We start from the raw sequence: 144179 nt of genomic DNA on the forward strand, positions 1-144179 counted from the left end.
AGCAAGGACACGCCTCCTCGTCCATCCCCAAACACTGCCAGCAACTGTCCACAATGTATTCACGTGCCTAAAAACACAAGGAACATCCCATTCAAAGCACCATAGAGGCTCTCGCGGTGCCTTGGAGAAGAACCAGGTGAGGGACAACCTCTCCCCTGAACCCATCAGGAAAGGGCTGACGACAATTCTTATAAAGAATCTGAATCGTATGTGATTCGGTGTTAGAAGGAGGACAGCATATTTCATGAATCTATTGATTAATCTTGGAGATGGCAGGTGAGCCTTGGGGATAATCCTTTTTAAATATGAAATGCCCCCTGAGAGGCTCGTGTGTCACCTACACAACGTAGGAGTGACACTCACACTCATACCCACGTGATTAACACTGGGATAATTATTATTATTATTATAACCACTAGCTGCATTTTCCGTTTCTAGTCTAGGAGCCCATGCGGCTTGGTTAGGGTTACTATTGTTATAACGGAACACCATGACCCAAAGCATGATGGGAAGGAGAGGGCTTACACTTCCAGGGCCCAGATGTGATATTATCAATGGCGATAAGAAGTTGTAGAAACCTTGGGATGGCAGCCTAGCTAGAAGAAGGGCGTTGCCAGGGGTGAGACTCGAAGGTGATATCTCCCCTGGCTCCAGCCTGGGCCCTCTGCCTCCTGCTCTGAGAAGCAGCAAAAGCAATGAGCCACTAGACCACTCCACCACACCTTCCCCACCAGGATACAACTGAGTCAAACTAAGGCCCTCTTCCCTCAGCTGTCTCCTGCTGAGGGATTTGTTGCACTAATGGGAAGAGTGATGCATATAAGCTACAAGATGCACCAGAGAGAGAGAGCCAGAGCCCACGGTGGTGGCTGCAGGGACAACTGCGGATACAGAGGAGTGCTTTGTCTTGCTCGTAAACACACAAACTTTTTGACATCCATTATAAAAAAAAAACAACTTGGAAATGGAAAATTCAGCTAATAATTATAATATTAGTAATTATCCTAGAGTAAACTGGATATGTTTGAGTGCGGGTGTCAGTCTGACTTTGGATAGGTAGCACCTTCTTACGCGATGCAAGGAGAGCATTGACCATAAAGGGAAAAGGCAATGGTTAAAGAGCACCTGGCGTCCACATAGGAACTTCTACTCAAAAGACACCTTTAAGGAAGCGAAGAGGTAGGACTGCATAGTTCCGTGGCTAAGAGCGCTTGCTACTTTTGCAGAGGAGGACCAGGGTTCTGTTTCCGGTACCCACATGGCAGCTCACAACCATCTGCAATCCATTTTAGGGGATCTGATGCCTTCTTTTGGCCTTTGCAGGCACTGCATGCATGTGATGCCTATATATACACTCTGCCACACACGCATATACATGAAAATTAAAAATATAATAGAAAGATGTATCTTGAAGAAGAGTAAATATTTGTAATTAATTTCACCAAAATATAGAAAGAAAGCCTATATGCTATTAAGAAAAGGAAAGCTTAAGGGAAAAAAAGCCCCCTTAAAAAAAAAACCTCGTAAGTAGGTATTGATGCCTACTTCCTCATCCCATCACGGCCGCCATGCCACACTCTACCTAGTCTCTTTCTGGGCTCCAGCCAGCCACATAGCGGCAGTGAGTGCCTGTTTCCCCTCCCCCACCCCCACCCCCAAGGGTCCTTTCACCCTTAGGTGCAGACTTCATAATAAAGCCTTGGCTAAGCCAGTTATGACATGACCGGTGGTTTGACTGTCCCTTGAGCTCCCATTGAACAGTCTCAGACACAAACTCCAGGCAGTAACACCTCCTGCACTAGCCTGTTGCTGGAGTATGATGAAAGAGTGGGAAAATCGCTTTCAGAAATGTAGAAGCCAGAGAGCTGGCCATGCAAAGACCCAGGAAGGGACCACTGTTGAGGGAGAGCAAAACGTCAAAGAGCTACCCAAGATCCCCAGCACCAGCTACCCCTTGATAGCTCAAGATTTCCCATACCACAAAGAGGACCTCTGTACTGCAATGCCTTTGGGGTGAGTATGGCTTGGGTACCCAGTCCTTTCCTAGGTGGTCTCAACCTAGTTAACGTAGAACCACCACCTATGGGTTTCTCACCACAAAAAAAAGCTGGAAAGGCCCTTTCCAGGGCTCTAACTGATTGCCCCTCTGCCTCCCAGGATATGGACAGCATTCTACAAATCAGACCCACGCATCGCCCTTGGAAAATACTCCCCAATGGAACAAGAGATCCTAGTAAGTGCTGTCAAGTTTGCACGGACAGAGGTCCCTCTGGAGTTCAATTGCAGAGGTAGGGGGATCCCAGGGTTCAAAACCCACCAAACACAGATGTTTCCACAACAGCTCACGCTGCCTATGTCTAGTGGTGTATTTTACTCTCTGAATGTCCCAATCAGGAGTACAGCCATAAGTAGGGCTGGGAAAAATGGCTCCGTGGATGAGCACACTTGCTGGGCAAGCATAAAGACCTGAGATTGAAATCTTATCACCTACATAAAAATGTCAACCGCAGCACTGGGGAGCAGAGACAGGTGGACCCTGGGAGCTTGCTTAGAGAAAATTGCAAGCTTCTAGTTCAGTGAGAGACTATGTCTCAAAGGACTATGGCGGTGTTAGGGGAAGGCACCTAATGTCCTCTTCTGGACTCTGAATGCATATAGTTAGGACATTTACCCTCAACTACATGTAGGCAATGAATGCACATACACCAAACACACACACACACACACACACACACACACACACACACACACACCTGTAAGTGATAATAAATTATGAGACTGCCATTTCTTAAGCACTTCTTATCTGGCACTATGTTGTACTTTGAGTGCCTCACAACTTCATATCTTTTAACACATGGCCTTTCAGTGCCACACAAGATGCTGTCCATGAACTCAATCATGGTGGGGGAAGGGCTCACAAGACCACAGTTCTCCCTCAGCAGCTAATGGTGGAGCCAGAGAAGAAATCTTTTCTTCAGTGTTGTAGCTGCCGGCGATTTGTTTGTGACCCGGGGGGCGGGGGGGGGGGGGGAACTCATGTAAACAACATAAATCAAAGTGGGTGGGTCACAAATATCAAAACACACAAACAAAAAAAGAAAGGAAGGAAGGAAGAGAGAGAGAGAGGGAGAGAGAGAGAGGGAGGGAGAGAGAAAAGGAACCATGAGAGCAGGAGAGACTTGTACAGAAGGAGAAGTTTAGTGGAATCGAGAGGGAGATGGAAGCAAGAAACAGGGGTGAAATATTCATTATATACATTTACAAAACTGTCAAAAAATTAAAATCAGGGCCTGGAAAGATAGCCTAGCTGCTCCTGCAGAGCTTAGTCCCCAGCACCTAAGTCAGGCAACTCACAGCTGCACATAACTGTAGCTCCAGGGTAGCCACACTCTCTTCCGGCCTCCACAGTCACCTGCACACATGCACACGTACCCCTCCCCACAAATATACATAATTAAAAACAAATTAATATTTTTTAAAAAAAATCATCCAAAATGAAATAAACAGAAATAAGGATGGATAAGCTGCAAACATACTTGATAAAGATGAAGCTGCCGGGTCCTCAGCTCCTCTTACGGTCACTGTGTAGGACCTGAGTGTGCAGTGCCCCCCGCCCCCACAGGCTTGCGTGTTTCGACATACAGTCTCTGGTAAGTGAGACAGTTTTGAGAGATTGCGGAACCTTTAGCAGGCGGGGTCTAGCAGAACAAAGAAGCGGCCACTGAGGGAGGGAGTAGTTTTTGCCTGGCCTCGGCTTCTGACCTGATTCTCTGAGAGGAGGGCAAGCTGCTCTGTGTCTCTCCCACCATGGAGGCGCTTGCCACCATGCCTTCCCTACGATGAAGAGTTATATCCCCCTCAAACTGTGAGCGGAGTAAATGCTTTCTCGCTGAAGCTTTTTCTTGCCATTTAGTCATATGGTCACAGTGATGACAAAATAACACTCACGCAGTAGTTGCTCTCATACACATTGTCTTTTGAGGCTTCATAATAATCTTGGTAAGGTCAATAAAAGTATTCTAATTTCACAGTAGATAAAAGGAGAGGCAGACTTTGAACCCAACTTCTGCCCTCTTTACCATTTATAGGGATTGAGATGCTCTTAGCAGTGAAGGGAGAACCAGCCACTAGCTAATTCTTTGCATGGAGACTGTCTACCCCTAAGTATTGAGGTTTAAAAAAAAAAAACAATCTTCTTTCCATTTTCAGCATCTCGGTGGTGTTCACACCATAGCAGCAAGAAGATTTTTAGCTGACAAACACCAAAAGGAATGGCGGATGCTGAGGGAACTACAGGCCCTCTCTCCAGACTACAAAATGGCCACGCAATGTAGAAGGCAGCCCTCTTCTCCCTGTGCTATGTGTGGACCACCGGAAAAAATATGGACAGCGAAGGTGTCTGTGCCCATAGAGGAGTTTAAAACACCCCGCCGAGAGATGGTTGACATCAAGAAACATGTAAAAAGGATGCAGCTAGCGCGAGCGCTGAGAGATAAGCAGCTTTCTCCATACCTCGAAAGGCTCAGGAGTGCCACGTCGCTGTCTGGAGCAGAGCCGGCGTCCACGGGGACAGACAGGTCCAGCGAAGAGGGAGACAACAGTGACAAAGCCAGTCAGAGGGAGAAAGGGGAGGCCGAGTTCAAACCCACAGAAACACGAGAGATTATAATGAACGTGGTTTTCAAGTCGGAAGAACCTAAGAAGTGTTTGGTTTGCCATCGAAATGACCGGAAAACCTTCCTCCCAGCGAAGAGACAGGAGCGGCGCATCACAGGCCTGACAAACAGGAACCTCTTCCCTATCGCTGGTTTCCCTGGAGACCTGATGCTCATGCACCAGGATTTTATATCAAGGGGAATCCACCCCAATGACGCCATTAAGATCTACTGGCTGCCGGAAGAGGAGAGCTGCAAAGCACACAAGAATGGGGCTGCTCGCTGCCCGTATTGAAACTCTGTCTAGTGCTCAGCATAAACAAGTGTGCTGCGCTTTATTTCTCCTGGACGGCATGCCCACGGTTTGTCCCTCTCTGCTCTTCTCCTGAGTTCCTCTGCTTCTTCTATTCTGTCTCCATGGTGTCTCCAAGATGAGACGCTGTTGCTGAGGCTGGCTCTCAGCAACTCTTGAGTCTTAGCTCCGACCCTCACCACCACTGTCTTAAGTTCTAAACTGTGGGTTTGGCCTGACTGGTCAGCCTGTTTGCTTCACCCTGGGTATTTATTGAAAAACTGAAGTTGCCCGCCCAACACTGAGTCCTGACACTAGGAAGCAATCTGCATGTGAGTGACAGGGAGTGAATTCGCAGCCTCTCCTAAAGTATCTTCTGGCTCAATCTGAGCATTGGGCATAGATAGGAACTTCACCTTTTGGGGGGACATATAGAACATTTATATGTCTATTTATAGAGAAGGTGTTTCCTGCATGTATGTCTGTGCACCACGTATGTGCCTGGTGCCCATAGAGACTAGAAGAGAGTGCTGGGTCCCCTGGCACTAGAATTAAAGATGGTTGTGAGCCACCATGTGGATGCTGGGAATCAAACCCAGGTCCTCTGGAAGAGCAGCCAATGCTCTTCACTGCTGGGCCATCTCTCCAGCCCCTTTTTGTTTTTGACATAGGGTCTCACTGACCTTCACCTTGCCTTTCCAAGTAGCTCAGAGGATAAACTTATGCCACCAGGCCCAGCTTGCAATCTGTTTTTGACCAGTGAAAAATAAAAGAAATTCAACACTCCCCTCTCCCTGCAAAACCCACACAAAGTACTTTCACATTTGCACATGTGCACACACCCATAAAGAAGGCATCTGTCCTCTTTGTCCCTTCCTTCTCTAGTGCTGTGGAGGAATTGAGACATTTTCATTTGGAGATACATTTTCACCCTGTCTACCATAGGGTTCCCTTGTATTGAGCAAGCTACAGAATTCCGAAGTTAAACCGGAACAGATGGTCTTCAGGGAGTAGAGAGGGCTCAGGAATTACACACTACCTATTCTTGTCAGCAATACCCAAATGAAAGCTACAGACATTGACCCTGAGCAGAGCCTGACTCCAGCAGCAAGAAGAACTCAGCCTGGTGGCTTGGGGCTATTGGTGAGGCACTGCTGACATCTGTCTCCTTGTCACCTGGAGCGACCACAGTGAAGCTTCTGGGTCATTCTCTCAGGTCCCCTGAGTGGTCTACAGAAGAAGGGTAAAGTGGCTGGAAACAAGTGCTCATTTGCTTTTCTCCACATGGCTCTGGGAAACAGTGGCTCCTGCTTTACTATTCTGGAAGTCTCCAAGGAAGAGTAACTAGGTGACTACAGTCCAGGCAGGACTTCCTGCTTGAGGAAGTTTCCAGTCCCCTCTAGTACCTTCCCTGGCCTTGTACCTGAGAGGTGTCTAGAAATCTCAAGACATGAGTAACAGACTAACAGCCTCCCCTACATTCACTAGATTTCAGTATCAGCTGACCAAAGTCAGCTCCCACTAGTCTGACTGATTTATCCCGGAGCCCTATGAATGTCACTCTAAAACAAAGGCACAGACTCAAGTCCAGGTATTTAACAGCAGAGCTGTTGTAGGAGCTGGTTCCTTGGGAGTGGGGTTTCCAAATGGACAGACGTGTGTCAATGGACAGACATGTGTCTCCATTTATTACATATAACACTAGGATCCTTGTAGTTCACTCCCAGAACAGTGCTCACTGTTACAAAGCTTACTATAACGAGCTCTTGTGGAACAGTCCAACAATGCAATGAGCAAAAGGGTTATACATAGCACTTTTTCACTGGGTATACATCCAAGAGAACCCAGAACATTTGTCCACACACAAGTTTATACATAAATATTTAGAGTAATTTCCTTATAGCAGCCCCCAAATAGAAATAACCAAAATGGCCATCTGATGATGGGCAGTAAAATGAACACTGAAACGGTCATGTTTTTCAGGTATATGAAAGAGTAGGAACAGACCAAGACCCTATCATGATAACTGTAGAAATATCATGTCACGTGGATGAAGCCAGCCACAAAGGACCACACACTTTCCACTTCTCTGTTTGTGAAACGCCCATAAGAGTTAAATTCAGAGTCAGAAATGAGGTCTGAGGTTACTGTAGTTTGGAGTGAATTTAGAAAACATGGAGTGGACTTTGACATGTTTGATATTTCTTTCGGAAGTGATGAAGGTGTTCTGTGAAGGCATGGTGATGCTAGACTGCTCCCCCAACAGTCTAAAGATGGCTGGATTGTCAGCTTTAAGTGGGTGACTTGCATGGCAATGTGAATTATATATCAATAAGGCTGCCATATAAGACATTAATGGGCATCAATGACATGGTTACATTACTGAAACAATAGGGTTAGAGAAAAACACCGCCCATGTAGTCAAAAAACAACTGGATCCTTCTATCTGGCAACTGGCCTCAGTTCTGCTGAAGAAATAGGAGAGAAAGAAGGACCCAAGGCCCAAGTGGAGAGGCTCTTCTCCTCTCCCAGTGGTAGATGAGCCCCAGAACATAGTGAGTCCAGACCTCAGACTTCCCCCCACATCCACCCTCGGCTTCCACGATGTATCTCTTTAGGGCAGGGCTTTTTAAACAAGGTTGAGTTTCACACCCTCACTCCTTATGATGTGCAACAACCGTGGACACTGTCCTGGAACGGATGCTGTGCTATGCCGTGCTGACCTCAGAACAGAGCAGGCTGAGCCCCCAGCAAGACCACTGCTGCCTCCAAGCAGGACCAAAAAGAAAGGGCTCATAGTGCGAAGCTTATCTCGCAGCAAAATACTAAGGTGTCTGCCTAACCGTCCAGCTATAAGCTCCAGGCGTCTCATCCAGTAAGACCTAAACAACCAGGACACTGTAACACTGAGTTATTGCCTGCCTGTGTAGAACCCCCCCATAAAGGCAGTATCTTAGAATACCTTTGCCATTTCTCTGCTGCCCCCACTGCAGCCGAACCACCAAGTGTCTAATAAAGTTCTATCTCCCCTTGTCATCTGGGTGATCTCTTTCACAGCCCATGGCTTGCCGGCCTGTCACTACCATCTCTCAGCACAGCAACAATGTCTGGAGACATTTTTCGTTGTCACAACTTAGGGATGAGAGCTGGGGATGTTGCTGGTAGCTTGTAGGAAGGGCAGAGAGATACTATTAATCAAGTCAGTCCACCATGAATGAGGAATTAAGCAGGTCAATAATGTCATGGGTCCAGGGTTGAGACACAGTGCTTTGGGAAAAAGGGACAATGGTGACTCCGAGTAAACATGTTTGTGTTTTGTGACGCAATAATAGCCACCTGTCTGGTAAGGATACCACCCGTATATACAATAATTAAGAGAATGCAAACTTCCATTTCCCCAAAATCTAACCAACACTAGATTTTACCAAGAATTTTAAAGATAGCTCCATCAAAGATGCAGGAAATAACAGCTATTCTTTTAAGAGGCTCACTTCCTCAATTCCCAGTGGGGTTGGCTGGCGTCTTTTCAACGTCTCTACAGATGCAAATTTTTTGTGAAACACTCTTCCTGTTTCCTCTCACATTGCTTTGTCATCTTGTGGAGTAGAGAGACCATCAGTGTCCTTTTTTCCCACTGACCTTAAGGAATTCCCAGTGTGGGAGATTCGTGTCCCACAGAGCTGGGCAAATATGCTCTGAGCTATGTGGTCACTCAAGTGGTTCTCACAGAGGGTGCAGGTGAGGAACAAGGCTGCAACACCGTTTCCTGCTCAGCATTCAACAGAGCTCCTACTTCCGTGACTCAGCCTCCACCATGTTACGGATAGAAAGCCCTGGTTTCCATACACTTCCTCTTCCTACTCCAGAAACACTTCGCCGTTTCCGTCTCCCTCACTCTACTCTCCATGCTGAGCTGTGGTGAGAACAAAGCTTTCCGTGGTTTCACGCATGTGCCCAGGTAGACCAAGAGCAGGGAGAAAATGACGCCTTCCTCCGTGTCTCAGCCCAAAGATCCTGCATCCTCTCCACATGCCAGGCCTGATGCCCAGCTCTACAGCAGCAGCAGCAGCAGCAGCAGCAGCAGCAGCAGCAGCAGCAGCAGCAGACCAGCATGCTTGTGGCTTCCTGGAGAAACAAAAGGGATTGTGCTTTCCAGGGATAGCCAGCAATCGAAGTCTCTCCATATTCCGTGTCACAATGTCGTTTTGGCAGAAACTTTTGGATTAGCCTCAGTTTCTGAAGATTTATCTCCCTGCATGACCTGTTTCTAGAAGTCTTTAAACAGTCTCGCACCTCTCCTATGTGTCTTTTCTCCACTTCCCTACAAAAAAGGAGACATTCTATCTGACTAAGCCTGCTGACAGCATCCACCCCATCAGAACCGCCCTTGTAGTCTCTGTCTGTGCTGACCCGAGGCTCACTCCCCTCCCCAGCGCCCTGGCTTTCATTCTCCAGAGATGGGTGGAAGGGCTGAAGGGTGTCCTGGAAGCAGCCGCCTCTGCATGGTTCCCCTGTGTCTTAACAGAAACTCCACTTTTGTCTCGCTACCTGTTCCTACCCCACCAGCCACCGTGCCCAGAAAAAACGGAATCCAAACTCGGCTTGGAAAACTAGCCCAAGAGCAATGAAGACGGGGGTATATAAAGATGGCCAGGAGCCTCGCCATCCGCACCACGGTGCGGACGTGAAGGTGATGAGCACCGGAAAAAATGAATCAACGCGAAGTGCGACACAGAGGGAGGCGAGAAGAACTGCACCCCCATTTGCTGCGGACCAAAGAGGAGGTCGGCTCTTAGAGCAGGCAGAGCACGGCTGGGGCTTAGAGAAACACCAGGGCATCGAACTGCTGTCAGCCTGGCACCGTTGTATGCCATTTCAGAAGTCAATCTGGGTTCTTCTTTAAGCCCACTGGCGACTGGCTTTCTCCGCTCTTTCTGAGGCTTGTCGCTGCAAGGAGTCATAAATCCATAAAGTGCCTGCTTCTTACAGAGTCAGAAGAAGAGTCTGTTACCTGCTGGCACTCCCAGGTTGAGAAGACTTCCTCACTCTGGGAGATGGTAAATAACTTAGGCAAATGGTCACAAAGTACCTCCCTGACAAAACATAATCAGTCTATAAGTGGGTATGTGAGTAGATGAGCAGACAGATGAGATAGATAGATAGATAGATAGATAGATAGATAGATAGATAGATAGATAATAGATAAATAAATAATAGATAGATAATAGATAGATGATAGATAGATAGATAGATAGATAGATAGATAGATAGATAATAGATAGATAGATGATAGATAGATAGATAGATAGATGATAGATAGATAGATAGATAGATAGATAGATAGATAATAGATAGATAGATGATAGATAGATAGATAGATAGATGATAGATAGATAGATAGATAGATGATAGATAGATAGATAGATGATAGATAGATAGATAGATAGATAATAGATAGATAGATAGATAATAAATAGATAGATAGATAGATAGATAGATAGATGATAGATAGATAGATAGATAGATAGATGATAGATAGATAGATAGATAGATAGATAGATAGATAGATAGATAATAGATAGATAGATAGATAGATACTGGGAGGGAGAGATTAGTGTCACCTCAGGGCTTCAATCAAGAGCTCCAAAGCAGTCACAGCTGCCAAAAGTCTCATCCAAAAAAGTAACAAGAAGAATCAGAGGGAACATGCAAAACATTCCACTTCAAGAACACGCGCCCTAATGTCTCCCTCGGCTTTGAACTCCACCACCTTGGTTTTCAAAAATCCAACCGTGGATGACCAAGACACAGCTCAAATCAACTAGCCATGTAGTAACAACTACACCTATTACATCGTTGCAGCAAATCACCACGATGCTATTTGGAGTAATTATTGCTAATGTTTGACACAAACCCAGAAATCCATGTGGTGTTGTCCCTGAAGCCTAAAGACTTGGTTCTCTGTGAAAATATCCACATCCCCGAACGGATTAATCCATGTCCTGGTTGTACTCCTAACGTTTAGAATCCTACGGTAATTGTAACATGAGGAGCACATGAGGTGGCACGTGTGTATGAACGCAATTGCATCCCTGGATGTTCCCGCCACTTCAGCAAGCCTGTTACTTATCATTTGGTAAATTCTCTTCCTGGTGAGGGACACAGCTTTTAGCTTTTAAATCAGCTATTACCATGAAAGCCCTTTCCGGCGCAGCTTCTAACAATCCAACTCACGGCCTATTAGGGGTTGTTTCAGTTATTTTTGATATTCTATAAAGAGTGCGAGGTACCCTCTCCTGCTTAGAGGCGAAATTTCCCCTCTTTGAACCTGAAATGCTTTCAAAGAGGAGAGATAATGCCTTTCAAGAGTCCTGAAGCTGTCCTGTTCTTAAGAGCCGTGATGCTGTCCAAAGGCTCCTAATGCACAGAAGAGCATTAGCCGCTTACATTTCCGTTTTAATGAGGGCCTCGCTCATAGCTATCCAAAGGTCACACCCTTAGGAATTATTTCTCTCATGGAAAAAAAAGTCAATCTGGTTTCCACTCTGTCCGTTCTATCTCCGCTGATCCTGCCCAGGAGTGAATGTGGGACTAATAAGCCATCTCTTATTCCTGTTTTCCAGGCTAACACAAATCATACCTATATCTCTGCTAAAGAATCTGCCACTTAAGAGTAGGGGACAATTACAAGCCAGACAGTAGAATAGGACATTCTTGGCTCTTACTTCCTCCCATATAGACAATGTGGTAACTATTAAGAATCAAAGCTGAAGCGTTCCCCTCAGACCCACATAGCCCCCAGCTGGTGGTGTTATAGGGCCAGTGTGGACAGAGTGGGTTACTGGGACATGCCCTTTGTCCTAGTTAGGGTCACTATTGCTGTGATGAAACACCAGGACCAAAAGCAAGTTGGGGAGGGAAGGGTTTAATTCAGCTTACGCGGCTACATCACTGTTTATCAAATCAGAACAGGAAATCAAACAGGGCAGGAATCTAGGGGCAGGGGCTGATGCAGAGACCACAGAGGGGTGCTGCTTACTGCCTTGCTCCTCAGGACTTGCTCAACCTGCTTTCTCATAGAACCCAGGACCACCAGCCCTCTCTGCTTCCTGATACGGGGGCCACCACTGCATACCGCAGCACTCCTGTTGCTGTGTCTTCCCACCATGGTGAACCGAGGCTCCTGAAGCAGTAAACAAAATAAGCTCCTTGTCCCTCAGCATACGTCAATAGGGACAGGAATAGTCACTAGGCCCTAATCAAGTCCACATCTGCTCAGATCCAGCCACAGGCTGGAGTCTACATTCCACTGTACTGTTGGCGTTTTCCAGGCTTGCTCACACAGAGTAGTAGCCCAGCAGGACTTTCCCCGATGTCCCCAGCCTGGGACACAAATATGGGTGAGGAAGACCAGGAGAAGCTATGCCCAGGCCTCCTATCACCTGCGCATGCTGGAAGGGCTCATGGGTTTCTGGCCCCTCCCACCGCCATCCCACACGCCATCTCACAGGGGCTGAAGATGGATCACAGCTGGTGATGGGCAGTTCTCAGACAACTCTGGTCAAAGCCGGTAGCTGGGGCCAGGTCACTGCTGAACTTCTCTGGCCCTTTGTCCCAAGGTGTCTCACCTAACTCTAGCAACATGTTCATAGTTAGGCTCATCCTAGCAGCCCTCTGATGGGGTCTGAGCCTGGCTTGCTAATTGCCAGCCCGGTACCCACAGACTGGGGTCTGTCCGCCTGGGTAACTGGCTGCATTTCTTTATCTTCTGTGATCGCCCATCATGCTTCTCCTGGGAGACTTAGTGCAAACAGGACTCCTGTCCTAGGCACGTATATTCTCCTCTGGGCCCTTCCCAGCCCAAAGCTCCAAACAGTGTGTTGCAAATGGGAAGGTGATGAGTCTTGGAGGAGTGAAGATAATCATTCTCTTGAAGGATCTGGAAGCCACAAAGCAGAGCCTCTGTGGCCATGTCACCACAGCTGTCTGTGGAATGTGAAGGAATCCAGTATGTAGGTAAGCCTCTACAGACAGTGACCAAGCAGACACTTGCCTTGAGAAAGCTTCTTTATTTGGTTTGCCATGTTGCAAGGAAAGACAGATATTGACACTACAGTTTAAGAAAATTGGCTACAAATTGGGGTAAAGGGAAATTCTATCTAGAGAAAGCACTGCTGTCGCCAGTGTTTGGCTCACAGTTGTGTGGGACTATAGACACTGGTCTCTTTTCCCTATAATAGGCATTCTTCCCAGCTATCAGCCTACAGATCCTGGGAGAACTTGGCATCCATCTTTTTTCTCTGCCATCTCATCATACTTTGCCATGTGTTGCTACAAAGGGACACCTAGTCACAGTGTATCTGGATGCCAAGCATTACACACTCATGTCTTCCATCTTTTCTGGCAATCTCTGCACGTGAAGCTGATGTCTGGGTGGTTTTCACTTCACATCTTAGTGCTTAGAGGTTGGCCACGGGCACTGCGTGTCCTCCTTCTTAGTACGAAGGCTGCTACAGCTAGGATGATGGCCAGGAAGATTCCGCCAAAGATGACACCAGTGGGAGAGACTGCCTGGGAGCTGGCTGATGTCTCCGCATTCTTCACCGCCAAGTCTGAGGAAGAAACGAGAGTGAGATGACAGGGTCCAGGTAGGACACAAGCCAGAGAAAGGCAGGGGACACAAGGAATGGGGTGGTCCTTGTCAGAACTTTTCAGTGGGGAGGGATAAAGAAATGGGAGAAGAGGAACCTCAGGCTAGCCTCCAGGAAGCAGCTGAGTTTTGGGCTGGAGAGTTTACTCCCACAGTCTTGCCAGGGAGAGGTAGGGAAGGTTTTTAGTGGGAACTCAGACCTGAGCCTTGGGAGAGCAATTCTGGATTGGGTCTGTAGACAAATGGGAAGGGAGAGAGTTGTAGCATTTAAGCCAATTGAGAAATAAGGACAAGAGTCCCAGGAAAAAGAAATCCAGGACTTAAGATACTGTGGTGACTGCAGGTATGAAGGGAAAACAGATAGTAGGTACCACCTGCCTCTTCCCTTTGCCCACTGTGCTTTTCTACGTAGTCCCATCCCCATCGGAGGCATGAAGCACAAGTCTGCTCTGACTGTACATGCTCATTCGTCTCCTGCCACACAATAGGCCTTTGGTAAATATTTAATGAATGAATGGGGGAAAGAGGCTACAATCGACTAGATGTGGGGATAGGGCTACTATAGGGCATGAGGACAGGGAGCTATCACAGATGGTTCCCAGAGGGCAACGGTGACACCCAGGCCTAGGGGTGGGCTTGTGACAATACAACAAGCCCACTTCTGGCCCTGTCACCCAGGCCATCAGATCTCTCCTCCTGGCCCCAGCCTAAGGCAGAAGTCCCAGGAGTCCTACTGTGGAAATTTCCTAGTCAATACCAACAACAAAACAATGTAGCCGAAATCACACCTGCCATCTGGTCTAGGTGGGAAGTAAAATGGCTCATTTAGTGCCAGACCAGCAACCCCAGCAGCGAAAATTAATTCATGCTGTGTGCATTTCCGTGCCCCACATAGATGGTTTAATTCAAAACACCTGTTGCAACTGTGCTGAGCAGTAATAGTACCATTAGTTATGTTGACAACAAAAACTATAGAACATTCATCAAAGACCCAGTCACTTGGACCAGACAAAGACCAAAGCAATTTAATGAACATTGCTTTAGCAAGCCCTCTTACCAGTCCTAAGAGACATTAGCCCTCTCTTCTTACAGCTGAGGATTCTGGGAGCTCCAAATCCAGAGAATCAAGCCTTCCAAGCCACAAATCTCTTGCCTACCGCCTATATGTGACCTTAAGTCTTGGGGGAAGGCAGTAAACCAGGCCTAATTCATCTATTGGTGTGCTGTCTGGGTTGGTTCATATCACAGACAAAAGCACCCCAAATCTCCCAGAATCATGGGCCCCAGTGAAAGGTAGGATCCAAGGGTAACCACCTACCCAGACTCCTCTTGTCTTTGCTGGGAGATTGCAACTGGATGGGTCCCAGGACAACATCCACCTTTTCTTGGTAGGAGCCTGCATCCCTCTTGGACCTCACCACGCAGCCTCTGGAGCACCGGGAGGAGGCGTCGTACGCTCTGCACACCACCAGTTTACACTGCAGGTACACTGAGGGGAAGCGCTTCAGGAAGTGGAAGGAATTGAACTTAAAGCGGGAGACGCGTGGCGAGGGTGAGGAGTAGAGTCGGTAGGTTTCATCTCTAATGCATCTGGAAGGACGGAGAGGAGCTCATTAGCTTGCTGAGGCACAGTCTCACCTTAGCTCCCATGCATCCTATAGCCAACCTGGCTGCCTGGGCCTCCAGTGCCAACCACACACTCGTTGTGAGGTGAGCACACATGTCCTGGCAGCCCTGGTACCCCGCCAGCATGTGGACACAGCAAATCACCTGCCGTGAGGAAGAGCGCAGTGTGCCGGGTGGGCAGGGGAGCTCAACTTTGGAATCCAAGAGCGATCCAGAGGCAGGACAGGAAAGGAAGTAGCCTCTTCTGCCTGTCCTGGTCACTGGGCCTCACAAGGTGATATTCAGACACAGGCTGAACATCTGTGCTCCCTGCCTCCTGACTCCTCCGGGCTCTCTGCTTAGCCCCTCACCAGGTCTGGCCTGCCTCTGTGCGACTGCAACGCCATGTTGGCGAGTTCTCTCTACAACTCTACTCCAGTACCCAGCACTTCCTCTTCCCTCGGGCGCCTTGCCTGTGCTACTGATAGAAGGAGGCCAATCTCCTTAAGGAATTACACTGAGAAGTGCAGATGGGGTTGTGTGCAGGGGACAATCCGTATGCATTTATAATAGTGACACTTAAGCGATGTGGTGAAAGTGATGTGGTGAAAGAAAAGCAAGAAAAACTGGCCCCGGGCTATAGGACTGGAACACTTCTTTGATGCAGTTCCAGAGCAGCCTGGCTCTCCCAGAAGACTGGTTCCATGTCAGCTTATCCTCTTCCTCCTTTTCCTCCTCTTCCTCCTCCCTCCCAGAGCTTCCTTTCTGTTTCCTCCTTCAACCCATCTGCCCTGAAATACTCAGACTCTTTTCTTTACTGCAGCCCTATTAGCACATCAAGTGAAAGGGTACTTTGCGGGTTGTTCAGAGCTATTTGAAAAAACTGGAGTGGGAGCATGGGGTAGGTGGGTGGGTTCGTGGAGGAGTCAGGAGGGGAGGAGAGGAAAGGAGAGGGGAGGGAAGGGGAGGGGAGGGGAAGGGAGAGGAGGGGAAGGGAGGGAAGGGGATAACCAGCTGCAAGTTTATTCTCAGGGGCCCCTCCATGGATGGTTCAATCAAGGATCAGCTGTAGCTAGTGAGTCCCTATGCTCCAGGTTCAGTTGGCACCATAAATGGCATGGGCACAGATACGGCAAGATGCTACCACGGTCAAGAACCTTTAGCAGAAAAGAACTAATCACTCACTTGTTTGCATCCATTTCAGTCACTCCACATCCTTTCAGCTACTACTTGGTTACTGTGTAGAGTGAGAGGGGCCTAGACAAATATTCTCCTGTGTTTTCTGCCTCCAATGGGGCAGTTTCGAATAGAACCAATTGTACAGATAGGACAAGATGATTCTCAATCTCTGTTTGCTGAATGGATGTTCATATTCAAACAGTTCCTAGGAAGTGAGGCTGTCTTCTCGATTGGTGTGACGTTTAAGCCTACTGCCCTAATTGCTACCAGCACTCTTTACCCTACTATTACAACTTCCCATGGGATGCAGTGGCTACTGTGGTGCCAAAGGCCATCCAAGGAGCCAAAAAGTACCATGCCTTCTAGCAAAGATTACACAGTGGGGGCTGGGCTTGCACACCCAACATATCAGGCCTCCTCTAAGAGTTCAGGAGCATCCCATTTCCCCCAGAGAGCCTTCTCCAGGGAGGGTAGAGCACAGGAGATCAGCACAGCCTACCTGATCTCCATTGATTCAACCTCAACATGTCCTGAGCCACCATGGAAAACTTGCATTCCTAGTGGATAAAGGATGCTCTACTGGATGGAGGATGCTCTACTGGATGGAGGATGCTTTAGTGGATGGAAGATACTCTAGGGGATAGAGGATGCTCTAGCAGATGGAGGATGCTCTAGGGGATGGAGGATGCTCTACCGGATAGAGGACACAAGGGCCATCTGCACCTTTGATACAGCAAACCTCCAGGCCACCTGCTACATATGCTGCGCTCTCAGGGACCATCATTCTTTTTCATTTAACCTTCCCAACATCTACTCCTTGCCACTATCTCCAGTTAACTTGAGGTGCAGAAACTGGCCCAGAAATGTATGTGTTTTAGTTTGGGTCTGTTCTCAAATCAGTGCTTTTCCCATGACATGCTCATAGTTTTAACCCTAAGGCTAGAGTTTGAGGACTGGAGAACTAGCCCCAGTTTACAACCATCCAGTTGAATGAGCATTCGTGAGTCATTCCACATGTTAGGTGCAGATCCCCTTAATTAGGAATGTGACCCAGGAAACAGTATGAGGGCACCTCAAGAGGCAAAAGCCATGAGTAGAAAATTATCTACTCTACAACCCGTGGGAAGTTCAGTTAGCCAAAAATCTGCATTCTCTGGGCTTTTTTTGTCTACTTGTGTGTGAGTTATAAGGCAAAGGTTTGCATCTATCCCACACAGAAGTCCTTACCCACTCCGGATGAGATCATATGTCAAAGACGAGAATTCGTTGGGGTATGGTGAAGCCACACAGGTGTCCACAAACAAAGCCAAGGAGGCATCAGAATGGAGGATTTCAGCCTGAAGGTACAAATTCTGGTCCAGGTCCACGTAGTATGGCCTGCTGGTCACTGGGTACAAGAAGGAGGAGGACGTATAAAAGGAAATGTTCACATTGAAATTGCCATACTGGACTTCCTGGATCTCGATGGTGTCGTTGGTGATGTACATGGTGTTGACCCAGGTGTTCTGGAGCATCTTGCAGCTGACATGGATGTAGAGGTCCTTTTTCCTTTTGATGGTACCACTTGAAACAGCCGCTTGGAGGAAATTGAAGTAGTTGATGGTCTCGTTGTCAACCTAACAGGTGAAAGCAGATCAGGTCAGTGATCTGGGTTAGAAAGAGAGAGAAATGACTCAGCAAGACTCTTATGGAATCATACAGAGATGGCACCTGTCTGCTTTGTGGCTGCTATTACGTACGGTGGGTGTCAGCTTAACCAGCAATCTCTCCCCTACTCTCCCACATCCTCCAGCACATCGTGGTGGAGGCCATGATAAGCTGCACATGTTTCTCTTCCCTGTGGCAAAAGGAGGGTGTCTGGATGGCCCCTGGTCTGCAGTGTGTCTGGCCGAGCTCAGACTCCACAGTTCAGGAGTTGGAGCAGGCTGTTCTGAGTCTGTATTTTCTCACCATCACTGGTCTCATACTTATGAGAGGGGCCTGGTAATATCAGCATAGAGTGCTTTCTATTTTGAGCGACTGGTGACATCTTCGGTGTGGTGACAGGAAGCCATGAGATGTGCAGTTCTAACTGGAGCAGGTCTTGATCACTGGGCTTGAGACCCCCCCCCCCCAAAAAAAACTCCTGTGAGCAATTAAATGGGACTATGGCAACCCTGAGGCCATTTCTGCATTAGCTCATGGTACTATGGAACCATCCACCATGGTGACTTCTACCGGGCAGCAAACTCAGAAGGAGGCCAGTGTCTTATGCCGTTTACTGTATCTACCATCTTCTGAGAGCTGCCTTGCCAGGGGCTTTAATCCCTGGGGCCTGTGAGCATCTGCAGGGAAGAGTGGTGTCTAAAAAAAAAAAGTCTTTCTTTTTTTTTCTTGGTATAGCAATAGCACACATGGCATCTGTAAGTCTCTGTGAAGCGAATGAAGCAAGTTCCTGAAAGTACACACCCTATGATAAGCAGAGGGTGTGGCAAGGAGGCCACAGCCCAGTGGCCAAGAGAACACACATGAACACTGATTGCTGGAAGCACCATGTTGGTGACTGTCTGTCCCCGGTGAGGAAAACACAAGTACACCATCAGCAGGCTGGGGCTATGGAGATCTTCGTGACCTTAGTGCTATGATGCTCTTCTCCCAGTCTGTGTGGTTAGAGCTCAGTATATGCTCTGGGCATACATATATAGGCAGGAGAATAATAGCAAGTGACATGGACAGCATCTGGAACGGAAGGCAACTGTATTCTCATAGTGGGAGAAAAGGCAGGGCAGCACACACACACACACACACACAGAGAGAGAGAGAGAGAGAGAGAGAGAGAGAGAGAGAGAGAGAGAGAGAGAGAGAGACACAGAGACAGAGACAGAGAAATACACACATACACACAGAAGTACACACACACAGAGAGACAGACACAGAGAAATACAGAGAGAGAGAGAGAGAGAGAGAGAGAGAGAGAGAGAGAGAGAGAGAGAGAGAGAGAGACATACACACACAGAGAAAGAGACAGAGAGAGACAGAAAGCGAGCTTTCCACTGTAGTCATGTGAACTGTGAAGAATAGATGAAACTCTATTCTAATTGGCTGGGACCTGGACAAGTGGGTTGCCAGCACTTATACAACGTACGTATATTTACCTTTCGGAATAGAGAACCTTTTACTCCTTGTCTGTTGTTGAGAACTCTGCTCCACATGTATGCCTTCCAGAAAAACTTCACACAAGACAAGAGCTTTTGCCTAACCTCTTTGACACTCCCCTTGTCTTCCCTAGTCTGATCTCTCCCTCCACAGACTGAGAGGAGCCTAGGGCAGGGCCAGCCTGCTTAGCAGAGGGCATCACAGCCTGCACTCCAGGCCCAGGTCTGGGGAAGAACCAGCAAAAAGAACTCTTGCTCTTCACATTCTACACTATATTTCTCCTGTAAACTCTCCCAAGTTCTTAAAGATTCATATTCTGCTACCAACGGTGTTATAAACCGCACAGGTCCTTCAGATTACATTCAATATGAATATATTCACCAAGTCCAGTTTTGTCTCTCTGTGATGGAGCTCAGTTCTGAACCTTCTCTAAACAATACACAGAGTACAGACTGACTTCTTGATCTGAAGGTACCGTTATGACTCTAGATTAAAATTCTTGCTTGGTACCTGGCCAGGTGGGAAGACAGCCAATATGACAGAAAGTCCTGTATGTGAATCCACTGATATTCCCAGAGAGGCCTGTGCTCTCACCGTCCCAGCATGCCTTTCACTGTAAGGAAGCTCATCTGTTCTGTGACACCAGACAACATGTCACCCTCCCCCTGTGTGGCAGCCTGGCAGAGACGTGAAGAGCTCCTGCTACAGAGCACACTGACTCCACAATTCCTGAGCACATAGCTTAGCTTCTCTAAGCCTTTCTCTGCTGTGATTAAGTGGGGGTAAAGGCATCCCGAGACCTTCAGAAGTCATGTACAAGTCTCAGTTCAGTGCCTGGCATCCATAATAGATGTTGACACTTACCATACAGTCTTGGGCTCTGTACCAGGGCACCAAGGATGGCGAACACAAACTACATCACCCCTGCCTCTGAAGCACTGGGTTTGGTAAGTGACGTGGCTTTTTCGTAAGTTGGGAAACAGGAATGCAGAGCGTGGTACCCAGGTTCAAGTTAGAAGAGATATGGCTGGCACACTGGTTTAAAAGCCCTCGATGGCCTATGAAGTGCCACCAGCAAGCATCTGAGATGTCTGAAGCTCCAGGGTGCTCATTTGGGAAAAGGAGGAGTAGTCGCCCTCCATGGGATGACTCACCAAAGGCTGGAGCTAACAGGATTAACTTACAGAGCAAAATACAAAAACTGGGTTAAATTAGCCACCTCCCTGGCCTGGGGGATGCAAATTGTTCTCTGTGAGAAGCTCATCTCGAGCACCAAATTCCTCTCAGAAGGAACTCCTGCACATGTGGAGTCTTACCAAGAGAGATGGGTGAGTAGACCCTCACACACAGCCATAGGAGGCTCAAGGCCCACTTGGTTGGCTAACAGTGTCCGCTTCCTCTCTTGGTGTTTACTGTGTGTCAGAGGAACAGAAAGAGTTTCTCCTTAGTCCTTCATACAGTGCCTGGCATGCGGCAAAGGCTTATTACGTGTCTGGTGCATGAACATGACCCTGAAAACTACAAGCATCTTAACTTGTATGCCCTGTATGTACCACCATAGTAAGACACACCACTTTCCCATTGCCTGAGCATCTCCATCCTGGCTTAAAAGTCACATCCTCCAACCTAGAAGCAAGACACCCATGATGATGACCATTTCCCTAGTGCACAATTATTCTCTTTAGCTAAGTTTCTTATTAGTGAGGCATTGCTATCTAATAGTAATATACATATAATTTTTTGCATAACTCTTCTGTGTCTGGCTCTTTTTTCTTAACTAAATGTTTCTGAGATTCTTGCTTTGTAATGTCACTCCTTTCCCATTGGTGTAAATTGCTTTGGGCAATAGGCCTGGCCTCTGTTAACTCAATCTCCTTACTTCTAAAGTAGGGGTGACAGTACAAAAATACTTGTTAGTAATTTGGGTGTGTGATACCCTATGAGCATATACAGGGGGAGGAGGTCCCCCTCAGTCACAGTCATAGGGGAGGGGAGTAGGGGGAAAGCGGGAGGGAGGGAGGAATAGGAGGATACAAGGTATGGGATAACTATTAAGATGTAATATGAATGATTAATAAAAAATAAAAGTAAAAAAAAAAAGAATTTGGGCATGGCCAAGCATGTAGTGCAAGTCTTTAATCCGTATTCTCAAGAGGCAGATGTTCAAAACCAGTCTTGTCTACAGAGCCACTAAGAATTACATAGAGAAACCCCCATCTCAAATAATAATAATAATAATAATAATTTGGGGGTACAACACAAACTAATCACTGCATCTTCCACTGACAAGGTGACAATGGTCCCAGCTCTCCCAAGGCTGGTGTTCTCCTAAGATATGGGACAATCTATGCTAAAACCTTTAAGTCTCAGGCAAACCTGGGTGGGTGGCCACTCTACCCATCATTTCCAGCCCATGATGGTCCATGGGCTACATTACTCAGAACACGGAGGAGAGGGGATACACTCTTGTAAGTCAACCTGCACTACTTCAGAGCTGACTTTGTAGATGACAGTGTCATGGTACAATGTCAGAAGGTTTGCCACTCAGGAAACAGCAACCGCGGAACCAAGTGAGTATAAACTGCAACAGTGCACTGGCTTCCTCAGAGGCACAGCGCTGTGTATGACAGCGTTAAGCTGCTGTAGAACTCAAGTAAGGTGTGCTTGTATCTTTGCTTTAGGGGGCCTCTACTTCTTTCACGCATCCCATATGAAACCATAGACGCTCCAGGCTGCAAAATCTCAAGCTTTTCCTGGGACCTGTAAGTGTGAGGAAAGTCTTGCCGGGTGCTCTCTCTGCTGGACACTGCTGTGGAAACTGCCTGGCTTCCCCTCTCTGCCTCCTCATCCCTCCTATTTGGAAGTCACGGTAGCTATATAGCAGAGGCTTCTGTCTCCCTTCACGTGAATTCTGCTCTGACTTACATCACAGCCATAACTTGTAGGTCCCCAGAGTTCTAGAAGCATGGCAGCCGTCACTGTGCTAAACCACACTCAGGCTAGTGAGATGGCTCAGTGGATAAAGGACCTTACTACCAAGCCTAATGATCTGAGTTCTAGTCCCAGGCCCCACATGGCAGAAGGAAACAACTAACTCTCATTTCCCATAAGAGTTGTCTTTTAACCTCCATATACATACAGTGGCACGCGCGCGCGCGCACACACACACACACCATTTTTTTGACAAAAGAAAGCATGCTCAATAGGAAATAATAGAGTTTACAGGGCCCAGCTTACCTGTTTGGTAGTGCCACAGCCTGTGTAGGGAATTGTGAATATGACCTGGCTCTGTGTTATCTGGGACTGACACTGGTAACTTGTGTTAAAACCGTGAATCACAAGATCTCTGGCAGAATAACCCATGGACTGAAGGTAGCTCCTGCTCACACTGGCTTGCATGTGGTGTGACAGACACTGAAGAGCTGAAGGACAAGAAAAGAGCATGCACTGAGCCAGGATTCCAAACCCCACACCCCTCAGGAGGCTCTTTTCCCAGGTGAAGATACACAGATCAAGATGTGTGCATGGTGCACACATGAGATGCAGGCTCCCAACAGAGCCACTATGGCTCCAAGGGTACCTAGTGGCTACAATCAGCCTCATCTTCAGGAACGCCCACTGAGGGCACTTGGATGGATAACATTTTCTGCTATGGAACTGGAGGCTGGATTTTAAATATCCAAACCATTTTTGTCACGTTAGAATTTTCCCAGGAAGTAAAGCAACTGTACGGTAGTAACACAGTGGCAATGTCATTAGGTAATGTCCTTTAGCGAGGGAGAATGTTGGTGCCTCTGATTCTGGTAAAATAAGAGTCCATGGATATCGCTATGCTCAACCCTTAACCAATATAGACAAAAGCTCTTATACCTTCTCAAACTGGGGCCATGTAGCCTCCATTACAGTAGCTGCCTGTATTACAGGGCCCAATGGTATCAATCTTTGGACAGAAGCCAAATGTGTTAGATCTCAGGGCATGGCCAGTGACTCACACTCTGGGAAGGTCATAAAGTTTCAAGCCTGGTGTCACCCGCAACTCCTTCCAGCACTGCCTCCTCACTGTCTGCTGAGAATATTGTCTTATACCTTCTTGTTTTTTGCCAACCACAATAAGGCCATTACAACCCTCATCTGTGCTGGCCCTGGCCTTCTTTTGGATGTAAAGTCCCAAGACTCACTAATACAGTATCCCTCAATTGGCAATATAGAAAATCAGTCATAGGAGCTGCAGTTGGGAGTTCTAGTATTTTATGTTACAATCCCAGGACAATTCAGGAGCAGAAGGCTCTCGGTGACGCGCTCAGTCCTAATGAGCCTTTGCTCTGCCAGGGGACTTACTGGTGATGTTGTTGTTATGCTCTGAGAAGTACTGGGCCAGGAACCCTCTTTGAGTAACGCTGTGATCAGTGATGAAGCGAATCGACATGAAGTTGGATGTTGAAGTGAACGAGCCCAAGGCCCCATCACAAACCCGAGCAATGAGAGGAGAACTGTGTTGGGGGCCATCAAAAATCTCAATGTAATCATAGCTGCAGCCCCCTTCCAGCCTGAGGAGACAAAGCAAGCAGATAAGTTCTCTACTGTCCAGATCTTGGTGAGGGCTCAGGCCTCAGCACCCTTTGCCATGGAAACTTTGGCCAAGTTCATTATTTGAAAGAATAGATGACTTCCTTAAATCCAGGGGGAATTCATCTTGCCAAGACCATCACGACTTCTTTTCGTATTTTCATCTAAGGTCCCACGTATGAGATCAATCGTCTCTCTTTCTGACCACTCTTTAAATCAACTAAGGAAGGTCCCCCAGAGAAATCTTGACTTGTTCCTTCAAAGTGCTCCCAGATCCCTTCCAGAATAAAACCATTATCGTTAAATTCAGAGTGATAGGGATGAATAGTGAAAGAACTAAAAGTGGGATCAGGTTTCTCATCGAATGCCTATCTCATTTTCCTGTAAGACTAACAGAGAGCACTAGTCTCGTTCTCCCATAAGACTAACAGCAAGCCCTATGCAAACTGAAGAGGGCAGTGGTAATGTCCACATGAAGCACTGCATGGGGTAAAAGCAGTTTATAAAAGGGCACAAGAAGTGGACTCTACCACTGGGGTGCTAGAGAATACTGCTACAGTTTCTTGGCCATCTAGGCTATGTGCCTCCCACAATGACATGTATATTAATGGGTCCTTGTAGACATCACTGCTACTCAAGAACATTTTCATTTGTAAGCATATGAGTGATGAGAACTTTGCCGTATGCAACAAGCAGTAACACTAGCACCCTCCCTGGCTCCTGAGGACCCACAGAAAGAAAAGGGTCCATGAGGAAAGGGCTACACAGAACAGGTGCATTTGGACACTGTGCTCCCAAGGCTAGCATTACCCAAGCCACAAACCCTCCTTCCTGTTGAGAACAGCTCCAAGTATTTTCACATTCTCTGGGGACCTCCTGACCAACAAGAAAAGGAAAGCAGGCATTCTAGCCCCTTCTTTTGACTGAGACTTAGGAAGGTGACATCCCATGGCCATACATCAAATTCGTGACTTTAAACAGGACTACTCTCAAATTCCTGGGCTATTGCACTCATTCCCCCACCCTCTCATGCCAAGTCAAAACTGGAAGCCGTATTTTAAATGTCACATTGATTATCACCACCATGAATTTTAAAAGTTCTCTAAAATGTCCTCTGCACCCACACTTACTGCACATCCGTGAAGAACACGGTCACACGGTAGTTGTTCGGGACCTCAATGTTCCACACACATCTGGCATTGTTAGGATAGTTCCCAGGGTAAGATGGGCTGGAAAAGTGTCCAGAAGGTCCAGTCAGGAAACCTCCACAGTTGTAACCTGCAATCAGAGAAGAGTGAACACGTTCAAGACCTAGATTGCACTGCACAGATGCCAGGCAGGAGGAAGGTTGGATACAATATCCAAGAGAGGAGCTCGTTAACAGCCTAGCCCTGTCTCACCCACTGGAGACTAGGGATCTCTCTGTGTCTCTGTATGTCTGTCTGTCTGTCTCCCCCCCCCTCTCTCTCTAGTGTGTGTGTGTGCCCAAGCATGTGCATGTGTGTGATGAAATGTTCCTTAGTAGTTGAGCATGTGTATATTGCTCACATGTGTGTTTGGAGATAAGGACTTTCAGTGAAAATGGAGCTCACTGGTTAAGGTAGTAAACCCTTGCTATCACTGGCTGGCAGACAATGGTGGGGAACACACTGTCTGGACCTATACAGTTCATGAACTCTGGATGCAAAGGGATTCTTAGCCCTCTCTTAGGTTTCTTTTCCCAAGGATGTTTGCACTTGCTGACAGGGTGTTGAATCTCTCTAATGAATGGAGACATTTAGAAAAAGGACCATGACTCTACAGCCATTTCTATCTATACAGACTCGTGGCTTCCAAGGGTGCAACCCTCATGCAGAGACAGAATATTCTGGTCTAGATATAAAAATGTCCTCCAATAAGGTCCTCACTAAATTGGAAGCCAACTCATAATTTCATCCTGTGATGGGATGCTGGAAGCTTTGAACAGATTTATAGATTAATCATTTGATCCATAAAGTGGTTGATGGGGTCTGGTGGGATACAATAGGTCACTGAGGGCATTCGTAGAAACATACGCTACATACACCGTGTGTGTGTGTGTGTGTGTGTGTGTGTGTGTGTGTGTGTGTGTGTGTTCCCCCTCTAATCTTTGCTCCACCACAGATTTCAAGTAAGGAAAAGAATGTGCACCCTTTTCTAACACCTTCTGGTTAGAGCACTGTGGATGCTGGTGCTTTAGCTGAATCTAAAATACTTACTATAGGAAGGAGATGACGTATTCCACCAACCTAGAGCGGAAAATAAAACTGCATTAGAATGACATAGCATGACTCAAGAGTGAAATGTGAAGTGCCTGGAACATGGAATCCAGGGCCAGAAAGTCCCTGTGCCTGAAAGAAAAAGACTCATAAAGAGCCAGAAACACATTAGACCATGCTTGTGGAGGACCACTACAGGGAGAGTAAGGTGACTGAGACTCAATGGCGAAGTTAATTTTCTCCTAAACATTGTCAGGAGAAGTCCTAGTGGTCCGCCAACATACAATCCATGGACAAGACAATGCCTTGCCTGAGACAGAGAGAGCCTAAGAGCACCAAGAATGCCCTGCTCAGCAACGAGATTAAGTGCTGAAACTTTCTTATTCTACTGGGCGAGGTGAAAAGGTTACGTGAGTTCCTCAGAAGCAACTTTTCTACTTGAAGGACAACCCAGAAGGTTCTGAGAAAGCAATAAATCTGGAGGATCCCACTCATTCTGTGGGTACTGTGTGGTATTGTGGGCAAAGCAGAGAGAGAGGGACACATAAGACCTGAATGACTGTTAGACTCACCTGGACTGGGAGTGGATGCTGTCTGAGACACTGCAGGGAGGAAGAAAAAGAAGCCATGTTAGATGCCCTGATCAGAAGGATATTAATCTGGAACTTGGATGGGTGACACTGGCCAGAATTTGGATTAAGCTGTGAAAATCTCCTGCCCCACAGTAAAAATTGGCAGCCATTTATACTTTCAGGAAGATGTTCCTTGTGAGGGTCAATTGGTATTCCACCCTCAAGGAGAGAAATGTGTCTGGACAAGGTATCAGGCTGAACTTTGTATTTCATAGCTGTCTAGCAATTCACCTGTTAAGAGGCTTTGTCCGGGCCAAATGTATATATGGAATCATTTAGGCCTCGGGGTTAGGGTTAGCCTCAGAGTTGGCGTTAGTGTTGGGTTAGGGTTAGTGTTGCGCTAGGGATAGGGTTAGGATTAGAGTTAGGGTGAAGGTTGTGGTAGGGTTAGTGTTAGTGCTAGGGTTAGGGTTGGGTTAGGGTTAGGGTTAGATTTCAGTAAGTTTAGGGTTAGGTTTAAGATTAGTGTATTCACTAGATTTGGGTTGGGATTTAGATTGGGTAAGTGTTAGAGTCAGGGTTTGGCCATGCTTGGGTTATGGTTAGTGTTAAGGTTAGAGTTAGGTTGGGTTAGGGTAAGAGTTAGGGCTCAGTTAGGTTTAGGGTTGGCTTAGAGTTAGCTTTAGGTTCATGATTGAATTGGTGTTAGGATTAGGTTAATATTAGAGTGTGAGTGTGATTTCAAGGTGCACGATTGGGTTGGTCCCACACATGTGGACGTGACAGAGAGAAATGGAAGGAGTTGTTGCCTAGGACATAGATTTTCTGCTCTTGCTCTAAAACTATCTGTGTACAAACACACACTGATAGTCATACCCTTTGTATCTCATTCCAAAAAACATCATAAATGGGTCCATTATGGAAACACCACACTTCCCAAGAGAACCCATTTAATGCAATAGACTCATTGATACAGTATGTCTCTAATCTCTAGGCTGCACTTAACTCTCTCCCCACAGAACTCAACGTGGGAGAAGAAACACTGAAGACAGTGACTTTCTTCTTGGTTCTTCTATGCACTCAGGGATTAAAATGACACTTGTCACTTGGGTGCAGGTCTTCAATGAAAATTACATAAGCAGCCTTGTTAAAAGAGGTAAAACTCACTCCCAGTGAAGACATAAGGCGATCTCAGTAAATAAGCAGGGCAAGATCCTTTGAGTGGGGAGACCCAAGTGTAAGGACTTCCATCCTGGAAGAGGACGGTTGAGGCTCAGCCAACTCACATGAGCAGATGACTCCCGCATCTTCATGATGACCACAGTTATGGACAAGCCAGCCACGGTGATGACACTGCCACAGGTGAGACTCTTGCCCCGAGCAGGTCACATCATCTAGGAGTATGGGCCCTGGGCCCTGACCAAACCAAGCACTTCCTGGGGCAGACAGAGCCTGGCCACAGCCCAGCTGTCTGCACACTACAGTGGCATCATTGATGTTCCAGCTGTCGTCACACACGGTGCCCCATGAGCCTCTGTACCAGATCTCCACTCGGCCCTCACACTGGTTTGACCCATTTATCAGCCTCAATGCCAATGAAGAGTCATTCCCTAGGATAAAGTGAGAGTCTTTGAGGGACGTTCCATCAAAACTGCAGTCAGGTGTGCCCTGATCCCATACTGAAAAGCCTCTCTCCAGTCTCTTTGTCTCCCCAGCTGACAGATATGGTGAGGACCAATCCCTTGCACCTGCGGTGAAACTATGTGCACCCTGGACATAAAGAATCTTGAGGCGTTACTCACGCCTGTCCCAGGGGCTATTTCAGGTGCACATGTGTTTGCTCAGATGGGTGTCAATCTCCCTGGAGAATAGAGAAAATCCGGAGGAAGACCTGAGACCAGAACACCTATTTCCTCCTGTTCTGAATCACAGCACCCAGGACCTAAGTCTTCTGGAAACACCGTGCTGTAAAGAGGCAATAGGAAGCATCCTCCAAAGGCTCAGAGAAAGCTGGACTGCTCACAAGTCCAACCCCAGGTTGCATCCTGACAGCTCTTTTCAAACCTATTCATTAATTCTGTGATGGAGTAAATAGGACACAGATTTTTGTGGGCAGAGTGCCTTGCTGTGGATGTACAGGAAAGACATGCCCTCTTTCTAATTCCTTTCTCTTTCCTTGTCTTTCTTAGCTGTGCTCCACCACAGCCATCAAGGACATCCCAGAATCCCTGTCTCTCTCCAACCTCATGTTTGAACTACTAAAAGCTATGCGTTGGTCTCATCCGAAATTTACCAAAATAAGGAGGAGTTTTCCACCAATCTGGAGAGGAAAACTAAGCTGGATAAGAAGGGAGACTAGATTTGGAGATGAAAATTTTATCAAGACACCAGTATTCTTAGAAGGAAAGCATGGGACACAGCAGCACTGTGGCTGAGAAAAAAAGTGTCCTTTTGCTCAGAGCATATAGCTGCCCTAATGTGCCCAGCATAGCAATGATGAATTATTCCTGGAAACCAGGGCAACTGTAACTTTATTCTGAATGAAAGTGAGTTGGCAAATGACGTATGCCATCTATACCTTAGGAACCTACAGAAACAGTCCCCTTTGTCTCTACATCACATGACTCTTGCAAAACATAATGTTTTCTCCACAAATGCCTTGATAAAAAACACCAGCCAATAATTTCACAGGAAAGCAAGTTTGGCAAAATGAGTAGGTGATGCGATGTTGTGGGTCCCCCGAGACAAGCAGAGGGGAACACTGGCATAACAGAAGCCACCTTTGTTCATCATGGACTAGGATGAAGGTTATGGGGCAGACAGAGTACTAAAGAGTACCACCTATTCTGCACCTGGAGTCTGTGGCTGTGAGCAGACTAGGGATGGGGGAACATAGGAGGTGAAGAATCTGGACTCACCAACTGGGGTCACGGGTGGCCATGGTGCAACTGTGAGAAAAAGAAGACTTGTCAGAGCCTTGAGGAGATGGTGCCTCCTGGTCTACAGTGCATGACACTAAGATGACCAGACACTGAGTTGTACTCATCTGCTGTCACAGAGTAAGGATTGCCGACCTCCTACCCTGGCATGAATATATGAAGAGCCCACATCTGACCCCTGTCAAGGTGACATGTATATCTGGATGTGTTGACAGGATTTATCCTGGGATTTGTGGCTATCAATGAATAGGGGGTAACTAGACTACTTCCAGGTCAAATTGTTACGTTTGACCTTTCAGGTCTTTTAGAACATCACCACCCACACTGGACATGAGGCACACATCTGAAAGGATGTGTAGTCATAAACACAGATTCTACCCTGGTGTCTGGAAGGACTGTACATAGACATATACCCAGACCAAAGCCCAGTGAGCAAACGGGGGCTTTGGCTTCTCACGCCATCGGCGCCTCACCATACCACAGACCTGGAACATCACATTCACCAACCCTTCAGCTTTAAACTCAGTGGTCTACTTGGCATCTCTGTCTGGGGGATGAACTTCTAATAGATTATGCTGTCCATCTTCATTTCCTAATCTCTCCTTCTTCAGACAGAAGCCGGATGTGCTAGGTCTCAGGATATAGCTGGTGTCCTACACTATGAAGGGTCCCAAAGCTCCAACCCTACTGTCATCTACCATTCCTGACACTGACATCTCACTGCCCATTGAAAAAAATGGCATTTGAATTTTTCTTTTATATTTTTTTAATTTTTTGAGACAGTGATTTCTTGGCTACGCTTTGATCTTTCTCTTCTCTGATGACGGCAGTAAAGACAGTGTAGCCCACATCATTCAGTGCTAGCAAAAGACTCTCCTTCTGGTAGGCATCGGCCCAAGACTCACTTGCCATAATCCCACTCAATAGGAAGCAATCAGATGGCCAAGTGACATCCTTCCATTACTGATGTCTCAACCTTGGGAAAGCTGAGGAGCAGCAAGAAGGCTCCTAGTGACATCCTCAGTCCCAAATGTACACACACTCGCACAAGGGCACTTACTGGTGCTGTTAATCACAGGTGTAGAGTAGTAGTTAGCCTGGAACCCTCTCCTCGTGACGCTGCCATCAGTGATGAAAACCACAGACATGAAGTTGCGGGAGGAGGTGAAAGATCCATTGAACCCATCACAAACCCGAGCAATGAGAGAAGAGTTGTATTCAGGGCCATCATATACCAGGATATAGTCAAAGCTGCAGCCTCCTTCGAGCCTGGGGACATAAAAGAAACAGGTTCCTTCTCTGTGACTGGAGAGATGTGGGGCCTCACATCTCAGGGATCATCTTCCTGACAACAGTGACATTATATATCATTTGATATACTAGGTGGGCTTCCTGGAATTCAAAGGGAACTCCTCTCTCTACCCAAGACCATCATGCCTGCTCTACATTCTCCCTTTGGGGCTCTCAGATGTCTAATCAGTAAAACCTCTCCACGAAAGCCTTCTACACCCACAAAGGAAGGTCTCCTGAGAATATTCTAATTTGTTCCTTCAATGGCTCCCCAGTTATCTTCGGGATAAACAAATATCTCTGAGAATTCTTTTAAAAAAGGGGTAAACCTAAGCCAGGAGCTGGGAGATGGCTCAGTGGTCCAGTGCACTGCCTGCTTTTCTAGAGAAACAAGGTTCCACCTACAAGGCAGCTCAGAACTCCATACAACTCCATATCCAGGGGAAAACAGCCTCTTCTGACTTTGTGGGCACCAGGCATGCATATGGCTCACAGACACACATATACATGGACACACCCATAAAATATAAATCTAACAAAGCATAACAAATAAAAACCACAAGACAAGTCACGAGGCCTCTCTGACATTCGAGTGTTTCATCTACAAAGATGCACGCTGCATTCCACATCTACACAAAAGGGCTGCAGTGAGGCCATGACAAGCCATTCTATGTTGGAGCAGAGAGGGGTGACTCTTCATGACATGTTACTCTCTGAGGGGAACTGTCACTGAGCTGCTGAAGAGAACCAGACTGAAGATTCTTGTGAATAGGACCTGCTGAGCTTCAGGTACAAGAACTTTATTGTCCTAGCAAGGACACGGATGCAATGTACATGTATCACCACAGCAGACACTTCCAAGCCACTACAGACACCAAGAGTGGATCTGGGAACTCAGCTCAGTCAGTGAGTGCAGGGACCCCACATACTACACTGGAAGTGCACTGGCACCTGCCTGCTGGGGGCTCATGGAATGAGAGAGCTGTGAGGAAAGCTTTGCACACAAAAAGTGCCCTCATGACCAGCACTGTCCTGTGGTACACACAAGACTGTCATCAACTAAGCAATGAATGCTCCCTCCCTCTGAGCAACAGTTCCAAGTATGGTCGCATTCTCTTGTGACCTGCTAATCAACAAATTGAGGGAAGCAAGTGTCCTAGCCCCTTCGTCTGGCTCAGGATTAGGCATGCTGCATCCCGTGGCCGTACAGCAAGTTTATGGTAACCCTGGCACTTTAAGCAAGACTATTGTTAAATTCCTGTGCTCTTGCACTCATTCCATCCTCCATGGAAGACTCTCAGGCCTTCTAAGTAATGGAACCAGTGCTTTCAATGACCATCACCCCCATTAATTTCAAAGCACCCCACATTTTCTGTCTACCATCTGATCTGCCCCGACACTTACTGCACATCTATGAAGACCACAGTCACATGGCTTCTGTTTGAGACCTCAATGTTCCACACACATCTGGCATTGTTTGAATAGTTTTCTGGGTAGTAAGGACTGTAAAAGTACCCCGAGGGTTGGGTCAGGTAACCTCCGCAGGTGTAACCTGCAATCAGAAAAGAGTGAACATGCTCATGAACCCAGAAAAACTGCACAGATGCCAGGCATAAGGAGGAGCAATGCTTGATACAATAAGCAAGCACAGAGGACAATAACAGTTAGCTAGAGCTAGCTCAGTCACTGAAGCCTAGGGAGCTCTCTGTCTCTCTGTCTCTCTGTCTCTCTGATTCTGTGTGTGTGTGTGTGTGTGTGTGTGTGTGTGTGTGTGTGTGTGTGTGTTTATGCATTGATGAAATGTTCTTTAGTAGTTGAGCATGTGTACATTACTCACCTGTGTGTGTTGAGATAAGTTCTTTCAGTGAACATAGAGCTCACTGGTTAAGCTAATAAACCCTTGCTATCCCTGGCTGGCAGAGAACAAACAGTGAGGAATACACGGCCTGGACCTATGCAGTTCATGGACTCTGGATGCAAAGAGATTCTTAGCCCTCTATTAATTTTTTTTCCCAAGGATGTTTGCATTTGATGACAAGGTGTTGAATGTCTCTAATGAATGGAGACATTTAGAGGAAGGGCTATGACTCTCCAGATATTTCTATCTATCCAGACTCCTGGCATCCAAGGCTGCAACTCTCATGCATAGACATAGCATTATAGTATAGATATGAAATGTCCACCAAAGAAAGTCATTACCAAAGACTTGGAAACCACCTCATGATTTTATCCTATGACTGTAGGCTGGAAGCTTTGAATAGATTTATAGATTAATCTTTTGATCCAGATATTGGGTGATGGAATCTGATAAAATACAGTAAGTCACTGAGGGCATTCCTAGAAACATATGCTACATAAAATCTCGTGTGTGTGTGAGTGTGTGTGTGTGTGTGTGTGTGTGTGTGTGTGTGTGTGTGTGTCCTCCCTCTAATGTTTGCTCTACCACAGATTTGACGCAAAGTCAAGAATATGCACCCTTCCTTCCAAGCTGCTGGTGAGAGAACTGTGGGTGCCAGTACTTTAGCTGAACCTAAAATACTTACCAGCAGTAGGCGCTGTTGAATTCCACCAATCTGAAGAGGAAAACAAAGCTAGATTAAAATGGCATAGCATGAATCAAGAGTGAAACATGAAGGAACTGGGACATGGAATTCAGAGCCAGGAAGTCCCTGTGCCTGGGAGAAAAAGACTCATAAAGAGCTAGAAACACACTAGACCATGCTTGTGGATGACCACTACGGGGAGAGTGAGGTGACCCAGACCCCACTAGCAACTTTAGTTCTCTCCTAAACAATGTGAACAGAAGTTGTTCCTCTGCACACAATCCATGAACAAGCCAATGCCTTGCCCAAGACAGAGAGAGCCTAACAGCACCAGGAACATCCTGCTCAGTAACTAGATTAAGGGCTGAAAGTTTCTTATTCCACTGGGCCAGGCAAGAAGGTGACATGAGCTCCCCAAAAGCGAATTTTCTTCTTGAAGGACAACACAGAAGGTTCTGGGACACAAATAATTCTGTAGGGTCCTACCAAGGTACTCGGCCCTCACACCGGTTTGACCCATTTATCAGCCTCAATGCCAATGAAGAGTCATTCCCTAGGATAAAGTGAGAGTCTTTGAGGGACGTTCCATCAAAACTGCAGTCAGGTGTGCCCTGATCCCATACTGAAAAGCCTCTCTCCAGTCTCTTTGTCTCCCCAGCTGACAGATATGGTGAGGACCAACCCCTTGCACCTGCGGTGAAACTATGTGCACCCTGGACATAAAGGATCTTCAGGTGTCACTCACACCTGTCCCAGGGGCTATTTCAGGTGCACATGTGTTTGCTCAGATGGGTGTCAATCTCCCTGGAGAATAGAGAAAATCCGGAGGAAGACCTGAGACCAGAACACCTCTTTCCTCCTCTTCTGAATCACAGCATCCAAGACTTAAGTCTTCTGGAAACACCGTGCTGTAAAGAGGCAATAGGAAGCATCCTCCAAAGGCTCAGAGAAAGCTGGACTGCTCACAAGTCCAACCCCAGGTTGCATCCTGACAGCTCTTTTCAAACCTATTCATTAATTCTGTGATGGAGTAAATAGGACATGGATTTTTGTGGGCAGAGTGCCTCACAGAGGATGTACAGGAAAGACATGCCCTCTTGCTAATTCCTTTCTCATTCCTTGTCTTTTTCAGCTGTGCTCCACCACAACCTTCAAGGACATCCCAGAATCCCTGTCTCTCTCCAACCTCATGTTTGAACTACTAAAAGCTATGTGTTGGTCTCATCCGAAATTTAACAAAATAAGAAGGAGTTTCCACCAATCTGGAGAGAAAAACTAAGCTGGATAAGAAGGGAGACTAGACTTGGAGATAAAAAGTTTATCAAGACACCAGTATTCTTAGAAGGAAAGCATAGGACACAGCAGCACTGTGGCTGAGAAAAAGAGTGTCCTTTTGCTCAGAGCATATACCTGCCCTAACGTGCCCAATATAGTAATGATGAAGTATTCCTGGGATCCAGAGCAACTGTAACTTTATCCTGAATGACAGTGGGTTGGTAAATGACGTATGCCATCTATACCTTAGGAACCTACAGAAACAGTCCCCTTTGTCCCTACATCACATGACTCTTGCAAAACATAATCTTTTCTCCACAAATGCCTTGATAAAAAACACCAGTGGGAATCCATAGCCAATAATTTCACAGGAAAGCTAGTTTGGCAAAATGAGTAGGTGATGCGATGTTGTGGGTCCCCCGAGACAAGCAGAGGGGAACACTGGCACAACAGAAGCCACCTTTGTTCATCATGGACTAGGATGAAGGTTATGGGGCAGACAGAGTACTAAAGAGTACCACCTATTCTGCAGCTGGAGTCTGTGGCTGTGAGCTGACTAGGGATGGGGGAACATAGGAGGTGAAGAATCTGGACTCACCAACTGGGGTCACGGGTGGCCATGGTGCAACTGTAAGAAAAAGAAGCCATGTCAGAGTCTTGAGGAGATGGTGCCTCCTGGTCTACAGTGCATGACACTAAGATGACCAGACACTGAGTTGTACTCATCTGCTGTCACAGAGTAAGGATTGCCGACCTCCTACCCTGGCATGAATATATGAAGAGCCCACATCTGACCCCTGTCAAGGTGACATGTATATCTGGATGTGTTGACAGGATTTATCCTGGGATTTGTGGCTATCAATGAATAGGGGGTAACTAGACTACTTCCAGGTCAAATTGTTACGTTTGACCTTTCAGGTCTTTTAGAACATCACCACCCACACTGGACATGAGGCACACATCTGAAAGGATGTGTAGTCATAAACACAGATTCTACCCTGGTGTCTGGAAGGACTGTACATAGACATACACCCAGACCAAAGCCCAGTGAGCAAACGGGGGCTTTGGCTTCTCACGCCATCGGCGCCTCACCGTACCACAGACCTGGAACATCACATTCACCAACCCTTCAGCTTTAAACTCAGTGGTCTACTTGGCATCTCTGTCTGGGGGACGAACTTCTAATAGATTGTGCTGTCCATCTTCATTTCCTAATCTCTCCTTCTTCAGACAGAAGCCGGATGTGCTAGGTCTCAGGATATAGCTGGTGTCCTACACTAGGAAGGGTCCCAAAGCTCCAACCCTACTGTCATCTACCATTCCTGACACTGACATCTCACTGCCCATTGAAAAAAATGGCATTTGAATTTTTCTTTTATATTTTTTTAATTTTTTGAGACAGTGATTTCTTGGCTACGCTTTGATCTTTCTCTTCTCTGATGATGGCAGCAAAGACAGTGTAGCCCACATCATTCAGTGCTAGCAAAAGACTCTCCTTCTGGTAGGCATCGGCCCAAGACTCACTTGCCATAATCCCACTCAATAGGAAGCAATCAGATGGCCAAGTGACATCCTTCCATTACTGATGTCTCAACCTTGGGAAAGCTGAGGAGCAGCAAGAAGGCTCCTAGTGACATCCTCAGTCCCAAATGTACACACACTCGCACAAGGGCACTTACTGGTGCTGTTAATCACAGGTGTAGAGTAGTAGTTAGCCTGGAACCCTCTCCTCGTGACGCTGCCATCAGTGATGAAAACCACAGACATGAAGTTGCGGGAGGAGGTGAAAGATCCATTGAACCCATCACAAACCCGAGCAATGAGAGAAGAGTTGTATTCAGGGCCATCATATACCAGGATATAGTCAAAGCTGCAGCCTCCTTCGAGCCTGGGGACATAAAAGAAACAGGTTCCTTCTCTGTGACTGGAGAGATGTGGGGCCTCACATCTCAGGGATCATCTTCCTGACAACAGTGACATTATATATCATTTGATATACTAGGTGGGCTTCCTGGAATTCAAAGGGAACTCCTCTCTCTACCCAAGACCATCATGCCTGCTCTACATTCTCCCTTTGGGGCTCTCAGATGTCTAATCAGTAAAACCTCTCCACGAAAGCCTTCTACACCCACAAAGGAAGGTCTCCTGAGAATATTCTAATTTGTTCCTTCAATGGCTCCCCAGTTATCTTCGGGATAAACAAATATCTCTGAGAATTCTTTTAAAAAAGGGGTAAACCTAAGCCAGGAGCTGGGAGATGGCTCAGTGGTCCAGTGCACTGCCTGCTTTTCTAGAGAAACAAGGTTCCACCTACAAGGCAGCTCAGAACTCCATACAACTCCATATCCAGGGGAAAACAGCCTCTTCTGACTTTGTGGGCACCAGGCATGCATATGGCTCACAGACACACATATACATGGACACACCCATAAAATATAAATCTAACAAAGCATAACAAAAAAAAACCACAAGACAAGTCACGGGGCCTCTCTGACACTCAAGTGTGTCATCTACAAAGATGCACGCTGCATTCCACATCTACACAAAAGGGCTGCAGTGAGGCCATGACAAGCCATTCTATGTTGGAGCAGAGAGGGGTGACTCTTCATGACATGTTACTCTCTGAGGGGAACTGTCACTGAGCTGCTGAAAAGAACCAGACTGAAGAGTCTTGTGAATAGGACCTGCTGAGCTTCAGGTACAAGAACTTTATTGTCCTAGCAAGGACATGGATGCAATGTATACGTATCGCCACAGCAGACACTTCCAAGCCACTACAGACACCAAGAGTGGATCTGGGAACTCAGCTCAGTCAGTGAGTGCAGGGACCCCACATACTACACTGGAAGTGCACTGGCACCTGCCTGCTGGGGGCTCATGGAATGAGAGAGCTGTGAGGAAAGCTTTGCACACAAAAAGTGCCCTCATGACCAGCACTGTCCTGTGGTACACACAAGACTGTTGTCAACTAAGCAATGAATGCTCCCTCCCTCTGAGCAACAGTTCCAAGTATGGTCGCATCTCTTGTGACCTGCTAATCAACAAATTGAGGGAAGCAAGTGTCCTAGCCCCTTCGTCTGGCTCAGGATTAGGCATGCTGCATCCCGTGGCCGTACAGCAAGTTTATGGTAACCCTGGCACTTTAAGCAAGACTATTGTTAAATTCCTGTGCTCTTGCACTCATCCCATCCTCCATGGAAGACTCTCAGGCCTTCTAAGTAATGGAACCAGTGCTTTCAATGACCATCACCCCCCATTAATTTCAAAGCACCCCACATTTTCTGTCTACCATCTGATCTGCCCCCACACTTACTGCACATCTATGAAGACCACAGTCACATGGCTTCTGTTTGAGACCTCAATGTTCCACACACATCTGGCATTGTTTGAATAGTTTCCTGGGTAGTAAGGACTGTAAAAGTACCCCGAGGGTTGGGTCAGGTAACCTCCGCAGGTGTAACCTGCAATCAGAAAAGAGTGAACATGCTCATGAACCCAGGAAAACTGCACAGATGCCAGGCATGTGGAGGACAATGCTTGATACAATAAGCAAGCACAGAGGACAATAACAGTTAGCTAGAGCTAGCTCAGTCACTGAAGCCTAGAGAGCTCTCTGTCTCTCTGTCTCTCTGATTCTCTGTCTGTGTGTGTGTGTGTCTGTGTCTGTGTGTGTGTGTGTGTGTGTTTATGCATGTGATGAAGTGTTCCTTAGTAGTTGAGCACGTGTACATTACTCACCTGTGTGTGTTGAGATAAGGTCTTTCAGTGAACATAGAGCTCACTGGTTAAGCTAGTAAACCCTTGCTATCACTGGCTGGCAGAGAACAGTGGGGAATACACGTCCTGGACCTATGCAGTTCATGGACTCTGGATACAAAGGGGTTCTTAGCCCATATTAGGTTTTTTCCTAAGGATGTTTGCATTTGCTGACAGAGTATTAAATCTCTCCAATGATTGGAGACATTTAGAGAAGGAACTATGACCCTACAGATATTTCTATCTATCCAGACTCATTGCATCTAAGGCTGCAACTCTCATGCATAGACAGAGTACTATGGTCTAGATATAAAATGTCCACCCAGAAAGTCATTACCAAAGACTTGGGAAACACCTCATGATTTTATCCTATGACTGTAGGTGGAAGCTTTGAACAACAGATTTATAGATTAATCTTCTGATCCAGAAATTGGGTGATGGGGTCTGCTTGAATAAAGTAGGTAACTGAGGGCATTCCTACAAATATATGCTACATACACCCTATATCTTTCTTTGTGTGTGTGTGCGTGTGTGTGTGTGTGTGTGTGTGTGTGTGTCTGTGTGTGTGTGTGTGTGTGTGTGTGTGTGTGTGTCCATCCTCCCTCTAATGTTTGCTTCCCACTGATTTCAAGAAGGTGCACACTTCTCTCCAACCTGCTGGTCTGAGTAGTGTGGATGCTAGTGCTTTAGTTGAACCTAAAATACTTACCACCAGTAGACGCTGTTGAATTCCACCAATCAGGAGAGAACAAGAAAAGTGGATGAGAAGCAAAACCTTTGCACCAAGGTTCTGTAAAGTGGCTCATGCTTTGGACCAGAAATCATAGGACACAGAAGCACTAAGGCTAAAGAAGAGTGTCATTTTCTTGAGAGTACGTGGTGGGCCTGACCATGAGCTCATGTGTCCATCATAAGAACAATGAGGTGATCCTGGGGCCTGGGGCAATTATACCTTTGTCCTGAATGACAGTTGCTTGGTAAAGAATCTTGTCACCTATACCTTAGAAACCTGATGGTAACAGTCTCTACTGTCCACTGTCAGATGGCTCTTGCAAAAGGTAATTGGCATGGGAAAGGACATCCATAGCAAATTGGTTCATAGGAAAGCAAAAGTAAGCAAAATGGAATAAGGGCTACCATTCTGTGATCCCACTGCAACAAGCAGAGGGTGATGCTGGCTAACAAAAGGTACCTTTGTACTTTATGGAGAATGCTGAAGGTTCTGGGGCAGACAGGGTGCTGATGAGTCCCACCCATGCTGTAGCTGTTGTCTGTGCCTGGGAAAAGAATAGGAATCTCCTCCCAGCAACAGATCAACGACTACAGGATACATGAAACTTCTTTCTGGACTAAACACAAAGGACCATGGGTGAGGCAGGGAACTCCTTAACCATCATTCATTATTAGCTAGTCAAGATTTTGTCCTGAGATACACAGGGAGCTGAACCATGGCGAGAAGACACTTACCTGGATGACTAGTAGGCCATGTGTCTGAAAACGACAAAAAAAAAAAGAAACATTAAACTAAGGTTAGGAGAAAAGGGGACACAAAAAGATGTTTCCTTACACAATGTAGGATCTATTCGGGAGTTGCACTTGTGACTTATGCATAAGGGTCCAACCCACATTCTCCTCCAAGGAACAAAGGCCCTGCAGGATACCAGACTACTATTATACCTCTCTCTAACCAAGACATGCTTTCCTCTAAGAAGCTCTGCCTGTCCATTTGGGGACCCATGAATGGAACTGGTACATGTGACACCATGTTCCAGACTTACTTAAGAGCTGAGAAAGAGACAAACTCCCAAAGGCAACAGAGTAGAGCACATAGAAGAATTGATTATCCTGGAAACCAAGACCACAAATTATTCCTGGCCTCTCCATCCACCTCACATAGCATCTTTGTCCTTTTGCTGGGAAGGTGACCAGGCAGCAGATACGGGGTTTTTTGTAAGAACAAAAGGGAATGATATGGATGATGGTGATGCTTTCAGATGACAGAGAGTGTCCACATCAACTTGTAGACAAGTTTGAATGTAAAAGTACCAAGGCCTACTCCCTGGGTGGCTTCTCACCTCACTTACAAACGTCTCAACCAGGACTCTACCCAAATATTTGGTGTCAACTTGGGATGGGAACAAGAAGGTGCCTACTGAATCTTAATGTGCCAAGAGACAAGTGTGTGCCCACAAAAATGGGATTGCCAAGAACAGAAATCTTCATGATGAGGGTGCTGAGACTCACCTGGGCTGGGTGTGCTCTGGTTTTGGGCATCTATGAGAAAAAAAAAAGGTTAGGCACAGAGCACAGGAACTCACCCCCAGTAACAAGGGGTCAGAGTTGATTTACAGAAAGAGCTGATGTTAAAACCAATGTACTCTGAAACCTAGATACACTCACAGAGTTCCTACTGGCACCACAAAGCCAAAGCCTGGACCTCAGTGCCTGTAACTCATTATCAGGAGGAAGAAAGTAATAGTTACTCCAGGGACAGGCTACAAAATTCTTTGCCTGACAGTGGTGGTACTCAGCCAAAACTAATCTCGGTGATGAGCTGCTGAAGACCCATGGATGTACCATCATGTTAGAATACAGTTGGAGACTCGTGGTCTCCCTTGCCTTGGTGTCCCTATAGGAATTCTTCACGCTGGCTCATGAGGACAACATATATTACCACCCTGCAATGTCTGCACTCTCATTCCTCTGTCCGCCTCTGGTAGGAAACGAGTAAGGTTGGCTACCGTGCAAACCTAAACTGACTATGAATAACCAAAAACGCCTAGGACAGGAAGGAAAGTGGGAAGCTCCAACAAGCCTGTCCTGCAAAGGTCCTGTCTCTGTAAAGGATGTCAAGGACCCCAGAATGCTGAGGAAAATGGATGTCCCTCAGCTACAATAATGGCTTGTTGCTTTGACCCTTGGGTGCCTGGGTGCTAAATCGTGGAAACAGGAGCCAAGTACTTTCAAGCAATATGGTACTACTGGCAGGAGGGAGCATGTGAAGCTACTAGTAATTCTGGGACTTAAATCTGCACCTCTAGGGTCACCTGTTGCAAAGAAACTCGAGAGTTCCCATGCACCTAAGTAAATTTGTGACATGGCATGGAGTGAGAGAAAGTCAACAATGCAGGATGAGTCCAACAACTAATAGAGTAGAGGTAAGTCTGAGAACAGGAGTAAATGACAAAAAACAAACAAACAAACAAACAAACAAACAAACAAACTCAAGACTGGAAGACAATTGAAATTGTGTTTAGGTCTTACATGAACAGATGACCCCAGCGTCCTCATGGTGTCCACAGTTGTGAGAGAGCCAGCCTCGGTGAGGGCAGTTCCACAGATAGGACTCATGTCCTGTACAGGCAACATTATCCAGGACAATGGGCCCAGAGCCCTGTCCGAACCAGGCATTTATAGGGGCCGACACAGCCCAGCCACAGCCCAGCTGCCTGCACACCACATTGGCATCATACGTGTCCCAGATGTCGTCACACACGGTGCCCCAGGAGCCATTGTAAAGGATCTCCACACGACCCTGACACCTGTCTCCTCCGTTCACCAGCCTCAGAGCCAAACCATCAACTGTTCCTGAAAGACATGGCCGTTTCTCCTTAGCTGCTCCTGTGTGGAGAGTGTATCTTGCGCAACTCATGGGCAGCTCATACATCAGGTTTAAAGCAACATGGGATGAAAGCTCCACCATTGTTGCCTCTTGGGCACCTGGACCTATTATAAACCATACCCCTATCACTTTGCACCCTCATTTCAATGTCAACAGAAACGGTGGGTGTCCGCAAACAGTGTTGACGTGGGTTGATTCAGCCCTGTATGGTGGGTAGATACATACTCAAACTTGTAGCTAAGGCCTTGGAGGGCCATGCACTACATGAGCCTCTTCGGGATGACGGCATACACTGCAGAATCCCAGTGTTTCAGGGAGAAGGCAGAGCCCTCCTAGTCACGACACACAGACTGCGCATTTGCACGGTCGTCTCCACCCTGGCCCACAGCTGCCAGCAGGAGAGGAAAGGCTAGGGCAGGTTGCTCTATGACAGACCAAAGCACAGAGTGAGGAGCTCCCTGGCTGAGGAGAACTTCATGAGTGCCTGCACAAGGCTCTCACAGCTGCTCACCCAGACAAGGGTCAGAGTTAATACCAGAACAGCATTTCAGGCCCAGGATAAAATTATTAATCTCTCAGAAGCCACTGTTGACTGCTCAGAGCTGGATCAGGTGACAGCCTCCGTGAGCTCACTGTCTGTCTGCAATCGCACCACACAGGAGAACCCTGGGCTTTGGCACAGCTCGACACCAATTCTAATGATGTGAATTCTTCACTGAAGCCAAGGATCACAGCCATGTTACACAAGACAAGTGTCTGCAGGAGGCTGCATTGCACTAAGACCCTTCTTTCTAGGCAGGACACCCATCTGAAGTGACTCAGAATGGGATCTCATGTCATCAGACTCAGATTGACAGGCAAACGACTCTGAAGGTGGCATTGTCTTCATCATCCTCAGCCCTGGGTCTCTGTGGGCAACACTACATTCAGGATTCTGACCCTGATCTCCTCCTGACTCAGTCCTCCACACACCGGGAGATGGGCAATGACAGGGCTCACCAAGGAAAGCCCACTGTATCAGGAGGCAAGCCCAGCTTCTCTAAGTGCTCTCACACGCACACCTCCCTATCTGCTTAAGCATCTTGAGGAAGTCAAGTCCATGAATAAAATTGGCTGTATGAGCTACAGAGAGAATGACAAAGCTTTCTGTTATTTATTGGTGGGGTAGTGGTTGGGTCTTCACGTCCGAATATAGATGAGCGAGACAAATGAGAAATTCTTTTGTTAAGTCTCCAATGAGAAAAACCAAGTCATGCAAGAACAGTTAAATCTGCTGATGGGATGTGATTCAGGCTCTGCCCTGTATAGTTCTGTATGACTACCAATGAGTAAGAAATCTATATAGTCTTGAGTTCTCCAGACCTAAAAGGCTACTGATGTAGAAAATGTTGTTAAACTACAGACCCTAATTCTAACATGCCTACATTTGACGTGTGCCGAGCTCTAGGAAAATCACTACAAAAGTTAAGTTTCCCATAGTTACAACCCATTTAATTCTTCTTGTCTAATTGCACTGGCTGAGGACCAAAGTTATATGCACTAGCAGATGGTTGGGTGCACATCTGCATTATTTTGCAATATGCATGATTTAACTAATTCAATATCTGTGTATACGACCTAGGCTAGACTGAAACAAAAGGGTCACCTCACACAGCCTCGTGAGTGCTAGAATACCATGTGTGCATGCCGGTAGGGTGTGTGTGTGTGTGTGTGTGTGTGTGTGTGTGTGTGTGTGTGTGTGTGTGTGTGTGTGTTTGTGTATGTGTGTGTCTGTGTGTGAGTGAGTGTTATTGTTTGTCTGTGTGTGTATATGTGTATCCATCCTCCCTCTAATGTTTGCTCCACCACAGATTTCACGCATGTGCACACTTCTTTCTAACCTGCTGGTCTGAGCACTGTGGATGCTAGTGTTCATGCTGAATCCAAAATACTTACCATTAGGAGGCACTGTTGAATTCCACCAATCTAGAGAGGAAAACAAAGCTGGATTACAATGGCATAGCATGAATCAAGAGTAAAACATGCAGTGCCTGGGACATGGAATTCAGGGCCAGGAAGTCCCTGGGCCTGGGATAAAATGACTCATAAAGAGATAGAACCACACTAGACCATGCTTGTGGAAGACCACTACGGGGAGAGTGAGGTGACCCAGACCCCAATGGCAACTTTAATTCTCTCCTAATCAATGTCAAGAGAAGTCCAAATTGTTCTTCAACACACAGTCAATGGACAAGGCAGTGCTCTCCCTGAGACAGAGAGAGCCTAGGAGCACCAGGACCTCCTGCTCAGTAACAAATTTAAGGGCTCAAAGTTTCTTATTCTTCTGAGCCAGGTGGGAAGGTGACATGGTCTCCTCAGAAGTGACTTATCTACTTGAAAGACAACACAGAAGGTTCTGGAGCAGCAATAATTCTGTAGGGTCCTACCCATGCTATGTGATCTCTGTGGTATTGTCGGCAGAGCAGAGAGAGAGAGAGGGACACGTGTGACCTAAATAACTGATAGACTCACCTGGACTGGGAGTGGACACATTCTCGGGCACTGAGGGGAAAAAAGAAGCCATGATAGATGCCCCGATCAGAAGGAAATTAATCTGGAACTTGGATGGGTGACACTGGCCACAATTTGTATTAAGCCACAAAAATCCCCTTGCGCATGGTAGGGATTGGTAGCCATTTATACTTTCAGGAAGATGTTCCTGGTGAGGGTCAATTAGTAATCCAGCCTCTGGTCCATCTCAAGGTGAGAAATGTGTCTGGACAAGGTCTCAGGCTGAACTTTGTATTTCACAGCTGTCCAGAGACTCAGGTGTTAAGTGGCCTTGTCCAGGCCAAATGCATACATAGACCCACCTAGGCCTCAGAGTTAAGGCTAGGGTTAGGATTGCTAGAGTGATCATTAGAGTTAGTGTTAGATTTTGTTAGTGTTAGAGTGTGGGTGTGAGTTGACGGTTGGGTTAGTCCCACCCATGTTGACTTGAAGCAAAGAGATGGACTGAACTGTTCCTCATTCAGAAAACCTTGTAAATGGTGCAGTCTGTAATGACCGTGCTTCCCAAGAAAACACATCGAATGGAGTACACTCATTCCTGGGGCACACAGAGTGCTGATGAGTCTCACCCATGCTGTAGCTGTTGTCTGTGCCTGGGAAAAGAATAGGAATCTCCTCCCAGCAACAGATCAACGACTACAGGATACATGAAACTTCTTTCTGAACTAAACACAAAGGACCATGGGTGAGGCAGGGAACTCCTTAACCATCATTCATTATTAGCTAGTCAAGATTTTGTCCTGAGATACACAGGGAGCTGAACCATGGCGAGAGGACACTTACCTGGATGAGTAGTAGGCCATGTGTCTGAAAATGACATTAAAAAAAAAAGGAACATTAAATTGAGGTTAGGAGACAAGGGGACACAAGATTTTTTTTTACACGATGCAGGATCTATTCATGAGTTGCACTTGTGACTTATGCATAGGGGTCCAACCCACATTCTCCTCCAAGGAACAAAGGCCCTGCAGGATACCAGACTATTCTTCCATGTCTCTCTAACCAAGACATCCTGTCCTCTGAGAAGCTCTGCCTGTCGATTTCTGGACCCAAAATGGGACTGGTACATGTGACACCATGTTCCAGACTTAGCTAAAGAGCCAAGGAGGAGACAAGATCCCAAGGGCAACAGAGTACAGCACATAGAAGAATTGATTTTGCTGGAAACCAAGACCACAAAATATTCCTGGCTTCTCCATCCACCTCACATAGCATCTTTGTCCTTTTGCTGGGAAGGTGACCAGGCAGCAGATGCGGGGGTTTTGTAGGAACAAAAGAGAAGGACGGGGATGATGCTGATGCTTTCAGAAGGACGGAGAGTGTCCTCATCAACTTGAAGACAGGTCTGATGTAAAAGTGCCAAGGCCTACTCCCTGGGTGGCTTCTCACCTCACTTACAAACGTCTCAACCAGGACTCTAAACAAATATTTGGTGCCAACTTGGGATGGGGACAAGAAGGTGCCTACTGAATCCTAATGTGCCAAGAGACAAGTGTGTGCCCACAAAAATGGGATTGCCCAGAACAGAAATCTTCATGATGAAGGTGCTGAGACTCACCTGGGCTGGGTGTGCTCTGGTTTTGGGCATCTATGAGAAAAAACAAACAAACAAAGGAGGTTAGGCATAGAGAACAAGACCCCACCCACAGTAACAATGAGGACACAGTTTATTTACAGAAAGAGCTGATGTTAAGCCAATGTACTCTGAAACCTAGCTACACTAATAGAGTTCCAACCTGCACCCCAAAGCCAAAGCCAAGACCTCAGCACCCGTAACTCATTATCAGGCGTAAGAAAGTAATGGCTACTCCGGGGACAGGCTACAAAATTCTTTGCCTGACAATGGTGGTATTCAGCCAAAACTAGTCTCAGTGATGAGCTGCTGAAGACCCATGGATGTACCATCATGTTAGAATACAGTTGGAGACTTGTGGTCTCCCTTGCTTTGGTGTCCCTATAAGAATTCTTCACGCTGGCTCATGAGTACAACATACATTACCACCCTGCAATGTCTGCACTCTCATTCCTCTGTCTGCCTCTGGTAGGAAACCAGTAAGGCTGGCTACCGTGCAAACATAAACTGACCAAGAATAGTCAAAAATGCCTATGACAGGAAGGAAAGTGGGAAACTCCAACAAGCCTGTCCTGCAAAGGTCCTGTCTCTGTAAAGGATGTCAAGGACCCCAGAATGCTGAGGAAAATGGATGTCGCTCAGCTACACTAATGGCTTGTTGCTTTGACCCTTGGGTGCCTGGGTGCTAAATCGTGGAAACAGGAGCCAAGTACTTTCAAGCAATATGGTGCTGCTTGCAGGAGAGAACATGTGAAGCCACTGGTATTTCTGGGACTTAATTCTGCACCTCTAGGTAAATCTGCACCTCCAGCGTCACCTACTGCAAAGAAATTGGAGAGTTCCCACACACCTGTGTGAATTTGTGACAGGGCATGGAGTGAGAGAAAGTCAACAATGCAGGATGAGCCCAACAACTAATAGAGTAGAGGTAAGTCTGAGAACAGGAGTAAATGACAAAAAACAAACAAACAAACAAACAAACAAACAAACTCAAGACTGGAAGACAATTGAAATTGTGTTTAGGTCTTACATGAACAGATGACCCCAGCGTCCTCATGGTGTCCACAGTTGTGAGAGAGCCAGCCTCGGTGAGGGCAGTTCCACAGATAGGACTCATGTCCTGTACAGGCAACATTATCCAGGACAATGGGCCCAGAGCCCTGTCCGAACCAGGCATTTATAGGGGCCGACACAGCCCAGCCACAGCCCAGCTGCCTGCACACCACATTGGCATCATACGTGTCCCAGATGTCGTCACACACGGTGCCCCAGGAGCCATTGTAAAGGATCTCCACACGACCCTGACACCTGTCTCCTCCGTTCACCAGCCTCAGAGCCAAACCATCAACTGTTCCTGAAAGACATGGCCGTTTCTCCTTAGCTGCTCCTGTGTGGAGAGTGTATCTTGCGCAACTCATGGGCAGCTCATACATCAGGTTTAAAGCAACATGGGATGAAAGCTCCACCATTGTTGCCTCTTGGGCACCTGGACCTATTATAAACCATACCCCTATCACTTTGCACCCTCATTTCAATGTCAACAGAAACGGTGGGTGTCCGCAAACAGTGTTGACGTGGGTTGATTCAGCCCTGTATGGTGGGTAGATACATACTCAAACTTGTAGCTAAGGCCTTGGAGGGCCATGCACTACATGAGCCTCTTCGGGATGACGGCATACACTGCAGAATCCCAGTGTTTCAGGGAGAAGGCAGAGCCCTCCTAGTCACGACACACAGACTGCGCATTTGCACGGTCGTCTCCACCCTGGCCCACAGCTGCCAGCAGGAGAGGAAAGGCTAGGGCAGGTTGCTCTATGACAGACCAAAGCACAGAGTGAGGAGCTCCCTGGCTGAGGAGAACTTCATGAGTGCCTGCACAAGGCTCTCACAGCTGCTCACCCAGACAAGGGTCAGAGTTAATACCAGAACAGCATTTCAGGCCCAGGATAAAATTATTAATCTCTCAGAAGCCACTGTTGACTGCTCAGAGCTGGATCAGGTGACAGCCTCCGTGAGCTCACTGTCTGTCTGCAATCGCACCACACAGGAGAACCCTGGGCTTTGGCACAGCTCGACACCAATTCTAATGATGTGAATTCTTCACTGAGGTCAAGGATCACAGCCATGTTACACAAGACAAGTGTCTGCAGGAGGCTGCACTGCACTAAGACCCTTGTTCCTAGGCATGACACCCATCTGAAGTGACTCAGAATGGGATCTCATGTCATCCATCTCAGTGTGACAGGCCAACGACTCTGAAGGTGGCATTGTCTTCATCATCCTCAGCCCTGGGTCTCTGTTGGCAACACTACATTCAGGATTCTGACCCTGATCTCCTCCTGACTCAGTCCTCCACACACCGGGAGATGGGCAATGACAGGGCTCACCAAGGAAAGCCCTCTGCATCAGGCGATATGCACAGCTTCTCTAAGTGCTCACACACGCACACCTCCCTATCTGCTTAAGCATCTTGAGGAAGTCAAGTCCATGAATAAAATTGGCTGTATGAGCTACAGAGAGAATGACAAAACTTTCTGTTATCTATTGGTGGAGTAGAAGGCAGTGCAGTGGTTGGGTCTTCCCATCCGCATATAGATGAGCGAGACAAATGAGAAATAGAAAGTTAAGTCTCCAATTAGAAAAACCAAGTCATGCCAGAACAGTTAAATCTGCTGATGGGATGTGATTTAGGCTCTGCCCTGTGTAGTTCTATGTGACTTTAGATGAGTAAGAAATCTATATAGTCTTGACTTCTCCAGACCTAAAAGACTACTGATGTAGAAAATGTTGTTAAACTACACACCCTAATTCTAACAGGCCTACATTTGACGTGTGCCGAGCTCTAGGAAAATCACTACAAAAGTCAAGTTTCCCATACTTACAACCCATTTAATTGTTCTTGTCTAATTGCACTGGCTGAGGACCAAATGTTATATGCACTAGCAGACGGTTGGGTGCACATCTGCGTTATTTTGCAATATGCATGATTTAACTAATTCAATATCTGTGTATACCACCTAGGCTAGACTGAAACTAAAGGGTCACCTCACACAGCCTCATGAGTGTTAGAATACCATGTGTGCATGCTTGTGGTGTGTGTGTGTGTGTGTGTGTGTGTGTGTGTGTGTGTGTGTGTGTATCCATCCTCCCTCTAATGTTTGCTCCACCACAGATTACACACATGTGCACACTTCTCTCCAACCTGCTGGACTGAGCACTGTGGATGCTAGAGCTCATGCTGAATCCAAAATACTTACCATTAGGAGGCACTGTTGAATTCCACCAATCTAGAGAGGAAAACAAAGCTGGATTACAATGGCATAGCATGAATCATGAGTAAAACATGCAGTGCCTGGGACATGGAATTCAAAGCCAGGAAGTCCCTGGGCCTGGGATAAAAAGACTCATAAAGAGCTAGAACCACACTAGACCATGCTTGTGGAAGACCACTACGGGAGAGTGAGGTGACCCAGACCCCACTGGCAACTTTAATTCTCTCCTAATCAATGTCAAGAGAAGTCCAAATTGTTCTTCAACACACAATCAATGGACAAGGCAGTGCTCTCCCTGAGACAGAGAGAGCCTAGGAGCACCAGGACCTCCTGCTCAGTAACAAATTTAAGGGCTGAAAGTTTCTTATTCTCCTGAGCCTGTGGGAAGGAGACATGGTCTCCTCAGAAGTGACTTATCTACTTGAAAGACAACACAGAAGGTTCTGGAGCAGCAATAATTCTGTAGGGTCCTACCCATGCTATGTGAGCTGTGTGGTATTATGGGCAGAGCAGAGAGAGAGAGAGAGGGACACGTGTGACCTAAATAACTGATAGACTCACCTGGACTGGGAGTGGACACATTCTCGGGCACTGAGGGAAAAATAGAAGCCATGTTAGATGCCCTGATAAGAAGGAGATTAATCTGAAACTTGGATGGGTGACACTGGCCACAATTTGTATTAAGCCACAAAAATTTCCTTCCGCATGGTAGAAATTGGTAGCCATTTATACTTTCAGGAAGATGTTCCTGGTGAGGGTCATCTCAAGGTGAGAAATGTGTCTGGATAAGGTCTCAGGCTGAACTTTGTATTTCACAGCTGTCCAGAGACTCGGGTGTTAAGTGGCCTTGTCCAGGCAAATTTATACATGGAACCACCTAGGCCTCAGGGTTAACGCTAGGCTTAGGGATGGTAGAGTGATCATTAGGTTTAGTGTTAGATTTTGTTAGTGTTAGAGTGTGGGTGTGAGTTGACCGTTGGGTTAGTCCCACCCATGTTGACTTGAAGCAAAGAGATGGACTGAACTGTTCCTCATTCAGAAAACCTTGTAAATGGTGCAGTCTGGAATGACCGTGCTTCCCAAGAAAACACATCGATTGGAGTACACTCATTCCTGGGGCACACAGAGTGCTGATGAGTCCCACCCATGCTGTAGCTGTTGTCTGTGCCTGGGAAAAGAATAGGAATCTCCTACCAGCAACAGATCAACGACTACAGGATACATGAAACTTCTTTCTGAACTAAACACAAAGGACCATGGGTGAGGCAGGGAACTCCTTAACCATCATTCATTATTAGCTAGTTTAGATTTTGTCCTGAGATACACAGGGAGCTGAACCATGGCGAGAGGACACTTACCTGGATGAGTAGTAGGCCATGTGTCTGAAAATGACCAAAAAAAAGGAACATTAAATTGAGGTTAGGAGACAAGGGGACACAAGATTTTTTTTTACACAATGCAGGATCTATTCAAGAGTTGCACTTGTGACTTATGCATAGGGGTCCAACCCACATTCTCCTCCAAGGAACAAAGGCCCTGCAGGATACCAGACTATTCTTCCACGTCTCTCTAACCAAGACATCCTGTCCTCTGAGAAGCTCTACCTGTCCATTTCTGGACCCAAAATGGGACTGGTACATGTGACACCATGTTCCAGACTCAGCTAAAGAGCCAAGGAAGAGACAAGATCCCAAGGGCAACAGAGTACAGCACATAGAAGAATTGATTTTGCTGGAAACCAAGACCACAAAATATTCCTGGCCTCTCCATCCACCTCACATAGCATCTTTGTCCTTTTGCTGGGAAGGTGACCAGGCAGCAGATGCGGGGGTTTTGTAGGAACAAAAGAGAAGGACGGGGATGATGCTGATGCTTTCAGAAGGACGGAGAGTGTCCTCATCAACTTGAAGACAGGTCTGAATGTAAAAGTGCCAAGGTCTACTCCCTGGGTGGCTTCTCCCCTCACTTACTAACGTCTCAACCAGGACTCTAAACAAATATTTGGTGCCAACTTGGGATGGGGACAAGAAGGTGCCTACTGAATCCTAATGTGCCAAGAGACAAGTGTGTGCCCACAAAAATGGGATTGCCCAGAACAGAAATCTTCATGATGAAGGTGCTGAGACTCACCTGGGCTGGGTGTGCTCTGGTTTTGGGCATCTATGAGAAAAAACAAACAAACAAAGGAGGTTAGGCATAGAGAACAAGACCCCACCCACAGTAACAATGAGGACAGAGTTTGTTTACAGAAAGAGCTGATGTTAAGCCAATGTACTCTGAAACCTAGCTACACTAATAGAGTTCCAACCTGCACCCCAAAGCCAAAGCCAAGACCTCAGCGCCCGTAACTCATTATCAGGCGTAAGAAAGTAATGGCTACTCCGGGGACAGGCTACAAAATTCTTTGCCTGACAATGGTGGTATTCAGCCAAAACTAGTCTCAGTGATGAGCTGCTGAAGACCCATGGATGTACCATCATGTTAGAATACAGTTGGAGACTTGTGGTCTCCCTTGCTTTGGTGTCCCTATAAGGGGCATTTTTGGCTATTCTTGGTCAGTTTAGGTTTGCACAGTAGCCAACCTTACTCGTTTCCTACCAGAGGCAGACAGAGGAATGAGAGTGCAGACATGTATGCATGTGTGTGTGTCTGCGTCTGTGTATGTCTGTGTGTGTGACCATGCCTTGCTCATTTGTTTTTACTTTAAAAGAAATTATTCTAATCTGTCCCTTTAAATAAGGCACAAGCTTCAAACACATGTGTGAGTTTGCTTAAGAAGAGCCCTGACTCTTGGGGGGAGCCCCTTCAAGAGCTGACAGGGTGCTAAGGCTTGGAGTGGAGAGAGCTGGAGGTCAGCCCTCTGCACCCAGTGACCAGCCTCTATCTGAGTCACCTCATAAGGTCTCTGGGTATGGAAGATGTTGACCTCTCTCCACACAGTGGAACCTGATACAAACAGCTCTAGGACAGTCCCCTCATGCATGCCTCTGTCAAAGCTGTCCCCTGTCCTCCATCCCTGCCTCAATCAGGCACATACACTTGCATCAGTGTGCCTACCAAGCCTAGCAGGAGTGTCCGCTGCCTAAGAGTGTCCTGTAGGACAAGCAATGCAGAAGAGGAAATGCTTGTACCCTGAAGAATTGTTACTAATAAGAAAAGGTGGGATCTTGGGAAGGAATATGGCTACATTAGAACAAAGACAATCTCATGCCTGGATTGCCCCCAATGCTTAAGGAAGAGTAATTCTGAAAAATGGACCATTAGGATTCCTAACATATTCTAGACTAACCAGAGGCACTGGATTAAACATTTTACTTCTGGTGTCCTGCTACCAAAACATCACAAGGAGAAAGTGATTTTTCTTCTCAAAGACCAGGTAGCCAGAGTGTAAACTGTTCTGAAGTGCCACCAACATCTCTCACCAGAGGCACAAGGGAGAAAAACAAGCATCTGTGATGTCCAAGGATGGAGGGTCATGGCATCCACAGTAGCTCTCTATGGCCTCAGAGGACAGGAAAGAGCTAGGGTATTGGCTAAGCAGATGGTTGCCTTCCTCTCCAGGCACTGGCACCAGAGACTTGGCATCCTGGGCTGGCCAAGCTACAGGGAGAGACGTGATGACCATTCTCAGGACACTGAGAATCATCAACAGACCCTCCTTGAAACAAGAACACCTAGAGCCCCTTGTAGATGTGTCTCAGGGTGTCCCACCATGAACCTCTGCATCTCAGGAACATAACCCACGGCATAAAAGCCCATGTCTCTTTGAAGCCACATTGAGAAATTTCCCCTGGAACCACATGCTCTGCCTTCTGCCCATCTTCTGGGTCAGAGTGAGCCTGGGGATTCTAGGGACAATATCGCCACAGAGATATCACATAAAACATCTTACACTCTGTTGTAGGCCACGAGGTTGGTTCAGGTGAGTAGATGACATCTGCAGAATGAGAAAGGAAGAAGTCATTGGATGTTGGTCTTCACTTCAGGAATCCTGGAAGAAAGACCTGGAATCTCACAAGCTACATCCTTCCATCACTAAATCCTATAGTCCTCTCTGTGGAATCAGAGACCGAACGGTCTGTTACTTTGCCACTGAGATGTCACCATGAGCATCTTTTGTCCCTCAGCCTCCTTCATCTCTGCTTCTATTTCATCTCACCCACCACCCACTTCACTAGCAGCCCCAACAGAGGCACAAGCTTGGAAAGAGTGCATGACACTGAATTCAGCTGTCACCACACACTGTGCCCCTGGAGCCTTGGTACAGGACCTCCACGCGGCCGTGACACTGGTCACCACCATTCAGCAGCCTCAGAGGCAAACCTGCTTTGACACAGCAGGGACTGCTCGCCTGGCATGCTGGCTCCGTGGCCTATCCAAAGCCTTGCCTCATCTTAGCTCCGACCTAATGCTGTTTATTACTGACCCACCCAGCTCTCTGAATCGCGTACTTCATGTCATTGTCCTGAGGACTCATATGTATCCACTGGTTGGTTCTTGGTTTTTATCTTCACAAAATACCTATATATTTTACTCACTGGTCGTGGATTTTGCCCACTCCTTTGATCCCAGAACTCCTGAGGCAGAGCCAGGAATGTTTTTGCTAAGCAAGCTCATCATTGTCTTCATAAGAAGCTTCGTGTAGCCAGGACTACATGGTGAGCAATTGCCTCTTTCTTCATTTCTTTCTTTCTGCCTCTATGTCTCAGTCTCTCTGTTTCCTTTCTTTCTCGGTCTCATTCTATTTCTGTCTGTGTCTCTCGGTCTCTCTCTTACACACACACACATACACACACACACCTACATACACACACAAAGAGAGTTTCAGAATCCTCTTCATGTTCACTGGGATTAAGAATACAATGGGATTCATCGAACAGAAGTCCATCCTCTACCACTCCGGCCTGCTCTCTCACTGCTGGGATGGACATGACGGATAGTCAGCAGGCAGCATGCTTCTGCATCACATGGGGCCCCAATCAACTCACATGAAACACTGTGCTGGTTGTGTGAGGAACAGACAGCAGGTGTGTGATAACAGGAAGAAATGCCTTTAGCATGAAGCGGGTCCTGGGTGTGGCTTTGCGCTGGTTACTTTCTGGTTGTGAGCACTCTGTTCTCTGAGGGTGATGTGTTGGGGTGGATGCAAGGTGAAGGGGTCAGATGGTGGCTGTTGTTGGAGATCTTCAGAGCAATGAGGTGGGGATTGGCAAAGGCCAAGTGAGCAGTCCAAGATAAAGATATCCCTAAGGAGCACTCTGGGTTTGAAGGGGCTGACCATGCTGCCCTCTCCTGGTCACTCTGTGAGTGTTCCCCTAGAGAACAGCCAACTCAAATGGAGGTTGATAAAAAGGCCTGCCCAGGACTCCCTGTCGGGAAGGTTTTGTGATAACAGCACATATTACCTGTCCTAGCTGAGCACTGACTATATGCAACATTTTTAAGGTTTTGTTTTACTTCTAATTATGTGCACGTGTACGTAAGTGCCTGTGTGTGGGCACATGCACATTGGTATAGATGCCCACAGAGACCATTAGAGGATGTCAGAGCTGCAGGGATTGGAGTTAGAGGTGGCTGTAAATTCCCCAATCTGGATGAATAAAAGTAAATTCAGGATTTCAGCAAGAGCTGTGTGTGCTCCTATTGACAAAGCCTTCTATCTCCGCAGCCTCTATACTGACTTCAAGTGCATTCATTTCATATATGAAAAGGATTTGGCTTGGGGTGCACACTGTCTTATTTAGCTTTGATGATGTTCTTTACCGTTGCAAGAATGCCTGTATTGTACAAAGGAATGAGACATCGACTTTTCAACTAGTATTTCTGACACTGGGCAAAGCTAAGTCCATGCATCAAGTGACAGATGATGGACAGAGAGAAGAATGAAGATGAAGGGTGTGGATGGGAGGACCATGTCCAGCAGCTAGACACCCGCCCTTCTCATCTCTGCTCCATCCAGGACTTCTGTACCCAAAGCTGCAGTTGGATCCCACCAGGCCACAGCACCAGCGACAATGGCCATCTGTCCTAGGGAGCTCCACTGTCATTTTAGCACAGCTCACTCATTTGAAGAAGACTCAGATGGATATTTGCTCTGATCAGCATTGCCTATGGCAGTGTCTTGATGGATAATTGACAGGAGAAGGCCCACCCATTGTCCCTGGGCAGGAGAGCATGTTCTGTGTAAGAATGCTAGCTTAGCATGAGCCACAAAGCCAGTGAGCAGGGCTCTTCCATGGCCTCTGCTTCAGTTCTTGCCTCCAGGTTCCTGCCTGGGGCTCCTGGCCTGACCTCCCTGGTGATGGACTGTGGCTGGTAAGCCAAACAGACCTTCGCTCCTCCAAGATGCTTATGGCCAGTGTTTTCTCACAGCAACAGAGAGCAAACTAGACCCCCATCCCAATTAGGAGCCTCAAGCCAGAGACAAGAGCAAAGAAAAGGACTTACCATTTTCTGTCCCTCCAGGGTACCACCAACCTGAAGAAAGACAAAGTTCAGTTTAGAAGAGGATCCTGTGTTTAGAAATGGTCTCACATGGGTACAAAATTAGCTCCCAACTGTACAGAGCACTCCTGCCAGGGGAGCACAGAGCAAGGTTCTGTGGTTCAGTCTCAGCTCTCTGCACTGCCCAGGGTCTTGTTTGAAATGATTTCTTTAGGAGAGATAAAGGCAAGGGTGTTGGAGGTGAAATACACATCATTTCAGATAGAATAAGCAAGAGTTTGGCATGGTGGCAGACTCCTGGAATCCAAGAAACTGGTACCCACAGGCAACAGAATCAGGAGATCAGGGGTAGCCTTGCCTACACAGAAAATCTGAGGCCAGCCTGGGATACATGGATCTTAAAAAGAAAAAAGTAAATAAACAAAGTTTGTGCATCCTTTTCTCCTTTGTGAAGGCTTAGCCGACTAGTAGTCCTCTGACCTTGCTAATAATACAGTCTGCATATCTGGGGCCTAGCAGGAGCTTCCCCACAGTGTAAGGAGGACACATCATCCTTACACATCATCTGACAAAGCACACATCCCTGAGCCCACTCTAGCCCTCAGACTCAGAATGTCTTCAGGGATGGGAGTGAATCCAAACTTACATTCAGATATGCTATAGATTCTGACATACACGGAAGCTGGAGCCAGGGGCAACATAAAGACTGGGACTGTTTTCACACAGAACCCTTTGTGCTATAGATGGCTGAAGTGTCTATTGTCATTGCCTGTCTAGACAGGACACAGATTATTTATTTTTGCTTCATCTCTCCATTAACATTCAATGAATCTGTGTATATTACGACATAGGGGAAAGTATACGCTGATCCAGACCCATCTTTACACAGTACTTACCAGGTGTGGGGTTGCTTGTTTGAGAACCTGTAAAGGGATAAAAGCAAATTCAGATTGTATATGTTTCACACACAGGAATCCTGGTTTAAAAAAAAAAAAGCATTGACTCTTTTCTTCCTCTGTGTAGCCATGGCTGTCCTAGCCTCACATTGTAGTCCAGGCTAGCATACAACTCACAGAGATCCTCTTGCCTCTCCCTCACAGAGGGCTGGGAATAAACAGGAGTGCCAGCATCCATGCAAGAAGAACAGCAAAACAGCTCTAGAACTCATGGAATGTGGTCCACCAGTTAGCAAACCCTTGATGAGTGTGTCTCTCCAAGCGTAACCCCGAGAACTGAGAGTCCTGAGGACTTCCTGCTATTATGGCACATAGCTTTGCGGTCCTTATAATCTCTTTAATATGTAAATTGTGTGAGTACTATAAAGGGGACTCCCAGCCCCTCACTGGGAAGTCTCATTGGCAAACTCAATAACTATGCTTGCTCTCTTTCAGGCAGGGCTGCTAGGAGCTGATTAATGATTCAACCACCATCTCTGAAAACAACCTACAGATGGAGATTGCTAACAATGATCACTACCCTTAGAAAGAATTTGGAAAAGTAGATTGTCCAACAAGGTTAGGTAAAGATGTTTTTCCTGGTGTCTCTGACATAGGACGTCTTGGGGAAGAACGGATTGTTTGGCAAAGTAGGGTGAAGATGGTTTTGCTGTTGGCCCTGATGTGGGAAATCTTGGGGGCCAATTGAAGTTAATAGAAAGTACACTTTTATTAGTAAAACTAGGGGCTTTCTGAGTTTGGCCAAGCAAGAACAATGGCCCATAGCCGCATTGGCTGATGTGACTCTTTCAAGCTGGGCTGGTGACTGAGATGACGATTGATTTCCTTATTCTATTTTTCTGCCCTCAGCTTCCTGATATGATTTAATAAAACATATTAGTGAGTAGATGAGCACCTTAAGAACTTAAATTAGACATGGCTGATGATTTTCATAGAGGAGTTTAGATTTGTGGTTCCTTTAAGATCTTCATAAGATTACTTCTGAAGATAATTGACTCCTTCTTTGTAACCACAAACTGCAGCCTGCCAGTAAAGAAGCTGGCTGAGAAATCTGTGCTTTCTCATACTCTGTTAATATGTAACAAGTTGCTTATGTACAAATATATGTGGGTTCTTAGAATTAACATGTTATTCATGTTTATTCTTTACCTCATAATACATAAAACACTTGGTCATGTGAAGGAATTGGGAAACATGGTTTTCATACATATATCCACTCTAATAATGTATCTGTCAAGAAACAGAATGTAAGCACATTGTGGTTTTTGTACTGCTTGAAAGATTTTGTTGGGATATATACACTATGTAATGAAAAGGATAAGGACAGAAAAGAAGGAGGAGGAGGAAGAAGAGGAGGAGGAAGAGGGGAAGAAAAAAAGAAGAAGAAGAAGAAGAAGAAGAAGAGAGAGATAAGAATAGGAATAAAGATGAAAATAAGAAGATAATAATAAAAGGAAAAAGAAACAGTTTCTTGAATGCTACCTGTTGGAGTCTGACTTACTTATCATCCTGTGTGTGTGTGTGTGTGCGTGTGTGTGTGTGTGTGTGTGTGTGTGTGTTGTATGTAACAATTTGTCTCTGTGTCATGTCTGTCTCTGACACCAATATTTGCTATAAGAATATATGTGTATGCATTTCCGTGTCCATGTACATATCTCTTTGTATGTGAGAGTCTCTTTCAATGCAAGTATCTATATATGTATGATTTTATGTCTGTGTATGTTGGAATCTGCGTGTGTGTTTGTGTGTGTGTGTGTGTGTGTGTGTGTGTGTGTGTGTGTGTGTGTGTGCGCGCGTCAAGTAATAATCAAGAAGGGGCTCATACAGAACACAATGTCCCTGGTCTTTAAAAAGAGCTGTTAGAACAAAACCAGGTAGAGCTGGTGAAAACAGGATGAAATACACTGGCTCCAGGAGACCAGACTGAGAGTGACCTGACTGTGGCTACAGGGGGCGCTGTTGGAGCGTGGAACATACTAAGCACCATTTTGTATTATGAATGAAGCACAGTACCCTGTACATGAAAGAGACTGAATGAAGCCAGGCTGTGTGCTGGGCACAGTGGCTCACAGCTGTAATCCCAGCCCTTTGCACACTGAGGCTGGAGAACCAGTAGTTCAACGTCAGCAGCCTGAGTTATACTCATAGACCTGTCTCAGTAAGACAAGCAATGTAGAAATCAGCAAAGAATCTGAGGCACTGAAATACACAGAGATGTCACAGGGAAAGGAAGATGCAGGAGGCCACAGGAGACAGCATGGGACTGTGAGGTGGCAGCCCTCAGGGTTGGGGTCAGTACCATGCTGAAGCCTCACGCCCTCCATGTTCAGAGTAGGGTCCTATAGTGCCCACTCCTGTGTTTGAACAACAACTCATAACAAGTCTTCTCACCCTTGAGTGTGTGAAGAGCAAAGCTATTCATACAAGTGACACATGTGGTGAAAACTCAGACGAGCTGAGCAGTGAGTGTCTTCTTGACCATCCTGACAAAAGAAGAAGCAAAGCCTCCGAAGTAAATAGAACAGGGGAACACCATTCACAATGCTGAGAGTGAGGGGAACCCCCAATCACAATGCTGAGAGTGGCCTGACAAGGGCAGTAGGGACGTCTGTGAGAAACAGAGGCACAGGTAGGCATGAAGCACCCAGAAGTTCATCTGGACTCAAGGGAAATTTACACATGTATCTGAGGCCAGTCTTCCAAGGTGAACGCTGACAGAGTGAGCCATGAATGTGACAGTTATTCGTGGAGTTTACTCCACAGCATCGCATGGAACCTTATATTCTACAGGTTAATAATAACAAGCAAGAAACCCTGATCACCTCTGGTCATGACAGAACACCAAAGCTCTTCATAACTGTGTGGGGAAGTAGCCCAAAGCACCCTCAGCAATGAGTGCCTGAAGATACAAAGGTCTAGCCTCACTGGTGCAGGATGCTCTATGACTCGAGACATCCTCCAGGCTACCTCTGTGCTCAAGCACACACTGTCCAAGTTACCTCCTGAACATACCACAAGTGGCCATGCTGCCATGTCCACACTGCTGGCATTCTGTTATGAGGTTTCCAGACTGACCATAACTGAGCTATAGAACCTGAATCTGTGAGGACTCAGCAACCACTAGAACCTGAAGAGAGAGGAGGAGGAGGTCTGGAAGCTTCCCCATGAGAGTCCTTCTGCAGCACTTTCTGAGAAGAACGCTGGGAAACACTGGGGAAAATGAAGAGTGAATTTGCTCCACCTAGAGTGGATAACAGCTTTGCCCTCCAATGCTAGAAAGTCCATACAGAAACTCGGTTGCATTCCTCCAAACCAACACTGGCTTCCTCCTTGCAGCCACATGTGTATGCGGACCCTGGCACTTTCTTGGGCCTGGACTGGACATCGCACTTCCATGGAATCCTGTCTCTCATAAACTCTAGTCATGAATAACTAAGAAGATTCTGCAGGACTCTGACTGAGAATACCAGTGTTCTGGATGTTAAACAGCATCCCAGGGACCTGATGAATAGGGCCATAATGGACCTCAGATACAGCATGAGAAGGGGTGTGGTCATTTGGTAGGAGGCAGAATTAAGGATCACTGAGTGTTACCTGTACAGATGACTCCAGCGTCCTCATGGTGTCCACAGTTATGAGAGAGCCAGCCTCGGTGGGAGCAGCTCCACAGATAGGACTCATGTCCTGTACAGGCCACGTCATCCAGGACAATGGGCCCTGAGCCCTGTCCGAACCGAGCATTTAAAGGGGCAGACACAGCCCAGCCACAGCCCAGCTGCCTGCACACCACATTGGCATCGTTGGTGTCCCAGCCGTCATCACACACGGTGCCCCAGACACCTTGGAAAAGGATCTCCACGCGACCCTGACACCTGTCTCCTCCGTTCACCAGCCTCAGGGCCAAACCACCAACTGTTCCTGAAAGACATGGCAGTTTCTCCTTAGCTGCTCCTGTGTGGAGAGTGGATCTTGCACAACTCAGGGGCAGCTCATACATCAGGTTTAAAGCAACATGGGATGGAAGCTTGCCTCATTGTTGCTTCTTGGGCACTCCATCCTATAAAAACCGTACCCCTATCACTTTGCACCCTCATTTCAATATCACCAGAACCATTGGCATACCACAACCTGTGTTGACGTAGGTTAATTCTGCCCTGCATGGTCAGCAGATGCATACTCTGCCTTGTAGCTAAGGCATTCAAGGGCCATGCACTACATGAGCCTCTTCTGGATGATGGCATACACTGCAGCATCCCAGTGTTTCAGGGAGAAGGCAGAGCCCTCCTAGTCACGACGCAATGACTGCGCATGTGCACAATCGTCTCCACCCTTACCCACAGCTGCCAGCAGGAGAAGAAAGGGTAGAGCAGGTTGCTCTATGACAGACCAAAGCACATAGTGAGGGGCTCCCTGGCTGAGGAGAAGTTCATGGGTGCCTGGCAAAGGCTCTCACAGCTGCTCACCCAGACAAGGGTCAGAGTTAATACCAGAACAGCATTTCAGGCCCAAGATAAAAATATTAAACTTGCAGAAGCTACTGGTGACCACTCAGAGCTGGGTCAGGTGACAGCCTCCGTGAGCTCACTGTCTGTCTGCAATAGCACCACACAAGAGAACTCTGGGCTTTATCACTGTTCGTCACCCAGACTGCTAATGTTAACTCTTCTTTGAAGTCAAGGATCACAGCCATGTTTAACAAGACAAGTGTCTGCAGGAGGCTGCACTGCACTAAGACCCTTCTTTCTAGGCAGGACACCCATCTGAAGTGACTCAGAATGGGATCTCATGTCATCAGACTCAGTTTAACAGGCAAACGACTCTGAAGGTGGCACTGTCTTCATCATCCTCACCCCTGGGTCTCTGTGGGCAACACTACATTCAGGATTCTGACCCTGATCTCCTGCTGACTGAGTCCTCCACACACAGGGAGATGGGCAATGACAGGGCTCACCAAGGAAAGCCCTCTGCGTCAGGAGGCAAGCCCAGCTTCTCTAAGTGCTCACACACGCACACCTCCCTATCCGCTTAAGCATCTTGAGGAAGTCAAGTCCATGAATAAAATTGGCATTATGAGCCACACAGAGAGATTAATACAAGTTTTTTGTTACCTATTGGGGTAGAAGGCACTTCAGTGGTCGGGTCTTCACATCCACATATAGATGAGGGAGAAAAATGAGAAATAGAAAGTTAACTCTCCAATGAGAAAAACGAAGTCAGGCAGGAACAGTTAAATCTGCTGATGGGATGTGATTCAGGCTCTGCCCTGTGTAGTTCTGTATGACTACCAATGAGTAAGAAATCTATATAGTCTTGAGTTCTCCAGACCTAAAAGGCTACTGATGTAGAAAATGTTGTTAAACTACAGACCCTAATTCTAACATGCCTACATTTGACGTGTGCCGAGCTCTAGGAAAATCACTACAAAAGTCAAGAATCCCATATTTACAATCCATTTAATTGTTCTTATCTAATTGCACTGGCTGAGGACCAAATGTTATATGCACTAGCAGATGGTTGGGTGCACATCTGCGTTATTTTGCAATATGCATGATTTAACTAATTCCATATCTGTGCATGCCACCTAGGCTAGGCTGAAACTAAAGAGCAACGTAACACAGCCTCATGAGTGCTAGAACACCATGTGTGCATGCCGGTGGTGTGTGTGTGTGTGTGTGTGTGTGTGTGTGTGTGTGTGTGTGTGTGTGTGTGACTACGCCTAACTCATTTTTTTTTACTTTAATAGAAATTATTCTAATCTGCCCCTTTAAATAAGGCACAAGCTTCAAACACATATGTTAGATTGCTTACGAAGAACACTGACTCTTGGGGAGACCACCTTCAAGAGCTGACAGGGTGCTAAAGCTTGGAGTGGAGAGAACTGGAGGTCAGCCCCCTGCCCCCAGTGACCAGCCTCTATCTGAGTCACCTCATAAGGTTTCTGGATATGGAAGAAGTTCACTCTTCCCACACAGTGGGTCCTGATACAAACAGCTCTAGGAAAGTCCCCTCATGCAGGCCTCTGCCAAAGCTGTCCCCTGCCCTCCACCCCCTACGATTCAATCAGGCTCAAACACTTACATCAGAGTGCCTACCAAGCCTAGCAAGAGTGTCTGCTGCCTAAGAGGTCCTGTAGGACAAGCAATGCAGAAGAGGAAATGCTTGCTCCCTATAGCGTTGTTACAAATAAGAGAAGGTGGGATCGTAGGAAGGAATATGGCTACATTAAAAGAAAGACAATCTCATGCCTGGATTGCCCCCAATGCCTAAGACAGTAATGCCTGATAAGTAGGCTATTAGGATTCCTAAGAAATTCTGGGCTAACCAGAGGCACTGGTATAAAGATTGTACTTGTGGTGTCCTGTGATCAAATTATCACAAGGAGAAAGGAAGTGATTTTCCTTCCCAAAGACCAGGTGGCAGGAGTCTAAAACTATTCTGAAGTGCCACCAACATCTCTCACCAGAGGCACAAAGGAGAAAAACAAGCATCTGTGATGTCCCCGGATGGAGGGTCATGGCATCCACAGTAGCTCTCTATGGCCTCAGATGACAGGAAAGAGCTAGGGTATTAGCTAAGCAGATGGCTGCCTTCCTCTCCAGGTACTAGCACCAGAGACTTGGCTTCCAAGGCTGGCCAAGCTACAGGGAGAGACGTGGGGACCATTCTCAGGACACTGAGAATCATCAACAGACCCTCCTTGAAACAAGACCACCTAGAGCCTCTTGTAGATGTGTCTCTGGGCTTGTCCCACCATGAAACTCTGCATCTCAGGAACATAATCCATGGCATAAGAGCCCATGTCTGTTTGAAGCCACATTGAGAAATTTCCCCTGGAACCTCAGGATCCACATGCTCTGCCTTCTGCCCATCTTCTGGGTCAGAGTGAGCCTGGGGATTCTAGGGACAATATCGCCACAGAGATACCACATAAAACATCTTACACTCTGTTGTAGGCCACGAGGTTGGTTCAGGTGAGTAGATGACATCTGCAGAATGAGAAAGGAAGAAGTCATTGGATGTTGGTCTTCACTTCAGGAATCCTGGAAGAAAGACCTAGAATTGCACAAGCTACATCTTTCCATCACTAAATCCTATAGTCCTCTCTGTGGAATCAGAGACTGAACGGTCTGTTACTTTGCCACTGAGATGTCACCTTGAGTGTCTTTTGTCCCTCAGCCTCCTTCATCTCTGCTTCTATTTCATCTCACCCACCACCCACTTCACTAGCAGCCCCAACCGAGGCACAAGCTTGGAAAGAGTGCATGACACTGAATTCAGCTGTCACCACACACTGTGCCCCTGGAGCCTTGGTACAGGACCTCCACGTGGCCCTGACACTGGTCACCACCATTCAGCAGCCTCAGAGGCAAACCTGCTTTGACACAGCGGGGACTGCTCGCCTGGCATGCTGGGCTCTGTGGCCTATCCAAAGCCTTGCCTCATCTTAGCTCCAACCTAATGCTGTTTATTACTGACCCACCCAGCTCTCTGAATCGCGTACTTCATGTCATTGTCCTGAGGACTCATATGTATCCACTGGCAGGTTCTTGATTTATGTCTTCACAAAATACCTATGTATTTTACTCACTGGCTGTGGATTTTGCCCACTCCTCCTGAGGCAGAGCTAGGAATGTTTATACAAAGCAAGCTCATCATTGTCTTCATAAGAAGCTCCTTGTAGCCAGGACTACATAAGTAAGCATCTATCCCTTTCTTCGTTTCTGTCTTTCTGTCTCTATGTCTCAGTCTCTCTGTTTCCTCTCTTTCTCTGTCTCATTCTATTTCTGTCTGTGTCTTTCTGATTCTCTCTCTCTCTCTCTTTCTCTCTCCATATCTCTCTCTCTCTCTCTCTCTCTCTCTCTCTCTCTCTCTCTCTCTCTCTCTCTCTCTCTTACACATACACACTACACACACACACCTACATACACACAGAAAGAGAGTTTCAGAATCCTCTTCGTGTTCTCTGGGATTAAGAGTGCAATGGGATTCATCGAACAGAAGTCCATCCTCTACCACTCCGGCCTGCTCTCTCACTGCAGGGATGGACATGACGGATAGTCAGCAGGCAGCATGCTTCTGCATCACATGGTGCCCCAATCAACTCTCATGAAACCCTGTGCTGGTTGTGTGAGGAACAGACAGCAGGTGTGTGATAACAGGAAGAAATGCCTTTAGCATTCTGACTTCAGGAAGAGAGTCCTGGGCATGGCTTTGCTGTGGTTACTTTCTGATTGTGAGCACTCTGTTCTCTGAGGGTGATGTGTTGGGGTGGATGCAAAGTGAGGGGGTCAGATGGTGGCTTTTGTTGGAGATCTTCAGAGCAGTGAGGTGGGGATTGGCAAGGCCAACTAAGCAGTCTAAGATATCCCCAAGGAGCACTCTGGGTTTGAAGGGGCTGACCATGCTGCCCTCTCCTGGTCACTCTGTGAGTGTTCCCCTAGAGAACAGCCAATTCTAATGGAGGTTGATGAAAAGGGTTGCCCGGGATTCCCAGTCAGGAAGGTTTTGTGATAACAGCACATATTACTTGTCCTAGCTGAGCACTGACTATATGCAACATTTTTAAGGTTTTGTTTTACTTCTAATTATGTGCACGTGTATGTAAGTGCCTGTGTGTGGGCACGTGCACACCACCAGAGATGCCCACAGAGGCCAGTAGAGGATGGCAGAGCTGCAGGGATTGGTGTTAGAGGTGGCTGTAAATTCCCCAATCCGGATGCTTAAAAGTAAATTCAGGATTTCAGCAAGAGCAGTGTGTGCTCCTAATGACAAAGCCATTGATCTCCCCAGCCTCTATACTGACTTCAAGTGCATTCATTTCATATATGAAAAGGATGTGGCTTGGGGTGCACACTGTCTTATTTAGCTTGATGTTCTTTACCGTTGCAAGAATGGCTGTGTTGTACAAAGGAATGAGACATCGACTTTTCAACTAGTATTTCTGACACTGGGCAAACCTAACTCTGTGCATCAAGTGACAGATGATGGACAGAGAGAAGAACGAAGATGAAGGGTGTAGATGGGAGGACCATGTCCAGCACCTAGACACCCGCCCACCTCATCTCTGCTCCATCCATGACTTCTGTGCCCAAAACTGCAGTTGGATCCCACCAGGCCACAGCACCAGCGACAATGGCCATCTTTCCTAGTGAGCTCCACTGTCATTTTAGAAAGCTCACTCATTTGAAGGAGTCTCAGATGGGAATTTGCTCTGATCAGCATTGCCTATGGCAGTGTCTTGATTGATAATTGACAGGGGAAGGCCCGCCCATTGTCCCTGGGGAGGAGAGCATGTTCTGGGTAAGAATGCTAGCTTAGCATGAGCCACAAAGCCAGTGAGCAGGGCTCTTCCATGGCCTCTGCTTCAGTTCCTGCCTCCAGGTTCCTGCCTGGGGCTCCTGGCCTGACCTCCCTGGTGATGGACTGTGGCTGGTAAGCCAAACAGACCTTCGCTCCTTTAAGGTGCTTATGGCCAGTGTTTTCTCACAGCAACAGAGAGCAAACCAGACCCCCATCCCAATTAGGAGCCTCAAGCCAGAGACAAGAGCAAAGAAAAGGACTTACCATTTTCTGTCCCTCCAGGGTACCACCAACCTGAAGAAAGACGAAGTTCAGTTTAGAAGAGGATCCTGTGTTTAGAAATGGTCTCACATGGGTACAAAATTAGCCCCAACTGTGCAGAGCACTTCTGCCAGGAAAGCGGGGAGCAAGGTTCTGTGGTTCAGTCTCAGCTCTCTGCACTGCCCAGGGTCTTGTTTGAAATGATTATTTTAGAAGAGATAAAGGCAAGGGTGTTGGAGGTGAAATACACATCATTTCAGATAGAATAAGCAAGAGTTTGACATGGTGGCAGACTCCTGGAATCCAAGAAACTGGTACCCACAGGCAACAGAATCAGGAGATCAGGGGTAGCCTTGCCTACACAGAAAATCTGAGGCCAGCCTGGGATACATGGATCTTAAAAAGAAAAAGGTAAATAAACAAAGTTTGTGCATCCTTTTCTCCTTTGTGAAGGCTTAGCAGACTAGTAGACCTCTGACCTTGCTAATAATACAGTCTGCATATCTGGGGCCTAGCAGGAGCTTCCCCATATCATCCTTACACATCATCTGACAAAGCACACATCCCTGAGCCCACTCTAGCCCTCAGAGTCAGAATGTCTTGAGGGATGGGAGTGAATCCAAACTTACATTCAGATATGCTATATATTCTGACATACACTGAAACTGGAGCCAGGGGCAACATAAAGACTGGAACTGTTTTCACACAGAATCCTTTGCGCTATAGATGGCCGAAGTGTCTATTGTCATTGCCTGTCTAGACAGGACACAGATTTTTTATTTCAGCCTCATCTCTCCATTAACATTCAATGAATCCATGTATATTACGACATAGGGGAAAGTATACGCTGACCCAGACCCATCTTTGCAAAATACTTACCAGGTGTAGGGCTGCTTGTTTGAGAATCTGTAAAGGGATAAAAGCAAATTCAGATTGTATATGTTTCACACATAGGAATCCTGGTTTAAAAAAAAAAAGCATTGACTCTTTTCTTCCTCTGTGTAGCCATGGCTGTCCTAGCCTCACATTGTAGTCCAGGCTAGCATACAACTCACAGAGATCCTCCTGCCTCTCCCTCACAGAGGGCTGGGAATAAACAGGAGTGCCGGCATCCCTGCAAGAAGAACAGCAAAACAGCTCTAGAACTCATGGAATGTGGCCCACCAGTTAGCAAACCCTTGATGAGTGTGTCTTTCGAGGCGTAACCCAGAGAACTGAGAGTCCTGAGGACTTCATGCTATCATGGCACATAGCTTTGCGGTCCTTATAATCTCTTTAATATGTAAATTGTGTGAGTACTATAAAGGGGACTCCCAGTCCCTCACTGGGAAGTCTCATTGGCAAACTCAATAACAATGCTTGCTCTCTTTCAGGCAGTGCTGCTAGGAGCTGATTAATGATTCAACCACCATCTCTGAAAACAACCTACAGATGGAGATTGCTAACAATGATCACTACCCTTAGAAAGAATTTGGAAAAGTAGATTGTCCAACAAGGTTAGATAAAGATGTTTTTGCTGCTGTCTCTGACATAGGACGTCTTGGGGAAGAACGGATTGTTTGGCAAAGTAGGGTGAAGATTGTTTTGCTGTGGGCCCTGATGTGGGAAATCTTGGGGGCAAATTGAAGTTAATAGAAAGTACACTTTTATTAGTAAAACTAGGGGCTTTCTGAGGTTGGCCAAGCAAGAACAATGGCCAATAGCCGCATTGGCTGATGTGACTCTTTCAAGCTGGGCTGGTGACTGAGATGACGATTGATTTCCTTATTCTGTTTTTCTGCCCTCAGCTTCCTGATATGATTTAATAAAACATATTAGTGAGTAGATGAGCACCTTAAGAACTTAAATTAGACATGGCTGATGATTTTCATAGAGGAGTTTAGATTTGTGGTTCCTTTAAGATCTTCATAAGAATACTTCTGAAGATAATTGACTCCTTCTTTGTAACCACAAACTGCAGCCTCCCAGTAAAGAAGCTGGCTGAGAAATTTCTGTGCTTTCTCATACTCTGTTAATATGTAACAAGTTGCTTATGTACAAACATATGTGGGTTCTTAGAATTAACATGTTATTCATGTTTATTCTTTACCTCATAATACATAAAACACTTGGTCATGTGAAGGAATTGGGAAACATGGTTTTCATACATATATCCACTGTAATAATGTATCTGTCAAGAAATAGAACGTAAGCATATTGTGGTTTTTGTACTGCTTGAAACATTTTGTTGGGATATATAAACTGTGAAATGAAAAGGATAAGGACAGAAAAGAAGAAAGAGGAAGAAGAGGAGGAGGAGGAAGAGGGGAGGGAAAGGAGAGGAAGAAAAAGAAGAAGAAGAAGAAGAAGAAGAAGGAAAGAAAGAAGAGAATAGGAATAAGGATGAAAATAAGAAGATAATAATAAAAGGAAAAAGAAACAATTTCTTGAAAGCTACCTGTTGGAGTCTGTCTTACTTATCATCGTGTGTGTGTGTGTGTGTGTGTGTCTGTGTGTGTGTGTGTGTGTGTGTATGTGTGTGTGTGTTGTATGTAACAATTTGTCACTGTGTCATGTCTGTCTCTGACACCAACATTTGCTGTAAGAATATATGTGTATGCATTTCAGTGTCCATGTACATATCTCTTTGTATGTGAGAGTCTCTTTCAATGCAAGTATCTATATATGTATGATTTTATGTCTGTGTATGTTGGAGTCTCCGTGTGTGTTTGTGTGTGTGTGTCTGTGCATGTGTGTGTGTGTGTGTGTGTGTGTGTGTGTGTGTGACTACACCTAACTCATTTTTTTTACTTTAATAGAAATTATTCTAATCTGCCCCTTTAAATAAGGCACAAGCTTCAAACACATATGTTAGATTGCTTATGAAGAGCACTGACTCTTGGGGAGAGCACCTTCAAGAGCTGACAGGGTGCTAAGGTTTGGGGTGGAGAGAGGTGGAGGTCAGCCCTCTGCACCCAGTGACCAGCCTCTATCTGATGCACCTCATAAGGTTTCTGGATATGGAAGAAGTTGACCTCTTCCCACACAGTGGGTCCTGATACAAACAGCTCTAGGAAAGTCCCCTCATGCAGGCCTCTGCCAAAGCTGTCCCCTGCCCTCCACCCCCTACGATTCAATCAGGCTCAAACACTTGCATCAGAGTGCCTACAAAGCCTAGCAAAATTGTCTGCTGCCTAAGAGTGTCCTGTATGACAAGCAATGCAGAAGAGGAAATGCTTGCTCCCTATAGCGTTGTTACAAATAAGAGAAGGTGGGATCTTGGGAAGGAATATGGCTACATTAGAACAAAGACAATCTCATGCCTGGATTGCCCCCAATGCCTAAGACAGTACTGCCTGATAAGTGGGCTATTAGGATATCTAAGAAATTCTGGGCTAACGAGAGGCACTGGTATAAAGATTGTACTTGTGGTGTCCTGTGATCAAACTATCACAAGGAGAAAGGAAGTGATTTTCCTTCCTAGAGACCAGGTGGCAGGAATCAAAAACTATTCTGAAGTGCCACCAACATCTCTCACCAGAGGCACAAGGGAGAAAAACAAGCATCTGTGATGTCCCAGGATGGAGGGTCATGGCATCCACGGTAGCTCTCTATGGCCTAAGGGCAGGAAAGAGCTAGGGTATTGGCTAAGCAGATGGTTGCCTTCCTCTCCAGGCACTTGCACCAGAGACTTGGCATCCTGGGCTGGCAAAGCTACAGGTAGAGATGTGATGACCATTCTCAGGACACTGAGAATCATCAACAGACCCTCCTTGAAACAAGAACACCTAGAGCCTCTTGTAGATGTGTCTCAGGGTGTCCCACCGCGAACCTCTGCATCTCAGGAACATAACCCACGGCATAAAAGCCCATGTCTCTTTGAAGCCACATTGAGAAATTTCCCCTGGAACCACATGCTCTGCCTTCTGCCCATCTTCTGGGTCAGAGTGAGCCTGGGGATTCTAGGGACAATATCGCCACAGAGATACCACATAAAACATCTTACACTCTGTTGTAGGCCACGAGGTTGGTTCAGGTGAGTAGATGACATCTGCAGAATGAGAAAGGAAGAAGTCACTGGATGTTGGTCTTCACTTCAGAAATCCTGGAAGAAAGACCTAGAATCGCACAAGCTACATCCTTCCATCACTAAATCCTATAGTCCTCTCTGTGGAATCAGAGACTGAACGGTCTGTTACTTTGCCACTGAGATGTCACCATGAGCATCTTTTGTCCCTCAGCCTCCTTCATCTCTGCTTCTATTTCATCTCACCCACCACCCACTTCACTAGCAGCCCCAACGTAGGCAGAAGCTTGGAAAGAGTGCATGACACTGAATTCAGCTGTCACCACACACTGTGCCCCTGGAGCCTTGGTACAGGACCTCCACGCGGCCGTGACACTGGGCCTCAGCAGCCTCAGAGGCAAACCTGCTTTGACACAGCAGGGACTGCTCGCCTGGCATGCTGGGCTCTGTGACCCCACCAAAGCCTTGCCTCATCCTCGCTCCGACCTAATGCTGTTTATCACTGACCCACCCAGCTCTCTGAATCGCATGCTTCATGTCATTGTCATGAGGACTCATATGTATCCACTGGCTGGTTCTTGGTTTTTATCTTCACAAAATACCTATATATTTTACTCACTTCCCTGCCAAAGTGTTTCATCACTGGCCATGGATTTTGCCCACACTTTTGATCCCAGAACTCCTGAGGAAGAGCCAGGAATGTTTTTACAAAGCAAGCTCATCATTGTCCTCATAAGAAGCTCCATGTAGCCAGGACTACATGGTGAGCAATTGTCTCTTTCTTCGTTTCTATCTTTCTGTCTTTGTGTCTCAATCTCTGTCTCTCTCTGTCTGTTTCTGTCTTTCTCTGTCCCTCTCTTATAAACATACACACACACACACACACATACATACATACACACACATACATACATACACACACATACACACACACACACACACACACACACACACACATAAAAGAGAGTTTCGACATCATCTCTGTGTTCATTGGGATTAAGAGTGCAATGGGATTCATCGAACAGAAGTCCATCCTCTACCACTCCGGCCTGCTCTCTCACTGCAGGGATGGACATGACGGATAGTCAGCAGGCAGCATGCTTCTGCATCACATGGTGCCCCAATCAACTCACATGAAACCCTGTGCTGGTTGTGTGAGGAACAGACAGCAGGTGTGTGATAACAGGAAGAAATGCCTTTAGCATTCCAACAGCATGAAGAGGGTCCTGGGCGTGGCTTTGCTGTGGTTACTTTCTGATTGTAAGCACTCTGTTCTCTGAGGGTGATGTGTTGGGTGGATGCAAGGTGAGGGGGTCAGATGGTGGCTGTTGTTGGAGATCTTCGGAGCAGTGAAGTGGGGATTGGCAAAGGCCAACTGAGCAGTCCAAGATATCCCCAAGGAACACTCTGGGTTTGAAGGGGCTGACCATGCTGCCCTCTCCTGGTCACTCTGTGAGTGTTCCCCTAGAGAACTGCCAACTCTAATGGAGGTTGATGAAAAGGGTTGTCCGGGACTCCCGGTCAGGAAGGTTTTGTGATAACAGCACATATTACCTGTCCTAGCTGAGCATTGAGTACATGCAACATTTTTAAGGTTTTGTTTTACTTCTAATTATGTGCACGTGTATGTAAGTGCCTGTGTGTGGGCACGTGCACATCAGTATAGATGCCCACAGAGGCCATAAGAGGGTGTCAGAGCTGCAGGGATTGGAGTTAGAGGTGGCTGTAAATTCCCCAATCTGGATGCTTAAAAGTAAATTCAGAATTTCAGCAAGAGCAGTGTATGCTCCTATTGACAAAGCCTTCTATTTCCCCAGCCTCTATACTGACTTCAAGTGCATTCATTCATATATGAAAAGGATTTGGCTTGGGGTGCGCACTGTCTTACTTAGCTCTGATGATGTTCTTTACCATTGCCAGAATGGCTGTGTTGTACAAAGGAATGAGACATCGACTTTTCAACTAGTATTTCTGACACTGGGTAAAGCTAAGTCCGTGCATCAAGTGACAGATGATGGACAGAGAGAAGAAAGAAGATGAAGGGTGTGGATGGAAGGTCGATGTCCGGCAGTGAGACACCCGCCCATCTCATCTCTGCTCCGTCCATGACTTCTGTGCCCAAAGTTGCATTTGGATCCCACCAGGCCACAGCACCAGCGACAATGGCCATCTGTCCTAGGGAGCTCCACTGTCGTTTTAGCACAGCTCACTCACTTGAAGGAGTCTCAGGTGGGTATTTGATCAGAATTGCCTATGGCAGTGTCATGATTGATAATTGACAGGGGAAGGCCCGCCCATTGTCCCTGGGCAGGAGAGCATGTTTGCATGAGCCACAAAGCCAGTGAGCAAGGCTCTTCCATGGCCTCTGCTTCAGTTCCTGCCTCCAGGTTCCTGCCTGGGGCTCCTGGTCTGACCGCCCTGGAGATGGACTATGGCTGGTAAGCCAAACAGACCTTCGCTCCTCCAAGGTGCTTATGGCCAGTGTTTTCTCACAGCAACAGAGAGCAAACTAGACCCCCATCCCAATTAGGAGCCTCAAGCCAGAGACAAGAGCAAAGAAAAGGACTTACCATTTTCTGTCCCTCCAGGGTACCACCAACCTGAAGAAAGACAAAGTTCAGTTTAGAAGAGGATCCTGTGTTTAGAAATGGTCTCACATGGGTACGAAATTAGCCCCCAACTGTACAGAGCACTTTTTCCAGGGGAGCGGGGAGCAAGGTTCTGTGGTTCAGTCTCAGCTCTCTGCACTGCCCAGGGTCTTGTTTGAAATGATTTCTTTAGGAGAGATAAAGGCAAGGGTGTTGGAGGTGAAATACACATCATTTCAGATAGAATAAGCAAGAGTTTGGCATGGTGGCAGACTCCTGGAATCCAAGAAACTGGTACCCACAGGCAACAGAATCAGGAGATCAGGGGTAGCCTTGCCTACACAGAAAATCTGAGGCCAGCCTGGGATACATGGATCTTAAAAAGAAAAAAGTAAATAAACAAAGTTTGTGCATCCTTTTCTCCTTTGTGAAGGCTTAGCAGACTAGTAGACCTCTGACCTTGCTAATAATACAGTCTGCATATCTGGGGCCTAGCAGGAGCTTCCCCATATCATCCTTACACATTGTCTGACAAAGCACACATCCCTGAGCCCACTCTAGCCCTCAGACTCAGAATGTCTTGAGGGATGGGAGTGAATCCAAACTTACATTCAGATATGCTATAGATTCTGACATACACTGAAACTGGAGCCAGGGGCAACATAAAGACTGGGACTGTTTTCCCACAGGACCCTTTATGCTATAGATGGCTGAAGTGTCTATTGTCATTGCCTGTCTAGACAGGACACAGATTATTTATTTCAGCCTCATCTCTCTATTAACATTCAATGAATCCATGTATATTACGACATAGGGGAAAGTATACGCTGACCCAGACCCATCTTTACAAAGTACTTACCAGGTGTGGGGCTGCTTGTGTGAGAACCTGTAAAGGGATAAAAGCAAATTCAGATTGTATATGTTTCACACATAGGAATCCTGGTTTAAAAAAAAAAAGCATTGACTCTTTTCTTCCTCTGTGTAGCCATGGCTGTCCTAGCCTCACATTGTAGTCCAGGCTAGCATACAACTCACAGAGATCCTCCTGCCTCTCCCTCACAGAGGGCTGGGAATAAAAAGGAGTGCCAGCATCCATACAAGAAGAACAGCAAAACAGCTCTAGAACTCATGGAATGTGGTCCACCAGTTAGCAAACCCTTGATGGGTGTGTCTCTCGAAGCGTAACCCTGAGAACTGAGAGTCCTGAAGACTTCCTGCTATTATGGTGCATAGCTTTGTGGTCCTTATAATCTCTTGAATATGTGAATTGTGTGAGTACTATAAAGGGGACTCCCAGCCCCTCACTGGGAAGTCTCATTGGCAAACTCAATAACTATGCTTGCTCTCTTTCAGGCAGGGCTGCTAGGAGCTGATTAATGATTCAACCACCATCTCTGAAAACAACCTACAGATGGAGATTGCTAACAATGATCACTACCCTTAGAAAGAATTTGGAAAAGTAGATTGTTCAACAAGGTTAGATAAAGATGTTTTTGCTGCTGTCTCTGACATAGGAAGTCTCGGGGCAGAACGGATTGTTTGGCAAAGTAGGGTGAAGATTGTTTTGCTGTGGGCCCTGATGTGGGAAATCTTGGGGGCCAATTGAAGTTAATAGAAAGTACACTTTTATTAGTAAAACTAGGGACTTTCTGAGTTTGGCCAAGCAAGAACAATGGCCCATAGCCGCATTGGCTGACGTGACTCTTTCAAGCTGGGCTGGTGACTGAGATGACGATTGATTTCCTTATTCTATTTTTCTGCCCTCAGCTTCATGATATGGTTTAATAAAACATATTAGTGAGTAGATGAGCACCTTAAGAACTTAAAATAGACATGGCTGATGATTTTCATAGAGGAGTTTAGATTTGTGGTTCCTTTAAGATCTTCATAAGATTACTTCTGAAGATAATTGACTCCTTCTTTGTAACCACAAACTGCAGCCTGCCAGTAAAGAAGCTGGCTGAGAAATTTCTGTGCTTGCTTATACTCTGTTAATATGTAACAAGTTGCTTATGTACAAATATATGTGGGTTCTCAGAATTAACATGTTATTTATGTTTATTCTTTACCTCATAATACATAAAACACTTGGTCATGTGAAGGAATTGGGAAACATGGTTTTCATACATATATCCACTGTAATAATGTATCTGTCAAGAAATAGAATGTAAGCACATTGTGGTTTTTGTACTGCTTGAAAGATTTTGTTGGGATATATACACTATGTAATGAAAAGGATAAGGACAGAAAAGAAGAAGGAGGAGGAAGAAGAAGAGGAGGAGGAAGAGGGGAGGAAAGGAGAAGAAGAAGAAGAAGAAGAAGAAGAAGAAGAAGAAGAAGAAGAAGAAGAAGAAGAAGAAGAAGAGAGATAAGAATAGGAATAAAGATGAAAATAAGAAGATAATAATAAAAAGAAAAAGAAACAGTTTCTTGAATGCTACCTGTTGGAGTCTGACTTACTTATCATCCTGTGTGTGTGTGTGTGTGCGTGTGTGTGTGTGTGTGTGTGTGTGTTGTATGTAACAATTTGTCTCTGTGTCATGTCTGTCTCTGACACCAATATTTGCTGTAAGAATATATGTGTATGCATTTCCGTGTCCATGTACATATCTCTTTGTATGTGAGAGTCTCTTTCAATGCAAGTATCTATATGTGTATGATTTTATGTCTGTGTATGTTGGAATCTGCGTGTGTGTTTGTATGTGTGTGTGTGTGTGTGTGTGTGTGTGTGTGCTGTATGTAACAATTTGTCTCTGTGTCATATCTGTCTCTGACACCAATATTTGCTGTAAGAATATATGTGTATGCATTTCCATGTCTATCTATATATGTATGATTTTATGTCTGTGTATGTTGGAATCTGCGTGTGTGTTTGTATGCGTGTGTCTGTGTGTGTCGGTGTGTGTGTGTGTGTGTGTGTGTGTGTGTGTGTGTGTGTGTGTGAAGTAGTAATCAAGAAGGGGCTCATACAGGACACAATGTCCCTGGTCTTTAAAAAGAGCTGTTAGAACAAAACCAGGTAGAGGCTGGTGAAAACAGGATAAAATACACTGGCTCCAGGAGACCAGAGTGAGAGTGACCTGACTGTGGCTACAGGGGGCGCTGTTGGAGCGTAGAACATACTAAGCACCATTTTGTATTATGAGTGAAGCACAGTACCCTGTACATGAAAGAGACTGAATGAAGCCAGGCTGTGTGCTGGGCACAGTGGCTCACAGCTGTAATCCCAGCCCTTTGCACACTGAGGCTGGAGAACCAGTAGTTCAACGTCAGCAGCCTGAGTTATACTCATAGACCTGTCTCAATAAGACAAGCAATGTAGAAATCAGCAAAGAACCTGAGGCACTGAAATACACAGAGAAGTCACAGGGCAGGGAAGATGCAGGAGGCCACAGGAGACAGCATGGGACTGTGAGGTGGCAGCCTCACGCCCTCCATGTTCAGAAGTAGGGTCCTATAGTGCCCACTCCTGTGTTTGCTCAACAACTCATAACAGGTCTTCTCACCCTTGAGTGCGTGAAGAGCAAAGCTATTCATACAAGTGACACATGTGGTGAAAACTCAGACGAGCTGAGCAGTGAGTGTCTTCTCGACCATCCTGACAAAAGAAGAAGCAAAGCCTCCAAAATAAATAGAACAGGGGCACACCATTCACAATGCTGAGAGTGAGGGGAACCCCCAATCACAATGCTGAGAGTGGCCTGACAAGGGCAGTAGGGACGTCTGTGAGAAACAGAGGCACAGGTAGGCATGAAGCACCCAGAAGTTCACCTGGACTCACAGGGAGATTTACATATGTATCTGAGGCCAGTGTTCCAAGGTGAACGCAGACAGAGTGAGCCATGAATGGGACAGTTATTCGTGGACTTTACTCCACAGCATTGCATGGAACCTTATATTCTACAGGTTAATAATAACAAGCAAGAAACCCTGATCACCTCTGGTCATGACAGAACACCAAAGCTCTTCATAACTGTGTGGGGAAGTAGCCCAAAGCACCCTCAGCAATGAGTGCCTGAAGATACAAAGGTCTAGCCTCACTGGTGCAGGATGCTCTATGACTCGAGACATCCTCCAGGCTACCTCCATGCTCAAGCACACACTGTCCAAGTGACCTCCTGAACATACCACAGGTGGCCATGCTGCCATGTCAACACTGCTGGCATTCTGTTATGAGGTTTCCAGACTGACCATAACTGAGCTATAGAACCTGAATCTGTGAGGACTCAGCAACCACTAGAACCTGAAGAGAGAGGAGGAGGAGGTCTGGAAGCTTCCCCATGAGAGTCCTTCTGCAGCACTTTCTGAGAAGAACGCTGGGAGACACTGGGGAAAATGAGAGTGAATTAGCTCCACCTAGAGTGGCTAACAGCTTTGCCCTCCAACGCTAGGAAGTCCATACAGAAACTCGGTTGCATTCCTCCAAACCAACACTGGCTTACTCCTTGCAGGCACATGTGTATGCGGACCCTGGCACTTTCTTGGGCCCGGACTGGACATCACACTTCCATGGAATCCTGTCTCTCATAAACTCTAGTCAAGGATAACTAAGAAGATTCTGCAGGACCGTGACTGAGAATACCAGTGTTCTGGATGTTAAACAGCATCCCAGGGACCTGATGAATAGGGCCATAATGGACCTCAGATACAGCATGAGAACGGGCATGAGCATTTGGTAGGAGGCAGAATTAAGGATCACTGGGTGTTACCTGAACAGATGACTCCAGCATCCTCCTGGTGTCCACAGTTATGAGAGAGCCAGCCTCGGTGGGAGCAGCTCCACAGATAGGACTCATGTCCTGTACAGGCCACGTCATCCAGGACAATGGGCCCTGAGCCCTGTCCGAACCTGGCATTTAAAGGGGCAGACACAGCCCAGCCACAGCCCAGCTGCCTGCACACCACATTGGCATCGTTGGTGTCCCAGCCATCATCACACACGGTGCCCCAGACACCTTGGAAAAGGATCTCCACGCGACCCTGACACCTGTCTCCTCCGTTCACCAGCCTCAGGGCCAAACCACCAACTGTTCCTGAAAGACATGGCAGTTTCTCCTTAGCTGCTCCTGTGTGGAGAGTGGATCTTGCGCAATTCATGGGCAGCTCATACATGCTTATAGCAACATGGGATGGGAGCTTGCCCCATTGTTGCTTCTTGGGCACCCCATCCTATAAAAACCGTACCTCTATCACTTTGCACCCTCATTTCAATGTCAACAGAACCATTGGGTTTCCACAAACTGTGTTGACGTGGGTTGATTCTGCCGTGCATGGTCAGCAGATGCATACTCCACCTTGTAGCTAAGGCCTTCAAGGGCCATGCACTACATGAGCCTCTTCTGGATGATGGCATACACTGCAGCATCCCAGTGTTTAAGGGAGAAGGCAGAGCCCTCCTAGTCACGACACACAGACTGCGCATGTGCACAATCATCTCCACCCTGACCCACAGCTGCCAGCAGGAGAGGAAAGGCTAGAGCAGGTTGCTCTATGACAGACCAAAGCACAGAGTGTGGAGCTCCCTTGCTGAGGAGAAGTTCATGGGTACCTGCACAAGGCTCTGACAGCTGCTCACCCAGACAAGGGTCAGAGTTAATACCAGAACAGCATTTCAGGCCTAATATAAAAGTATTAAACTTGCAGAAGCTACTGGTGACCGCTCAGAGCTGGGTCAGGTGACAGCCTCCATGAGCTCACTGTCTGTCTGCAATAGCACCACACAGGAGAACCCTGGGCTTTGTCACTGTTCATCACCCAGACTGCTAATGTGAACTCTTCATTGAAGTCAAGGATCACAGCCATGTTACACAAGACAAGAGTCTGCAGGAGGCTGCACTGCACGAAGAACCTTGTTTCTAGGCAGGACACCCATCTGAAGTGACTCAGAATGGGATCTCATGTCATCAGACTCAGTTTAACAGGCAAACCACTCTGAAGGTGGCACTGTCTTCATCATCCTCACCCCTGGGTCTCTGTGGGCAACACTACATTCAGGATTCTGACCCTGATCTCCTGCTGACTGAGTCCTCCACACACAGGGAGATGGGCAATGACAGGGCTCACCAAGGAAAGTCCTCTGCATCAGGAGGCAAGCCCAGCTTCTGTATGTGCTCACACACGCACACCTCACTATCTGCTTAAGCATCTTGAGGAAGTCAAGTCCATGAATAAAACTGGCATTATGAGCCACACAGATAGATTTATACAAGTTTTTTTGTTACCTATTGGGGTAGAAGGCACTTCAGTGGTCGGGTCTTCACATCCACATATAGATGAGGGAGAAAAATGAGAAATAGAAAGTTAAGTCTCCAAAGAGAAAAATGAAGTCAGGCAGGAACAGTTAAATCTGCTGATGGGATGTGATTCAGGCTCTGCCCTGTGTAGTTCTGTATGACTACCAATGAGTAAGAAATCTATATAGTCTTGAGTTCTCCAGACCTAAAAGGCTACTGATGTAGAAAATGTTGTTAAACTACAGACCCTAATTCTAACAGGCCTACATTTGACATGTACAGAGCTCTAGGAAAATCACTACAAAAATCAAGTTTCCCATATTTACAATTCATTTAATTGTTCTTATGTAATTGCACTGGCTGAGGACCAAATGTTATATGCACTAGCAGATGGTTGGGTGCATATCTGTGTTATTTTGCAATATGCATGATTTAGCTAATTCCATATCTGTGTATGCCACCTAGGCTAGCCTGAAACTAAAGATCAGCATAACACAGTCTCGTGAGTGCTAGAATACCATGTGTGCATGCCAGTGGTGTGTGTGTGTGTGTGTGTGTGTGTGTGTGTGTGTGTGTGTGTGTGTGTGTGAGAGAGAGAGAGAGACTATGCCTAGCTCAATTTGTTTTTTACTTTAAAAAAATTATTCTAATCTGCCCCTTTAAATAAAGCACAAGCTTCAAACACATATGTTAGATTGCTTAAAAAGAGCCCTGTCTCTTGGGGAGAGCACCTTCAAGAGCTGACAGGGTGCTAAGGCTTGGAGTGGAGAGAGCTGGAGGTCAGCCCCCTGCACCCAGTGACCAGCCTCTATCTGAGTCACCTCATAAGATTTCTGGATATGGAAGAAGTTCACTCTTCCCACACAGTGGGTCCTGATACAAACAGCTCTAGGAAAGTCCCTCATGCAGGCCTCTGCCAAAGCTGTCCCCTGCCCTCCACCCCCTACGATTCAATCAGGCTCACACACTTGCATCAGTGTGCCTACCAAGCCTAGCAAGAGTGTCTGCTGCCTAAGAGTGTCCTGTATGACAAGCAATGCAGAAGAGGAAATGCTTGCTCCCTATAACGTTTTTACAAATAAGAGAAGGTGGGATCGTGGGAAGGAATATAGCTACATTAGAACAAAGACAATCTCATGCCTGGATTGCCCCCAATGCCTAAGACAGTAATGCCTGATAAGTTGGCTATTAGGATTCCTAAGAAATTCTGGGCTAACCAGAGGCACTGGTATAAAGATTGTAGTTGTGGTGTCCTGTGATCAAAATATCACAAGGAGAAAGGAAGTGATTTTCCTTCCCAAAGACCAGGTGGCAGGAGTCTAAAACTATTCTGAAGTGCCACCAACATCTCTCACCAGAGGCACAAGGGAGAAAATCAAGCATCTGTGATGTCCCAGGATGGAGGGTCATGGCATCCACAGTAGCTCTCTATAGCCTCAGAGGACAGGAAAGAGCTAGGGTATTGGCTAAGCAGATGGTTGCCTACCTCTCCAGGCACTGGCACCAGAGACTTGGCATCCTGGGCTGGCCAAGCTACAGGGAGAGACGTGAGGACCATTCTCAGGACACTGAGAATCATCAACAGACCCTCCTTGAAACAAGAACACCTAGAGCCTCTTGTAGATGTGTCTCAGGGTGTCCCACCGCGAACCTCTGCATCTAAGGAACATAACCCACGCCATAAAAGCCCATGTCTGTTTGAAGCCACATTGAGAAATTTCCCCTGGAACCACATGCTCTGCCTTCTGCCCATCTTCTGGGTCAGAGTGAGCCTGGGGATTCTAGGGACAATATCGCCACAGAGATATCACATAAAACATCTTACACTCTGTTGTAGGCCACGAGGTTGGTTCAGGTGAGTAGATGACATCTGCAGAATGAGAAAGGAAGAAGTCACTGGATGTTGGTCTTCACTTCAGAAATCCTGGAAGAAAGACCTAGAATCGCACAAGCTACATCCTTCCATCACTAAATCCTATAGTCCTCTCTGTGGAATCAGAGACTGAACGGTCTGTTACTTTGCCACTGAGATGTCACCATGAGCATCTTTTGTCCCTCAGCCTCCTTCATCTCTGCTTCTATTTCATCTCACCCACCACCCACTTCACTAGCAGCCCCAACGTAGGCAGAAGCTTGGAAAGAGTGCATGACACTGAATTCAGCTGTCACCACACACTGTGCCCCTGGAGCCTTGGTACAGGACCTCCATGTGGCCCTGACACTGGTCACCACCATTCAGCAGCCTCAGAGGCAAACCTGCTTTGATACAGCAGGGACTGCTCGCCTGGCATGCTGGGCTCTGTGGCCTATCCAAAGCCTTGCCTCATCTTAGCTCCGACCTAATGCTGTTTAGCACTGACCCACCCATCTCTCTGAATCGCGTACTTCATGTCATTGTCCTGAGGACTCATATGTATCCACTGGCAGGTTCTTGATTTTTGTCTTCACAAAATACCTCTATATTTTACTCACTGGCTGTGGATTTTGCCCACTCCTTTGATACCAGCACTCCTGAGGCAGAGCCAGGAATGTTTTTACAAAGCAAGCTCATCATTGTCTTCATAAGAAGCTCCGTGTAGCCAGGACTACATAGTGAACATCTGTCCCTTTCTTCGATTCTGTCTTTCTGTCTCTATATCTCAGTCTCTCTGTTTCCTCTCTTTCTCTGTCTCATTCTATTTCTGTCTGTGTCTCTCTGACACTCTCTCTCTTTCTCTCTCTCTCTCTCTCTCTCTCTCTCTCTCTCTCTCTCTCTCTCTCTCTCTCTCTCTGTCTCTCTCTGTCTCTCTCTGTCTCTCTCTGTCTCTCTCTCTGTCTCTCTGTCTCTCTGTCTCTCTCTCTGTGTCTCTCTGTCTCTCTCTCTCTCTGTCTCTCTCTCTCTGTCTCTCTCTCTCTGTCTCTCTCTCTCTCTCTCTCTCTCTCTCTCTTACACATACACACACACACACCTACATACACACACAAAGAGAGTTTCAGAATACTCTTCGTGTTCACTGGGATTAAGAGCGTAATGAGATTCATCTAACAGAAGTCCATCCTCTACCACTCCGGCCTGCTCTCTCACTGCAGGGATGGACATGACGGATAGTCAGCAGGCAGCATGCTTCTGCATCACATGGTGCCCCAATCAACTCACATGAAACCCTGTGCTGGTTGTGTGAGGAACAGACAGCAGGTGTGTGATAACAGGAAGAAATGCCTTTAGCATTCTGACTTCAGGAAGAGGGTCCTGGGCGTGGCTTTGCTGTGGTTACTTTCTGGCTGTGAGCACTCTGTTCTCTGAGGGTGATGTGTTGGGGTGGATGCAAGGTGAAGGGGTCACATGGTGGCTGTTGTTGGAGATCTTCAGAGCAGTGAGGTGGGGATTGGCAAAGGCCAACTGAACAGTCCAAGATGTCCCCAAGGAGCACTCTGGGTTTGAAGGGGCTGACCATGCTGCCCACTCCTGGTCACTCTGTGAGTATTCCCCTAGAGAACAGCCAACTCTAATGGAAGTTGATCAAAAGGGTTGCCCAGGACTCCCTGTCAGGAAGGTTTTGTGATAACAGCACATATTACCTGTCCTAGCTGAGCACTGACTATATGCAACATTTTTAAGGTTTTGTTTTACTTCTAATTATGTGCACGTATATGTAAGTGCCTGTGTGTGGGCACATGCACATCGGTATAGATGCCCACAGAGGCCATAAGAGGGTGTCAGAGCTGCAGGGATTGGAGTTAGAGGTGGCTGTAAATTCCCCAATCTGGATGCTTAAAAGTAAATTCAGGATTTCAGCAAAAGCAGTGTGTGCTCCTAATGACAAAGCCATCTATCTCCCCAGCCTCTATACTGGCTTCAAGTGCATTCATTTCATATATGAAAAGGATGTGGCTTGGGGTGCGCACTGTCTTATTTAGCTTGATGATGTTCTTTACCGTTGCAAGAATGGCTGTATTGTACAAAGGAATGAGACTTCGACTTTTCAACTAGTATTTCTGATACTGGGCAAAGATAAGTCCATGCATCAAGTGACAGATGATGGACAGAGAGAAGAACGAAGATGAAGGGTGTAGATGGGAGGACCATGTCCAGCACCTATACACCCGCCCACCTCATCTCTGCTCCATCCATGACGTCTGTGCCCAAAACTGCAGTTGGATCCCACCAGGCCACAGCACCGGTGACAATGGCCATCTTTCCTAGCGAGCTCCAGTGTCACTTTAGCACAGCACACTCACTTGAAGGAGTCTCAGATGGGAATTTGCTCTGATCAGCATTGCCTATGGCAGTGTCTTGATTGATAATGACAGGGGAAGGCCCGCCCATTCTCCCTGGGCAGGAGAGCATGTTCTGTGTAAGAATGCTAGCTTAGCATGAGCCACAAAGCCAGTGAGCAGGGCTCTTCCATGGCCTCTGCTTCAGTTCCTGCCTCCAGGTTCCTGCCTGGGGCTCCTGGTCTGACCGCCCTGGTGATGGACTGTGGCTGGTAAGCCAAACAGAACTTCGCTCTTCCAAGGTGCATATGGCCAGTGTTTTATCACAGCAACAGAGAGCAAACTAGACCCCCATCCCAATTAGGAGCCTCAAGCCAGAGACAAGAGCAAAGAAAAGGACTTACCATTTTCTGTCCCTCCAGGGTACCACCAACCTGAAGAAAGACAAAGTTCAGTTTAGAAGAGGATCCTGTGTTTAGAAATGGTCTCACATGGGTACGAAATTAGCCCCAAATGTACAGAGCACTCCTGCCAGGGGAGCACGGAGCAAGGTTCTGTGGTTCAGTCTCAGCTCTCTGCACTGCCCAGGGTCTTGTTTGAAATGATTTCTTTAGGAGATATAAAGGCAAGGGTGTTGGCAGTAAAATACACATCATTTCAGATAGAATAAGCAAGAGTTTGGCATGGTGGCAGACTACTGGAATCCAAGAAACTGGTACCCACAGCCACCAGAATCAGGAGATAAGGTAGCCTGCCTACATAGAAAGTCTGAGGCCAGCCTGGGCTACATGGATCTTAAAAAGAAAAAAGTAAATAAACAAAGTTTGTGCATCCTTTTCTCCTTTGTGAAGGCTTAGCAGACTAGTAGACCTCTAACCTTGCTAATAATACAGTCTGCATATCTGGGGCCTAGCAGGAGCTTCCCCATATCATCCTTACACATCATCTGACAAAGCACACATCCCTGAGCCCACTCTAGCCCTCAGAGTCAGAATGTCTTGAGGGATGGGAGTGAATCCAAACTTACATTCAGATATGCTATAGATTCTGACATACACTGAAACTGGAGCCAGGGGCAACATAAAGACTGGAACTGTTTTCCCACAGGACCCTTTATGCTATAGATGGCTGAAGTGTCTATTGTCATTGCCTGTCTAGACAGGACACAGATTATTTATTTCAGCCTCATCTCTCCATTAACATTCAATGAATCCATGTATATTATGACATAGGGGAAAGTATACTCTGACCCAGATCCATCTTTACAAAGTACTTACCAGGTGTGTGGCTGCTTGTTTGAGAATCTGTAAAGGGATAAAAGCAAATTCAGATTGTATATGTTTCACACACAGGAATCCTGGTTTTTTTTTTTTTAAAGCATTGACTCTTCTCTTCCTCTGTGTAGCCATGGCTGTCCTAGCCTCACATTGTAGTCCAGGCTAGCATACAACTCACAGAGATCCTCCTGCCTCTCCCTCACAGAGGGCTGGGAAGAAACAGGAGTGCCGGCGTCCATGCAAGAGGAACAGCAGAACAGCTCTAGAACTCATGGAATGTGGTCCACCAGTTAGCAAACCCTCGATGGGTGTGTCTCTCGAGGCGTAACCCTGAGAACTGAGAGTCCTGAGGACTTCCTGCTATTATGGCGCATAGCTTTGCAGTCCTTATAATCTCTTTAATATGTGAATTGTGTGAGTACTATAAAGGGGACTCCCAGCCCCTCACAGGGAAGTCTCATTGGCAAACTCAGTAACAATGCTTGCTCTCTTTCAGGCAGGGCTGCTAGGAGCTGATTAATGATTCAACCACCATCTCTGAAAACAACCTACAGATGGAGATTGCTAACAATGATTACTACCCTTAGAAAGAATTTGGAAAAATAGATTGTCCAACAAGGTTAGATAAAGATGTTTTTGCTGGTGTCTCTGACATAGGAAGTCTTGGGGAAGAACGGATTGTTTGGCAAAGTAGGGTAAAGATAGTTTTGTTGTTGGCCCTGATGTGGGAAATCTTGGGGGCCAATTAAAGTTAATAGAAAGTACACTTTTATTAGTAAAACTAGGGGCTTTCTGAGTTTGGCCAAGCAAAAACAATGGCCAATAGCCGCATTGGCTGACGTGACTCTTTCAAGCTGGGCTGGTGACTGAGATGACGATTGATTTCCTTATTCTATTTTTCTGCCCTCAGCTTCATGATATGATTTAATAAAACATATTAGTGAGTAGATGAGCACCTTAACAACTTAAAATAGACATGGCTGATGATTTTCATAGAGGAGTTTAGATTTGTGGTTCCTTTAAGATCTTCATAAGATTACTTCTGAAGATAATTGACTCCTTCTTTGTAACCACAAACTGCAGCCTCCCAGTAAAGAAGCTGGCTGAGAAATTTCTGTGCTTTCTCATACTCTGTTAATATGTAACAAGTTGCTTATGTACAAATATATGTGGGTTCTCAGAATTAACATGTTATTCATGTTTATTCTTTACCTCATAATACATAAAACACTTGGTCATGTGAAGGAATTGGGAAACATGGTTTTCATACATATATCCACTGTAATAATGTCTCTGTCAAGAAATAGAACGTAAGCACATTGTGGTTTTTGTACTGCTTGAAAGATTTTGTTGGGATATATACACTGTGAAATGAAAAGGATAAGGACCGAAAAGAAGAAGGAGGAGGTAGAAGAAGAGGAGGAGGAAGAGGGGAGGAAAAGAAGAAGAAGAAGAAGAAGAAGAAGAAGAAGAAGAAGAAGAAGAAGAAGAAGAAGAAGAAGAAGAAGAAGAAGAGAGATAAGAATAGGAATAAAGATGAAAATAAGAAGATAATAATAAAAGGAAAAAGAAACAGTTTCTTGAATGCTACCTGTTGGAGTCTGACTTACTTATCATCCTGTGTGTGTGTGTGTGTGTGCGTGTGTGTGTGTGTGTGTGTGTGTGTGTGTGTGTGTGTGTTGTATGTAACAATTTGTCTCTGTGTCATGTCTGTCTCTGACACCAATATTTGCTGTAAGAATATATGTGTATGCATTTCCGTGTCAATGTACATATCTCTTTGTATGTGAGAGTCTCTTTCAATGCAAGTATCTATATGTGTATGATTTTATGTCTGTGTATGTTGGAATCTGCGTGTGTGTTTGTATGTGTGTGTGTGTGTTGTATGTAACAATTTGTCTCTGTGTCATATCTGTCTCTGACACCAATATTTGCTGTAAGAATATATGTGTATGCATTTCCATGTCTATCTATATATGTATGATTTTATGTCTGTGTATGTTGGAATCTGCGTGTGTGTTTGTATGCGTGTGTCTGTGTGTGTCTGTCTGTGTGTGTGTGTGTGTGTGTGTGTGTGTGTGTGTGTGTGTGTGTATGAAGTAGTAATCAAGAAGGGGCTCATACAGGACACAATGTCCCAGGTCTTTAAAAAGAGCTGTTAGAACAAAACCAGGTAGAGGCTGGTGAAAACAGGATAAAATACACTGGCTCCAGGAGACCAGAGTGAGAGTGACCTGACTGTGGCTACAGGGGGCGCTGTTGGAGCGTAGAACATACTAAGCACCATTTTGTATTATGAGTGAAGCACAGTACCCTGTACATGAAAGAGACTGAATGAAGCCAGGCTGTGTGCTGGGCACAGTGGCTCACAGCTGTAATCCCAGCCCTTTGCACACTGAGGCTGGAGAACCAGTAGTTCAACGTCAGCAGCCTGAGTTATACTCATAGACCTGTCTCAGTAAGACAAGCAATGTAGAAATCAGCAAAGAATCTGAGGCACTGAAATACACAGAGATGTCACAGGGCAAGGAAGATGCAGGAGGCCACAGGAGACAGCATGGGACTGTGAGGTGGCAGCCTCACGCCCTCCATGTTCAGAAGTAGGGTCCTATAGTGCCCACTCCTGTGTTTGAACAACAACTCATAACAAGTCTTCTCACCCTTGAGTGTGTGAAGAGCAAAGCTATTCATACAAGTGACACATGTGGTGAAAACTCAGACGAGCTGAGCAGTGAGTGTCTTCTTGACCATCCTGACAAAAGAAGAAGCAAAGCCTCCGAAGTAAATAGAACAGGGGAACACCATTCACAATGCTGAGAGTGAGGGGAACCCCCAATCACAATGCTGAGAGTGGCCTGACAAGGGCAGTAGGGACGTCTGTGAGAAACAGAGACACAGGTAGGCATGAAGCACCCAGAAGTTCATCTGGACTCAAGGGAAATTTACACATGTATCTGAGGCCAGTCTTCCAAGGTGAACGCAGACAGAGTGAGCCATGAATGGGACAGTTATTCGTGGAGTTTACTCCACAGCATCGCATGGATCCTTATATTCTACGGGTTAATAATAACAAGCAAGAAACCCTGATCACCTCTGGTCGTGACAGAACACCAAAGCTCTTCATAACTGTGTGGGGAAGTAGCCCAAAGCACCCTCAGCAATGAGTGCCTGAAGATACAAAGGTCTAGCCTCACTGGTGCAGGATGCTCTATGACTCGAGACATCCTCCAGGCTACCTCTGTGCTCAAGCACACACTGTCCAAGTTACCTCCTGAACATACCACAAGTGGCCATGCTGCCATGTCCACACTGCTGGCATTCTGTTATGAGGTTTCCAGACTGACCATAACTGAGCTATAGAACCTGAATCTGTGAGGACTCAGAAACCACTAGAACCTAAAGAGAGAGGAGGAGGAGGTCTGGAAGCTTCCCCATGAGAGTCCTTCTGCAGCACTTTCTGAGAAGAACGCTGGGAAACACTGGGGAAAATGAAGAGTGAATTTGCTCCACCTAGAGTGGATAACAGCTTTGCCCTCCAATGCTAGAAAGTCCATACAGAAACTCGGTTGCATTCCTCCAAACCAACACTGGCTTCCTCCTTGCAGCCACATGTGTATGCGGACCCTGGCACTTTCTTGGGCCTGGACTGGACATCGCACTTCCATGGAATCCTGTCTCTCATAAACTCTAGTCATGAATAACTAAGAAGATTCTGCAGGACTCTGACTGAGAATACCAGTGTTCTGGATGTTAAACAGCATCCCAGGGACCTGATGAATAGGGCCATAATGGACCTCAGATACAGCATGAGAAGGGGTGTGGTCATTTGGTAGGAGGCAGAATTAAGGATCACTGAGTGTTACCTGAACAGATGACTCCAGCGTCCTCATGGTGTCCACAGTTATGAGAGAGCCAGCCTCGGTGGGAGCAGCTCCACAGATAGGATTCATGTCCTGTACAGGCCACGTCATCCAGGACAATGGGCCCTGAGCCCTGTCCGAACCGAGCATTTAAAGGGGCAGACACAGCCCAGCCACAGCCCAGCTGCCTGCACACCACATTGGCATCGTTGGTGTCCCAGTCGTCATCACACACGGTGCCCCAGACACCTTGGAAAAGGATCTCCACGCGACCCTGACACCTGTCTCCTCCGTTCACCAGCCTCAGGGCCAAACCACCAACTGTTCCTGAAAGACATGGCAGTTTCTCCTTAGCTGCTCCTGTGTGGAGAGTGGATCTTGCACAACTCAGGGGCAGCTCATACATCAGGTTTAAAGCAACATGGGATGGAAGCTTGCCTCATTGTTGCTTCTTGGGCACTCCATCCTATAAAAACCGTACCCCTATCACTTTGCACCCTCATTTCAATATCACCAGAACCATTGGCATACCACAACCTGTGTTGACGTAGGTTAATTCTGCCCTGCATGGTCAGCAGATGCATACTCTGCCTTGTAGCTAAGGCATTCAAGGGCCATGCACTACATGAGCCTCTTCTGGATGATGGCATACACTGCAGCATCCCAGTGTTTCAGGGAGAAGGCAGAGCCCTCCTAGTCACGACGCAATGACTGCGCATGTGCACAATCGTCTCCATCCTTACCCAAAGCTGCCAGCAGGAGAAGAAAGGGTAGAGCAGGTTGCTCTATGACAGACCAAAGCACATAGTGAGGGGCTCCCTGGCTGAGGAGAAGTTCATGGGTGCCTGGCAAAGGCTCTCACAGCTGCTCACCCAGACAAGGGTCAGAGTTAATACCAGAACAGCATTTCAGGCCCAAGATAAAAATATTAAACTTGCAGAAGCTACTGGTGACCACTCAGAGCTGGGTCAGGTGACTGCCTCCGTGAGCTCACTGTCTGTCTGCAATAGCACCACACAAGAGAACCCTGGGCTTTACCACTGTTCGTCACCCAGACTGCTAATGTTAACTCTTCTTTGAAGTCAAGGATCACAGCCATGTTTAACAAGACAAGTGTCTGCAGGAGGCTGCACTGCACTAAGACCCTTCTTTCTAGGCAGGACACCCATCTGAAGTGACTCAGATGGGATCTCATGTCATCAGACTCAGTTTGACAGGCAAACGACTCTGAAGTTGGCACTGTCTTCATCATCCTCACTCCTGGGTCTCTGTGGGCAACACTACATTCAGGATTCTGACCCTGATCTCCTGCTGACTGAGTCCTCCACACACAGGGAGATGGGCAATGACAGGGCTCACCAAGGAAAGCCCTCTGCGTCAGGAGGCAAGCCCAGCTTCTCTAAGTGCTCACACACGCACACCTCACTATCTGCTTAAGCATCTTGAGGAAGTCAAGTCCATGAATAAAATTGGCTGTATGAGCCACAAAGAGAGATTAATACAAGTTTTTTGTTACCTATTGGGGTAGAAGGCACTTCAGTGGTCGGGTCTTCACATCCACATATAGATGAGGGAGAAAAATGAGAAATAGAAAGTTAACTCTCCAATGAGAAAAACGAAGTCAGGCAGGAACAGTTAAATCTGCTGATGGGATGTGATTCAGGCTCTGCCCTGTGTAGTTCTGTATGACTACCAATGAGTAAGAAATCTATATAGTCTTGAGTTCTCCAGACCTAAAAGGCTACTGATGTAGAAAATGTTGTTAAACTACAGACCCTAATTCTAACATGCCTACATTTGACGTGTGCCGAGCTCTAGGAAAATCACTACAAAAGTCAAGTTTCCCATATTTACAATCCATTTAATTGTTCTTATCTAATTGCACTGGCTGAGGACCAAATGTTATATGCACTAGCAGATGGTTGGGTGCACATCTGCGTTATTTTGCAATATGCATGATTTAACTAATTCCATATCTGTGCATGCCACCTAGGCTAGGCTGAAACTAAAGAGCAACGTAACACAGCCTCATGAGTGCTAGAACACCATGTGTGCATGCCGGTGGTGTGTGTGTGTGTGTGTGTGTGTGTGTGTGTGTGTGTGTGTGTGTGTGACTACGCCTAACTCATTTTTTTTACTTTAATAGAAATTATTCTAATCTGCCCCTTTAAATAAGGCACAAGCTTCAAACACATATGTTAGATTGCTTACGAAGAACACTGACTCTTGGGGAGACCACCTTCAAGAGCTGACAGGGTGCTAAAGCTTGGAGTGGAGAGAACTGGAGGTCAGCCCCCTGCCCCCAGTGACCAGCCTCTATCTGAGTCACCTCATAAGGTTTCTGGATATGGAAGAAGTTCACTCTTCCCACACAGTGGGTCCTGATACAAACAGCTCTAGGAAAGTCCTCTCATGCAGGCCTCTGCCAAAGCTGTCCCCTGCCCTCCACCCCCTACGATTCAATCAGGCTCAAACACTTACATCAGAGTGCCTACCAAGCCTAGCAAGAGTGTCTGCTGCCTAAGAGTGTCCTGTAGGACAAGCAATGCAGAAGAGGAAATGCTTGCTCCCTGTAGCGTTGTTACAAATAAGAGAAGGTGGGATCTTGGGAAGGAATATGGCTACATTAAAACAAAGACAATCTCATGCCTGGATTGCCCCCAATGCCTAAGACAGTAATGCCTGATAAGTTGGCTATTAGGATTCCTAAGAAATTCTGGGCTAACCAGAGGCACTGGTATAAAGATTGTACTTGTGGTGTCCTGTGATCAAACTATCACAAGGAGAAAGGAAGTGATTTTCCTTCCCAAAGACCAGGTGGCAGGAGTCTAAAACTATTCTGAAGTGCCACCAACATCTCTCACCAGAGGCACAAGGGAGAAAAACAAGCATCTGTGATGTCCCAGGATGGAGGGTCATGGCATCCACGGTAGCTCTCTATGGCCTAAGGGCAGGAAAGAGCTAGGGTATTAGCTAAGCAGATGGTTGCCTTCCTCTCCAGGCACTAGCACCAGAGACTTGGCTTCCTGGGCTGGCCAAGCTACAGGGAGAGACGTGGGGACCATTCTCAGGACACTGAGAATCATCAACAGACCCTCCTTGAAACAAGACCACCTAGAGCCTCTTGTAGATGTGTCTCAGGGTGTCCCACCATGAACCTCTGCATCTCAGGAACATAACCCACGGCATAAAAGCCCATGTCTCTTTGAAGCCACATTGAGAAATTTCCCCTGGAACCACATGCTCTGCCTTCTGCCCATCTTCTGGGTCAGAGTGAGCCTGGGGATTCTAGGGACAATATCGCCACAGAGATACCACATAAAACATCTTACACTCTGTTGTAGGCCACGAGGTTGGTTCAGGTGAGTAGATGACATCTGCAGAATGAGAAAGGAAGAAGTCATTGGATGTTGGTCTTCACTTCAGAAATCCTGGAAGAAAGACCTAGAATCGCACAAGCTACATCTTTCCATCACTAAATCCTATAGTCCTCTCTGTGGAATCAGAGACTGAACGGTCTGTTACTTTGCCACTGAGATGTCACCTTGAGTGTCTTTTGTCCCTCAGCCTCCTTCATCTCTGCTTCTATTTCATCTCACCCACCACCCACTTCACTAGCAGCCCCAACAGAGGCACAAGCTTGGAAAGAGTGCATGACACTGAATTCAGCTGTCACCACACACTGTGCCCCTGGAGCCTTGGTACAGGACCTCCACGCGGCCGTGACACTGGTCACCACCATTCAGCAGCCTCAGAGGCAAACCTGCTTTGACACAGCGGGGACTGCTCGCCTGCCATGCTGGGCTCTGTGGCCTATCCAAAGCCTTGCCTCATCTTAGCTCCAATCTAATGCTGTTTATTACTGACCCACCCATCTCTCTGAATCTCGTACTTCATGTCATTGTCCTGAGGACTCATATGTATCCACTGGCAGGTTCTTGATTTTTGTCTTCACAAAATACCTATATATTTTACTCACTGGCTGTGGATTTTGCCCACTCCTTTGATACCAGCACTCCTGAGGCAGAGCCAGGAATGTTTTTACAAAGCAAGCTCATCATTGTCTTCATAAGAAGCTCCGTGTAGCCAGGACTACATAGTGAGTATCTGTCCCTTTCTTCGTTTCTGTCTTTCTGTCTCTATGTCTCAGTCTCTCTGTTTCCTCTCTTTCTCTATCTCATTCTATTTCTGTGTCTCTCTGACTCTCTCTCTCTCTCTCTCTCTCTCTCTCTCTCTCTCTCTCTCTCTCTCTCTCTCTCTCTCTGTCTCTCTCTCTCTCTCTCTCTCTCTCTCTCTGTCTCTCTCTCTGTCTCTCTCTCTCTCTCTGTCTCTCTCTCACTCTCTCTCTCTCGCTCTCTCTCTCTCTCTTACACATACACACACACACACCTACATACACACACAAAGAGAGTTTCAGAATACTCTTCGTGTTCACTGGGATTAAGAGCGTAATGAGATTCATCTAACAGAAGTCCATCCTCTACCACTCTGGCCTGCTCTCTCACTGCAGGGATGGACATGACGGATAGTCAGCAGGCAGCGTGCTTCTGCATCACATGGTGCCCCAATCAACTCACATGAAACACTGTGCTGGTTGTGTGAGGAACAGACAGCAGGTGTGTGATAACAGGAAGAAATGCCTTTAGCATTCTGACTTCAGGAAGAGGGTCCTGGACATGGCTTTGCTGTGGTTATTTTCTGATTGTGAGCACTCTGTTCTCTGAGGGTGATGTGTTGGGGTGGATGCAAGGTGAGGGGGTCAGATGGTGGCTGTTGTTGGAGATCTTCAGAGCAGTGAGGTGGGGATTGGCAAAGGCCAACTGAACAGCCCAAGATGTCCCCAAGGAGCACTCTGGGTTTGAAGGGGCTGACCATGCTGCTGTCTCCTGGTCACTCTGTGAGTGTTACCCTAGAGAACAGCCAACTCTAATGGAGGTTGATCAAAAGGGTTGTCCGGGACTCCCAGTCAGGAAGGTTTTGTGATAACAGCACATATTACTTGTCCTAGCTAAGCACTGACTATACGCAACATTTTTAAGGTTTTGTTTTACTTCTAATTATGTGCACGTGTATGTAAGTGCCTGTGTGTGGGCACGAACACACCACCATAGATGCCCACAGAGGCCAGTAGAGGATGTCAGAGCTGCAGGGATTGGTGTTAGAGGTGGCTGTAAATTCCCCAATCTGGATGCTTAAAAGTAAATTCAGAATTTCAGCAAGAGCAGTGTGTGCTCCTAATGACAAAGCCATCTATCTCCCCAGTCTCTATACTGGCTTCAAGTGCATTCATTTCATATATGAAAAGGATGCGGCTTGGGGTGCGCACTGTCTTATTTAGCTCGATGATGTTCACTACCGTTGCAAGAATGGCTGTGTTGTACAAAGGAATGAGACCTCGACTTTTCAACTAGTATTTCTGACACTGGGCAAAGCTAATCCTGTGCATCAAGTGACAGATGATGGACAGAGAGAAGAATGAAGATGAAGGGTGTGGATGGGAGGACCATGTCCAACAGCTAGACACCCGCCCACCTCATCTCTGCTTTATCCATGACTTCTGTGCCCGAAACTACAGTTGGATCCCACCAGGCCACAGCACCAGCGACAATGGCCATCTTTCCTAGTGAGCTCCACAGTCATTTTAGCAAGCTCACTCATTTGAAGGAGTCTCAGATGGGAATTTGCTCTGAACAGCATTGCCTATGGCAGTGTCTTGATTGATAATTGACAGGGGAAGGCCCGCCCATTCTCCCTGGGCAGGAGAGCATATTCTGGGTAAGAATGTTAGCTTAGCATGAGCCACAAAGCCAGTGAGCAGGGCTCTTCCATGGCCTCTGCTTCAGTTCCTGCCTCCAGGTTCCTGCCTGGGGCTCCTGGCCTGACCTCCCTGGTGATGGACTGTGGCTGGTAAGCCAAACAGACCTTCGCTCCTCCAAGGTGCTTATGGCCAGTGTTTTATCACAGCAACAGAGAGCAAACTAGACCCCCATCCCAATTAGGAGCCTCAAGCCAGAGACAAGAGCAAAGAAAAGGACTTACCATTTTCTGTCCCTCCAGGGTACCACCAACCTGAAGAAAGACAAAGTTCAGTTTAGAAGAGGATCCTGTGTTTAGAAATGGTCTCACATGGGTACAAAATTAGCTCCCAACTGTACAGAGCACTCCTGCCAGGGGAGCACAGAGCAAGGTTCTGTGGTTCAGTCTCAGCTCTCTGCACTGCCCAGGGTCTTGTTTGAAATGATTTCTTTAGGAGAGATAAAGGCAAGGGTGTTGGAGGTGAAATACACATCATTTCAGATAGAATAAGCAAGAGTTTGGCATGGTGGCAGACTCCTGGAATCCAAGAAACTGGTACCCACAGGCAACAGAATCAGGAGATCAGGGGTAGCCTTGCCTACACAGAAAATCTGAGGCCAGCCTGGGCTACATGGATCTTAAAAAGAAAAAAGTAAATAAACAAAGTTTGTGCATCCTTTTCTCCTTTGTGAAGGCTTAGCAGACTAGTAGACCTCTAACCTTGCTAATAATACAGTCTGCATATCTGGGGCCTAGCAGGAGCTTCCCCATATCATCCTTACACATCGTCTGACAAAGCACACATCCCTGAGCCCACGCTAGCCCTCAGAGTCAGAATGTCTTGAGGGATGGGAGTCAATCCAAACTTACATTCAGATATGCTATAGATTCTGACATACACTGAAAATGGAGACAGGGGCAACATAAAGACTGGAACTGTTTTTCCACAGGACCCTTTATGCTATAGATGGCTGAAGTGTCTATTGTCATTGCATGTCTAGACAGGACACAGATTTTTTATTTCAGCCTCATCTCTCTATTAACATTCAATGAATCCATGTATATTACGACATAGGGGAAAGTATACGCTGACCCAGACCCATATTTACAAAGTACTTACCAGGTGTGGGGATGCTTGTGTGAGAATCTGTAAAGGGATAAAAGCAAATTCAGATTGTATATGTTTCACACATAGGAATCCTGGTTTAAAAAAAAAAAAAGCATTGACTCTTTTCTTCCTCTGTGTAGCCATGGCTGTCCTAGCCTCACATTGTAGTCCAGGCTAGCATACAACTCACAGAGATCCTCCTGCCTCTCCCTCACAGAGGGCTGGGAATAAAAAGGAGTGCCGGCGTCCATGCAAGAAGAACAGCAGAACAGCTCTAGAACTCATGGAATGTGGTCCACCAGTTAGCAAACCCTTGATGAATGTGTCTCTCGAAGCGTAACCCTGAGAACTGAGAGTCCTGAGGACTTCATGCTATTATGGCGCATAGCTTTGCGGTCCTTATAATCTCTTGAATATGTGAATTGTGTGAGTACTATAAAGGGGACTCCCAGCCCCTCACAGGGAAGTCTCATTGGCAAACTCAATAACTATGCTTGCTCTCTTTCAGGCAGGGCTGCTAGGAGCTGATTAATGATTCAACCACCATCTCTGAAAACAACCTACAGATGGAGATTGCTAACAATGATCACTACCCTTAGAAAGAATTTGGAAAAGTAGATTGTTCAACAAGGTTAGATAAAGATGTTTTTGCTGCTGTCTCTGACAATAGGAAGTCTCGGGGCAGAATGGATTGTTTGGCAAAGTAGGGTGAAGATTGTTTTGCTGTGGGCCCTGATGTGGGAAATCTTGGGGGCCAATTGACGTTAATAGAAAGTACACTTTTATTAGTAAAACTAGGGGCTTTCTGAGTTTGGCCAAGCAAAAACAATGGCCAATAGCCGCATTGGCTGACGTGACTCTTTCAAGCTGGGCTGGTGACTGAGATGACGATTGATTTCCTTATTCTATTTTTCTGCCCTCAGCTTCATGATATGATTTAATAAAACATATTAGTGAGTAGATGAGCACCTTAACAACTTAAAATAGACATGGCTGATGATTTTCATAGAGGAGTTTAGATTTGTGGTTCCTTTAAGATCTTCATAAGATTACTTCTGAAGATAATTGACTCCTTCTTTGTAACCACAAACTGCAGCCTCCCAGTAAAGAAGCTGGCTGAGAAATTTCTGTGCTTTCTCATACTCTGTTAATATGTAACAAGTTGCTTATGTACAAATATATGTGGGTTCTTAGAATTAACATGTTATTCATGTTTATTCTTTACCTCATAATACATAAAACACTTGGTCATGTGAAGGAATTGGGAAACATGGTTTTCATACATATATCCACTGTAATAATGTCTCTGTCAAGAAATAGAACGTAAGCACATTGTGGTTTTTGTACTGCTTGAAAGATTTTGTTGGGATATATACACTGTGAAATGAAAAGGATAAGGACCGAAAAGAAGAAGGAGGAGGTAGAAGAAGAGGAGGAGGAAGAGGGGAGGAAAAGAAGAAGAAGAAGAAGAAGAAGAAGAAGAAGAAGAAGAAGAAGAAGAAGAAGAAGAAGAAGAGAGATAAGAATAGGAATAAAGATGAAAATAAGAAGATAATAATAAAAGGAAAAAGAAACAGTTTCTTGAATGCTACCTGTTGGAGTCTGACTTACTTATCATCCTGTGTGTGTGTGTGTGTGTGCGTGTGTGTGTGTGTGTGTGTGTGTGTGTGTGTGTGTGTGTGTTGTATGTAACAATTTGTCTCTGTGTCATGTCTGTCTCTGACACCAATATTTGCTGTAAGAATATATGTGTATGCATTTCCGTGTCAATGTACATATCTCTTTGTATGTGAGAGTCTCTTTCAATGCAAGTATCTATATGTGTATGATTTTATGTCTGTGTATGTTGGAATCTGCGTGTGTGTTTGTATGTGTGTGTGTGTGTTGTATGTAACAATTTGTCTCTGTGTCATATCTGTCTCTGACACCAATATTTGCTGTAAGAATATATGTGTATGCATTTCCATGTCTATCTATATATGTATGATTTTATGTCTGTGTATGTTGGAATCTGCGTGTGTGTTTGTATGCGTGTGTCTGTGTGTGTCTGTGTGTGTGTGTGTGTGTGTGTGTGTGTGTGTGTGTGTGTGTGTGTATGAAGTAGTAATCAAGAAGGGGCTCATACAGGACACAATGTCCCAGGTCTTTAAAAAGAGCTGTTAGAACAAAACCAGGTAGAGGCTGGTGAAAACAGGATAAAATACACTGGCTCCAGGAGACCAGAGTGAGAGTGACCTGACTGTGGCTACAGGGGGCGCTGTTGGAGCGTAGAACATACTAAGCACCATTTTGTATTATGAGTGAAGCACAGTACCCTGTACATGAAAGAGACTGAATGAAGCCAGGCTGTGTGCTGGGCACAGTGGCTCACAGCTGTAATCCCAGCCCTTTGCACACTGAGGCTGGAGAACCAGTAGTTCAACGTCAGCAGCCTGAGTTATACTCATAGACCTGTCTCAGTAAGACAAGCAATGTAGAAATCAGCAAAGAATCTGAGGCACTGAAATACACAGAGATGTCACAGGGCAAGGAAGATGCAGGAGGCCACAGGAGACAGCATGGGACTGTGAGGTGGCAGCCCACAGGGTTGGGGTCAGTACCATGCTGAAGCCTCACGCCCTCCGTGTTCAGAAGTAAGGTTCTATAGTGCCCACTCCTATGTTTGTTCAACAATTCATAACAGGTCTTCTAACCCTTGAGTGTGTGAAGAGCAAAGCTATTCATGCAAGCGACACATGTGGTGAAAACTCAGATGAGCTGAGCAGTGAGTGTCTTCTCGACCATCCTGACAAAAGAAGAAGCAAAGCCTCTGAAGAAAATAGAACAGGGGAACCCTGTTCACAATGCTGAGAGTGAGGGGAGCCCCCAATCACAATGCTGAGAGAGGCCTGACAAGGGCAGTAGGGACGTCTGTGAGAAACAGAGGCACAGGTAGGCATGAAGCGCCCAGAAGTTCATCTGGACTCAAGGGAAATTTACACAGGTATCTGAGGCCAGTGTTATAAGGTGAACGCTGACAGAGTGAGCCATGAATGGGACAGTTATTCGTGGACTTTACTCCACAGCATCGCATGGAACCTTATATTATACGGGTTAATAATAACAAGCAAGAAACCCTGATCACCTCTGGTCATGACAGAACACCAAACCTCTACATGACTGTGTGGGGAAGCAGCCCAAAGCACCCTCAGCAATGAGTGCCTGAAGATACAAAGGTCTAGCCTCACTGGTGCAGGATGCTGTAGGACTCTAGACATCCTCCAGGCTACCTCCGTGCTCAAGCACACCCTGTCCAAGTGACCTCCTGAACATACCACAGGTGACCTTGCTGCCATGTCCACACTACTGGCATTCTGTTATGAGGTTTCCAGACTGACCGTAATTGAGCTATAGAACCTGAATCTGTGAGGACTCAGAAACCACTAGAGCCTGAAGAGAGAGGAGGAGGTCTGGAAGCTTCCCCATGAGATTCCTTCCACAGCACTTTCTGAGAAGAACGCTGGGAGACACTGGGGAAAATGAAGAGTGAATTTGCTCCACCTAGAGTGGCTAACAGCTTTGCTCTCCAATGCTAGAAAGTCCATACAGAAACTCAGTTGCATTACTCCAAACCAACACTGGCTTACTCCTTGCAGGCACATGTGTATGCGGACCCTGGCACTTTCTTGGGCCCGGACTGGACATCACACTTCCATGGAATCCTGTCTCTCAAAATCTCTAGTCATGGATAAATGAGGGATTCTTCAGGACCCTGACTGAGAATAGTAGTCTTCTGGATATTTAACACCGTCACAGGTACACATTGAATAGGGCCATAATGGACCTCAGATACAGCATGAGAAGGGGTGTGGTCATTTGGTAGGAGGCAGAATTAAGGATCACTGAGTGTTACCTGAACAGATGACTCCAGCATCCTCCTGGTGTCCACAGTTATGAGACAGCCAGCCTCGGTGGGAGCAGCTCCACAGATAGGACTCATGTCCTGTACAGGCCACGTCATCCAGGACAATGGGTCCTGAGCCCTGTCCGAACCGGGCATTTAAAGGGGCAGACACAGCCCAGCCACAGCCCAGCTGCCTGCACACCACATTGGCATCGTTGGTGTCCCAGTCGTCATCACACACGGAGCCCCAGCCACCTTGGAAAAGGATCTCCACGCGACCCTGACACCTGTCTCCTCCGTTCACCAGCCTCAGGGCCAAACCACCATCTGTTCCTGAAAGACATGGCAGTTTCTCCTTAGCTGCTCCTGTGTGGAGAGTGAATCTTGCCCAATTCATGGGCAGCTCATACATGCTTATAGCAACATGGGATGGGAGCTTGCCCCATTGTTGCTTCTTGGGCACCCCATCCTATGAAAATCGTATCCCTATCATTTTGTACCCTCATTTTAATGTCACCAGAACCATTGGGTTTCCACAAACAGTGTTGACATGGGTTGATTCGGCCCTTGGTGGTCAACAAATGCATACTCCACCTTGTAGCTAACGCCTTTGAGGGCCTGCACTACATGAGCCTCTTCTGGATGATGACACACACTGAAGAATCCCAGTGTTTCAGGGAGAAGGCAGAGCCCTCCTAGTCACGACACACAGACTGCGCATGTGCACGGTCGTCTCCACCCTGACCCACAGCTGCCAGCAGGAGAGGAAAGGGTAGAGCAGGTTGCTCTATGACAGACCAAAGCACAGAGTGAGGAGCTCCCTGGCTGAGGAGAAGTTCATGGGTGCCTGGAAAAGGCTCTCACAGCTGCTCACCCAGACAAGGGTCAGAGTTAATACCGGAACAGCATCTCAGGCCCAAGATAAAAGTATTAAACTTGCACAAGCCACTATTGACTGCTCAGAGCTGGGTCAGGTGACAGCCTCCATGAGTTCACTGCCTGTCTGCAATAACACCACACAAGAGAACCCTGGGCTTTGTCACTGTTCGTCACCCAGACTGCTAATGTGAATTCTTCATTGAAGTCAAGGATCAAAGCTATGTTACACAAGACAAGTGTCTGCAGGAGGCTGCACTGCACTAAGACCCTTGTTTCTAGGCAGGACACCCATCTGAAGTGACTCAGAATGGGATCTCATGTCATCAGTCTCTGTTTGACAGGCAAATGACTCTGAAGGTGGCATTGTCTTCATCATCCTCACCCCTGGGTCTTTGTGGGCAACACTACATTCAGGATTCTGACCCTGATCTCCTGTTGACTGAGTCCTCCAAACACTGGGAGATGGGCAATGACAGGGCTCACCAAGGAAAGCCCTCTGCATCAGGAGGCAAGCCCAGCTTCTGTATGTGCTCACACACGCACACCTCACTATCTGCTTAAGCATCTTGCAGAAGTAAAGTCCATGAATAAAATTGGCATTATGAGCCACAAAGAGAGATTAATACAAGTTTTTTGTTACCTATTGGGGTAGAAGGCACTTCAGTGGTCGGGTCTTCACGTCCACATATAGATGAGGGAGAAAAATGAGAAATGGAAAGTTAAGTCTCCAATGAGAAAAACCAAGTCATGCAAGAACAGTTAAATCTGCTGATGGAATGTGATTCAGGCTCTGTCCTGTGTAGTTCTATGTGACCTTAGATGAGTAAGAAATCTATATAGTCTTGAGTACTCCAGACCTAAAAGGCTACTGATATAGAAAATGTTGTTAAACTACAGACCCTAATTCTAACATGCCTACATTTGATGCGTGCCGACCTCTAGGAAAATCAGTACAAAAGTCAAGTTTCCCATACTTACAATCCATTTTATTGTTCTTATTTAATTGCACTGGCTGAGGACCAAATGTTATATGCACTAGCAGATGGTTGGGTGCATATCTGCGTTATTTTGCAATATGCATGATTTAACTAATTCAATATCTGTGTATGTCACCTAGGCTAGACTGAAACTAAAGAGCCTCCTAACACAGCCTTGTCAGTACTAGAACACCATGTGTGTGTGTGTTTGTGTGTGTGTGTGTGTGTGTGTGTGTGTGTGTATTTGTGTGTGTGACTATGCCTAGCTCATTTGTTTTACTTTGTAATTATTCTGAACTGCCCCTTTAAATAAGGCACAAGCTTCAAACACATATGTTAGATTGCTTAAGAAAAGCACTGACTCTTGGGGAGAGCACCTTCAAGAGCTGACAGGGTGCTAAGGCTTGGAGTGGAGAGAGGTGGAGGTCAGCCCCCTGCCCCCAGTGACCAGCCTCTATCTGAGTCGCCTCATAAGGTCTCTGGACATGGAAGAAATTGGCCTCTCTCCAGACAGTGGGTCCTGATACAAACAGCTCTAGGAAAGTCCCCACATGCAGGCCTCTGTCAAAGCTGTGCCCACTCCTCCACACACACACCCCTTCAAGCAGACACATACACTTGCATCAGTGTGCCTACCAAGACGAGCAGGAGTGTCCGCTGCCTAAGAGTGTCCTGTAGGACAAGCAATGCAAAAGAGGAAATGCTTGTTCCTTGATGAGTTGTTACAAATCAGAAAAGGTGGGATCTTGGGAAGGGATATGGCTACATTAGAACAAAGACAATCTCATGCCTGGATTGCCCCCAATGCATAAGGAAGAGTAATGCTGAAAAATGAACCATTAGGATTTCTAACATATTCTGGACTAACCAGAGGCATTGGATTAAACATTGTACTTGTGGTGTCCTGCTACCAAAACATCACCAGGAGAAAGTGACTTTTCTTCCCAAAGACCAGGTAGCCAGAGTGTAAACTATTCTGAAGTGCCACCAACATCTCTCAATGGAGGCACAATGGAGAAAAACAAGCATCTCTGATGTCCCAGGGTGGAGGGTCATGGCATCCATAGTAGCTCTCTATAGCCTCAGAGGACAGGAAAGAGCTAGGGTATTGGCTAAACAGATGGTTGCTTCCTCTCCAGGCACTGGCACCAGAGACTTGGCTTCCTGGGCTGGCCAAGCTACAGGGAGACACGTGGGGACCATTCTCAAGACACTGAGAATCATCAGCCAACCCTCCTTGAAACAAGACCACCTAGAGGCCCTTCTAGATGTGTCTCAGGGTGTCCCACCGTGAACCCCTGCATTTCAGGAACATAATCCATGGCATAAAAGCCCATGTTGGTTCTAAGCCACATTGAGAAATTTCCCCCTGGGACCTCAGGATCCACATGCTCTGCCTTCTGCCCATCTTCTGGGTCAGAGTGAGCTTGGGGATTCTAGGGACAATAACACCACAGAGATATCACATAAAACACAGCTTACATTCTGTTGGAGCCCATGAGGTTTGTTCAGTTTGGTATCTGACATCTGCAGAATGAGAAAGGAAGAAGTCATTGGATGTTGGTCTTCACTTCAGGAATCCTGGAAGAAAGACCTGGAATCTCACAAGCTATGAGCCTTCCATCACTAAATCCTATAATCCTCTCTGTGGAATCAGAGACTGGACTTTCTGTTACTTTGCCACTGAGATGTCACCATGAGCATCTTTTGTCCCTCAAAGGGACATCTGCTTCTACTTCATCTCACCTACCACCCACTTCTCTAGCAGCCCCAACCTAGGCACAAGCATGACATTTGAATCAGAAGTCATCTGCCTCTTTCAGTAGTTAAAACACAATTCCTCATTCTAAGCATTGGCCATCGCTAAAATATTCCTAAGAAAATGGCTCCAAATAGGAATAGAGATGACTTCCAGACATATTCTAGAAGGGCAGAAGAAACCCATTCACAATGTTCCCGCTCAGAGGATCATGCCCCTCCCAGCTCTATTCTCAGGTGGGGTGTGATCACCATAGTTACTCTGTGTATGTTGTGGCAGGGCACTGTGCACGCTACATAAAACATCCCACCAATGGCTAAACTACCACTCTCCCTGGGGACACGTAGCTGACTGGAATCTTGAGTGGCTTCTTTGTAGATTTGAGGATACCCTAGTGTTTGAATGGTTACCGGCATTATATTAGCGATTAGAAATCATCTCTTGCAATTTGCTTTGTTGGATCAGAGACAATTTGTCATCTTCTTGATACTGAGTTTTTGTTTGTTATTTAATAGCTAATAGAATATATTGGCTGCTCTTTGGTTTGAGTTTGTTTATGCTATTAGGTAGTACAGACCAGCAGTTGACTCATCGTCCTCTGTCCTTTAAAAAAAAGAGAAACTGCCCCTTAGGACAAGGGTGATCTTGATGCCACTCATTGGAGCAATTCTACTAGGTGATCTTCTCTGTGGGCTCTGAGGACATAGAGGCTAAAACCTATCTTCACCACCTCCCAGTTCTCAGAACCTCAGCGTCTCCATCTAAAAAAAGAGACTGAGATATCCAGCCTCTCACACCAAGTAAGGCATGACTCATGGCAGAGCAACTATGCAGCCACATGCTGCACATTTGCATATACACATAAGCACATGCAGACATTAGCACATGCAGACTTCAACACATGCAGACATAAACACTTGCACACTTGAGTACATGGACACATAAGCACATGCAGACATAGATATATGCACACATAAGCACATGCACACATAAGCACATGCACACATAACTACATGTGCACATAACCACATACACATGCAACCACATGCACACACAAGCACTTGTTGCCACGGAGTGTACGTACAACAGCTAGAGGCAACAGCAGCGCTACCTGAACACACGACTCCGGCGTCTTCCCTGTGGCCACAGTCATGGTTGTACCACCCCTCGTGCTCACAGCTGGACAGGTAGGGTTCCCATCCTGAGCAGTGCACAGCTCCCAAGAGAATGTTCCCTGAGCCCTGACCAAAGTGGGCCCCTCCTGGTGCTGATACAGAGTGGCCACAGCCGAGCTGTCGACAGACAACATCTGCGTCCTGGGTGTCCCAGCTGTCATCACACACTGTGCCCCAGTAGCCTTGGTACAGGACCTCCACGCGGCCCTGACACCGGTCACCGCCGTTCAGCAGCCTCAGAGGCAAACCTGCATTGACACAGCGGGGACTGCTCTCCTGGCATGCTGGGCTCTGTGGCTTCTGTGCCCTGTGCTGTCACCACTTTGTGCCCATTTCCTCCCCTTCTTCCAGTGCTGTCTTCTTGACATGCCTCACTCCAGGACCTTACATTGTTACTTTTGTCATAGTCTTCCCTACCCCGTCTCCTCTGAAAATGCCCCAGACAAGGGTCTCTCAACGTCCCTTCTTCAGTCCTAATTTGGTGATGACAGTCCACATGTACAACTCTAGACTCTCACCCAATCAGCCTCCCTCCTCCATTGGGATCCATGATGCTGCCTTGCAGAGCTACAACTGTGCAGGGAATGCGGACCCCAGGTTTAGCGGCTCCTTCTCCCCAGCTCTCACCATGGCTCCATCTACAAGTTACACCTCCCTCCTCTTGGACGTGCCCTGCTCTGTGACCTCTCCAAAGCCTCGCCTCGGCCTAGCTGTGATCTAATGCTGTTTATCACTGACCCACCCGTCCCTCTGAATCCCATGCTTCATGTCATTGTCATGAGGACTCATGTGTATCCACTTGTTTGACCTTGGTTTTTGTCTTCACAAAATACCTATATATTTTACTCACTTCTCTGCCAAAGTGCTTTGTCACTGGCCATGGATTTTGCCCACACCTTTGATCCCAGAACTCCTGAGGTAGAGCAAGGAATGTTTTTTGCAAAGCAAGCTCATCATTGTCCTTGTAAGAGGCTCCGTGTAGCTGGGACTATATGACTAGCATCTGTCTCTTTCCTCGTTTCTGTCTTTCTCTCTTTTCTGTCTCTGTGTCAGTCTGTCTGTTTCCTCTCCCTCTCCCCCCACCCCGTGTCTGTCTGTCTGTCTGTCTCTCTCTCTCTCTTACACACACACACACACACACACACACACACAGAGAGAGAGAGAGAGTTTTAACACCTCTCCATGTTCATTGGGATTAAGAGTGCAATGGGATTCATCTAACAGAAGTCCGTGCTCTACCACTCCGGCCTGCTCTCTCACTGCAGGGATGGACATGACGGATAGTCAGCAGGCAGCATGCTTCTGCATCACATGGTGCCCCAATCAACTCACATGAAACCCTGTGCTGGTTGTGTGAGGAACAGACAGCAGGTGTGTGATAACAGGAAGAAATGCCTTTAGCATTCCAACAGCATGAAGAGGGTCCTGGGTGTGGCTTTGCTGTGGTTACTTTCTGGCTGTGAGCACTCTGTTCTCTGAGGGTGATGTGTTGGGGTGGATGCAAGGTGAGGGGGTCAGATGGTGGCTGCTGTTGGAGATCTTCAGAGCAGTGAAGTGGGGATTGGCAAAGGCCAAGTGAGCAGTCCAAGATATCCCCAAGGAACACTCTGGGGTTGAAGGGGCTGACCATGCTGCCCTCTCCTGGTCACTCTGTGAGTGTTCCCCTAGAGAACAGCCAACTCTAATGGAGGCTGATCAAAAGGCCTGCCCAGGACTCCTTGTCGGGAAGGTTTTGTGATAACAGCACATAATACCTGTCCTAGCTGAGCACTGACTATATGCAACATTTTTAAGGTTTTGTTTTACTTCTAATTATGTGCACGTGTATATAAGTGCCTGTGTGTGGGCACATGCACACCACCATAGATGCCCACAGAGGCCAGTAGAGGGTGTCAGAGCTGCAGGGATTGGAGTTAGAGGTGGCTGTAAATTCCCCAATCTGGATGCTTAAAAGTAAATTCAGGATTTCAGCAAGAGCAGTGTATGCTCCTAATGACAAAGCCTTCTATCTCCCCAGCCTCTATACTGACTTCAAGTGCATTCATTTCATATATGAAAAGGATGCGGCTTGGGGTGCACACTGTCTTATTTAGCTTTGATGATGTTCTTTACCGTTGCAAGAATGGCTGTATTGTACAAAGGAATGAGACATCGACTTTTCAACTAGTATTTCTGACACTGGGCAAAGCTAAGTCCGTGCATCAAGTGACAGATGATGGACAGAGAGAAGAACAAAGATGAAGGGTATGGATGGGAGGACCATGTCCAGCAGCTAGACATCCACCCATCTCATCTCTGCTCCATCCAGGACTTCTGTACCCAAAGCTGCAGTTGGATCCCACCAGACCACAGCACCAGTGACAATGGCCATCTGTCCTAGGGAGCTCCACTGTCATTTTAGCACAGCTCACTCATTTGAAGGAGTCTCAAATGGATATTTGCTCTGATCAGCATTGCCTATGGCAGTGTCTTGATTGATAATTGACAGGAGAAGGCCCACCCAAGGTCCCTGGGCAGGAGAGCATGTTCTGTGTAAGAATGCTAGCTTAGCATGAGCCACAAAGCCAGTGAGCAGGGCTCTTCCATGGCCTCTGCTTCAGTTCCTGCCTCCAGGTTCCTGCCTGGGGCTCCTGGCCTGGCCTCCCTAGTGATGGACTGTGGCTGGTAAGCCAAACAGACCTTCGCTCCTCCAAGGTGCTTATGGTCAGTGTTTTATCACAGCAACAGAGAGCAAACTAGACCCCCATCCCAATTAGGAGCCTCAAGCCAGAGACAAGAGCAAAGAAAAGGACTTACCATTTTCTGTCCCTCCAGGGTACCACCAACCTGAAGAAAGACAAAGTTCAGTTTAGAAGAGGATCCTGTGTTTAGAAATGGTCTCACATGGGTACAAAATTAGCCCCAACTATACAGAGCACTTTTTCCAGGGGAGCGGGGAGCAAGGTTCTGTGGTTCAGTCTCAGCTCTCTGCACTGCCCAGGGTCTTGTTCAAAATGATTATTTTAGAAGAGATAAAGGCAAGGGTGTTGGAGGTGAAATACACATCATTTCAGATAGAATAAGCAAGAGTTTGGCATGGTGGACGATTCCTGGAATCCAAGAAACTGGTACCCACAGGCCAGAGGATCAGGAGTTCAGGGGTAGCCTTGCCAACACAGCAAGTCTGAGGCCAGCCTGGGATACATGGATGCCCCCAAAAGTAAATAAACAGAGTTTGTACATACTTTTCTTCTTTGTGAAGGCTTAACAAACTTATAGTCCTCTAATCTTGCTAATAAAAAGTCCAGATAATCCGGGGCTGAGCAGGAGCTTCCCCAAAGTATGGAGGAAGACTTATTATCCTGACATATTGTCTGCCAGAACACACATCCCTGAGCCCACTCTAAGTCACAGCATTAGAATTTCTCGAGTAAAGATAGTGAACCCATGGCCTGCATTCAGATATTCTATTATATTCTGACATACACTGAAACTGGAGCCAGGGGCAACATAGAGACTGGAACTGTTTTCCCACAGGACCCTCTATGCTATAGATGGTTGAAGTGTCTATTGTCATTGCCTGTCTAGACAGGACACAGATTACATATTTCAGCCTCATCTCTCCATTAACATTCAATGAATCTGTGTGTATTATGGCATGGGGTAAATTATATACTGACACAGGTCCATCTTTTCAAAGTACTTACCAGTTCTGGGATTACTGGTTGGAGAAGCTGTAAGCGGGGGGAAAAAAAACAAATTCAGACTGTGTGTTTCACCCACAGGAATCTGGCAAAAATAATATTTAATAAGCAATAACACTGACTCTTATTCAGATACAAACCAGGAACGGCTGAGGGCAAGTTTTCAACCCCTGAGCAGATAGCATTTACACCTCTGCTCTGTGGCCTCCCCCAAAGCCAAAAGTCAAACATCGAGGTTCCATTTTTATTGTCAAAGGAGCAAAAACAGGCTTACTAAAATTCCAGTTCGCTCTCTGCCCCCACGGGTTCCTTCACACATTACATGAGTGATAGATCAAAACCATGAGGAAAAACAACAGCCTCTGTACTAAGCGCACAAACCTTTTCCTCTTGTCATCCACCCACGAACAATGTAGTATGACAATGACTTACACAGCCTTGGTGTCCTACTAGGGACTATATTGGAGGATGTCTGGAAGGACACAGGAGGGTGTGCTTGGGTCACCCACCAGTTTATATCAGGACTTGGTTATCAGAGGACTTGGGTATGTGCAAGGAAGCTCTTAGAATCGACTTCCAATAGAAACTGCGCAATCACTGCTCAGGAATGGTGAGGATGTAGTTTACATTGTCCCTGCTTTAGCATACATTTATGCGTATGTGTGTATGTATATGCATAAATTATGGAAATCGCGGTGCTGCTCAGGTCTTTCAGGAGGCATGAGGCTGGGCTGCTCACAGTCCCATCCTCCAGAGCAGAGAACGCCACCCCACTTGCAGATGAGTAAATTGGGGTATACTGCAGGAGAGAGGCCGTCCCAACAATGTTCTGGCCTCTGCCGTTGGCCAGCAGTGATGGCACAGCCTTTCCACTGGCCAGCATGACCTGTGCACCTGACCTTGTGCAAAGACGGCACTGAGTTCTCCTCCGCAGCAGATTCAGCTCTTTCTGCTTCCTGCATGGAGAGGCCAGGGCTTCACCTGCCTTAGTTGCTACTTCAGTGCCACAGTGAGCCTCACCCCTACTCCAGGTTCAGAGTCTGGTCCATCTGCCTAGGGCCGGTCTCCTGTCCCCCATCTGAACTACAGAGGTAATGATGCCTAACTTTGGGATGTTGCCAGGCTTGTGTTAAAGAAGAAGCTCAAGTGCAAGAGAGTCTGTTCCCCCTCTGTGTGCTGAAGTCACAGCACACATGAAGATGCAGGTGAACATGCGTGCGGGCAGGTATGCATAGCTGTACAGAAGTGCACACATGGAGCATATGTTAAAAGGAAAAACTCCCTCAGCCCCATAGACCACTGCCTTTGTTTCTTTGTGGATAAGGGCGAAATAAATTGGTTATCTGTCTACCGGGACTATGGGGACTCCAGGTCACTGGGCAGACAGAGAGCAAGTCTGTCACCCTGAAAGCTGGCCCCGCCTTCCATGTCACACTCTCCAAGAAGGCAGCCTTAGGCTGCCTCAGTCTAGAACCCATTGGTCAGCAGTGCAAATCTGAGTATTTGGTCTTGGGGTGAGGCCCCCGTGAAAGCCTAATGAGTCTTCATGTTCAGCAGACCCTCACCCAGCCTAGGAGATTGGGCATTCTGGAATTCACCTAGATAACTAGCAATATTTTATATATATATATATATATATATATATATATATATATATATATATATATATATATATGAAATCTGGCCATAGTGACAACAAAGGAGGAAACAAACAAACAAACAAACAAACAACCCCAGGGTGTGTGAAGAAGAAATGAAGGGATGGAGGAGGGAAGGAAAGAGAGAGTGGGGAGGGAAAGAAGGAAGGAAGGGTGGTGGGAGGGTGGTGAAGATCTAGAAAGGGAGAAGGTAGAAAAGAGGGAGGGAGAGGGTGGGGGAGAGAGATGGTCCAGACTCAACCATGCCAAGGACTGGGCCAGGTAACTCTTCCTTGCTCATCACTTGACACGCTGAGAACATGAAGCCATGTTGGAGTGACTGAACTGCAAGTAAGCGACTGGCACAGTGACACCATCCTCCCTGTGTCAGTCACTTGATCCAGGTTTGCTCAGCAAATACCGGTCACAGAGCCAGACATACAAATGGGAAGGCACGCGCAGAGCATCAATACAGGAGCGTCGGTGTCCATTTTCGTAGCATACAGCCTGTGTACTTAGCAAGGGTTGAGGCCTCTTTCCACTGCCCATAAGCATCTCCTGAGCCTGGGGACTCCTAAGTACAGTCAATCATTCCCTTATTGACCCATCAACAGAAAGCCTGCCTTCTCCTCGCCGCCATCGCTTGTATCTCTCAGGCAGAAACAGAGCAAAAAGAGAAGCATTCCTTCTACACACTTGCAAATATTTACAATTATTAGCAAAGAGCCTCCTTGAGATGGACAGCCACACAGCCATGAACAAATTCATCTAACCCACCAGGACCTAGGTTTGCAGGAGCACAATTCATGAACATAAATAATGGGACGAAATACCTGTAGAAACAACTTGACCCCATAAAAGACATATTTCGAAGATGACTGTGGAGAGCCCCATCGTGATGGTTCCACTCGAATTGAATAGAAATTCTTTGACATTTATAAGCTCCTGGGTGGAAGGAGGTGTGCCCTCCTGAGTGGTATATTTTTATTGCTGCTATAAATCGATATGATATGAAGGAAGTGAGGGACTCTTTAACAGTCTGGCTAATCCATGGGAACAGGGTTGGGTGTGTTTGGTTGATTGTGGTAGGAACAATCTGGCTGTTGCCCAATGCAGAAGGCTGCCTTCAGTGATAAAACTTCCTTCTAGGTGAGCCTCGAAGGCTCCCAATGGCTCCCTGAACATGGCCTTGGTTTTCAACTTGGAGAGTCTGAAGGAATTTATGGGAAGCAGGATGTGGGCTGCTGGGCAAATAAAAGATACGGTGCCAAGGAGAAAGCATGTGTTTGGCATGGTTTATGCTGGCAGACTGTCCTCCTAGTTGGCTCTTGTGAGCATCACCAAGGCTCAGGGGAGAATGCCCTTGCATACTGACTAAAGAGTGGAAGGCATGAAGGACCCTTTCACTCAGACCATGCACCCATACTGGTCCCCACCAGAGGAACCATCAACCCCTGAGTCTCATCCATGCCTTATCCAAGAGCCTAGAAATGCATGACCTCAAACTGAAGTATTTCCAACCATCTCACCAGCTTTGGTTTCTTGTCATCAGCACTCACACTGTATGATGCTCGGGCCTAGGCAAGGCCACAGAACTTGCCCCTTCTTTCTGCCTGTCTTTCACTCAATCCCTCTTCCTCGGGTTTGTGATGAAATGCCCCCCCCAAACTCTTTGGGATACTGCAGTCTGCATCCCAGGATTCTGATGGACCCACACACACACTCCAAGATGGTTGCTTGACATGTATAAGATATGCCCTATGGTGGAAAGTGCTGGTAAGAAGCAGCCAGCTCAGCAGAACTGGTTGTTTTCTGGCCAGATGAGTAGGGTCTCTCCACATAAGACCCCAGGGGCCCCTTGACTCCTTCACCTTGTGTTGTTAACCCATGGTCTCTGTACTTGATTCTACTGAAATGCTGTGAAGTCACCTTCAGGAGCTGAGAGTCTGCCTCTAGTTTCATCCAAAGGCAAACTGCCTTTCAGGTTTGACTTCTGTGTTGACCACAGTCCTCAGACACTGGAGACAGCTGCTTCAGAGGTCCTCCCTCACAAGGAAAGCTCCATCATCCATGATGACAGACTTTGAAGTCAAACTCACTCCAGGACAACCAGATCTTCAGATGTCCAAAAGCACTAACGACATTGCTCAGATGCTATTGGTACATGAGGAAACCAGATGCTATTGGTACATGAGGAAACCAGGTCAATCATTGACAATGGAAGTGTATTTTGGCTTTAGAATGAGTCTGTGTGAGAGACTAAATTATATCCCAATAGTTTGTTTCAGAGCAAAGAATAAGAACAAGGAAACTGAATGGCATCCAAGGGCAACTCTTATCCAGATAAAGGAGACCATTGTGGACCTCCTCAGGCACAAAGGGCTGTTCTGGGCACCTCTGAGTGCTTGGTGTCTTAACTGCTCCTCCAAATCAGGGGCTTGTATGGCTCCAGGTACGTTGGAGAAAAAGGAGAATTGACTAGGCCACCTCCAAACCAGAGCACGTGTGAGCATGTCCACAGCCTGGTCAGCTCATGTAAGGGTTCCTGTTGAACTCCAGTTGAGTCGGACAGTGGCAGAAGTAAGAGGTGCTCATTTCCTCCATCAGAAGGCTTATGGCCCAGAGGGGCTGATGTTGAGGATCTGCCTTCCAGGAAAGACGCTCAGCTGGAGGGCCTCCTCTTCCCTTCAGTCTTTACCTGAATCTGTGGATGTGAGGGAGAGATGAACAGGGGACAAAGATGCTACCAGTACCCACAATAGTTTAAAAAGACATAAGCCAGTGATAGGGTAGAAGGGGTAAGATGGTGTGCTGTGCATTAGGAGGCAGGTGGCAAGGCAATGCTGGGTTGAAATTGATTAAGACTGACTGCAATTCCAGCAGACTAGGCTACCCCAAAAGGTAGATGAGTCTTGGGCCCTAAAAGAAGGAAGACCGTTTTCCTTTTAATGAACCACCGTACCCTAAGCATTTCTGCACTGAAACCATGGCTTTCAAAGAGTGGGCTCTGGACTACACAGATCTGCTAAGAACTTGTAGTGTAAAACCCAGGCCATCACACAGGGCCTGAGGATGTGTTTCAACGGATCATTCATGGCTTCAGAATCTTACTCAACATAGAGAACATCTACACTGAAGAGCACACAAAGAACCCCGTCAGTGTGCCAGATGTGCTTGACATCTGGGGACACACAGACAGACAGGGCATGACTCTGAACTCCATGGATAAGGCCGAGTTGATGACCACAGGAAACTCCATAGATGACAGTTACATTGAGGAAATGTGTGGATGGGAAACACAAGAGCCCAGATTGGCCCCCAAAAGGGCTTTGAGTCATTGACACCAACTAGAGGTGCCACCTATATGACAGGGAACCCAGAAGGAAAGTGGGACTTTGGAGGGCATGTGTTCCCTGGGCCATGTCCCCGTCCCTCTCCTCTTCTTCCTGCCTAGATGGTCCATCTAGTCTTCAGCTTTACTGACAGTCAATATGCCGTGGAGACGTGAAATCTCACCACCAGCTCTGCTCTCAAGTCCTTTGCAGCCTACAGGCTAACTTCACCTTGTGAAAATTGTCCTGTAGATCTGTCCAGGAGAGGAAGGCCAGGGTCAAAGGTCTACTGAAGCACTAACAAGCAGCCAGTGGCAGCCAGGATTGGGCTACACATAAGGAGCTCATGTCCCCTCGACTGCAATGACTTCTGGGAGAGTGAAGAAATTAGTACCTGCTGAACCCAGGGCTTTTGTCTAGAAGGTAGAAACAGAGTGTTTAAAAATACAGTGGAAGATAATACAAGTGATGCTGGGAGAAAGGGGACCTGGTGAAAAGGGGGTACAGGGGCATAAAGGGAAATAAAATGAGTTGTAGAGACTTCTCCACATACACCATGAAGCCAAGGAAAAGGAGACAGGGTCCTGAGCCAAGACGGGCACTGGTCCAGCAGGTTCCTGTCTCTGAAGTGGACCAGGCTAGGGTGTGGCAGTATGACTGAAGGTCAAAGCTCAAGAAAGAAAAAGTTGGGAGATACAGAAAGTCAGAGAGCTGAGGCCTTCTACTGAGCCCCATGCTTCCGGGCCATGTGAACTTCCTTCTTCTAACTAAATTCCAGACACCTGCAAATCTTCAAAGAGACCAACACAAAGATGCTGATTTTTATTTGGTAGACAAAGAGCTTTTTTTTCTTTTTAAGTCAGTTTTTCTCTTCTCCTGTCATAAACCAATGGATATTCGAACAACAAGAGGCAAGAGTGATAAAAGTTCAGAGTCAAGGCCTGGTTCGTGGACAAATACCGGGTCCTGGTTTAGCACAGCCACACCGTCATCTATGATCATGTCAGAGATTAGTGATATAGGTCATTCTAAGCTGTATTCCTGCCCAGAGCCAGACCCTTTCTGACAGCCTACCCTAGTTTTGTACCTCCACAATCCCCCTCCATGCGTCCCTAAACCCATCTGTGGCCACCTCAGTGTCTCTGCATAAAGACTGAATAAACTCCATGGCTGCCCCAAGCTGAGACCATGTGTCCAGTCAGCCTGGAGCAGTAGGGTCCTTTACTTCTTATGCAAGGCTTTGTGAGTGCACAGCCCCTTTCCCTCCTGTGGGTGGAATATTGAGTTAGGATCATGGTACAGTTGCTTCACCTAAGGCCATTCCCAGTGCATGCCTAGCCCCTAGTCACCAACCTCCTGGCCTCTGGCTTCCTGCAGACTGGCCTTCTTTCTCCTGAGGTCTGGAAGAACAGTCCACCCACTTATTTCTCTCACCTTTGATAGGGGGTTTGTACCTTTCAAGTCTGGAAAGCCACAGAAGCAGAAGGGTAGAGCAAGAAACAATGTGACAAAGGGTGGGAAAACAATGCTGTAAATGTCACTGTGGTGGCTGGAAGGAAGACAAGAACGAACCTAGTCCTGAGCATTCCTGGGACTCACACCGCAGCAGGGCCTTAGTACGCTTTGGCCAGGGCCTCATCCCAAGTCATGATTTATCTGATTATACAGAGTACATCTGTGCCAGCTTCTCCAAAGACAGAGGCAACATTCTGAGCTGTTAGCTGAGTGGGTCATGTTGAACAACCCAAAGAATGTCATCTAAAAAAAAAAGTCCTAAGAAACAGAGGCAGGAGGGCAGGGCTGGGGCTGTAGCTGGTAGAGTGTTCACCTAGCATATATGAAGCCCTGGGCTCTAGAACACCAAAAACCACATGTGGAAGCACACACCAGGGATCCCAGCACTTGAGGCAGGAGGATCATAAATAAACCCAAGGTCATTCTGGACTACACAGCAAGTTGAAAGACATCTTGAGCTCACAAAAAAAGCCTTCTGGGAAGAAAGAAAGAAAGAAAGAAAGAAAGAAAGAAAGAAAGAAAGAAAGAAAGAAAGAAGCCGAGTGTGGTGACACACTAGGCCAGCCTAGTCTACAAAGCGAGTCCAGGACAGCCAAGGCTACACAGATAAACCCTGTCTCAAAAAACCAAAAAAAGAAAGAAGGAGAGAAGGAAAGGAGGGAGGGAGGGAGGGGGGAGGGGGGAGGGAGGGAGACATAATCTGTTGCCCATTTTGCCAAGGAGCCCACCATATTTCCAAATGAGCTAAGGTATGTCTTTGGAGACCCAAGAGCCATGACCACCCCAGATTGCTGGTGCACAAAGAGCTTAGTGCAATGGCTCAGAATCACTGCTTTGCTCAACAACTGCTACCATGTCCTCAGTCAGCCTTTGTCAATGGGCTTGGCAGGTGGCATTGAAAAATATAACAAAGACTGTCACTTCAAGGAACTTGGAACAAAGGGGGAGCTTTAAATGTGTACGGGGCAATGATAGGTACACAACACTAAGCCAAGGCAAAGAAAATAAAAGTGCCATTGGTGTCACCAAGCTAAAGGGCAACAGGGCCATAATAGGGTTCTTATGTGTGGCCAGTGAAGGGGCAAACCGCAATGGATGGCCTCCACTGAGCTCCCTGACACTCGAGTGAGTTCCTTGAGTGGAGGTATCACCTTGGTTTTATTTCCTCCTTCCTCATTACAGCCTCAGGCCCGAGAGCCACAGTGTGTGTGTGTGTGTGTGTGTGTGTGTGTATGTGTGTTCATGTATGTTGACATGTAGTAACCCACATCAGATGCATAACTAACACAAGCCTATCATGGTGGGTGTAGTTAGACAAACATGTTTTCCACTGCCTTGAATGGCCACCTTGCTGATGACTCTGATAGGACAGTGTCAACCTCCAGAAGAAGCAACCAGGGTCAGAGTAGAGTAGGAAGGAACATTCTTTCACAGGGTACTCCCCATGGCTTCTGGTGCGCTCCCAGGCAGACAGCCTGGACTCTGCTAAGTGGGCTCTGATTGAAAGGCTTATTAGTACAGCTCTGCCTTGCATCACATAGACCAGGGAGCAAGGGGTCTTCCTCACTCAACCAGAAGAGACCACTGAGAGTCCTTGCTTCTGATTCTGGTCCCACACAGAAAGCTGATGCCTTCCTCTCCAGCCCCTGCAAGTAAAACAGCCTGTCTCAATCTTCTCGTGCTTCTTTCCTCTCTCGCCTCCACACTGCTGCAGCCGAAGTCCACGTGCACCCGTTCTGGTCCTACTTGGAGGTTCCACCCCCAACTCTCTGCACCCAGCATAACCTCAAACATCAGCTGGGGGGAGGCTTTGCGAATGCTATCACCTTGTGAAACAGTCCAACGTGCCCTGGGTAGGCAAGGCTTAGGGTACAACACTGCACCATTTTATAGATAAAGAAAAGAGGCTCAAAAAGGGGGAAGTGAACAGTTGGGCACGGTGGTGCATGCCTGAAATCCTGGCACCTTGGGAGGCAGAGGCAGGTGGATCTCTGTGAGTTCGAGGCCAGAGCGATCTATAAAGCCAGTCCAGGACAGCCAAAGCTACACAGAGAAACCCTGTCTCAAAAAAAAGGGGGGGGGGCACAGCTGGAGGTGGAAGGTGGGTGTGGGTGTGGGTGGAGTGAGCTTCCTAAGATGGGGATCAAGAAGTGAGGACAACGGGGCCGACTCAGGGCCTACGCCATGACTGACTAAGATATTGTCTGGCCCAGTGACATTCACTGCCCTTCTTTTGGTTAATGTGGTATTTTGATCCTTCGCTATCTGTTATCTTTCTTACTCCAAAACAATCTGATGCCTTTTTCAAAACCTTGTACAATGCAACAGCAAACAGTGATGTGGTTAAGATCATGTAAACAGAAAAACAACAGCAGACACGGACATGGAAGCTAGAACAACAGAGCGAAAACTTGAGACCGGCCATAAGCACTCCCATAGGACTCCCTACCCCCCAACCTTCCTGCCACCTGCTAGAGGGAATTAGCTCCTAGAGATCAACTAAGATTGTGACTGTGAACTTCCGGCAGTCAAAGCAAAGGTGGAAACAAGATATCTATCCAGGCTGGAGGTGATACAGCTCAGTTGATAGGATGTTTGCCTGGGGTGCAGAAGCTCAAGGCTTGAGCCCCACCCCATACCCCACACCCCCCAGGGGAAAGGGGTACACTGAGAGTTGGGAGTGGGAGGATGTGAAATTTAAGGTCATCTTTAGCTTCCTAGTAAGTTCAAGGCCAGCTGGAATACATGAGAGACCCTATCTCAAACGTGCTGCATGTGTGTGCATGCATGATACACATATGTGTATCTCCATAAGATTTAACCCATCTCTCTGGTCTTAGATGCATTACTTTCCGGTTCCTAGGAAATCTCTTCCTAGAACTTTTTTTTTTACCTAATGGAAGTGTAAGACTGAGACCTCTAGAGAGATCTCTAGTCTATTCCTGGAGTCCCCACTAAGAGACGGAGTCCATTGCCGATGCAAATGCATAAGAATTTATTGAGCCATCACAATGGGGGCTGTCCAGCTCTTTCAAGCTGCAGACCCTGAGAAGCAGAGGCATGGGCCTTTTATAGGTTTTAGACAAAGAAATGAGTTTTACAGTATGTGATTGGTTGGCATTTGGGCAGAAAAGCTGCAAGCAGGGAATTACAAGTCTTGGCATTTGGTGGTTGGATAATGGGTGGAGGGGCAAGTTAATCTATGGAAAAGATTGGTTGAAGCAGTCACAGGGGGAGTTTAGGAACTTTTTTAGTTGGGGAGGGGTAGTGGAAATTTTAAGCACAGCTGGTTGTCCTTGAGTCTAGCTGGATCCTGAGCACAGACTGAGACCTTGAGTCAAGTTGGACTCTTCAAGGTTTTTCCTGTCCCTGGCCCCCCCCACACACACACACAGTGATCTGATGATATCTGCCTGTCCTTGGTTCAAGCTGGACCCTCTAGAAATTTACATGCTTTGGCCTTAATGGGGGTCTTTAAAGGAGGACTAGGTAGGCCGACTTTACATTTTCCCAGACTTTGGCCTTAATGGGGGTCCTTAAGGGGGCTGGTTCCTTCAGATGTTTCTTATTTTTCCAAGGAGAAATGGAGGCGGTGAGGTTGCATGCCACCTCCAGACCCCTAATTAAAGTCTCCCACGCCACCTGTTTCCTCTTCGCAGGCTTCTGTTGTTTTATAACCTAGATTAAGCCCTGCCAGTCAGAAAAAAACCGGTAGGAATGTGGAGATAAGACAGTGGCCCAAAGGGCCTGTTTTTTCTACCCTTGCTTCCTGGTTGGACAGGAAACTGCCTTGCCATTACCTGTAGCCCAAAGGTTAAGAGGGCTTTCCCCAGTGACAGAATAGACACATGCTGCCTCCTCCTAGTCCTTCTGGAAGCTCTCTTCACTGGACAGGAGAATTTTACCCATGGAGGGCCATTCGCGTTAGCTTCGTTCCTCTGGGATGCTAAACAAAGCAGCTGACAAAAGGATGAGGTTGCTCAGGACTGGCCATGCCAAACCCAGAGGCCACGGAGCTCTTCTGGGTGCCCGTGAAACTCTCTGCTTCACTTCTGTCCGAGCTTCGGAGCACATAGATGCTGGTTGCTTGAGCTTAATTAATATAAGGAGGGCTACAGAGAGCACGGCCTATGAACTTTATGGCACTCGGCCATCAGGGTGTCCACACAAGATTTGCCATTCAAATATGCTCAGTTTATTCACACAAACATTCCTTATCATATCACGCTGATATAAAAGTTAAACAGGCATCTCTCCAAGTGAGGAACAGTTATTTTTGGCAGAAATGCTGCCGCAGGATCCCCTGGGGAATCTTCTCCCATGAGGATGTTTTGGAAGCTTGTGGACCCAACCCACACCCGCCATTGAAGTCCTTGAGCTGCGGCGGGCTGGGAGGATGGCGTTGACGGAGGCCAAGGAGGTTCTTGAGAGCATAGGTCAGTGGTTAGCTCTGACAGAGCAGCCTGAGTGGACCCCGTGACAGTGCCCTACAGTTCACTGATCACTGAGGCCAGAGCCACACACAAAGTCTTAAATCATCTAGTAGATGGGTATCAACACAGAGGAGAGAGAAGACGTGTCTCCGGAGCACAATGGTTTGTGTATCATTTCATTGGATGGGAGCTTTGTACTACCAACGCTCTCAGCTAGGGCCTGATTCACTATGTCAACACCGTGGAGGGGTTAGCTCATTAGCATATCAAGGCCTAGCCTAGTCTAAGCTTTGTATCTGAGCTGTACACTGGCCCGAAGTGGCTTGTTTGGTTGGTTGGTTGGTTGGTTTGGGTTTGGGGTTTTTGTTTTTTTGTTTTGTTTTGTTTTGTTTTGTTTTGTTTTGTTTGCCTTGAGACCCAGCTCTCAACAGAGATGCCTGGTGGCAAGCTCAGGCCAAGTCACATATAATGTCTTTTGCATTGTACGAAATTTTTTTTAACTTAAGTTCCTAGAAGGTCCCAAGATGCTTTGGCTTAGTGTTTGTTTAAAATTTCTAGATTAGTGGTCTACTGTAACTCCAAGATCTGACACCCTCACCCAGACATTCATGCAGGCAAAAACACCAATACACATAAAATGAGATTAAATAAATCATTTTTCTAAGAGTAAAAGAATCACTTGTCAGGTCTGAAACCAGGACAAACTGCTGACTGAGGTGCCCATTAACATATCGAGGCAGACGCTGGCCACCAGGTTCTCTCAGCAGCCCTCAGTCTCTTCCTGTTACAGAGCCCTCCTGACTGGCATGCCCTACCCCTACCCTGAACTCTTCAGCCCAGATATTGGGCTGGGTTTCCCTCCTCCCAACTCCTCTGGACCCTATATAACCCAGTCTTTTTGGTTATCTGCTCCATGGTGTGAATTTTGTGGCATTCCTTGGCCTCAGATCGCCAAGATACTTTTCTGCTGCAAAACTCTTTTGGTTATAATTACTCTACTTTGCTACCAGTTAAATTCTTACTGTATCTATTACAAACTAAACTTTATCTAGAGCATTCATATATAGGGAAAACATAGTCCACCGTGGGAATTGGTGGACTCTCCTGGGGGTCTTGAAACACATCGTTCATGGTAAGGAGGCTCCTGAACATTTTTTTTAGGTACAATGTCATGTTGTCTTTTATAGCTCACTGAGGACTCTGAATTTAACTCACTAGCAATGAAGAGCCCTGGTGAGTTTTTGAGAAGCGGGTGGTAAGAAGATAGAGCAAGAAATTCTCAGGTCTCAGGCAGTGCATATGTCTAGAAATGAGCTCAATCTGGGCTATAGAAGGATTTCTGGTAGTTAAACAGAAGCCAGCATTTCACAAAAGCTCGTGAAACAGGTTTGGAGTCATTTCCCTGGCTTCTGGCAGAAGGGACATATGGCTCTCCACTGACATAAAGCTATGGTTGCATAGCAAAGTCTATGCTGGCCTCCGGGCTCCCTCAGTCCCTATTCACAAGCCCCCATTGTACATCATGAAGCTGCCACACTAGCATTGTCACCCTTCTCACCTTGGTCTCTGTCCCAAACCTGCAGGCTGCTCCAGCCCACGGCTTCCCTCCCTGCAGCTACTCAGCCTCCTTGTAACCCACTATTTTCTACCATTGATGCTCTTGTTCTCTTGTGCCTTTACTATCTTCTCCTGCCCTCCCTCTTCTCTCACAGATAGTAGAAGGGCTAAAGTTGGCCTGTAAACCTCATTTGCCCAAGGACAAATAACTTCCTGTAATGCTGGGGGCTGTCATTCACGGAAGATAACAAATCATGTGTTTTCACTTCAGTAAACAAGGTTGGTGGCCGCATATACACAGAATGTGCTTGATCACACAGTAGGTAGGCAGGAGGTTATGGAGACAGGAGGCACATCAGGATGTGTGCTTGCCCTCTGATTGGACCAAAGTCGGAAGTGCCATAGTTTTGTGGGTTCTGCCTTTATGAACACCTGACTAACCTAATTTGGCTCTGTTCTCTGGGAATGACGGGTATTGACCTGGCTGGACAGTGTCTATCTTCATGACCAGCACTAAATAAAATTTGCTTTAATTGGACAATCATTGCTTTGGTCTTTCTCTTTGTAATTTTCAGGTTTAATAATAGCCCTGGCCATGTCTAGTCAACTTCTTTCTCTCTCTGCTCTGGACTTTTCCAGATGATCCTGGATCTTTCTCCTCTCTCTCTCTCTCTCTCTCTCTCTCTCTCTCTCTCTCTCTCTCTCTCTCATTCACAATAAAACCTTCCCCCTAATGCATCAGTCATTTCATTGTTTTATTTTGTTTTGTTTTGTTTTGTGTTGTGTCGTGTTGTGTTGTGTCATGTTGTATTGTGTTGTATTGTGGGGTTTTTTCCTGTAACCACTACATACAACGTGAGAGGAAGTTTGTCCTGGTAGGCATGGAAGATGAACAATAATTTATCAAGGACAGATGTTCCAGAGATCTGAAGAGTTTTCAGGAGCACCACTATTCCTATCCGAAGTCACGTACAATCCATCTGAAAGGGGGTGAAAAACAAAACGCAAGAACCAAAAAAATCAGTGGTGCATTGGAAAATAACTGATGACAACTTGGATATTTCAAGAACCCTGCGTTAGAACTGGCATCAGAAATGTGTACTCTAGACTTTAGAGATCTCTGATGCTAAGAATAGGTGTCACTCAAGTCAAAGGTCTCATGAGCTTTCACCTAGGGAACAAATAAGTGTTTGATCAATCATAGTCAAAGATTTATGACACGGTAACTGGAATTGCCTACATACTTGGATTATAAATCTCGATGTTTATCTGTAGTATGTATCACCGGTTTTAGAAATTGGAAATCATTATTTTTAAAATGTTATTTGCAGGGATGCTTTTATTTAAAAGTCAAAAATAAAACCACAAACAGAATGTGGATGGCTCTGCTGCATTGACGGTGGACGAGCACTGCAGAAACCAGCATACTGGGGTTTGAAGGAATGGAAATGTGGCCTGCAGAGCAGTTTGGGCCTCAGTGGTGTTTTCAAAGTGACTACTGGAATTTATAGAATATTTTTTTCTACATTTTATTGAAATACAAACCACTTTTTAAAAATTTACTTTAATTTAGTGTGTGCGCCAGTGTGTGTGTGTGTGTGTGTGTGTGTGTGTGTATGTGTGTGTGTATTTGTGTGTTGGTGGGGATTTAATCAAAGACAACTGCCCTTACCACTGATCTATATCTCCAGACACACACACACAAATGTAAAGTTTTAAAAGGAATTTGTGTTTTGATAATACCATTAAATTTATTCAATCTATTAATTATACCAGGGAAGTTCTTAAAGAAAAATACAATTTTTTGAGGTTTTTATTTTTAGAGTGTATGTACAACACACACACACACACACACACACACACACACACACACACACACACTCACAGGCCTGACAAATGCAATGTTTAAATGTAGCTACTAAACAGTCTATGAGCAGTAGCAGTTTAAACTTGTATATGATACTTACTCCTAAATGATCCTGGTGACATGAGCCTTCCCTAAACAGGTAGTTTTTACACAACACAACTGTTTCTGAAACATGATGCTTCCGTGAGGAGACTTTGGCCACTGAAGGACTCCATCTAGGCACCCTTCATCCTCAGAGAAGTATCTCCCTAAATATCCACACTTGGGAAGTTGTCAGTCTTGCTTCTTAAGAGTCAACCTGCTCACAGAAAAGTTTAAACCATTCTTCCCATTTGGGGCTGAGAATATGGCCATTGAGAAGACCATATCGGTTGGTCTTGAAGCCAGAAACCAGGGGCACCAGGGAAAGGCTGGCTCCCTCAGCAAGTTCTCAAAAGCTCTCTGTTTCTCTGGAAATTTCCATGCATGAAGTTAGAGGGTCCCTGGAGTTGTAGGACCCTTGAAACAGCAAGAACTTCAGGGGACAGCCTCCTCCTTCTCCATTCCACACATAGGGAGATGGCTTTGGAGAGATAGCTTGTACAAATTCAAATGGGTGTATCCAGCCATCCCTCACTTCCTGCTCCGTCTCCTAGCTTCTGAACCACGACAGGGGCTGATGGTCACTCTGAGAAGGAAGCCAACCATGGGTACCCAGTTTCTTGTTAGAGTGAGGCTCATGAGAAGAAAGGTGGTTTGAAGGCAGGGGGGAATGATATGAGGTCACCATGGAGACGGACGGCTCACTCAGCCTCTGAGTTGCACAAGAGACCTGCACAAGTTCCAGCCTTCCAAAAGGACAACCGAGAAAGCTATCTGCTGCCTTACCACTCCCCAGAAACCCTGGCACAGGGGATAGGTTGTCTCATTTCTCTTTATGTGGCAGTGACCATAACTGAGGCTGCTATGGAGGAATAGGGACGGCTTCCTCTTCCTGCTGCCAACATTGATTGCTCAATGCTCCCCCACTTCATCCTTAGCCCCGGCTTGTTATTTCAGGATGTGAGGTCTTCAACTGTGTCCACCCCCTACAAAGTCCATCTCCCCTCTTTGTTTTGGGCATGCTCCTGTGGAACTGAAGAAACAGACTTCCTCATCTTCCTTTCACATGGCTTTCTTCCAGAACCTTCTTCCTCGAACTCTTTCCTGATTAATCCATATTTGGTTGTCTCCTCTGGGAAGGCCGCTTGGTATTACAGAGGAGCCTGGCACACCTTGGCCTGAGGCCTACCTGTGCCTGGCACCTTGTCTGTATCATAATGACTTTCCTGTTGGCAGCTGGCACCGTTCTTGTCTGTGATGTCTCTTTCACAGTCATGCTGTGCTGCTACCAGTCTGCTCTTCCTTCCCCCTAGGATATGTCCAGAACATCACAGCTGTCCATCATCATGTATGTCCACCTATGTTCAGGGAAATCCTTCAGATGCCCTGTTAGGGCACTTGGCCAAGCTCACATCTAAACTGTCATCATCATAGAATTTGCATCTCTGGGCAAGAAGGGACTCGTTAAGAAACTAATTTATCCATCCCTCAGTCTTATGCTTAATATATCACTTTGAGCCACTCCAGATGGTGAAACTTAACCTGCTTTGAGACATTCAAACATGAGGTGCTGTGTCTGGTTTATTTCACTTAGTATATTGCCCTCCAGAGTTCCATCTGTTGTCTGACAAATGCCAGGACCACTCTTTTTCTTTAAGGTTGAATTATATCCCATATCACAGACACACGTATACATTACAGACATATATCATGTGTGTGTGTGTGTGTGTGTGTGTGTGTGTGTGTGTGTGTGTGTGTCCATTGCTGGTCAACATAGCCTGTTGAATATCTTGGCTACTGTGAATAATAAGCTTGCAATGAAGGCAGGAATGCAGATGCCTTTAACCAGATGTAACTTTATCTCCTTCCAGTCTAAACCAGAGAGGTTGTCTCCTGTGCCTATGTGTTCCAGGCTCTTCCCCACTTTTTCCTCTAACTGAATTAATGTCTCTGGTTTTAAGTTGAGGTCTTTAATCCACTTGGACTTGAGTTTTGTGCATGGTGACAAATAGGGGTCTAATTGCATTTTTCTACATGTAGATATCCAGTTAGACCAGCACCATTTGTTGAAGATGCTACCATTTCTCCATTGAATAGATTTGGCTTCTTTGTCAAAAATCAAGTGAGCAAATGCGTGTGGATTCATCTCTGGGTCTTCAATTCGATTCCATTGATCCCCCAGCCTATTGCTGTGCCAGTACCATGTTGTTTTAATTACTGTTGCTCTGTAGTACAGCTTGAGATCCAGTATGGAGATTCCTCAGGAGGATCTTTTATTGTATAGGATTGTTTTTGCTATTCTGGGCTTTTTATTTCTCCATATGAATTTGAGAATTGATCTTTCAATGTCTTCAAAATATTTTGTAGGTATTTTGATAGGGATTGCGTTGAATCTGGGGTCCTCCTCAAACTAAGGCACCAGCCAAGGAAAATATAGGCAGTAAACTTCGAACCCCTACCCAGACCTAGCTGATGAGCAGGATATTCTCCACCGTTGAGTGGAGAATGAGATCTGACTCTCACACAAACTCTGGTGCCCCTTTTCTGACCATGTCTCCTGGATAGGGAGGTCTGGTGGCACTCAGAGGAAGGATAGCAAGTTACCAAGAAGAGACTCGGTACTCTAAGAGCATATATAGGGGGAGGAGGTCACCCTCAGTCACAGACATAGGGGAGGGGAGAAGGGGGAAGTGGGAGGGAGGGAGGAATAGGAGGACACAAGGGAGGGGCTAACGATTGAGATGTACTATGAATAAATTAATAAAAAAAACATTTGGAGGCCAAAAAAAAGTCTAAACCAGAGGTGGAGTGGGGTTCTGGTGGTTCTGTTTTAATTCCTTTAAGGATTTGCTTCTATTTTCCATCATAATTGTATCATCCTACATTCCTACAAGTGAACCAGTCTCCCCTCCTTCTTTTCTTCTTCTAACATTTGTTGTTCTCTCTCTCTCTCTCTCTCTCTCTCTCTCTCTCTCTCTCTCTCTCTGTCTGTCTCTCTCTCTGTCTCTCTCTCTCTTTCTCTCCCAGGCAAGGTTAAAAATAGCACAAATTTTCACTTACATGTAGAACAGGAAAAGGAAGACAATATGCTGAGATTAATATATACTGGGATAGATATCTGGGCAGTAATGGTGCACACCTTTAATTACAGTACTTGGGAGGCAGGTGGATCTTTGGGAGTTCAAGGTCAGCTTATTCTACAGAGCAAAAATACAAGATGGAAGAACTTCTGCAGTGTCTTACCTTGTCACAATTTCACCTTTACAAACATCTCCCATCAGCTTCATGCTTCCTTTTTCGTAAAGTCTAGAGATTTATTATGTTTTATTTGTTTATTTATTTATTGAGAGAAAGAGAGTGAAGAGAAAGACAGAGAGAGAATGGAGAGAGAAGGGAAGAGACAGAGAGAGAGAGGAGGGGGGCTGGGGGCACACATTGCCTACTGAACCATCTGGCCCACCTGTTCATTTCACCCTTCTATGCCAAAGTTTCTTGTCTTTTCACATATATCCAATTTCCTAATCATACTCAGGTCCTGTATTTCTTGAAAAGCAATGATTACAATGGTCACAACCCTTCCTTCTGGCCCCTTTCCTAAATAGCCTAGTAGCACTCAGCCCTTTTGTTTCCTTTATGCTCTTTGTGTGTGATGGAAGGACAAGGATGAGTGTTCATGCCATGTGTCAGTGTCTCATACGTGAAACAACAACAACAACAAAAAGATCTCTTTTTCTCCCTGTTTGTATTTTAAAACTCTTGGAAAGGAATTTAGTTAGCCTACTAATTGAACCAACTAGCAAACACCAATTTGGGTCTCTAAGAACTCCCACGCAAAGGAAAGGGGCAGCTTCAGGAAACAGTGGGAGATGTGATCTCTGAAGAATAAAAGAAAAAACACTCCAAATAGAAAACCACAATAAAGTGTCTGTATGTCTGTGTATACTGATGAAAATGACATGGTCTGGGAGTTTTTGTCAGGCTCATTTTCTCTTCCCATTAAAGAATGTAAAAGCAGGAAATAAATATCACATACAGCAAATAGGGATGGAGAAATCTCAAACACAGGAATCACCAGCTGAAGAAAATTACTTACTGGGGGTAAAGTGGCAGACAGATGCACGAAGCAAGGGCACAGAGAAAAAGACCCTGGTGGGGGTGGGGTAGGAGGCCTAAAATCTAGTTTCTTCTCAAAAACTGGGATTTGCTGCTTTCCTCCTCTGATTTAGGCTTGGTCAATGTGGAGAAAGATAGGGTGTGATTGTCTCACAACTGTTATGCAGCATGTCCTGATCTGGCCTGAACCAGTCCATCAGCAGGGGCCTGCTGGTGGAAGGTAAGATGCCAAGCCTTTGTTTTAAGATGCCAGAATTTTGTCTTAAGTCAGGAAAGTGAGGAAAAAGACAGCCATGTTAGAAGTTTGCCACTTTTGTTACATAGACATGCCGCCCCTCTGTCTGTCTGTCTGTCTGTCTGTCTGTCTGTCTAAATGGGAATCTGTCTAACCTCTACTCCCTCAACATCACTGATGAAGACACGCTTGTATACAATAAAAGTGATACATATGTGTGTGTATGTAGGTATATGTATATATATATGAAATGCTAACTCCCATTTACACTAAGATGGTAGAGTCTAAAAACTGAATGATTTCATATTTCATAGAAAAGGTTGAATTAAATATTATTTGGACATTTAGAAGTAAGAATTAAGGTGGCTGGAGAGATGGCTTAGCTGTTAAGAACACTTGTGGCTCTTCCAGAGAACCTGAGTTCTGTTCCTAGCACCCACCTAAGACAGCTCACAACCACCTGGAACTCCAGCTCCAGGAGACCTGACACCTTCTAGGCTCTGCAGGCACCTGCATTCATGTACACATATCCACACAGACACATATACATGTAACTAAAAATAAAAATAATTGTTAACAAGAGTAAGAGTTAAAATAATAATATATAACATATACCTTTTAATTGAGCAAAGAAGATATAGAATAAATGTTAACAGACATTATCATCTCAGTGAAGGTAGGATGGAATAGATACACAAACGAAGCCAGATGTGATGGTATACACTTACGGCCCAGCACCCTGGAGGTTAAGTCAGGATGATCACGAGTTTGAGGCCACGTGATTGAAGCTACATAATGAGTTCAAGGCCTGTCAGGGCTGTGTAGAAAGATCCTGTATCAGAACAAAAAAGAAAAAGGAAAGGAAAGAAAAAGAAATGTGCTCTGACATACTAGTACATACCAGCACTTGGGAGTTTGAGACAGGAAGATTGTTGTGAGCTCAAGGCTAGATAGAGTAGGTACCAGGACAGGCAGAGTGACAGGGCAAGGCTCTGAACAACAACAACAACCAAAAAAAAAATGATGGCAGCAGGAAGGAAGGGAGAGAGCAAGAAAGGGAGAAAAACAAAAAAGAAAAATAAAAATCATGATAGTGTGAAGTTTCATCTTGAAGTCAGGTTGATTTGTTAGGTTTTGAATAAAGAGGACAGTTCAAGAGGACGCCGAAATGGATCACATGAAACTAAGAAGTTTATTAGAAGTGTTATTAACACCATGAACAGCAGGGAAGGGTAGCAGAGTGGGAGGGCCTTCAAAGAGAGTTAGGCTCCACCCTCAGAGACAGACAACATGCAGGATATCTAAAGAGAAGCACAACCCACATAGCAGGGAGTCTCTTCCTGTACCATTTTTAGGATGAAAGATGTTCACAACAAAAGCCTGTAGCCAGGATCTTTTATTCCAAGGCAGGAGGCAGGGAAAGGATGTGCCACTGTCAGGTAAGATGTCACAGCACCAGAAAGTCTGTTAGCTAGAGATTTATGGACAATGTCCAAATAGGGTAGCTGTCAATATCCATGAAAGGAGTCCTGAACAGAAGCTGGATACTAATATCACAGTCTTACATAAAAATTTGACTAACACAGAAATGGAAACGAATCAGGTAGGAATGCCAGGCAATGGTGACACATGCCTTTAATACCAACTCTTGGGAAGCAGAGGCAGGCAGATCCCTACAAGTTGAAGGCCAGCCTGCTCTACAGAGCAAGTTCTAATACAGCCAAGGCTAAACAGAGAAACCATGTCTTGAAAAAAAACTAAATAAACAAATGAACAAATTATGTAGGAGCAGAAAATATAAAATATTGAGAATAAATCCAAACAGATAAGAAACCACACTAAATGTAAATGAGCTAAATTTGCTTTTCAGCAGAAGCGGAATGTCTACTGTGTTCTGTCAGTCAAGCTCTTCCTGGTCTATAAAAGTCATGTCTAAAACAAAGTGACCTTGAAAGATTGGAGAAGAGATGCCACTAAAATATCAAATAAAGGCGTGTATGGTGATGCCAAATTTTAGCAAAATGTATCATTTATAGTAAAAGATATTAACGAAGATAAAAATTATGCAGTCTTTGAGGTAAATATTACACTAACATCTCATTACATCTAGCAGCACAATCTTGAAGCTATTGGACAACAATTTATATGACTGGAGGAGAAATTAAAACAACTACCATCCAATATTTTAGCTCAGATACCATAGATTAAGAAGGTCTAAAATTGATAGCAATGTAGAATATTAAAGAGAACCAGCTGCCAAATCACGATTAAAATCTAACTGCTGGCAGGAGACCAGCTAAAGCTCTCATACTGTGATTTCAACACTCTGTGTCAACATCCTTTCCTCTTATCGTTCTCTGAGAAACACTTACCTATAACCAATCAGATAGAGATTGCTACTGGGAAATTATTAAATAGCTGGGAGTGGGAGGACATCCATATCTACAACACTTGCCAAAGGATAAGAGTTCCATAAAGATACCAAAAAAAAAAAAAAGCAGTCCTTGATATTTTATTATCATCTTGGGGGAAAAAAATAACAAGGGGTTTAGGAAACAAAAAGGCCACGGGTGTTCCCTCTCCCCCCCCCCCCCGCCAGCCCACAAAACAACTTTCCACAGGGCTTGTGGCTTATTATTTAGTGGGCAATGGTTCCTTCCTAGAAACTGTACGGGAACTTGAAGAACCCAAGTTCAAGCTGATGTTAAAACTTGTAAGAGAAGTTCTGCATTGCCAATAAAAGCATCCTGATAATGTGGTTGTCCGCTGCTCTTCTCACCAAAGCTCTGTCCAGGAACACTTAGCGCCCTGGCCATGCTCACACATCCACATTAGCTTTAGGCTCAACTGCACACTAAGCTCTTAATTCTTCCTCTGAACGGAGATCACAAAGAAAGTCTTTCTCTCTCTTCAAATGTCATGATGTGTTCAAGAAGCACCGGATGACTTCGGCAACAGCAACATATCTTTTGTTACGATGAGAGTGCATTGCAAGTGCCAGCCCAGAGCCACTGGCTCTCCTGAGAAGAGACCACAGCACACTAAGGGTGCCAGGACCAACCCCTGAGAACCACGATGACAGGTCTCACCATCCCTACACTTTTTATAGAACTTTGTAACGTGCGGGGCTTTGCTTTAATGTAAAACGGTTCAAATGCATATTTAAACAGCACTGCTCATTCAGCAAGGATGTTTGAAGCATCTGCTGCATCTCAAGTTCCGGGTCAGGTATTAGGGGCCCAAAAAAAAAGAATAAAATAAGGTTTACGGGAGCTTATGGTGGAGAGGCGAATGAGAAGGCAATTACATGGCAGAGCAATAAGGGCACCAAGGGGAGGCCCGCGCTGGAGGAAGTAGCGCAAAGTGTGAGCATCGACTCATAAAGGTAATGGGGGAGGAAGGAATGAGCAGTGTGGGAGGCAAGCGTGGGAGGCAGAGGGAAAGGAAAGCTTCAGAGCAGAGGGACCACCATGCACAGGGAACGTGAAGATACGAGCAAGGACCACACACTGTGAAAACCAAGAGCACAGCACAAGGTACAGGGTGGGAGGAAGTGAGGAGTTGGCGATGGGGCAGCAGGGGCCAGGAAAGGTCAGGAAACAGTCTTGTACACATAGCTGAACAGGTAGGAACATGCCTGGCTGAACAGAAGGCTATAATTAGCAACAACATAACTACTTCGTCATCCGAAGGCCTGGAAGGGCCATTTTGCTTTGTCTGCTTTGGAATCGGAATCAACTTTGGCCTTTTGCAGTTTCCGTCGACCGTCAGACTCACCCACCAGACCCTTCAGTACCCACAGCCTACAGGACAGATGGCTAAATTTGAAATCCAAGGCCTCCCACCCAATACATATAATATTACCTGCCTCTCCATGAGCTTTCTGCCCTGGCCAAGCTTGTTCTAGCGCCAGGACTTACACTCTCCCTGTCTCTGCAGCAGCCCCTCTATCCTCCTGCAGCATAGCCTAGCAGAGAGAGCCCAGAAACACGGCACTGGACAGATGGGAAAGTGTGCCTTCTTGCCATGTGATGCAAAGAAAAAACCACAACAGGATAGTACTGATCCTTGAGACCCGTGGCTCTAGTGTCTCACTGTCCCTATGTTGGCTTTGTCCACTTTCTTGTTTATTTCTCATCTCATGGGATGAACTGCTAGCTCCTGAGGTGGGGAATGAGGCCACAGAGGATCACCATATATTCCAAAGTGGGACAGAAGCTGAGTCCTGGCCTGTCACTGCTCCAAGGGAGACCCTAGGCAGCTAGAGAAAGCCAAGCCCACAGCAAGCAGAGAGCCTTAGCATAAAGGAATGCAGAAGAGATGAGAGCTCACTTCCCCATCCTGAGTGCAGACAGTCTCATACCTGTCCACCTCCACTGCCAAGATCATCTCCACACTCACAGCTTTTATCAGTGAACTCTGTCATCCACAAAAGTCTAGACCACGGAAGAGTCTCTGAAAGTGATCGTGTAAATGACCAGGGACTTTCCCCTCAGCTCTATAGCCTTTGACATCATTTGAACCTGTGGCTGCCATGTAAAACACACTCATAAACACAATGGATAGCTTTTTAAATTTAAAATAACCAGGAAGCACACAGAAATGACACCCCAGCTGGATTCTGTATTCTTTTCTATCTTCCTGAACATTTTAGGGCTTGAGTAGGTGCCAGGGAGACACCATCAGTGTGCAGCGGCATAGTGTGCGCTAAGACAGAGACAGAGATAAGATGCAGGCCGCAGACACTAGTTAAGACACACACACGGAAGTTCTTCATCCTGCCCACAAGAAAAAGAAATACTCTTTTTTTTTTTTTTTTTTTAGCAAGGAAAAGCAGGCAGAGGATGAAGTTTTAATTTAGGAAGGGGGGGATCAGCTTCTATGGAGGAACCCATTCTTATTATTGTACATCTAGAGGAGAGACGTAGAAGTGACGTAGAAGAGAGACGTAGAGATGATGGATCTCTCTGGGAAACAAGATACCACACATTCTAGAAAGATACTTTCTATCCAGTCCAGAATTCCCAGGGAGGGATGCTACAGAGACATATACAAGAGCCTCCCAGGCCCCACAGGTTCAAGTGACCTGTAGGGCCATCTCAGGCCACCTAGAATGTCAGAGAGAGGGAGAGAGACAGACAGAGGGAGAGACAGAGACAGAGAGACAGACAGAGAGACAGAGAGACATAGACAGAGAGAGACAGAGAGACAGAGAGAAACAAAAACAAAGAAGGGGGACTGGAAGCCGCTTCCACCATCTCTATGTACAATCCCTGGACAACTCCAGCTGGCGCTACAGCCGCACCATATTTCATCCTGTCTGTTGATCTATCTTTGCTGCCAGCAGACCAGTGCAGACTAGCTTCTCCTCTTGCACACAGCTGCAGGAGTCTCCTTACTAGGCTGCTGTCTCTCTTCACAGCAGCCTTGATGGTGCTCCTTCTTCATTACATGTGCACCGGTGACTGTGAACAAGTCAACAAACAACCCACAACATTTGATTTGTATTGAATACACGCTGTGGAGTGGCTGATAAAGCTGGTACCTATGCACTGCCTTGTGGTGTGAATGTTTGGAGTCTACACAGCAATTTTCAATAATACAACACATTTGTTATTAATGAGATCCCATATTGGTCATATTGTGCTTGAATGTGTGCCTTCTCTCTAAATAAAATTCTGTACACTTACTCCAACACCTTCTAACCCACAGGCCCAGACAACCATCACTGTCCTCTGTACTTTTATGAGTTCATTTTATTTCTTTTAGTTATTATTGTTTGTGGTTACTTAGTTGGTTGGTTGACTTTGGATATTTTGTGACAGGGTCTCGCTATCTAACTAGCATGGCCAGGCTAGTTCAAGATTGCTTTGGCTATTTGTGGGTCTTTTATAGTTCTGTATTCATTTTAGTATTTTTTTCAATTTATGAGGAAAATGTCATTGGGATTTGGTTGTGACTGCATTGAATCTGTAGATTACTTCATGTAGTATGGATGTTTTATCTTAATTCTTCTAATCCATGAACATAGTATACTTTTCCATTTACTTACGCCTCCTTCAATTTCATCCATCAATGTCTCATAGGTCTTCCATTTCCTTGGTGAAATCTAAGCCCATGTGTTTTTGCTTTCCTAGCTATTGTGGATTGTACTTGTTCTTATAAAAGAGCTCATTGTTGGATTAAATAGCTGCTGATCTTCATATGTGAATTGTTGCGCTTTGAGTGTAAAGTGCTCACCATAGGCTGGTGTGTTTGGAAATGAGATCTTCAGATGGTGACACAGTCTGGAAAGATTTGGGAACTTTAGACATAGGTCCTGGCGGGTATATGTAGGTCACAGGGACTAGACATTGAGGGTGCTAGCCTAGCCCCTCTTGCAGCTGAACTGTTTCATAATCAGCCATGATGATCAGGCCATGCTGCAAGCTCCCACAACCACAAACTGAACTGAGGCCACCATGCCTTCCCCTCCATGGAAAGGTCTCCCATGAACTGGGTGAGTCAAAATAAGCCTTAGCTGCTTCTATTAGACCTTTGGCTTCAATGAAAACAAGGAAGTAACTACCATGTGGGTGTTACAGTTTTAACCAAGAACCAAACAACAAATAAACTATGGCATCAGAAAATCCCATTAAAACAAAATTGACCATAATAATCATAAAGGAAACATTTGTGGCATTAGTTGTGTCAGCTCACGGGATTTATAAGGACTTTGGGAGGTCTACTGTGTGACTTGGCAATCTACACGAACTTATAATTTCCCCTCAGCAAATTCTTTTCTATAGCGATTAGTCAACAGCATGCATTCCATATGCTTCAGTTCCTTTCTGCTCCATGGAAGTGCAGACTAATGGTTGCTTCCAGAGTTTCTCCCACAGAACACCAATCTGGGCCTCACAGGGCTTCGTTTCCTCCATAAATCTGTATTGTGTCCCTTGCACAATAAGCTCTGTGAAGAGATCAAAGAAGGCGGAATTCTGCCCTCCTGAGTTTTCTGGACTACCAGAGGACAAAGTAAACAAGCAAACACATTTTTTAAAAAAAACAATAGCTTCAACGTTCCCTTTTATTCTCCCTTATTAGAGTCACCCAAGAAACATATCCAATGGCCAGCAGGAAAGGAGCTCTTCAGGATTTCACCCACCCTTCCTTTCTTACAGGGCTCCCTGGGCTAGTTTGCTTACCCTTGACTATAAAATTGTAATGAGCGTTAGCTGTAAAACAATTCCCATTATTATGGGTATCCTAATCTGAGAAGCCAACCTTCCACTGCCAAGAGATGCTTCCCCCTCTCAGAGAACTTAGATGGTGACCTGAAGGAAAGAACTGTGGTCCAGGGGAAATGACTGGGGTCAGCTTCCTGCACGGTCAGTGTGATTTTTGCATCTCATGGATCTTCATGCATGACACATGGATCCACATTAGTTCCATTATCGGTTTCCCAAGTTGGGGACTTCTTAGACATGGTCTAACAGACATATGGATGGACATCAGGGCTCCATGTGTGCTTAAGATGAAGAAAGTGTGTGTGTGTGTGTGTGTGTGTGTGTGTGTGTGTGTGTGTGTGTGTGTGTGTTCTAAGTAGAGTTGGGCTTTCCTCATCTTTTTGTTTAGACATCATGAGCAGAGATCCACATGCAGATCTTAGTGAGGCCATCCATGTTCTGCAGTCATGTCACTTATAAAATGGCATTTGCCACCCTTGAGGAAAAGCTAGCACCAATAAGAAATGACAAGCTTTCTTGCGTTCCATGCCTAGTGCTGAGAGCCATAGCTATATTATGTCATACATCATTCCCAAAGCTTAGAGGATAAGCACAGATGTGATCACAGCCACCTCACAAGAGAAGAAGTAGACCCCGAGGGAAGAAAAGTGACATCCGAGCCTATGGCACAGCCCAGATTCAAGTCCAATAGTTAGCTATGTTTCCTATGCACTTGTCATCTCACCTGGAAAACCAAGAACCCTAGGGTTACAGAGAACCCTAGCTACCCCATTTTTACCATTCTACCTTTTACCAAACCAATTCCAAGGTACCAGGAATTAGAAAGTTCCACAAGTGTGTCTCTGGCCATTTTACAGTAAATTAAGTAAATAAGTAAATCTAGACAGGTTCCCAAGAGCTCTTTGTGTCAGAAGCATGGGCACCTGTATGTGCTCATTTCTGGCAACTTCATGCATCTTACAGTTGAGCAGAGAGGCACCACGGTCCCTGTTGATGCCGTTAAGGTCCAGCCACTTAACCATGGTCTGTTCTCCATTCCCTGGCAAGATGGCTTTGCCAAAGCTTGTAATTAAAGTCTACTCACCTATAATTTAGTCTGGGCCTAATACACCACAGTAGGCCCCAGGCAACCATGAGCAGGAAACTGGCCACAAAGATGACTCCAGCAACTTGTGCAGCCTTTCTGAAAAAAAAAAAATAAGATGTGCTTTGTGTGGTTGGTATAACCCCAAACACTAAGAGAAACCACAGGACAACTAAGGGTGGTTGTTGTCCTTTATTTTGTTTTCCTTTGGTTGGTTGACTTGCCTTTTGACACAGAATATTTGACACATTCTGTATTCCAAGCTCAAGCAAAACTCACAGCAATCCTCCTGCCTCAGTCTCCCAAGTGCTGAGAGTACAGATGCAAGTCAATATGCCCAACTCATCACCATCACCATGCTCAGTTTTACAGCGCTGGGACAGAATCCAGAGCCTCATGTAGGCTAGATGGATGCTCTACATGTATGCTGGATGGATGCTCTACATGTACACTGGACAGATGCTCTATGTGTATGCTGGACAGATGCTCTACATGTATGCTGGGCAGATGCTCTACATGTATGCTGGATGGCTGCTCTACATGTATGCTGGACAGCTGATCTACATGTATGCTGGACAGCTGCTCTATGTGTACGCTGGACAGCTGCTCTATGTGTACGCTAGACAGCTGCTCTATGTGTACGCTGGACAGCTGCTCTATGTGTACGCTGGACAGCTGCTCTATGTGTACGCTGGACAGCTGCTCTATGTGTACGCTGGACAGCTGCTCTACATATATGCTGGACAGATGCTCTACATATACACTGGACAGATGCTCTACATGTATGCTGGACAGATGCTATACATGCACGCTGGACAGATGTTCTACATGTATGCTGGATGGCTGCTCTACATGTACGCTGGACAGCTGCTCTGTGCGTATGCTGGACAGCTGCTCTATGTGTATGCTGGACAGCTGCTCTATATGTATGCTGGACGGCTGCTCTATGTGTATGCTGGACAGCTGCTCTATATGTATGCTGGACGGCTGCTCTACATGCACTCTGGACAGATGCTCTACATGTACACTGGACAGCTGCTCTACATGTATGCTGGACAGATGCTATATCACTGCTACGCCAGGGTCCGAATCACGGCTTCCAGTGGTTCTAAAGGGCCAGATTGAAAAACTGTGATAAGATGGGTGTGGTGGAGCACACCTTTAACCCCAGCACTCAGGGAGGCAGAGGCAGGTGGATCTCTGTGAGGTTGAGGCCAGCCTGGTCTACAGGGCAGCTAAGGCTACACAGGGAGACCCTGTCTCAAAACCAAAAACAACAACAACAACAAAAGAAAGAAAGAAAGAGAGGGAGGGAGGGAGGGAGTGATGAAGGAAGGAAGGAAGTAAAAGAAATTGTGATAATGACAGAGATCATGGCTTTTGTAGAATCCACCCAATTCTATGAGGTAGATTGGCCTTTTACAGATGAGATGGGGTTAGGGAAACTCTGCAGTGGCACATAGTGAAGGGTCCGTGCTAGGGCCTAAGCTTGGTTCTCATGGCCCCCAGCCCTCCCTATGTCCCGCTGCCCTCTACTGAGATGAGAGCCTTTGGCTGTAAGGCCAATGCAGTCCCTAGTTTATCTCACTTAACTACTTATTCTTGCAAGAAGCATATTGAGAATACTGATATAAGAAATACACTTTAATTCTAGATTTGCAATTGAAGCATATGCAATGTGGATCCGTGTCTAGAAAGGACTGAATTTTGTGTCTCACGCAACTCAGATCCTCACCCAACCTCTAGATGCCACTCCTCCAGAGCTATATAACTCTAGCTGGTGAGCTGATTTTCTTTGCATAGAAATGATCATGAAAACGTGTCCCAAATGTCATCTCACGTGGGGACAACTCTAGTTCACACCTGTTCATTTACTTACTTGTTTTGTCTACTTTGGGATTTAATTCATCTTTGTTGTTCTTAGTAGCAGTTGGTGGTGGTGGGATGTGTGAGTGTGTGTGTGTGTGTGTGTGTGTGTGTGTGTGTGTGTGTGTGTGTGCTCACACGTGCACACATGTGCACAGCTTTTGAAACTCAGTTCTTTCTTTCTACAGTGAGGACCTTGGGACAGCATGCCGGTCATCAGTTACCCACTGAGCCTCTTGCTGGCTCTCTAGTGCACATCCCCGCCCTGCAGTTACCCACTGAGCCTCTTGCTGGCTTCTCTAGTGCACATCCCCGCCCTGCAGTTAATTATTCACAAGGTCCCTCACAATTTGAATGGTGCCAGTAATGTGCAGCGCAAAAATAAACTACTGGAAAGATTAACTTCGGTCAGATTATGTTATAAAATAACCACGTTGCTGGCCCAGAGTTTATCAGGCACAGGGGTTAAGCAGAAACATCTTGTTCAAGGGCCACTTTGTTGTAATGGATAGATTTGATTCTTAAACGTGTTGTAGGCAAAGTCCACCACCCTCCACTTTTTCCATCTGCTCCTAAAGGCTACAGGTTATCATGCAGTAAACGGAATGTTACGTAATACAAGGTGTGACGTGCTAACCTGTAATTTATCAAAATTAATGTATGCCTGAGATTCTATAAAATACTTATCATTATTATGTTTAATAGTTAATAGACAGGAACTATGAGATACCTTTACCTGGACTGATAATTAACAGGAAATTAATCATAAGAATCAGTTGTTTCACCTGTATACACCAAGGCCCTAAACTTTGTGTTTCGTTAAATAAGCTTATAAAATTGTTATAATTGTTAATATTGAGGGGACTTTTACTGATAAAGAAAAATATTATTTTGTCCCCAAATCTTGTATGACACCATAACCAAAGGGTCTGAGATGGGTTTAAAAATGCTAATATGGAGCTAGACAGAGGGGCATACACCTTTAATCCCAGCATTTGGGAATCAGAGGCAGGTGGATCTCTGTGAGTTTGAGGCCATGCTGGTCTACAGAGCAAGTTCTAGGAAAACCAGAGCTACATAGTGAGGCCCTGTCTCAAAAAAAAAAGAAAATCCTAATATGAGCCTGGAAAGATGGCTCAGAGGGTAAGAGCACTGGCTGCTCTTTCAAAGATCCCAGCTTCAGTTCTCAGCACGCACATGAAGTCTCACAAATTGTGGTTTGTAACTACAGTTCCAGGCTATCCGGCACTTTCTTTTGGCCTCCATTGATGCCAGGCACACATGCGGCACACCAACACACATGCAGGCAAAAACACTCATACACTTAAATAAAATAGTAAAAATAAACTGTAATATGCATCCTCATAACTCTGCTGGGGGCGAGGGCAGAAAACACTGTGCAGGTGGCCTCTCCCTGGACAACTGCCAACAATGCCCAGGGTCACCCACACTCTGCTGCTGGGAACAATAACTCTAATTGACCCAGCCCTGTCTCCTACTCTGTTATTCTGAGCCGAGGACTAAAGTGTAGTGATAAAAACCATTTTATCATGGGGTGAGGGAGGGTTGGGGGAGGGGAGGCTAATGTAGCAATGAGCTTAAGGAGAGGGATAAGAGCATAGCTCAGGAAAGTCAGCACTTGTTTGCTAAAGCCTCTCCTCATCCCAGAAACTCCTGGCCTATTGACCCCTATTATCCCATTTTCCTGTCAAACAGTCTCTCTATCACATTACAGAGCTCAGGCCTTAGACACACAATTCTCCTGCCTCAGCCTCAATGCCAGGATTACAGACGTGTACCGCCCCCTCCCCCCCACACACACACTCACCAATTTATACCCCCCTCATATCTCCTGAATGGCAAGGCACACAAAAAGATAGCAAATTCTCCAAATACATCTGCTAAGTAGACACGTGCTCCCCAGGGACGCTGAGGATCCATCTGCCTGGAAAGATGGACCCTGGGACAGAGAGAGATGGCAACACAAGCACAGCTCATCCCAATTCCCTGTACAGAAAGAATCTTCCACGGTCCTTGAGGTAAGTAGTACAAAATAGTTCTTAGGAGCTGAGATCAAGGTATCTGAGAAGCTGCGTTCTTTCTGCAGGCCCTAGGAGAAGCCATCTGTTTGCTTCTCCTGCTTCTAAGGGCCATTTGGTTTCGTTGGCTCCCATCCTCTTCCTCCATGGCCTTCATCACTTTGATGACTGCTTTCATGGCCAATGAATTCTCTTTTGCTCTCTGACCCTCCTGCCTCCTTCTTACAAGGAATTTGAGGTACACTGCACCAATCAGGTAAGCCAGAGTGATCTCCAAATTTCAATGTCCTTAATTCAATCACACATACTAAGCACCCCCTCCCCAGCCCCCAACCCTCACTATAGTAAGGAATGCACTCACAGATCACAAGACTAAGGATAGATAGGTGTTATTCATCCTCCTTCCACAGACTGATGCTAGGAATCCAGAAAATAGGGCTAGGAGAAAGGAGTTTCCCTTCCATGGGTATGACAAGTGTTGACATTCTGGTAACAAACTAAAGAAATGGTTCCTGAAGGCATAGTCCTATAGTGTTCACATTCTAGAATAGTAACTTGTCAACCTCAATCATGTGAGATAGGCCAAGTGAGGTCACATTTTAGAATTTAATCTAAGTGCTTAGTTTCTTCTTCTGTAGAGAGGTTGTTAATCTAGAATCCAGGCTGGAAACCATGCAAGTTCTCCTCAGCCTCTAAAGTGCTGTGATTATGGGCATGCCCCAGGCTCAATTTCCATACACTGTAGGCATACCAATATTTAGTTTATGGGCTACCTCAAAGACTAAGGTAATGCATGCAAAGGACCTTCACAGTGTGACTAATAAGTAGGAGAGAAAGGCAGGGGACTTTGGATAACATCAGCAACTTGTTTCCCCACTACTCTTCCCCAAGGCTGAAAGGGCACAGTAAAAGAGAAATTACCGACGGAAAATAAGTGTCGCAAAGAGACCAGGAAAACGCTATGAGATTCTACTCTCCTTCCCAGAAATTGTAAGGGCCCCATCCAGTGGTCAAGGTCTCCTGCCAAATTAGTTGCCTATTTCCATTCGGAAGGAAGGGAAACTAGGGGTGTGGTCAAACCAAAGGAAGAGCCCCACTCCAATCAGGAAACCAATTCCCTGTAACCTAGCACCAAGCTTGGTTTCTCTGAAAACACTGGGCTGGGTTCATGAGAAAAATACATCTGACAAGAATTGCTGGTTTCAGACCCAGCAGTGGCTGGCTGCCTAGGATCACACTGTTTGCCGCCCAAGTGATCAGGGCTCCGTCCGTGGCCTGGCACTTGACACTGCCATAGGCTGGATGTCTATGTCCATAAACTGAAGGCTAGTCCTCAGATTGATGCACTCTGGAACTGGGGCTTGTGAGTTGACACTGTCACTCTGATGGGATGATCTGGAATCGTAAAAGAAACAAACCTGGGGCAAGTCTGTGGATGAGGTTTCTAGATTGGGTGAATTAGAGTGAGAAGAGCCCACACTAAGAGTAGGTGGCACCATCCTATGGGCTGAGGTCCCAGACTGAATAAAAAGGAGAAATCAAGCTGAGTATCAGCATTCTTCTCTCTCTCTCTCTCTCTCTCTCTCTCTCTCTCTCTCTCTCTCTCTCTCTCTCTCTCCTTCCTGACTACTGATGTGATGTGATCAATTGCCTCAAGTTCCTGTCACCATGACTTCGTTCCACAGCAGACTGCACCCTCCAATTGTGAGACACACACACACACACACACACACACACACACACACACCTCTTAAATTGCCTTTGTCACAGAATCAAGAAAAGTACTTAATATGGACTTATTGGGAGGTAATTAGGGCAGGAAGACTGTGGGCTCAATACCTACAAGAGCAGTGGTTCTCAACCTGTGTGTCAGACCCAAATGACTCTTTGTGGGGGGAAGGTGTCGCATATCAGATGTTCTGCATATCAGGTACTTACATTACAACTCATAACAGTGGTAAGTTACAGTTATGAAGTAGCAACAAAAATAATTTTATGGTGATGGGGTCACCACAACATGAAGAACTGTATTGAAGGTTTGCAGTGAGAAACTGTAAAATTATAAAATATAAGATGCTTGTCCAACTTTGCTTGCCCAGTGGCCTGAGAACCTCTCCCAGTTCTCGTTACTGCTAACCTCAAGAGTTCCACCCTAGTTCCCAGAATAGTTACATGCAAGCTTCCAAATATCAGACGTCCCCATACGGTTTCCAGTAACCGCCCCAAGTCCCCACAAGAGGTCTCCCAACGCCAGAAGTCCTAATGTCCATATGGCTTAACGTGATAAGCAAACCCACCTGCTTTGCAGTTTTTGCCTTCAAAACTAGCCTGTAACTGCTACTCGGGGTCTTTCACCTCCTGAGTGCTGAGGGACCCTAACACATCGACAATTGGGACTTCTGATGTGTCAGTAATAAATTTTACCTGTACCTCCAGCCTGTGTGACTTGAGTGGTCTCTCGCAGCAATCCCCTTCCCAAATTGGACTCCAGGGTCCAACAGCAGCATTAGGGAGGTTGAGAACTGCTGGACTAGAGGGACCCCACATAGATGTCTTGATGCTGTGAGCACATAGAGAAAAAGATGACCTCCTATGAACCAGGAAGAGAGCCCTTGCCAGACACTTTGCTTTGACCTTGGGCACAACTGGGTGGCTGAAGGTGGGGCAGGGGAAGAAATAGCATGTACTTCCTTCTCAGGTAACATGATTTTTTTTTTCCAGAAGTAACTGTGACTGATGGAGCCAGGCTTCTGCGTCAGTGCATTTCCCGGAGACTTGGTCTGTTCACCGGCTTGCGTAAGCAGCAAGATCAGTTACAAACACAGGTGTCTCCCACCTGGGTGCTGATTGCCCTCAGTCTAGCACAACTGAAGTGGTGGGACGGAGTCCCTGGCAAACTCAGGTTGTCCTTTTACCAAAGCTGTGGCTTGGCCCTTCTCAGACATTGGATTGAATTTCCCCTGTAGCTCCTGCCTTTTATTGATTCTGGTATCTCATTGCCTTCCAAGTCAGAAGAAGTGGCTTAGGATAAATACTCATTTTTCAAAATGGACCACTTGAAGGCAGTGCAGCAGAGGCCGCTGGGGGAGCTGAGGGAACAGAGACGGTTCTGGTATGGATTCGGTGGCTGTTTTGAGCACTAGAGTTCCCCTGGGCACTACAAGACACCTTTTCAGTTGCAAACAAACAGAAACTTAACCAGAAGCACTCAAGCTCAAAGAGATTCCTCAGAGTATCCCATAGTCCTCAGGGGGCAGGATGTAGCCGGTCTCCAGGAGTGGCTGGGAATATGGACTTATTCCCTAAGGACTCTGTCCTCCCTCCTCCCTGTTTCAGACTCCATGGCTTTCTGAGTACTGACAGTCTCCTTCCTGGTGGGCTGGTGGGTCTCCTCTGCTGCTCAGGGAAGCCTCAAAATGTCACCGACTCTTGGATTGTTGAGCCTGCTTGCCAGGAGCACAGCATCCACCAATCTCCAGAGAACCTAGGGTGTTAGGCATCCAGGATTGTTCTTTTAGAGGGAAGGATGTACAACCTGTTTTTCCAGAAAGCTGGGAACTGGAAGTGAGGAACAGCCTGGTGACATGTGTTATCTGTTGGGCCAGGCCATGTCAAGCTCCTACAACCAGGACCAGAAGTGACTAGTAACCTAAGTGACCGTTACAACAAAAGGCTCCCCCAAGCTTCCACAACCATGACAGAGACACCTAATAGTCTATATGACCCTTAAGTTACCTATAAAGCCACTCCCACAAGCAAGACCACAGGGGGTTAACGATTATGTAATCTGTATGACCAAGACCACGCCAGATCCTTTCGTAGGCCTTTAAACTAGTACAGGTGGCCTATCTCTAAAAGCCATCTTCTTGGAAGAAATGACACACCCTGAGTTGAGTTTTGATGTAATTTCTTTGTACACCAGAGATTGCATCACACCACAAAAGGTTTTTCCAAATTGTACTGTGTTTTAAGTACGTCTGGCATCAGTCTTGCTCCAGGTTGCTGATGTCAATCTGAAACAAGTTTTCATTCTCACCTTTTTCACGTGGTTCACTTCCCTGCCTGATACCTGCAAAGTCCCCCTTCATCTGTCCTTCTCAAGAGCCCAAACAAGCCTGGCCTGGCCAGAAAGTGCTTCCTAAAAATGCTTGCAAGTATAAGGACCTGCGTTCAATCCTCAAAACCCACGTGAAAAAGCCATGCATAGCTGCCTGCCCTTGTAATCTCACTACCTCAGTGAGAGGTGGAAAAGGCAGAGTAACCCCGGGCGGGGGCGGGGGGGGGGGTCACTCACCAGCCAGCCTACCCAGGGCAGCAAGCAGCAGGCCAACTGAAAGACTCTGTCTCAAAAAACTAAGTAGAGGTATTCTGACGTTAATTACCAGTCCTCAAGACCTGGTTGCCACATTCTCACCTGTGCTTATTATGTAAACCTTGCTCTACCCATATGACGTTGATTGGTTAATAAAAAATGCTGAAGCTTGGGATTTGGCAGAAGAGAGAGGCAGAGTGTGAGGTTCACAGGCCTAGGGTCTGGAGACCATGAAGACAGAGAGAAAGAGAAAAGAAAGATACAGGAGGAGGTCTAAAATACAGCAGGTGTCTTGTCTTTATTAATTATGATAGCAGGTTAGATAATATCGCCATAATAATTATTGGTATTTAATAATAAACATTATTAGATATTTTTATATTTCTACAACAGACATGGCTCAAAAGTCAAGAGCACTGGCTGTTCTTCAAGAGAACCCAGGTTCGATTCCCTGCAGGTCAGCTCACAACTATCTGTAGCTCTAATTTCTAGGGATCTGACCTTCACAGGTACCAGGTACCCATGTTATGCACAGACACACATGCTGGCAAAATACCCATACACATATAACAAACAAAGGAACTACACCTTAAGATCAGAGCTACACACACACACACACACACACACACACACACACACACACCAAATGGGGAGAGAGAGAGAGAGAGAGAGAGAGAGAGAGAGAGAGAGAGAGAGAGAGAGAGAGAGACCAGAGACCAGAGACCTACAACTTTAAGCCTGGAATGTCTTTGTTCTGACTTCTGTCTATGTAAAAACCACAGTTCTCAT

At 46.3% G+C, this 144179-nt stretch overlaps 2 protein-coding genes across 2 annotated transcripts; one reads left to right on the forward strand and one right to left on the reverse strand.

Moving 5' to 3' along the window:
* The first annotated feature begins 1774 nt into the window (after positions 1–1774).
* On the forward strand, positions 1775–5188 carry LOC311592383 (uncharacterized protein C10orf120 homolog). Its single transcript, XM_084772737.1, has 3 exons — positions 1775–2013; positions 2158–2233; positions 4210–5188. The coding sequence occupies exons 1-3, from the start codon at positions 1817–1819 to the stop codon at positions 4948–4950; spliced, it is 1014 nt and encodes a 337-aa protein (XP_084628863.1). The 5' UTR covers positions 1775–1816; the 3' UTR covers positions 4951–5188.
* A 7814-nt stretch (positions 5189–13002) lies between these two features.
* Positions 13003–110674, reverse strand: LOC311609663 (scavenger receptor cysteine-rich domain-containing protein DMBT1-like). Its single transcript, XM_084802912.1, has 49 exons — positions 110561–110674; positions 108094–108120; positions 107204–107233; positions 104344–104655; positions 102956–103000; positions 101137–101169; positions 99627–99950; positions 95747–95773; positions 94870–94899; positions 92163–92207; positions 90347–90379; positions 88834–89157; positions 84971–84997; positions 84098–84127; positions 81325–81369; positions 79488–79520; positions 77976–78299; positions 67552–67578; positions 66676–66705; positions 64053–64097; positions 62220–62252; positions 60706–61029; positions 51842–51871; positions 51070–51093; positions 50273–50302; positions 49697–49726; positions 47470–47793; positions 46425–46454; positions 45650–45673; positions 44828–44857; positions 44252–44281; positions 41959–42282; positions 40939–40968; positions 40162–40185; positions 39404–39469; positions 38252–38399; positions 36618–36826; positions 32525–32672; positions 30891–31099; positions 29810–29839; positions 28178–28501; positions 26892–26921; positions 26320–26349; positions 25213–25360; positions 23855–24063; positions 22754–22938; positions 17609–17997; positions 14916–15187; positions 13003–13559 (listed from the first exon to the last, which is right to left on the reverse strand). Exons 1-49 carry the CDS (start codon positions 110619–110621, stop codon positions 13393–13395), a joined length of 5703 nt encoding a protein of 1900 aa, XP_084659038.1. The 5' UTR covers positions 110622–110674; the 3' UTR covers positions 13003–13392.
* Positions 110675–144179: the final 33505 nt, after the last annotated feature.

This window comes from Acomys minous (genome assembly GCF_964271855.1).
Source record: "Acomys minous genome assembly, chromosome: 2".
In the NCBI taxonomy this organism is placed as follows: Eukaryota; Metazoa; Chordata; class Mammalia; order Rodentia; family Muridae; genus Acomys; species Acomys minous.

Bases quoted from the DNA above. Each gene is read 5' to 3' on its own strand.
- LOC311609663 (XM_084802912.1), bottom strand. From the start codon at position 110,621: ATGGGGCTCTCCACAGTCATCTTCGAAATATGTCTTTTATGGGGTCAA. The intron at 94,900-95,746 runs GTAAGTACTTTG...GTCTTTCTTCAG, and splicing joins CACAAGCATCCCCACACCTG to GTTGGTGGTACCCTGGAGGG. The intron at 61,030-62,219 runs GTAACAAAAAAC...CATGTCTTTCAG, and splicing joins AGTGCCTTCTACCCCAATAG to GAACAGTTGGTGGTTTGGCC.
- LOC311592383 (XM_084772737.1), top strand. From the start codon at position 1,817: ATGATGAAAGAGTGGGAAAATCGCTTTCAGAAATGTAGAAGCCAGAGA. The intron at 2,014-2,157 runs GTGAGTATGGCT...TCTGCCTCCCAG, and splicing joins TGTACTGCAATGCCTTTGGG to GATATGGACAGCATTCTACA. The intron at 2,234-4,209 runs GTAAGTGCTGTC...TTCCATTTTCAG, and splicing joins CAATGGAACAAGAGATCCTA to CATCTCGGTGGTGTTCACAC.